The sequence below is a fragment of the Oncorhynchus tshawytscha genome, linkage group LG19 (assembly GCF_018296145.1).
Source record: "Oncorhynchus tshawytscha isolate Ot180627B linkage group LG19, Otsh_v2.0, whole genome shotgun sequence".
In the NCBI taxonomy this organism is placed as follows: Eukaryota; Metazoa; Chordata; class Actinopteri; order Salmoniformes; family Salmonidae; genus Oncorhynchus; species Oncorhynchus tshawytscha.
Window position 1 is genome coordinate 7,438,245 of NC_056447.1, and position 144,179 is coordinate 7,582,423.

The following is a 144,179-nucleotide window of genomic DNA, read 5'->3' on the forward strand; positions in this document are numbered from 1 at the left end:
ATTTGTTTAACACTTTTTTGGTTACTACATGATTCCATATGTGTTATTTCATAGTTTATGTCTTCTCTATTATTCTACAATATAGAAAAAAGTACAAATAAAGAAAAACCCTTGAATGAGTGGGTGTGCCCAAACTTTTGACTGTACTGTACATACATGCCCATACATACATAGGACCCAAAACTGTCCGGAAAAATAAGATACAAACGAACATCCACAAACTAACAGCATAGCAATCCCGCACAAACCTAGACGGGCCTAACAGGCTTAAATAGACAAATCAAGAAACACAAAAAGGAACAGGTGCAACTAATAAGACTAAACGAACAGAAAAGGAAAAAGGGATCGGTGGCGCCTAGTAGACACCGCCCGAACAGGCAGGGAGCCACCTTCGGTGGGAGTCGTGATACATACATACATACATACATACATACATACATACATACATACATACATACATACATACATACATACATACATACATACATACATACATACATACATACATATATATATATATATATATATATATATAATATATATATATATATATATATATATATATATATATATATATATATACACACACATCTTTTTCAATATATTTTCCTTTATTATTGTCCCCTAACCCTACCACCCTCCCCTAATTGGAGTAAACTAATGAACAACAACAATTAGGCTTCCACTTCCAGCTTATACATACTATATACATTTTACAGACACATTCTATTTTACAATAGTTATTTTGTTTGTTTTTAGTCCTGTCCTTCCTCTACCCTCAACCCCTCCCATCTATTTCTGATGTCCATCCAATTGTATTTATATTTGCCATACGTTTCTAACTGTGCTGTTTCACAAAAGTTCTGAACCTACAGTATATACATTTTACAGACACAGTATATACAGTATATCTATCTCTTAAAACCTCTAATGATTCCCCATCCCGCATGAGGGAGCGTAATCATCGCCTGACACTAATTAGCATAACGCAACGGACATAAATATTCCTAGAAAATATTCCTATTCCTGAAAATCATAAATTAAATATATTGAGACACAGCTTAGCCTTTTGTTAATCACCCTGTCATCTCAGATTTTCAAAATATGCTTTACAGCCAAAGCTAGACAAGCATTTGTGTAAGTTTATCGATAGCCTAGCATAGCATTTTGTCCAGCTAGCAGCAGGTAACTTGGTCACGGAAATCAGAAAAGCAATCAAATTAAATCGTTTACCTTTGATGAGCTTCGGATGTTTTCATTCACGAGACTCCCAATTAGATAGCAAATGTTTCTTTTTTCCAAAAAGATTATTTTTGTAGGCGAAATAGCTCCGTTTGTTCTTCACGTTTGGCTGAGAAATCGCCCGGAAATTGCAATCACGAAAACGGCGAAAAATATTCCAAATTAGCTCAATAATATCGACAGAAACATGGCAAACGTTGTTTATAATCAATCCTCAAGGTGTTTTTCAAATATCTATTCGATAATATATCCATCGGGACAATTCGTTTTTCAGTATGACCGATTGGAGTAATGGCTACCTCTGTATTTTATGCGAGAATCTCTCTGGGAGCATCAGGTGACCACTTGCGCAATGTAGCCGCTTACGGGTATTCTTCATCATAAATGCGTAAAACTACGTCACAATTCTGTAGACACCTTCGGGAATACGGAGAAAGAGTGATCTGGTTGATAGCCCATTCACTGCTCAATAGGGACGCATAGGAACGCAGCGCTTTCAAAACATGTGGAACTTCCGGATTGGATTTTTCTCAGGCTTTCACCTGCAACATCAGTTCTGTTATACTCACAGACAATATTTTTACAGTTTTGGAAACTTTAGAGTGTTTTCTATCCTAAGCTGTCAATTATATGCATATTCTAGCATCTTGTCCTGACAAAATATCCCGTTTACTACGGGAACGTTTTTTTTCCAAAAAGGAAAATACTGCCCCCTAGTCACAACAGGTTCACCCTCCATATTGCATTTCTATTTGCCATATATTTTTCAACTCTGCTGTGATGTTTCACAAAAGTTCTAAACCTTTATATTCTCATTGTTTCTAAATTAAGATACATTTTTTTGCTAAAAATATTATTACATTATTGATCGATTGATTATGACTTTATCTCCCTTCTATCCCAATGAAGTCCACAGGACTTTTGTTATGGGGTAAGGAACACCTCTTTTTATTTCATTTATTTATTTCACCTTTATTTAACCAGGTAGACTAGTTGAGAACAAGTTCTCATTTGCAACTGCGACCTGGCCAAGATAAAGCAAAGCAGTTCGACACATACAACAACACAGAGTTACACATGGAATAAACAAACATACAATCAATAATACAGCAGAAAAATCTATATACAGCATGTGCAAATGAAGTGTGATAAGAGAGGTAAGGCAATAAATAAACTATGGTGGCGAAGTAATTACAATATAGCAATTAAACACTGGAATGGTAGGATGTGCAGAATATGAATGTGCAAGTTGAGATACTGGGGTGCAAAAGAGCAAGATAAATAAATAAATAACAATATGGGGATGAGGTAGATTGGATGGGCTATTTACAGATGAGCTATGTACAGGTGCAGTTATCTGTGAGCTGCTCTGACAGCTGGTGCTTAAAGCTAGTGAGGGAGGTAAGAGTCTCCAGTTTCAGAGATTTTTGCAGTTTGTTCCAGTCATTGGCAGCAGAGTACTGGAAGGAAAGGCGGCCAAAGGCAGAATTGGCTTTGGGGGTGACCAGTGAGATATATCTGCTGGAGCGCATGCTTCTGGTGGGTGCTGCTATGGTGACCAGTAAGCTGAGATAAGGTGGGGCTTTACCTAGCAGAGACTTTTAGATGACCTGGAGCCAGTGGGTTTGGCGAGTATGAAGCGAGGGCCAGCCAACGAGATCATACAGGTCGCAGTGGTGGGTAGTATATGGGGCTTTGGTGACAAAACGGATGGCACTGTGATAGACTGCATCCAATTTGTTGAGTAGAGTGTTGGAGGCTATTTTGTAAATGACATCGCCAAAGTCGAGGATCGGTAGGATGGTCAGTTTTACGAGGGTATGTTTGGCAGCATGAGAGAAGGACGCTTTGTTGCAAAATAGGATTCTAGATTTAATTTTGGATTGGAGATGTTTAATGTGAGTCTGGAAGGATAGTTTACAGTCTAACCAGACACCTAGGTATTTGTAGTTGTCCACATATTCCAAGTCAGAACCGTCCAGAGTAGTGATGCTGGATGGGTGGGCAGGTGCGGGCAGCGATCGGTTGAAGAGCATGCATTTAGTTTTACTTGCATTTAAGAGCAGTTGAAGGCCATGGAAGGAGAGGTGTATGGCATTGAAGCTCATCTGGAAGTTAGTTAACACAGTGTCCAACGAAGGGCCAGAGATATACAGAATGGTGTCGTCTGCGTAGAGGTGGATCAAAGAAGCATCAGCAGCGAGAACGACGTCATTGATGTATACAGAGAAGAGAGTCAGCCCGAGAGTTGAACCCTGTGGCACCCCCATAGAGACTGCCAGAGGTCCGGACAACAGGCCCTCCAATTTGACATACTGAACTCTATCGGAGAAGTAGTTGGTGAACCAAGCGAGGCAATCATTTGAGAAATCAAGGCTGTTGAGTCCGCCAATAAGAATGTTGTGAATGACAGAGTCGAAAGCTTTGGCCAGGTCGATGAATACAGCTGCACAGTAATGTCTTATTGATGGCGGTTATGATATCGTTTAGGACCTTGAGTGTGGCTGAGGTGCACCCATGACCAGCTCTGAAACCAGATTGCATAGCAGACAAGGCACGGTGAGATTTGAAATGGTCGGTAATCTGTTTGTTAACTTGGCTTTCAAAGGCTTTAGAAAGGCAGGGTAGAATAGATATAGATCTGTAGCAGTTAGGGTCCAGAGTGTCTCCCCCTTTGAAGAGGGGGATGACCGCAGCAGCTTTCCAATCTATGGGAATCTCAGACGATACGAAAGAGAGGTTGAACAGGCTAGTAATAGGGGTTGCAATAATTTCGGTAGATCATTTTAGAAAGAGAGGGTCCAGATCGTCTAGCCCGGCTGATTTGTAGGGGTTCAGATTTTGCAGCTCTTTCAGAACATCAGCTATCTGGATTTGGGTGAAGGAGAAGTGGGAGAGGTTTGGGCGAGTTGCTGTGGGGAGCGCAGGGCTGTTGACCGGGTAGAGGTCGCCAGCTGGCAAGCACGGCCAGCCGTAGAAAAATGCTTATTGAAATTCTCAATTATTGTGGATTTATCGGGAGTGACAGTGTTTCCTAGCCTCAGTGCAGTGGGCAGCTGGAAGGAGGTGCTCTTATTCTCCATGGACTTTACAGTGTCCCAGAACTTTTTGAGTTTGTACTACAAGATGCAAATTTATGTTTGAAAAAAATAGCAGCTTTCCTAACTGCCTGCGTATATTGGTTCCTAACTTCCCTAAAAAGTTGCATATCACGAGGTCTATTCGATGCTAATGCAGAACACCACAGGATGTTTTTGTGCTGGTCAAGGGCTGACAGGTCTGGAGTGAACCAAGGGCTATATCTATTCCTACTTTTAAAAAAATTGAATGGAGCATGTTTATTTAAGATGGTGAGGAAGGCACTTTTAAAGAATAACCAGGCATCCTCTACTGACGGGATGCGACCAATGTCATTCCAGGATACCCCGGACAGGTCAAGTAGAAAGGCCTGTTCGCATAAGTGTTTAGGGAGCGTTTGACAGTGATGAGGGGTGGTCGTTTGACCGCAGACCCATTAAGGATGCAGGCAGTGAGGCAGTGATCACTGAGATCCTGGTTGAAAACAGCAGAGGTGTATTTGGAGGGCAAGTTAGTTATGATGATATCTACGAGGGTGCCCGTGTTTACGGATTTGGGGTTGTACCTGGTAGGTTCATTGATAATTCGTGTGAGATTAAGGGCATCAAGCTTAGATTGTAGTATGGCCGGGGTGTTAAGCATATCCCAGTTTAGGTCACCTAGCAGCAGGAGCTCAGAAGATAGATGGGGAGCAATCAATTCACATATCAACTCAAATCAAATCAAATGGATTTATATAGCCCTTCGTACATCAGCTGATATATCTCAAAGTGCTGTACAGAAACCCAGCCTAAAACCCCAAACAGCAAGCAATGCAGGTGTAGAAAACTCCCTAGAAAGGCCAAAACCTAGGAAGAAACCTAGAGAGGATAGGCTATGAGGGGTGTGAGGGGTGGCTATGAGGGGTGGCCAGTCGTCTTCTGGCTGTGCCGGGTGTAGATTATGACAGAACATGGCCAAGATGTTCAAATGTTCATAAATGACCAGCATGGTCAAATAATAATAATCACAGTAGTTGTCGAGGGTGCAGCAAGGCACTACCTCAGGAGTTAATGTCAGTTGGCTTTTCATAGCTGGTCATTAATAGTATCTCTACCACTTCTGCTGTCTCTAGAGAGTTGAAAACAGCAGATCTGGGACAGGTAGCACGTCCGGTGACCAGGTCAGGATTCCATAGCCGCAGGCAGAACAGTTGAAACTGGAGCAGCAGCACGGCCAGGTGGACTGGGGACAGCAAGGAGTCATCATGCCAGGTAGTCCTGAGGCATGGTCCTAGGGCTCAGGTCCTCCGAGAGAGAGAAAGAAAGAGAGAAAGAGAGAATTAGAGAGAGCATACTTAAATTCAAACAGGACACCGGATAAGACAGGAGAAGTACTCCAGATATAACAAACTGACCCTAGCCCCCCGACACATAAACTACAGCAGCATAAATACTGGAGGCTGAGACAGGAGGGGTCGGGAGACACTGTGACCCCATCCGATGATACCCCCGGACAGGGCCAAACAGGAAGGATATAACCCCACCCACTTTGCCAAAGCACAGCCCCCACACCACTAGAGGGATATCTTCAACCACCAACTTACCATCCTGAGACAAGGCCGATTATAGCCCACAAAGATCTCTGCCACGGCACAACCCAAGGGGGGGCGCCAACCCAGACAGGAAGATCACATCAGTGACTCAACCCACTCAAGTGACGCACCCCTCCTAGGGACGGCATGAAAGAGCACCAGTAAGCCAGTGACTCAACCCCTGTAATAGAGTTAGAGGCAGAGAATCCCAGTGGAAAGAGGAGAACCGGCCAGGCAGAGACAGCAAGGGTGGTTCGTTGCTCCAGAGCCTTTCCGTTCACCTTCACACTCCTGGGCCAGATTACACTCAATCATATGATCCACTGAAGAGATGAGTCTTCAGTAAAGACTTAAAGATTGAGACCGAGTCTGCGTCTCTGACATGGGTATGCAGACCATTCCATAAAAATTGAGCTCTAGAGGAGAAAGCCCTGCCTCCAGCTGTTTGCTTAGAAATTCTAGGGACAATTAGGAGGCCTGCGTCTTGTGACCGTAGCGTAAGTGTAGGTATTACGGCAGGACCAAATCAGAGAAATAGGTAGGAGCAAGCCCATGTAATGCTTTGTAGGTTAGCAGTAAAACCTTGAAATCAGCCCTTGCCTTAACAGGAAGCCAGTGTAGGGAGGCTAGCTAGAAAGTTTCCGATTTTTGCAATGTTACGTAGATGGAAAAAAGCTGTCCTTGAAACAGTCTTGATATGTTCGTCAAAAGAGAGATCAGGGTTCAGAGTAACGCCGAAGTCCTTCACAGTTTTATTTGAGACGACTGTACAACCATTAAGATTAATTGTCAGATTCAACAGAAGATCTCTTTGTTTCTTGGGACCTAGAACAAGCATCTCTGTTTTGGTGTCCAGGGCACAGCTGGGGGAAGAGGGTGGTCTATAGCAAGCTGCAACGGTGAGAGACTTGTTTCTGGAAAGGTGCATTTTTAGAAGTAGAAGCTTGAATTGTTTTGGTACAGACCTAGATAGTAAGATAGGCTGCAGAGGTCTACCTCTGCAGTAGATTGAACACTGCCCCCTTTGGCAGTTCTATCTTGGCTGAAAATGTTATAGTTAGGGATGGACATTTCTGGGGTTTTGGTGGTTTTCCTAAGCCATGCTTCAGACACGGCTAAGATATCAGGGTTGGCAGAATGTGCTAAAGTAGTGAATAAAGCAAACTAATGGAGTAGGCTTCTAATGTTAACATGCATGAAACCAAGGCTTTTACGGTTACAGAAGTCAACAAATGTGAGCACCTGGGGAGTAGGAGTGGAGCTAGGTCATGGATTAACCTCTACATCACCAGAGGAACAGAGGAGAAGTAGCATAAGGGTACGGCTAAAGACTATAAGAACTGGCCGTCTAGCACGTTCAGAACAGAGAGTAAAAGGAGCAGGTTTCTGGGCACGTTAGCATAGATTCAAGGTATAATGTACAGACAAAGGTATGGTAGGAAGAGAGTACATTGGAGGTAGACCTAGGCATTGAGTAATGAAGAGAGACATATGGTCTCTAGAGACGTTTAAACCAGGTGATGTCATCGCATATCTGGGATGTGGAACAACATGGTTGGTTAAGGCATATTGAGCAGGGCTATAGGCTCTACAGTGAAATAAGACAGTAATCACTAACCAGGACAATAATGGACAAGGCATATTGATATTAGGGAGAGGCATGCGTAGCCAAGTGATTGTATGGGTCCAGTGAGTAGTTGGGCTGGCTGGGGACACGGTGATTCAGACAGTTAGCAGGCCGGTGCTAGCAATTTGATTAATTGAATATTGGATCAATTGAATATTTGATCAGGAAACGAGTCAGTTGCGTAAATAGTACCAGATACTGTAGGTTTCATGTAAGGTGTACGTTTTGGTCACTGGGAAAAAGGTGCCTTCAGAAAGTATTCACACCCCTTGACTTTTTCAACATTGTGTTGTGTTACAGCCTGAATTTAAAATGGGATTAAATTGAGATTTTGTGTCACTGGCCTACACACAATACCATAAAATGTCAAAGTGGAATTATGCTTTAAGAAATTTTTACAAATGAATTAAATATGAAAGGTTGAAATGTCTTGAGTTAATAAGTATTCAACCCCTTTGCTATGGCAAGCCTAAATAAATTGAGGATTAAAAATAAATGTGCTTAACAAGTCAGATAATAATTTGCAAGGACTCCATAAATCAAATCTAAGTTTATTCATTACATACACATATTTAGCTGATGTTATTGCAGGTGTAGCGAATTGCTTGTGTTCCTAGCTCCAACAGTGCAGTAGTATCTAACAATTGACAATTATAAACACAAATCTAAAAGTAAAAGAATAGAATTAATAAATATATACAGTACCAGTCAAAAGTTTGGACACACCTACTCATTCAAGGGTTTTTCTCTATTTTTACAATTTTTTACATTGTAGAATAATAGTGAAGAAATCAAAAATATGAAATAACACATATGGAATCATGTAGTAACCAAAAGTGTTAAACAAGTCAAAATCAACTTTTAGATTCTTCAAAGTAGCCACCCTTTGCCTTGATGACAGCTTTGCACACTATTGGCATTCTCTCAACAAGCTTCTTGAAAAATGCTTTTCCAACAGTCTTGAAGGAGATCCCACATATGCTGAGCACTTGTTGGCTGCTTTTCCTTCACTCTGTGGTCCAACTCATCCAAAACCATCTCAATTGGGTTGTGAGGTTGGGCAATTGTGGAGGCCAGGTGATCTGATGCAGCACTCCATCACTCTCCTTCTTGGTCAAATAGCCCTTATACAGCCTGGAGGTGTGTTTTGGGTCACTGTCCTGTTGAAAAACAAATGACAGTCCCACTAAGAGCAAACCAGATGGGATGGTGTATCACTGCAGAATGCTGTGGTAGCCGTGCTGGTTAAGTGTGCCTTGAATTCTAAATAAATCACAGATAGTGTCACCAGAAAAGCACCCCACACCATCACACCTCCTCCTCCATGCTTCACGGTGGGAACCACACATGTGGAGATCATCCGTTCACTTACTCTGTGTCTCACAAAGACACAGCAGTTGAAACCAGAAATCTCCAATTTGGACTCATCAGACCAAAGGACATATTTCCACCAGTCTAATGTCCATTGCTCGTGTTTCTTGGCTGAAGCAAGTCTCTTCTTATTATTGGTGTCCTTTAGTAGTGATTTCTTTGCAGCAATTCGACCACCAAGGCCTGATTCACACAATCTCCTCTGAACAGTTGATATCAAGATGTGTCTGTTACTTGAACTCTGTGAAGCATTTATTTGGACTGAAATCTGAGGTGCAGTTAACTCTAATGAACTTATCCTCAGCAGCAGAGCTTCCTTTCCTGTGGCAGAGCTTACTTTCCAGCTTCCTTTCCTGTGGCGGGTTCTCATGAGAGCCAGTTTCATCATTGTAGGTTTTTGCAACTGCACTTAAAGAAACTTTCAAAGTTCTGTATACCACCCCTACCTTGTCACAACACAACTGACAGGCTCAAACGCAATAAGAAGGAAATTAATTCCACAAATTAACTTTTAACAGGGCACACCTGTTAATTGAAATGCATTCCAGGTAAATACCTCATGAAGCTGGTTGAGAGAATGGCAAGAGTGTGCAAAGCTGTCATCAAGGCAAAGGGTGGCTACTTCGAAGAATCTCAAATATAAAATATATTTTGATTTGTTTAACTCTTTTTTTGTTACTACATGATATGTGTTATTTCATAGTTTGTCTTCACTATTATTCTACAATGTAGAAAATAGTTTTAAAAAAATTAAAAATTAAAAAACAATAAACAAAAATCCTTCAATGAGTAGGTGTGTCCAAGTGACTGTGAGCTGTGAAAAGCAGAATTATATATTTTTCTCTTGTAGCTTTGTTGGCTGTTGCTTCTCAGGGAAGACATAATGCCACCACCACCCCAGGTTGTGGGTTCCCTTCTCATGCTGAAATGGATGTCATACGTGGGGAGCATTTTTGGACGGTTGCCATTGGAAAAGTCACATGAAGGCCAACTTGTGGAAGGAAGTCTTCCCCTGAGGAGTCCTACAAAGTTATCCTCCATTTTCCAACCTAAGAAAAGACAAGCCATCAAGCAACGAAACAGCCAATAAAACAATCAGCGAACTTTTGCCGATCCCATGGATGTCCCCAATCAATCACAGGGCTTTTATCCACAAATAGTATTAGATAAAGGGATGCTAATCTAAGATGATGTCCCATCCCTGTCCATGTAATACTATTCTTTATGATCGAAAAGGGAAAACTCCTATTCTGAAACACCATGATGCTCTTCATTCTTTTAACCACAGAAAAGAAAAGACAATTGAACACAGACCCTCATGCTTTACATAACTTAAACATATCAAGTAACCCTAAATGTATGTATGTTTTAAAGTGAAGTAGTGACAGGGTCATAAACTGCGATAATCAATGTTTAAAGTTTTATTTTTCTCCAAACAAACAGTAACAAACAGGCTTGATGAGCAAATATACAGTACAACTAATTTTTTTTATTTTTATACATTTCATACAGGTCTGTCCATTACTCTAATCGCTGTTCACAAGTACAAAAATTATCTTTTGAAATCTCTGTAGTTACAATGGACAGTTCAGCAGTAGTCATTCTTAATTGCTTGATGCTAATTCTCTAACCCTGAATTGCACAGCAACTCAAAACAAAGCATTGATAACACACACATATACTTTTTATAACCCCTTAAAAGCAAACCAATAATAGGCAGTTCTTGCAAAGATTTCTAAGTATTGATAAAAGCAATCTATATTTCACAATAATCAAGCCATGTTTCTGATAATACTTGTAAAAGTTGTAAAGAGAAAAAGAAACTGATGTAAGATACTTGACTCAGCAGTCAGGTTGCACATACAATAAATAGTGTTTAATTAAGTTTCATTGAGACAACGGAATGCGAGACAAATGACTGATTAAGGCTAATCAAGTGAACTGAACTTTCTCCTCGCATTCCATAAGTGTTCATAAACCGGCTAATATATGAAATATACAAAGAGTTGACTAAAGTAGTAATGATGTGGCATTAAAGAATGGGATACAGAAGTTTATTTGTGATTTGTGATCATTTTGGGGAATCTGTTAACTGTTTTGTGTTGAATTCTTACTGCACGTGTGTAGCATGTAGTAAATAAGAACGTTTCACCTATACACAGAAAAACTATACATTGCAAAGTACACATTTGGAAAAAATACATCAAATTTACATTGTATGTAACAAACATGGACACAGTGCATAAAAATATCTAAAAGCTGTGGTATATAAATATCTAAGAACTGTTATATGTAACGCACCAAGAGGAATTTCAAGCCACATAGAGAAATACAAAGCATTGTTTTTGTAGTAACAGTGGCAGTGCAAAACCAGCTTTTAATAATGAGTTATTTCGGATGCCTGCTTTTATAATATTTGATCATAAGCAAAAACACAAACAGCTCTCTCTATAAATAGTACAGCATTTCTTAAATATAGCGGTTTATCAGTGATCGACATAAGTTATAAGTTACATATCCAATAGCAGAGCAAACATACTGCCATTCGAGTAAACAAGCACATCCAGAGGTCACGAGAATTCAAAAAGGAAAGTAATGAGCCTTCATACAATATGGCAAAGCATCTATCATATCTCAAGCCCACACTTACATAAACAGTATCCCTGGTTAAAAGCAACCTACATCCATTTCAATGACTCACTCAAACGCTACACATTCCTATAGATACCTAGCCATTGCATATGGAGAAAGATACGAGGTTCATAAAGCCACATTCAGATACAGTTACTCCAGCCCTGAAAATACCCCAAAAAGCTGTTGTTTTTTCATTTGCCCTTTTCATTTACAATCGCTTGCTGTGTCGTAGCGGACTTGGACCCATTCGCAATAGAAGAAAAGCGGTGTTCATTCATGCACTCTTTTCACATAGCACTCTAGTCAAACTGAAGCGTCACTAGCAAGCGGATGAAAGGAAGACCTGCCTCCACTGGCTCTCTAGACTTCGACCCATACTGGGAGTGTAGCCCATAGAAATAGTCATCCTATTTCGATGGTGTAATTAGCCTGGTCTGTTAGAGAGGGAAGACACCTACACCTGAACCCGGTATATGGCAAACGAAGAGGGAGAAAGAGAGAGCGTGGTGCAGGTTGCGGTAAATAGTGGGACCATCAAACGGCAGTCTCCTGGTCCTCTCGCTGGATCATCTGGTAGTGCTGGCGGTTTTCCAAGTACTCCGCCAGCTCCTGGTCATTGGCCTTCTCCGCACGCCGCTTCGGCGTCTCACCCTGTAAAAGGGAGATGGGTATAAGAGGGGTGGAAAGAGAAAGGGGGGTGAAGGGGTGGAGAGAGAGGAAGGAGGAGAGAGGAAGAGGGAAAGGGTGAAAGAGAGAAAAGGGGTTGAGAGAAAGAGAGAGAGAGAGAGAGAGAGAGCGCGAGAGAGAGAGAAAGAGAGAGACAAGGGGGGTATAGTGATGTGTGTGTGAAACTGTGCATGTTGATTCTGATGACAATGAAAAAACACACTGAAACATACAATCTTCTTTTTGTATTGGCAAGTAAAACAGAAAAATATTCTCATAATGATGACAGGCTTTTTCTTGCCACGAGTCAGTTCACCATGGTGACCGTGTAGTGTACTAAGACCATTGTGGATGTATAAGACCTGCCAGGAATCCTGCAGGGGTACAATTCTCACTGACAGAGAAGAACATGAAATCCCCATTACAAAGAATACACAGCAATTTCCCCCTAAAATAGGCCTTTACTGGACTAGAACGTGTCATTTTGATAGCCATCAGCCTGATTCATTGAGCCCTTTACCCGAAGGTCAAGTAAAAAAGGCCTCTATCATCAGCCTTTCCTGAACTAGAGCAAATGTGATAAGCATCATCCTGATTCATTAAGGTAATTTACCTGAAGGTCAGTCTTCATGAGGGAAGCCCCGGCCTCCACCAGGTAGTGGCAGATGGTCCTCTGACGCGTGAACGCAGCTTTATGGAGAGCCGTCTCCCCTCTGTGTCACACACACACACACACACACACACACACACACACACACACACACACACACACACACACACACACACACACACACACACACACACACACACACACACACACACACACACACACACACACACACATATAGACACACACACACACACACGTCAATCAGGTTGTGTTGTAGCTGGGAGCTCTAGGTTTCACCCAGTTGACAGACTTTTTCCAGGAACTGACTAATTCACTAATTCATATAGATGAGGTGATTTGAATTTGAATTATTTGAGGGCAGAGCTTAGCTTTAATAGTAATCAGTAGAGAGTTGACCTCTGTGCCAAGATATTTAATGCAAAAGGAAGTTGACAACATGACTCACGTCTCTTTTTCTGTGACATCCAGGAGAGTGGTAGGTGCTGTGTGTTAAAACATAGACAGGATTCAGATATTGCATCCAGTATCTATACGAACACAAGTTCCCTATCTATTTCACATACAGTACATCTATCATCCATGTTGGATATGTTCAAATGATTATTTATGTTCGGTCCACAACAGTGATGGAAAATGTTAGTTTTTTTCGATTGCTAAACGACAGTGGACACACAACTGGAGTCACATGTGCAAAACTCTAACTACAGTCTGCAAAGCAGCAGTTCATGTGGACCAAACTCTAGTTTGTTTTTCATTGCTTGAACACAGTTTTCAAAACTCTACACACTTATCCCATGACTTTAACCACAACCTGCACAACACTGTGGATTTACAGCACTTTATTCAAATGCTAACACACTGCTGTCAAAACTGTGAACCACACATTCAAAACGGAATAGATTTCAGCCTTGTGCCTTTCAAACACTGCTGATTGCAATTTCAGCTGAAAGGCTAAGCAGGTGTCTTCTTTTAGACTTGTTAGTGAACACACACACATATTACAGTATATATAGGTAGAGCTCAGAAAGACTCATTTTGGAAATGGAACAAGGAAGATGGGTTCGTGGAGGGAGAAGGGTGGCAGGGAGAGGGCGGATGCGTGGAGGAAGACAAAGTAGACAAAGAGCTGTTATTTCAGATGAAATAAGGGCTACACTTATAGACCATGTCGTGAACCATGGTCTCTCATTGAGAGAGGCAGGGTTGGGGGTGCAACCCAATCTGCAAAGATCCACATCTGTAATGCGAATTTTGCATCATGCAAACAGGTGAGAGTTACATCCTTACAGTAAATGAAAACATTACAGGAATCTATTTTGTATTGCAATTATAGAATATTTACACAGATATATATTACAGTAAGTTTGACTGTAAAATATATTTTTACAACAGGACCCAAAGGCTGCCCCCAACAGGGGGAAGAGGAAAAATATTTTCAGATGTGCAGGAAAATGCTATTGTTGACATGGTTGTTGTCAACAATGCAATAAAACTGCGGGAGATTCAAGATAGAGTGCTGGCTGATAATGATATATTTGAAAATGTTAATTCTGTCAGCACAACAACTATTGCTCGAGTCCTAAAGAAACACCAAGTTACAATGAAACAGTTATACACTGTACCGTTCGAGAGAAACAGTGAACGGGTAAAAGAGCAAAGATACCAATATGTCCAGGTAAGACGTCTGAGGTTACGTACACAGCTATACAAAATATTTACAGTAAAAAAAAACACTAGCATTTCTACAGTAAAACTGTGCACTTACTGTTTTTCAGAGAGTAATGGAGGTGGAAGCACTGGAAAGACCACATTCATTTGTATTTATCGATGAAGCTGGATTTAACCTTGCCAAAACACGGCGCAGAGGAAGGAATGTTATAGGTCAAAGGGCCACTGTGGAGGTTCCAGGCCAAAGGGGGAAATATCACCATGTGTGCTGCAATGGCCAATGATGGTTTGCTTCTCCACACACCACTCATTGGCCCATACAACACAGAAAGGCTTATAGCTTTCCTAGAACAGCTCTATGCTCAGCTAGTGCCAGCAGAACAGGGGAGCCAGTAAGAAACCCCCAAGTTTTTGTCATAGTTTGCGATAACGTTGCTTTTCACCACTCTGCAGCTGTCACAGATTGGTTTGCAGCACATCACAGATTTATGGTTTTGTACCTGCCTGCATATTCACCCTTCCTCAACCCAATAGAGGAGTTTTTCTCTGCCTGGAGGTGGAAAGTGTTTGGTCACCACCCACATGACCAAATGTCTCTTTTGGAAGCCATGAGTGCCGGATGTGAGGACACGAGTCCAGAGGACTGCCAGGGATGGATAAGGCACTCCAGAAAGTTCTTCCCCAGGTGCATGGCAAGAGAAAACATTAGATGTGATGTTGAAGAAAACCTGTGGCCTGATGCTAGAGAGAGGCAGGATTAGCCCCTCAATTATTTGTTCGAATTACAGTATGTACTTTTAGTTTCTACCTTTTTTTTCTCATTACTGTAATTCCGTAAATTACTACAGACTATTGAAGCAAATTGCTAATTTTCATTTACCTTAAAGAATTGTTATGTTCTAAAAATTTTAATAAATCATGTGAAAGAATGTCACTCTTTTCTTTGAAGAAAATATTACTTTGTATGAAGTCACTGAAATTGTTCAAACTGTAAAGATGAAAAGTTTGTATTTTCTGTATTGGTGTTTGATGCTAGTGTTTTTACTCTCAGTGTGTTCTGAGTGACAGTGTGTGTTATCTCAGTGAGGGTTGTGCATAGTGTTTGGCTGCACTGAGCGTGTTTTGAGCCATGTGTTAAGAGTTGTGTTGCTTGGAATGAGTTTTGCAGGTGATGTGAACTGTTTAGCTCAGGTGACTGTTGGTAGTGCAGACTGTAGTTAGAGTTTTGCACATGTGACTCCAGTTGTGCCCACTGTCGTTTAGCAATCGAAAAAAACTGTAATATGTTCATTGGGTTTATATGCGATACTGCAGAGTGCTTCCATTTATCGAGAACGTAAGAATGAAACAGTGTCATATCAGTACTTAATACCTAAAGTGATAGGAGTCAACTGCAGTGTTTGACAGGTCAGTCTCTTACCGTTGTCTATGATGTACTTAACAATCTCCTTGCAGCCCACCTCCACCGCGTAATGGAGTAAGGTGCAGCCCAAAGTATCCTGCGTGAAAATATCTGCCCCCTGTTTGTGGAGCTCTGTGAGCTGTGAACAAAAAAATATTAATTTACAGTGCTTCATCTTGACAGTGCTTCAACTTTATAGTCATTACACTTGGCTGTGTTTCAATTTGAAAGTGCTTCAACTACAGTGCCTCAACTATACCTTGCTTCAACTTGCTTTACCGTGCTTTACCAATACAGCGCTTCAAATTGTACACCCACATTTGTCTACTATCTTACATTTTGTGAGGGGTCAAAGAGAGGGGTCAAAAGTAAATGTAAAAACACTGTTAGAGGAGGATGCATGGAAGGAGTGAATGCTGTGTAACTAAACATGTTGTGGACTTACCCTTTCGAGATCTTCTGTCTTCACACACTCAATTAACTCAGTTACTGTAAAAACAGAGTAAGGCATCTATACTCTTCACAATTGACTTACGAGGCTTTTCATTATATTTTTTGAACAGTGAACCTTAGGCGAGTAAATACAATATGGTTCAAATGAGGGCTGGGTGACATGGCCAAAATATCATAAAAATATCATATTTTGTACAATTCTGAATAATGAAAGTTCTAAATATTTTTTGAGTAGTACATGACCCTAGGATGGCCACAAATGAATTCCAAGTGGTTTAAATGGCTTTCTCCATTCTGATTGTTTTACAAACAAACTAGGGCAAAACTGATAGTGAAGCAGTCCAATTTGCTTTTAATTTATTTAGCACTGTATCAAATGACATTTATGGACTGCATTGTAAAAATCCATACTGGTATGCAAGTACGGTTGTACCTATCCGTTCAGAATATCGAGAACAGATCAACAGGGGATGTTTTACCTTTTTCAGCATCACACGACAGAGCACTTCCAGAACTGTGAGAAAGGCAAGAGGCAGATTTTACAACAAAGCTAAATGACATTGCACTGAGATGATGACCATAACAAGTAAGCATGACAGTAAGCGTGACACATACAGAAACAGACAGCATACCTAAGCATGGGTCTGAAATCAGCAATAGTTGTATGGGGCCGATGAACATTCACCATTTTAGTGCCTCTCCTTCAAAGACAGGATGAAACGTGGATGACATATCATACTTATTAAGCGGTGTGTGACAAAGTGTGTTTAGTTTTTAGACATTTTTTATTAAATCACAACGATAATTGGGAAAGTGAGCCAGACCTGGGTTCAAATACTATTTAGAGTAGGCCTATGTATGTTAATTACTTTTAAAGACATTTGTAGAAGGTATTTAGATTTTGAAAAATTTGAAAACACAAGTAGTTGAGCATTGGAAATACTGTACATTTGGAAGGTATTGGCATGTATTTGAAAATACTGAAATGCAGAGTATTTATACAAATATATTAATTCTCCCATGCATTTGAACCTGGTCTGTTTGCTATTTGAAATAATGTATTTGAAAAGTAAGCTATTTATAGAAAAGTATATGAAGATACTTTCAAATACTTCCAAAAGAAGTAGTTGATTTGGGCCACACCATTTGAAAATACTCAAATAAACAGAATTAAGTCTTTAAAATGACAAATAATCAAATCAATCAAATCAAATACACGAGTACTGTATATGATCACAGGTTCGGAGTGAGCTAAAAGTTGTCTCAGGGAACAATGCTGAATCAAGTTCCTTGGAAGCTTTTGAATACTTGAATGGAACATGTGTCCAAATCATTTCTCTTATGACCCAACCCATGCTGAACCTGAGAGAGATGACACGGCTTTGTGACACTAGGCTTTGTCACATCATTGCAGGCGGAATTGTCGTGCTATCTGACGTTAGACAATGTTGTTACATAGCAAGCCATACTGCTATGCTGATGGCTGACCATGAAGATGAAAACACAAATCCACTATAATTAAAACAAACCCTCATGTATGCTGTTAATTAGTTATAGTTATATTAACTACCCAATTGTCAACATTTTGAGATCTGATGTTCTACCAACATTGTTTCAAGGTAGTTTGGTTATCGCTCCTGGCCATTGCTCATGACCAGAATGCCACACCATTAGAATGTAGACACAGATTGAACAGTCATCCAAAAGACACCACAGTTCAACAAAGGTCTGATAATTGGTCTCGTAAATAACATTGGTGCTACAATAAATGGACTGATGAATTGGTAAAACCATACTACAATTGAGAATGTCCACAAAGATGTATAGGATTCAGGCTAAAGTCAGGGTCTGACCTGCACTGGCCGGTCTTGGAGGAGGCCTGGGAGTCGCTGCTGTGAGCCAGGGCCTCTGTCACCGAGCTGTCACTGGACACCCTCTTCCTCTGGGACTCCCTGATACTGCAGGAGGGGAGGGAGAAGAAGTACAGGTTAGTGACTGGGAGAAGGACCACTCAGTACAGTAATAACATAACTTTTATCTTTTACATTCTTGCCAATATCTACGAACAGAATTGTCACTGTTGCGCTCAAAAGTTTGTGTGTGTGTGTGTGTGTGTGTGTATGTAAAATTGGTCGTCAGTCTGTCTGAGACCCAGCCATGTAGTTGTGTCATCATCCCTGAGGGAGCCAACATTATATACAGGACCAGATATGGATAATGAGCTATTGTTCATCACCAGACACCACCCTCACAGTATTGACTTAACAGGGAACGGGAGCTTTGATGGGGTGCAATAGTGAGTGACAGTCGCAGCAAAGAAAGAGGGAGGTTTGTGTGTGCGCGCACGTGTGTGTGTGTGTGTGTGCCTATCTTTCAAATAAATATGGTGCAAAGAAACCAAGCTAGAGTGCATCCAATTAAAAATATTACCTTGTTCAGTCTCTAAACCATAAAGGGAAAGTTTCCCAGACACAGATTAAACTTAGTTCTAGACTAAAATGCATTTTTAATGGAGATTAGGTTTAATCTTAAAAGCGTTTATATTCTCACCTGGGTCCTGGGGAGGAGGTGGGAGAGGAGGAGGAGGATGGAAAGGTAAACTGGCGAGATTCTGGCGTTTTGCACTCTCCGTACGAGTCTACCAGGTCGGGCATGCCCGGCGAGGTGCCCACCGTCTCCTTGATGACCAGCTCCGGGTCCAGGATGTAGAGGTCATCCTGGGAGATCTCCGTCACGTAGTTGAGGTGCTCCTTGAGGTTATAATAGGTTATTATAACAGTTTATAGCTTGTTTATAAAAAGAAGAGTCATGACAGTGTGTCATAACAACATGCCTCATTAAAACCCTGGACAATGGGTGATATAGATGGTGGCCGTGCATACGTATAGGCTTTACCATAATGTCCAGGAGTTTATCCTAGTCAAGTCATGTGGTCAGAAAAAAACTATATGGCATATTCACAAGTCAGTGTTTCCCCTTGGCTTGTTAATGTATTTATTATTAGTATAAACAGGACAATTAAACAAAAAAGAAGTAGGCCTCCACCCCTCCATCTCTGATTGATTGAGAAATTCAAGATGCTGTCATCGTTAAGTGACATAGTATATGCAAAGCATTGAATATTTACATTCATGCAATTCGAAATGAATTTAGTAACTTTGCCCCAGAAGCATTTAACTGCAGGGCGCTCTCACGTCCAATGGAGGATTGTGCCTAACTGCTTTAGGGGGCACAGTGAAGAGTTGGGAATTTCATTGTAAAACGTTTCTATGTTAAGTACAGTCTGTGAACAAACTTAAAATGTGTAAATTGATTGTTCGGATTAAGGGATGCCAAAGTCATATTTTTTTGTATTTCTCTTCCAGTTAAAGGGTAGTTCAGATTCAATTAGATCTGTAGACAACTACTTTTTTTGAATGGTTAGCTCAGAATATGAGCATTCCAAAAGTTGTTAATATATTACAGAGATCAGTCCCATTGGGAGCCCAGATAATTTATTCAGAAATCCCATCATTGGATGGTTCGGTAGATGGGTTTCCCAAAGGACTCCATCGGCCAGCAACCTAAGTTGTAGATATATTTTTTAAAAATGATATTTTGTGTATGTGTCTTTCAAATCTTGGATTGCTCTCAAACAACTGTCCATGATATCGACAAGGGTATGGATTACACATTTGGATTATTGGGGTGATGAAAAAGGCCCGCAAGGCGCTATTGTGAAATATTGGAGTATGGGCATGTTATTTTGATTACCAGTTACATTATTTTTCAATTTTCCACCAAATAGAAATTGTATGAGCAATAATAGGACCAAAGCGTAGTTTACATTGTTTAAGGGACATTGGAGACACCAGGGAAATAGGAGACACCATACTTATCTCTATACTCAGCCAGGGGGGGCGGAAGAATCATGTCTCAACCAATTTAGGATGGGATGAAATGCTAGTGCCTGGAAACACAATTTAAAGTTTGCTACGGCTAGTCCTACGGCTTTCACTCTTTGTAAGTTTGTTAATTTTATCCAGGATCATTTACCTTGCCATATACATTTTGAAACCGCACTATGAATTTTATCCCAATAGAGCCATGGGAACCACTAAACTACAGAAATTCAGCCGTGGCGATATTTTAATTTTAAAAATACATATTCTGCCAGTTAAAACAACTGGGATATTAGTACATCTACTGAGGTCGGATTGAATTGAGCGTTCTGTCAAAGTTTCTGTCAATTGGGATTCCATAAGTAGCGATGGAGTCCTTTTCAGGGTGTTGAAAAAAAGGCAGTAGGGCAGATTTGGTTCGATTTATTTCAGAACTTGAGATGGAGCCGTATTTATCTATGATCTTCAAAGCATTTGGGAGGGATTGAAATACACTTTCTAGATAAAGTAAGATATTGTCGGTGTATAATGAAATTACGTGATCCATAGAATTGAGACATATGGGTGTAATTTCTTTCGATTGTCGAATTGCCTGGGCCAGGGGCCCCTTGGATTGGTTTTCAGCAGTGGTGGCAAAGCTACCGAAGTATATGGGAACAGCATGCTAGACTCCATAGACATCTAGTCATTGATTGCACTAATGCTAGTTAGCAACTTCTTTCTGACTGTGTGCAAGACAAAAAAAGGGTAAGTAGAAAAAGGACCTTATTGCCTAAATCATGCACAACAAAAAAATGCATCATATTTCTTGGAGCTTTAGCATTCAGCATTGGTGAGCCCCAGATGCTAAATTAATATAGGGGAAACACCGCAAGTACATACCTGAGCACGGTCTATCCTATAGAATCGATCAGCAGTTGTGCCTGAAAAGAAAACATACACCTTTCATAATCTATATGTTCCTGCACATATACTGCATTGCATTCCTGGACAGAAATCTAACGCTGCATTTCAATTGTTTTCAAAATGAGGAAGAGAGTTCCCTTATAAAAGAGAACGGTTAAAGGATGGTTAAAGTGGCCAATAAAATACTCTCTTTGTTCGGGTAGCAATACTTACAGTCAAGGAAGCACCATTTGGGGGAAAGCTTTTGTGACGACAGCCTCGCTGATTTCACAGCATCACTTTCCTTTTAGAGAATAATATAACAACATAATTATGTCATCTCATTTCCTACAGCACGTAACATCTTTATAAACCTAGTACTTCAGTTCTTCCAGAGGAGCATTTGGAGGCTTGTCATTTTGTTCCCTGGAGACCATCTGAGCTCCACTAGGGGGCACAGCAGACAACATGAAGTCTATCATATGCTCAAATATTTAATGACACACTCACACTCTCTTTCTCTCACTTTCACCCCAGTTCCTTTTCTCTCACTTTTACTTATTTTGACACTCACTCATTCTTTCACCCACACACATTTCCACCCTCCACTAATATTGTCACCCTTGGTGAAAATGAGCAAAATGGCCTGTAAGAAAAATGTCTTTGCTGTTTATCCTCTTGGGCTTTCAATCAAAATGTTCAAAAAAAATCGAACCTTTAAATGAAGTAAAATTATTTTAAAAATTCAATGTGAAGTAAATTAAAAAATATATAAAAAATATTTTTCTACATAATATGTGTGCCACAATTATTGGCACCCCAAGAAATTCTTATGTGTAAAATCTAACTGAAAAATATTCCCATTCATATTTTACATTTTTATGTTCACCTGAGTGATTAGGAACACTTAAGTGGTAAGCCATGACTTCTTGTTTCACTGGGGTATAAATATGAGGTGACATACAGGCCAAGTTCCATTACAGGAATGATGTGTGACAAAAGGTTTTTGAGCTGCACAAATCAGGAAACGGCTATGAGAAAACAGCTCAAAGGTTGAAAATACCCATTTCCACTATCAGGGCAATAATTAAGAAGTTTAAAGCAACTGGAGATGTTAACAATCGGCCTGGAAGAGGACGTGTGTCTATATTGACTCCACGCACAGTGAGGAGGATGGTTAAAGTGGCCAAAAATGTTCCAAGGATAACAACTGGAGAATTGCAGATGTTAGTTGGGTCTTGTGGTCAGAAAGTCTCCAAAACTATGATCAAATGCCACCTCCGTAACCACAAGTTGTTTGGGAGGGTTTCCATAAAAAAAGCCTGTGCTGTCATCAAACAACAAACTCAAGTGCCTACAGTTTGCCAAACATTACAGGAACTTTCAATGGGACCGGATTCTATGGTCAGATGAGACCAAAATAGAGCTTTTTGGAAACAAACGCCAGAGGTGAGTTTGGCGTAGACAGAAAGAGATCCATGCAGAAAAGTACCTCATCACCACTCTGAAGTATGGTAGTGGATCTTTGATATTGTAGGCCTGTTTTTCTTCCAAAGGCTCTGGACAACTTGTTTTGATACATAAACGCAGAAAAAAGAAATGTCCTCTCACTGTCAACTGCGTTTATTTTCAGCAAACTTAACGTGTAAATATTTGTATGAACATAACAAGATTCAACAAACGAGACATAAACTGAACAAGTTCCACAGACATGTGACTAACAGAAATGGAATAATGTGTCCATGATCAAAAGGGGGCAAAATCAAAAGTAACAGTCAGTATCTGGTGTGGCCCCAGCTGAATTAAGTACTGCAGTACATCTCCTCCTCATGGACTGCACCAGATTTGCCAGTTCTTGCTGTGAGATGTTACCCCACTCTTCCACCAAGGCACCTGCAAGTTCCTGGACATTTCTGGGGGGAATGTCCCTAGCCCTCACCCTCCGATCCAACAGGTCCCAGACGTGCTCAATGGGATTAAGATCTGGGCTCTTCGCTGGCCATGGCAGAACACTGACATTCCTGTCTTGCAGGAAATCCCGCACTGAAAGAGCTGCATGGCTGGTGGCATTGTTCATGCTGGAGGGTCATGTCAGGATGAACCTGCAGGAAGGGTACCACATGAGGGAGGAGGATGTCTTCACCTCCAAACCGATACCGCTCCAGAGTACAGGCCTCAGTGTAACGCTCATTCCTTCGATGATAAACACGAATCTGACCATCACCCCTGGTGAGACAAAACTGCGACTCATCAGTGAAGAGCACTTTTTGCCAGTCCTGTCTGGTCCAGCGACGGTGGGTTTGTGCCCATAGGCGACATTGTGGCCGGTGATGTCTGGTGAGGACCTGCCTTACGACAAGCCTACAAGCCCTCAGTACAGCCTCTCTCAGCCTTTTGCAGACAGTCTGAGCACTGATGGAAGGATTGTGCGTTCCTGGTGTAACTCAGGCAGTTGTTGTTGCCATCCTGTACCTGTCCAGCAGATGTGATGTTTGGATGTACCGATCCTGTGCAGGTGTTGTTATACGTGGTCTGCCACTGCGAGGACAATCAGCTGTCTGCCCTGTCTCCCTGTAGCGATGTCTTAGGCGTCTCACAGTACGGACATTGCAATTTATTGCCCTGGCCACATCTGCAGTCCTCATGCCTCCATGCATGCCTAAGGCATGTTCACGCAGATGAGCAGGGACCCTGGGCACCTTTCTTTTGGTGTTTTTCAGAGTCAGTAGAACTGCCTCTTTAGTGTCTTAAGTTTCCATAACTGTGACCTTAATTGCCTACCGTCTGTAAGCTGTTAGTGTCTTAACGACCGTTCCACAGGTGCATGTTCATGAATTGTTTATGGTTCATTGGACAAGCATGGGAAACCGTGTTAAACCCTTTACAATGAAGATCTGGTTAGTTATTTGGATTTTTACGAATTATCTTTGAAATACAGGGTCCTGGAAAATTTACATTTCTTTTTTTTGCTCAGTTTAGTATCATGGGCTTAAACTGGGCCTTGGTTAGATCTTCCAGCAGGACAATGAACCAAAGCACACCTCAAAATCAACACAAGATTTTTGACATGGCCATCCCAATCTCCTGGCCTAAACCCCATAGAAAACCTGTGGGAAGGGCCTCCCGGGTGGAGCAGTGGTCTAGGGTACTGCATGGCAGCGCTAGCTGTGCCACCAGAGACTCTGGGTTCGCGCCGAGGCTCTGTCGCAGCCGGCCGTGACCGGGAGGTCCGTGGGGCGACGCACAATTCGCCTAGCATTGTCCGGGTTAGGGAGGGTTTGGCCGGTAGGGATATCCTTGCCTCATCGCGCACTAGCGACCCCTGTGGTGGGCCGGGCGCAGTGCACGCTAACCAGGTCGCCAGGTGCACGGTGTTTCCTCCGACACATTGGTGCGGCTGGCTTCCGGGTTGGATGTGCGCTGTGTTAAGAAACAGTGCAGCTTGTTTGAGTTGTGTTTCGGAGGACGCATGGCTTTCGACCTTAGTCTCTCCCGAGCCCGTATGGGAGTTGTAGCGATGAGACAAGATACTAACAATTGGATACTACGAAATTGGGTAACATTTTTTTTAAAATTATAATAAAAATGAAAGCCTGTGGGATGAGCTGAAGAGGAGAGTCCACAAGTGTGGACCTTGGAATCTGAAGGATCTGGAGAGATTCTGTATGGTGGAATGGTCTCAGATCCCCTGCCATGTGTTCTCCAACCTCATTACACATTATAGGAGAATACTCAGAGCTGTTATCTTGGCAAAGGGAAGTTGCACGCAGTGCAAGGGGTGCCAATAATTGTGGCACACATATATACTTGAAAAAAACATTAGTTTTATGAGAAGAATTCATTTTTTCTTCCAATTATTTTACTTTAATTAAAAGTTTGATTTCAGTGAATATTTTGAATGAAAGACCAAGAGGATAAACAATAAATATATTTTTTTACAGCCTGTTTTGCACATATTTACCAAGGGTGCCAATATGAGTGGAGGGCACTGTAAATGGACTTGGCCAATCCGTACTCTCACTCCTCCCTACAGTTGCGGGCACCAAAAAGTTAGGTTGCGTCACCGTACTGGCAGAACAATTGTGGCAATGTGGGTACAACAAGGTTTCTAAAAACGCTTTAGTTCCCACAACTGTACGTCTTCTACATACCTCTTCCAGACTATCCTGTAGACTCTCAATGTGTGAACGGCAGTTCTCCAGATCGCTGTCTCCTGGGACCGTGATGATGCCCAGTGGAATAGCTGGGAAAAGACATTCTGTTACAGTAGTTTCCAAATCAAATCCAATTTGATTGATCACATACACATGTTTAGCAGATGTTATTGTAGCGAATTGCTTGTGTTTCTAGCTCCAACAGTGCAGTAATATCGAACAATTTCACAACAATACACACATATGTAAAGTAAAGGAATGGAATTAAGAATATATTAATCTTTGGACGAGCAATGTTGAGAGCGGCATAAACTAAAACACAGTAGAATACAAAATAATACATTATATAGAGTTAAAGTCGGAAGTTTACAAACACCTTAGCCAAATACATTTAAACTCCGTTTTCACAATTCCTGACATTTAATCCTAGTAAAAATGTCCTGATTTAGGTCAGTTAGGATCACCACTTTATTTTAAGAATATGAAATGCCAGAATAATAGTAGAGAGAATGATTTATTTCAGCTTTAAATTATTTCATCACATTCCCAGTGGGTTAGAAGTTTACATACACTCAAATAGTACTTGGTAGCATTTCCTTTAAATTGTTTAACTTGGGTCAAACGTTTTGGGTAGCCTTCCACAGGCTTCCCACAATAAGTTGGGTGAATTTTGTCCCATTCCTCCTGACAGAGCTGATGTAACTGAGTCAGGTTTGTAGGCCTCCTTGCTCGCTCACGCTTTTTCAGTTCTGCACACAAATTTTCTATAGGATTGAGGTCAGGGCTTTGTGACGGCCACTCCAATACCTTGACTTTGTTGTCCTTAAGCCATTTTACCACAACTTTGGAAGTATGCTTGGGGTCATTGTCCACTTGGAAGACCCATTTGCGACCAAGCTTTAACTTAACTGATGTCTTGAGATGTTGCTTCAATATAGTCACAAAAATGTCCTTCTCATGATGTTATCTATTTTGTGAAGCACTCCAGTCCATCGTGCAGCAAAGCACCCCCACAACATGATGCTGCCTCCCACGTGCTTCACATGTTGGGATGGTGTTCTTCAGCTTGCAAGCCCCCCCTTTTTCCTCCAAACATAACGATGGTCATTATGGCCAAACAGTTCTATTGTTGTTTCATCAGACCAGAGGACATTCCTCTAAAAAGTACGATCTTTGTCCCCATATGCAGTTGCAAACCCCAATCTGGCTTTTTTATGGCGGTTTTGGAGCAGTAGCTTCTTCCTTGCTGAGTGGCCTTTCAGGTTATGTCAATATAGGACTCGTTTTACTGTGGATATAGATACTTTTGTACCTGTTTCCTCCAGCATCTTCACAAGGTTCTTTGCTGTTGTTCTGGGATTGATTTGCACCTTTCGCACCAATGTACGTTCATCTCCAGGAGACAGAACGCATCTCCTTCCTGAGCGGTATGACGGCTGCGTGGTCCCATGGTGTTTATACTTGCGTACTATTGTTTGTACGATGAACGTGGTAACTTCAGACGTTTTGAAATTGCTCCCAAAGATGAATCAGACTTCTGGAGGTCTACAATTTTTTTATGAGGTCTTGGCTCATTTCTTTTGATTTTCCCATGATGTCAAGCAAATAAGAACTGAGTTTGAAGGTAGGCCTTGAAATACATCCACAGGTACACCTCCAATTGACTCAAATAATGTCAATTAGCCTATCAGAAGCTTCTAAAGCCACATAATAATTGTCATACTTTTCTGGAATTTTCTAAGCTTCTTGGTGACTGGGGGGCAGTATTGAGTAGCTTGGATGAATAAGGTGCCCAGAGTAAACTGCCTGCTACTCAGCCATAAAAGCTAAAATATGCATATAATTAATGAATATTTATAATATATTATAATATATTTCTGACTAATGTTGACTCCAACAGCCAGTGAACAGCCAGTGAAAGTGCAGGGTGCCAAATTCAAAACAACAAAAATCTCATAATTAAAATTCCTCAAGCATACAAGTATTTTACTCCATTTTAAAGATACAATTATCGTTAATCCATCCACAGGTCTGATTTTAAAAAGGCTTTACAGTGAAAGCACCACAAATGATTATGTTAGGTCACCACCAAGTCACAGAAAAACACAGCTATTTTTCCAGCCAAAGAGAGGAGTCACAAAAAGCAGAAATATAGATCAAATTAATCACTAACCTTTGATCTTCATCAGATGACACTCATAGGACTTCATGTTACACAATACAGGTATGTTTTGTTTGATAAAGTGTATGTTTATATCCAAAAATCTCATTTTACATTGGCGTGTTATGTTCAGTAGTTCCAAAACATGCAGTGATTTTGCAGAGAGCCACATCAATTTACAGAAATACTCATAATAAACATTGATAAAAGATACAACTATTATACATGAAACTTTAGATAAACTTCTCCTTAATGCAACCGCTGTGTCAGATTTTTTTTAAACTTTACGGAAAAAGCATACCATGCAATAATCTGAGTTCGGTGCTCAGAGGCCAAAACAGCCAAAGAGATATCCGCCATGTTGTGGAGTCAACATTAGTCAGAAATAGGATTATAAATATTCACTTACCTTCGATGATCTTCATCAGAATCCACTCCCAGGAATCCCAGTAACCACAATAAATGTTTGATTTGTTCGATGAAGTTCATCATTTATGTCCAAATACCTCCTATTGTTAGGGCATTTGGTAAACAAATCCAAACGCGTGCAAGTCCAGCCGAAAGGTCGGACGAAAAGTCCAAAAAGTTATATTACAGGTCGTAGAAACATGTCAAACTAAGTATAGAATTAATCTTTAGGATGTTTTTAACATACATCTTCAATAATGTTCCAACCGGAGAATTACTTTGTCTGTAGAAAAGCAATGGAACGCGAGGTAACTTTCACATGACCTCGCATCACAAGTTCGTGGCAATCTTTCAGACACCTGGCTCAATCCCCTCTCATTCGGCCCCCCTTCACAGTAGAAGCATCAAACAAGGTTCTAAAGACTGTTGACATCTAGTGGAAGCCGTAGGAAGTGCAAAATGACCCCACAGACACTGTATATTGGAATGGCAATTAGTTGAAAAACTACAAACCTCAGATTTCCTACTTCCTGGTTGGATTTTTCTCAGGTTTTCGCCTGCCATATGAGTTCTGTTATACTCACAGACATCATTCAAACCGTTTTAGAAACGTCAGAGTGTTTTCTATCCAAATATACTAATTATATGCATATTATATATTTTATGTTGAGTAGCAGGCAGTTTACTCTGGGCACCTTATTAATCCAAGCTACTCAATACTGCCCCCCAGTCATCAAGAAGCTTAGGTGCTAGTGATGGCTATTTAACAGTCTGATGGCCTTGAGATAGAAGCTGTTTTTCAGTCTTTCGGCCCCAGCATTGATGCCCTTTGCTAATGGGCTGGAGCAAAAGCCTGCATGTATAGATCTGCTATATCCCTGCCATAGTGGTCTCCTTAGTAAGGGAATGACAGAGGTGCAGTGTATAGAATATGTAAGTTTACACTCACAGGCCTCTTTGAGCTTGTCCTTGTCGTAGTGCAGGGCCTCATAGGCGTGCATGCTGATCCTGCTCACTCTGATCTGCAGCTTCTCAGGAACCGGCTGCTGACTGAGAAGACACAGACATAAACATTATGCTTGTACATATTGTATAGGTGTTTCTTAATGCTGGTCCTGGGGACCCAAAGGAGTGCACATTTTAGTATTTGCCCTAGCAATAAACACCTGATTCCACTAGTCAACTCATCAAACCTTTGATTAGTGGCATCAGGTGTTAATGCAAGGACAAAAACTAAAAGGTGCACCCTTATGGGTCACTAAGACCAGGATTAAGAAACACTGGTATAGATTATTAGTGGCTGGGAGAGAGCTACTAGACATCCATATGGAATCATATGGAGAGCCTTAACTCTAGCCTCGACTACAGTCATTCTAGGTTTCTGATCTAGAACGGGAACACAGTGTTGAGGTCCGGTATCACAAGGTTTATGGTTACTAACTCATTGAGCTGGGGCATGGAGATCCTCCTCTTGGTCTTCTGCACCATGTTGGCCTGGTTCCTCAGGTTGATGTAGATGACGGAAGGGGCCAGCTTACAGGGCTCGCCATCTACCTGCATGGGGATGGACTTGTAGGTGGTCAGGGTCACTTCCTTACACTGGTTCAACCTCTCGCCGTGACCGCCCACCTGCAGAGTGGCCTGGAGGGACGGAGAGGAAGAGAGAGTGAGAAAACTGAATTGAATCCATTTTATTGATCCCCCCCCCATATGGAAATTGAGAGAAGCTGATGAAAGATAAACAATGATGTTGTAATGAAAACAACATTCCCTCCTTAGTGCCGTGGGGGTCTAAGGCACTGCATCTCAGTGTTTGAGGCGTCACTACAGACACAAAGCCTACAATGTGCATGTTAGGCTGTACAAATGGTAATTCATATATTCCATGAGAAGTCAGAGGACAACAGGTATGGTTGAGAGCTCACCAGAGAGGTCATGGTGAATCCGATGACCTCGATACAGCCGTCGTCGTGTCTTTGCGGCTCAAAATCAAGGTGCTCACTGGGGTGACCCCACGGCTTGGTGCCGGCACAGTAACTATAGCAGACAATCAAAATACAACACTTGATAACAGGTATAATTAATAATTATTTATAACTTGATGCAAACATGTCTGAGCTATTATTATGTATTTTAATAAGACTTCTAATATGGTATGTCTCTATATTAAAGAAACGTTCTACCGACTCAAAATGGCTGGTATTTTGTCAGGCCATAGAAATGCACTAGATAGGTCAACTCCTAGCTTTGCAATGACCTCTTCTGTGACAGCATGGGCAGAGCTATTGATAGACATCTTCAATTTAAAGTAGTCAATTTATTACTTATTATTATACCTCTATGAGTGTATAGGCATAGATGTGTAAATAAACTGAAAAGGTGAATACCACCAACTACTATACTGGAGTGTGTATAGTCTGAACAGGTAAAAGCTAAGGTTGGTTACTGCCACCTGCAGCGGTTATAGAATGTTTGCTCAGGAGCGTAATTCATTGGTTGACCCCTCCCGCTGACCTGGATGGAATTATGGGGATCCTTCTTTAACCCATAGCAAGTCCCATGCAAAACAGACTACGAGTCACTCTCATAATGCGATGAATATATCACATTATAAGGGTGTCATACAGCACATGCTCATGTTATGTCTTACACTGCTGCATCATAATGCCATCTGGTCCATTTGTATCGTTCTGTGTGTCCATTGAATTGGCTCAATTTCTATTAATGGGAGTGTAAACATTGCATTCGGAAAGTATTCAGACCCCTTGACTTTTTCCACATTTTGTTACGTTACAGCCTTACTCTAAAATGGATTCAATTGTTTTTTCCCCCTCATCAATCTATACACAATACCCCATATACACAAAGCAAAGACAGGTTTTTAGACATTTTTGCAAATGTATTAAAAAAAACTGACATTTCACATTTACATAAGTGTTCAGACCCTTTACTCAGTACTTTGAAGCACCTTTGGCAGCGATTACAGCCTTGTCTTCTTGGGTATGACGCTACAAGCTTGACACACCTGTATTTGGGGAGTTTCTTCCCTTCTTCTCTGCAGATCCTCTCAAGCTCTGTCAGGTTGGATGTGGAGAGTCACTGCACAGCTATTTTCAGGGTCTCTCCAGAGATGTTCAATCAGGTTCAAGTCCGGGCTCTGGCTGGGCCACTCAAGGACATTCTGGAGCAGGTTTTCATCACGAATCTCTCTGTACTTTGCTCCGTTCATCTTTCCCTCGATCCTGACCAGTCTCCCAGTCCCTGATGCTGAAAAACATCCCCACTGCATGATGCTGCCACCACCATCCTTCACCGTAGGGATGGTACCAGGTTTCCTCCAGACGTGACGCTTGGCATTCAGGCCAAAGAGTTCCATCTCGGTTTCATCAGAACAGAGGATCTTGTTTCTCATGGCCTGAGAGCCCTTGAGGTGCCTTTTGGCAAACTCCAAGTGGGCTGTCATGTGCCTTTTATTGAGGAGTGGCTTCCATCTGGCCACTCTACCGTAAAGGCCTGATTGTTGGAGTGCTACAGAGATGGTTGTCCTTCTCAAAGGTTCTCCCATCTCCACAGAGGAACTCGGGAGCTCTGTCAGAGTGACCACCAGGTTCTTGGTCACCTCCCTGACCAAGGCCCTTCTCCCCCAATTGCTCAGTTTGACCGGGCGGACAGCTCTAGGAAGGGTCTTGGTTGTTCCAAACTTCTCCCATTTAAGAATGATGGAGGCCATTGTGTTCTTGGGGGACCTTTAACGCCGCAGAAATGTTTTGTTACCCTGTGCCTTGACACAATCCTGTCTCGGAGTTCTAAGGACAATGGCTTGGTTTTTGCTTTGACATGCACTGTCAACTGTGGGACCTTATATAGAGAGTTGTGTGCCTTTCCAAATCATATCCAATCAACTGACTTTACCACAGGTGGACTCCAATCAAGTTGTAGAAACATCTCAAAGATGATCAATGGAAACAGGATGCACCTGAGCTCAATTTCGAGTCTCATAGCAAAGGGTCTGATTACTTATGTAAATAAGTTTTTTTTTAAATTTATTTTAATTTTTATACATTTGCAAAAATGTCTAAAAACCTTTCTTCGCGTCGTCATTATGGAGTATTGTGTGTAGACTGATGATGACATTTTTTTTATTTAATCAATTTTAAAATAAGGATGTAATGTCACAAAATGTGGAAAAAGTCAAGGGGTCTGAAGACGTTGAATGCAGGTGCATCCAGTTTCAAAATATTCTAAACGCTTACCTGGGAATGTTGAGGAACACAAGACATTGCAACTTCAGGTCCTGGACTTTGGAGGTGAGGTCTGTGCCGTCACACTGACAAAGAGGGGTTTCAGAAAAACAGAGTACAGACCATAGAGTTACACATATATCTCTAGAATGGACATTGGTATCCTAGAAACATGCCTACAAATCTACCATCTTCACCATGAAAATGTTCATTCTAGAAACTCATCAAATATGGAAAATAGACACTCAGTCTTGGGACACATCCACATTCTTTCTCGTTGTGCTCTGGGTCTTAGTCCCATTCAGGTCTAGAAGTGCACTCACCACAACTTTAATGTGTTTGGCAAGGTCTTTGGAGCTGCCACTCAGAAAGTCAGAGAAGGCCGTCTGCAATAAAGAATCAGGTTTGAGTTCAGTAGAAAAAACAGTTTGAAACAAAGTGAAATGGGGTACTATCTGGACTTGTCCAATAAGAACACTGGCTTTCCGTTTAAAACCGTTTTGAAACATTTTACCCTAATGAACATGCCCTAGATATATAGTAAAGCAGATCAGACACATAACAAACAACTCCATAGTGGGAGAGGAGCAAAGTTATATATTTTGTCAAAGCACTCACCCCTGCATAGAACATCTTATTCCGCAAACGGCTGTTGAATTTCTCTGGGTTGGCCTCTAAGGAGAGAGAGACTTCTTTAGACTGTTGCTGCAGTAACATTTATTATAGTGACTCATTTCAGCTAGCGAAAGATGCACAAACCTCTGGACTCGTGGAACCCCAGTGTGACGTGAGCGTCAAAGCCGAGGCTGAAGTAGTTGTTGAAGACATCAATTGGGAGCTAACAAACAAAGCAGAGACACCCGATGTCAACAGAAATACAGTGCCTTCCGTAATTATTGGGACAGTGACAAATGTTTGGTTTCTTTGGCTCTTTACTCCAATACTTTTGGTCCCCTGAAATGGGGGGACTATGTCCAAAAAGTCCTCGAATTTCTAAACGGTTCACCCGATATGGATGAAAATATCATCAAATTAAAGCGGACAGTCTGCACTTTAACCTCATAGTCATTGTATCATCACCAAATCCAAAGTGCTGGAGTACAGAGCCAAAACAACAACAAAATTGTCAATGTGAAAATAATTACAGGGCTGATGTACATACAGTAGATCAGCATACTGGTAGCACTGTTTATCCAAGAAAATGTTTCATTCATGTTACACAAATCCCATAATCAAATCAAACTTTATTTAAAGTGCATTTTAAATTACAACACACTTCAAATGAAAACAATAATAGAAGGAGGATGTGTAAAAACGTATAGGTATGGCTAAAGCATGGCTAAAAGGTGGGTTTTTAAAAGTGATTTAAAAACCTCTATGGTGTCTGCCCCTCTTACCCGACAGGCCAGCTGTTCCACAACTGAGGTGCTTTACTAGAGAACACTCCGTCCCCCGCCTTGGTTCTGCATCTAGGAACCTTAAGCAGTCCGGCTCCTTGGGAGCGGAGCGCCCTCACTGGGTTGTATTGAACGAGCATGTCCGTCAGATAAAAGGGGGCAAGGCCATGCAGTGCCTTAAAAGTTAAGAGTAAGATCTTAAAATCAGACCGATAGTTTACAGGCAGCCAGTGTAGTGCAGATAAAACTGGAGTAATGTTCTCCTGCCTTCTGGTGTTAGTTAAAATCTGAGCTGCAGTGTTCTGTACAAGTTGTAGACTTCTAATATTACAGTCTGAGCAGCTGGAGAGGAGGGCATTACAGTAGTCTAGGCTAGATGAAACAAATGCATGGATGAAGTGTCTAATTCTGGAAACGTTCCTGAGATTGAAGTATGCTGTTTTGGACGCGCTTTTTATGTTGTTGTAAAAAGGAAGGCCGGGGTCAAAGGTAACACCAAGGTTTTTAAGAACCATATTTGCTGTAATGAGGCAACCATCAATGTTGACAGTGAGGTCTGACACATTGTTGGTAAATGTATTGTGGCCAAGTAGCATAATTTCTGTCTTATCAGAGTTTAAAAGCAACAAGTTGTCATCCAGTGTTTAACATTTGTGATGCAAGTCTCATGCATCGTCTGGGTTAAAATATTATAATAATTGGGTATCATCAGCGTTGCAACGAAAGTGGATGTTGTGCTTGCAGATGACATTACCAAGGTGTAGCATGTACAAGTAAAATAAAAGGGGTCCAAGCACAGAACCTTGGGGAACGCCACATTCAACCTTGGAACATTCAGATGAATTATCACCCAGCTTAATGAATTGATACCACTCAGAGAGGTATGATTTGAACCAGTTGAGAACCTGTCCTCGTAGACCAACCAAGTATTCTAGCCTCTTAGTGAGAATAGCATGATCAATCGTATCGAAGGCAGCACTTAAATCTAAAAGAACAAGAATAGAGCCGTGACCATGGTAAGAGGAAAACATTTGGTCATTTACTACCTTGACAAGTGCAGTCTCAGTGCTGTGAAATGGTCTAAAACCGTATTGGTAGGTTTCAAAGATACTGTGTGAATTTTAAAAGGGCGTCAGCCGCTGGGCTACGGAGCTATCAAGTATCTTCGAAAGAAGGGGAGGTTTGAGATTGGCCTAATTACAATGAATTTAAGAGACTGATCATAGCATATACCGTCAAAAATATATTAAGCAATTACAAACGACATCCTTCAATCACATTTTATTTTAAAATGTTATGCTTGTGATGTCCTTATCTCTATGCAGAGACATAAAACAATGCAAATACTAATAGTAAAATTAGCCTATAAGCTTTTGACGACTGGTGTGAGACACTCTAAACTGAGTTAACCTTGTCTGTCTGGTGCTCGTCCTTCTCCTCCTGAACGGCCTCTGGGTTGGGCTCCACCAGGAGGTTCCAGCGATCCAACTGCACCACGTTCCCATCCTCCACATGAGACAGAATCTTAGACACTGGCTCATCAGTGTAACCCTGCGGGAAGAGACGAGAGAGGAATTTCACAAAAACAAAAGACAAAAACATACATCCTCAATATCTAACTGAAATCATTTAAACAATATTGAAACAATACAACTTGTATTGTGTTAATCTAATTGCTGATGGTGTCTTTTCTTGGTACTGTGTCTCATTCCTCATTTTGCCTCTCTGATGACACAAGATAGCCTACTTAGCCTACCCAAGACAGCCTATAGCCTAACAGCGATTCAATAGCCCATGGTATTTTTAAGCAATAAGACCCACGGGGGTGTGGTATACGACCAATATACCACGGCTAATGGCTGTTCTTAACCACGACGCAACGCAGAGTGCTTGAATACAGCCCTTAGCTGTGGTATATTGGCCATATACCAAACTACAGTTTATAATCTAGGATAAATCCCTAGTTCATGGAGTGGTTCCACACAGCCAGCCACTCACCCCTCCCCAGTTGAGAGTCCTGGCCAGGTCGTTCCCCGTCCCCAAGGGCAGGACAGCCACGGCAGGCGCAGGGTTCAACTGGAGCTGGTCCAGGACAGACAGGATCCAACCCACCTGGCAAACCAGGTAATTAGAACAAGTATTCACTTTCTGAATGACACACGCCACAGTCAGAGGCAGACAGTGATCTATTCCCTCTACTTACAGTCCTTATATGCATTACATTTCAGGATTTTCAATTATTATATTAATTATAATATTACTAATGTGAAGCGCTGATGTCTAGTACTCACTGTTCCATCCCCTCCACACGCCAAAATCCGCAGGTTGGGCACTTTGGAATACATTTCTAACCTTGAGGGATAAAAACACAACCGGCACACTAACGTTGTTATATCATTCTAAACATGACCAAACTGTTAACGTTTGTGAATGCAGTTGTTGCGTGTTTCTTACCCCTCCTTGGGCCCTCCCTGGGTGAGGTCAAACACCTGTCGGGGGTTGAGGTACCACATGAACGACTGGATGATCTTGGCTCCCTGCAAAACAATAGACATGAGTGTAGCAGGGGTGATTTGGAACTACGGCTGTGGCGGTAATTGAATTTTGTCAGCCGGTAATTGTCATTAAAAATGACTGCCGGTCTCATGGTAGTTGACCATTAATTAACATAAACATGTTTAGCATCTCTGGGCTTCCACGCATACAAGCTGCCATTGGAACATCTACATTTTAAAAAGTCTAATTAATTAATTTAATACAGCCTATACCATCACAATAAAATAGATTAGGCCTATAAATCTAGGAATGTCATAGAAAACAAAACATAAGGGCTGCATGTTGATGTTAAAAAAACAACATTGTCCTCATCATTCAGATTATTCAAAATCAATCATGAAGTGTTCAGAAAGTGATTGGAGGGACAATAGAGAGCTGCGTACCAGGCCATTAGCGAAAGCCGTTAACAAATTTGGTAGACTATCCATCAGCGCCATTCATATGCAAAGTTTTTGATGGGATTACTGTGACCAACGTTCACAGGGATTTAACTACGTTATGAATTGTGACTGCCGGTGTGGCGGTAATACGGTCACCGCGACAGCCATATTTGGAATTCACGTGATGAGGTAGCCCTGTCAGAGTAGTAACACATATGTTGCTCTCTAACATAAAATACTTTACTGTAAAGGTTAAGCTGTTGGGTCGGGGTCCCACAACGCATCAACATCATCAGTAATTCATTTCTACACTAAGGGATGTAGAAAGTGTAACTAACTTCAGCGTAAATCTCTCATTGACATCAATGTACAGTGCATTCGGAAAGTATTCAGACCCCTTAACTTTTTACACGTTTTGTTACGTTACAGCCTTATTCTAAATTTGATTAAATAGGTATTTTTTTTATCATCAATCGACACACAATACCCCAAAACAAAGCAAAAACAGTTAACATTTTTGCTAATTTATCAAAAATAAAAAACTGAAATAGCACATTTACATAAGTATTCAGACCCTTTACTCAGTACTTTGTTGAAGCACCTTTGGCAGTAATTACAGCCTCAAGTCTTCTTGGGTATGGCTCTCGTTTCTCCCATTCATCTCTGCAGATCCTCTCAAGCTCTGTCAGGTTGGATGGAGAGAGTCGCTGCACAGCTATTTTCAGATCTCTCCAGAGATATTAGATCGGGTTCAAGTCTAGGCTCTGGCTGGGCGACTCAAGGACAGTCAAAGACTTGTCCCGAAGCCACTCCTGAGTTGTCTTGGCTGTGTGCTTAGGGTCGTTGTCCTGATGGAAGGTGAACCTTCACCACAGTCTGAGGTCCAGAGAGCTCTGGAGCAGGTTTTCATCAATGATCTCTCTGTACTTTGCGCCGTTCATCTTTCACTCAATCCTGAATAGTCTCCCAGTCCCTGCTGCTGAAAAACTTCCCCACTGTATGATGCTGCCACCACCATGCTTCACCGTAGGGATGGTGTCAGGTTTCCTCCAGATGTGACGCTTGGCATTCAGGCCAAAGAGTTCAATTTTGGTTTCATCAGACCAGAGCATCTTGTTTCTCATGGTCTGAGTCCTTCAGGTGCCTTTTGGCAAACTCCAAGCGGGCTGTCATGTGCCTTTTACTGAGGAGTGTGGCTTCCGTCCGGCCACTCTACCATAAAGGCCTGATTGGTGGAGTGCTGCAGAGACGTTTGTCCTTCTGGAAGGTTCTCCCATCTCCTCAGAGGAACTCTGGAGCCCTGCTGGACTGACCATCGGGTTCTTGGTCACCTCCCTGACCAAGGCCCTTCTCCCCCAATTGCTCAGTTTGCCCAGGCGGCCAGCTCTAGGAAGAGTGTTGGTGGTTCCAAACTTCTTCCATTTAAGAATGATGGAGGCCACTGTGTTCTTTTGGTACCCTTCCCCAGATCTGTGCCGACACAATCCTGTCTCGGAGCTCTACGGACAATTCCTTCGACCTCATGGCTTGGTCTGACATGCACTGTCAACTGTGGGACCTTATATAGACAGGTGTGTACCTTTCCAAATCATGTCCAATCAATTGCATTTATCACAGGTGGACTCCAATCAAGTTGTAGAAACATCTCAAGGATGATCAATATAGACAGGATGCACCTGAGCTCAATTTCGAGTCTCATAGCAAAAGCGTCTGAAAACGTATGTGAATTATATTCATATGTTTTATACATTTGCAAAAATGTATAAAAACCTGTTTTCACATTTTCATTATGGTGATTGTGTGTAGATTGATGAGGAATGTTTTATTTAATCAATTTTAGAATAAGGCTGTAACTTAACAAAATGTGGAAAAAGTCAAGGGGTCTGAATACTTTCCGAATGCACTGTATGTTTGAGTTGTGTGGACATATCCCCATACACAGTGGTTTCAAGGGAGCTGTGGACATTGAGCAAACTCACCTGGTTGCCTCCACTTTTGGGGTTGACGAACACCAGCAGAGGTTTCATGAGTTGCGAGGGAACAGGCTTTACTATGAAGGGCTTCCACCGACCATCCTGGAGCAGAGAAAACAGTCGAGACACGAAGATCGCCGCCTCTGTTATCTCAATGTTCTCATCGTCAAATGAGATAACTTAAGAGATCATTATCATAATCACAATATTTATATGTTAATACGATTTTCCTTACCTCTACTACCTTCTTACTCGGCTTTCCTTTCAGAGATGTGCGTTTCTTCTTTTTACTTGATTTTAATGATGTCTGAGGAGACAAAAACAAATACATCCATTGAATCAACATAACTGTGTGTGTGTGTGTGTGTGTGTGTGTGTGTGTGTGTGTGTGTGTGTGTGTGTGTGTGTGTGTGTGTGTGTGTGTGTGTGTGTGTGTTGATCATGATCATTGCAGTACCTGTGGTTTGCGGACCCGGATGATCCAGGTGGGCGGCACTATGACGGAGGCGTGAGCTCCCAGCGAGCAAGGCTCCTCAATCTGCTGTAGCATGAAGCACGTCACCTTGTTGTGATACTGGACAGAGGAGAGTACAACAATCAATAACCATACCAAAGTTACCCAAGTCAGGATACACAACTCCACTCTCTGCTCCAAACTGAAATATCCATCTCAAACTGACCCAAAGTTAGTATGTCCCAATTTGCTCCCCATCCTTTCCCCTTGGCCTTAACCTTTCTATGTTTGCAGAACTGTAAGGTGGAAGAAACCAAGTGGAAGCTCGACCACTAAACTGTGTATACCTATCCAGACCCTTCAGATGTGCAAACATCGAAGAGTTAGTGCCAAGGGAAAAGGGTTGGGTGTGAATAGGGACCATACTTTTAACAGTTGATACAGCCTATGGACTACGGGTACTTACTGCCTGTTTGCACCAAGAACAGCTGATTGCAACAATCTCTTTACTATGGAATGAGAACTTCTGTTGAAAACCCTGTAGAGGAATAAGTAACATTTTACAAATTTGCGTTGACAGCTCTTAATGGTTTGCAGTACTTGAGTATATGTAGAGCAGGGGTGTCAAACTCCTTCCACGGAGGGCCAAGTGTCTGCAGGTTTTTGTTTTTTCCCATTCAATTAAACCTGAGACAACCGGGTGTGGGGAGTTCCTTACTAATTAGTGACCTTAATTCCTTTAATCAAGTACAAGGGTGGAGCGAAAACCCGCAGCCACTCGGTTGAATTTGACACCTGTGCTGTAGAGTGAGCTCCAAAAGTATTGGGACAGTGACACATGTTTTGTTGTTTTGGCTCCAGAAATGTGGATTTGAAATTATTATGACTATGAGGTTAAAGTGCAGACTGTCAGCTTTAATTTTAGGGTATTTTCCTCAGGTGAACCATTTAGAAGTTACAGTACTTTTTGTACATAGTCCCCAAATTTATAGGGGACCAAAGGTATTGGAACACATGCACTTATATGTGTATTAAAGTACTCAAAGGTTTAGTATTTGGTACCACATTCCTAGCACGCAATGATTACATCAAGCTTGTGACTCTACATAATTACGGATAGTCCTGAATCAGGGGTACTCGCAATGCCGTTGCGGGTACGTCAAATAGAAATGTGATTCACATGTTTTTTTTTTTTTATAAAAAATGTTTTTAAATAAAAAATACAAAAAATCTTTCACATTTTCAAACAGTACATTTCTATTTTCAAACTGGGTTATACATTTGGGTGAGTTTTTTTTCTCACCTGAGTAGCCTCGTTTCACTGCCAAAAATAAAATTTAGCCATCTAGTATTCAGCGAAATAACAACACAATGTCAAATATAGGTAGTCTAGTCAGATAATTAACATCCAATCACATAAACCGTTACTCTCTCACAGGAAACCTTTATTCTTGCGCAGACATTTAGAAACGACACATTATAATTAGAAAAATAAGCCACGGGAATTTTTGGAGCGAGAATAAAGACGACTTTTAAGTAGTAAGACATGTATAAAAGCAACAGATACCAGTAATAAGAAGGGGCTAGAAGCATCTTATATGGTGAGCTACCGAGTGGCTAGGACAGGCAAGCCCCGTACTATTGTGGAGGTCTTAAGTCTCCCTGCTGCTGCGGATATGGCTGGGACAATGCTGGGGGAAAATGCCCAAAAGAGTCAACAGAATGCCTTCATCAAACAACACTGTTTCACGACGCATCAGTGACATGGAAGGGGATGTTTTGAAACAATTACTGCTTTGCATACAAGCCAGTGAATTATATGCGTTACAGCTGGACGAGTCAACAGATGTGGCGGGCCTGGCACAGCTCCTGGTATATGCCTGTTACGTTTATGGGAGGTCAATTAAGGAAGACATCCTCTTCTGTATACCACTGGAAAACAGGACAACATGAGAGGATCTTTTTTAAGTACTGGACAGCTTTGTGACATCAAATGGACTTTGGTGGTCAAGATGTGTTGGTATGTGTACTGATGGGGCAAAAGCCATGACAGTGAGACAGAGTGGAGTGGTATCGTGTGAGCAAGCAGTTGCTCCCGACACCACTTGTGTACACTGCAGCATCCACCGAGAGGCTCTTGCTGCCAAGGGAATGCCTGACAGCTTGAAAGACGTTTTGGACACTACAGTGAAAATGGTTTACTTTGTTAAAGCAAGGCCCCTGAACTCTCGTGTACTTTCTGCATTATGCAATGATATGGGCAGTGACCATGTAACACTTTTACAACATACAGAAGTGCGCTGGTTATCAAGGGGCAAAGTATTGACACGTTTTTTGGAATTGAGAGACGAGCTTAAAGTTTTCTTTGCTGACCATAATTGTCACTTGTCTGACCGCTTGCATGGTGACGAGTTACTCACACAACTGGCCTATCTGGGTGATGTTTTTTCTCACCTGAATGATCTGAATCTAGGATTACAGGGACTCTCCGCAACTATATTCAATGAGCGGGACAAAATTGAGTTATGTGCATCCTTTCAAGCACACCCTTATCATTAACCTGTGGTGAGTTATTAACAATTTTGATGAACAAAAAAAGGTTTTATATGTACAATAGCTAAATAAAGAGCAAAATGATTGATTATTATTACTTGTGCCCTGGTTCTATAAGAGCTCTTTGTCACTTCCCACGAGCCAGGTTGTGACAAAAACTCACACTCATTATTTTGTTTAATAAATATATTGTATAGTGTGTGGCAGGCTTACAATGATGGCAAAAAACAACATTTGAGAGTGCATTGACCCTGGTGCTAGAGGGGATACACAGCTGGAGGTTGAATGTTTGAAGGGGTACGGGACTATAAAAAGTTTGGGAACCAACCTCTGTCCTGAATGAATCGTGAATAATGATGAGTGTTAAAGTTATAGATGCCCCCCAAATGCTAACCTCCACTGTTATTGTAATCGTGGGAGGTTAGCATGTCTTGGGGGTATGATATTTGTGCATCTGTAACTTTCTCACATCATTATTCAAAATTAATTTATGACTACACATAAGTTTAGAAACATATTCTATTCTTATTTACAGTAAAAGTGACTCCAAAATGGTACAATACATTATTTACCATTAATTTCTATTGATAACAAAGAAATCTGAAACACAACCAAAGCAAACAGCAAATGCATCCAACAAGTACACATAAGTACATTTTTCCAAATACTTTTGGTCCCCTAAAATGAAGGGACTATGTACAAAAAGTGCTGTAATTTCAGTTCACCCGAAATGGATGAAAATACCCTCAAATTAAAGCTGACAGTCTGCAGTTTAACCTCATAGTATCATTTCAATCTAAAGTGCTGGAGTACAGAGCCAAAACAACAAAAAATGTGTCACTTTCCCAATACTTTTTGACTTCTCCACATTTTGTGTTACAGCCTGAATTCAAAACAGATTAAATATTTTTTTCTCTCACCCATCTACTCACAACAACAAAGTAAAAACATGTTTTTCGAAATTTGTGCAGATTTATTATAAATTAAATATATAAATACCTAATTTAGATAAGTATTCACACCTGTGAGTCGATATATGTTAGAATCACCTTTGGCAGCGATTACAGATGTGAGTCTTTCTGGGTAAGTATCTAAGAGCTTTGCACATCTGGATTGTATAATATGTGCATGTTTCTTAAAAAAATTCTTCAAGCTCTGTCAAGTTGGTTGTTGATCATTGCAAGACAGCCATTTTTCAGTATTGCCATAGATTTTCAAGCGGATTTAAGTCAAAACTGTAACTAGGCCACTCTGGAACTTTCTATGTTCCATGGTAAGCAATTTCAGTGTATATTTGTCCTTGTGTTTTATGTTATAGTCCTGCTTATAGGTACATTTTTCTCCCAGTGTCTGTTGGAAAGCAGACATATCCAGGTTTTGCTCTGTTTCACAATATTCCATTTATTTTTATCCTAAAAAAACGACCTAGTCCTTGCCATTGACAAGCATACCCATAACATGATGCAGCCACCACCATGCTTGAAAATATGAAGAGTGGTACTCATTGACGTGTTGTGTTGCATTTGCCCTAAACATAACACTTTGTATTCAGGATTATTTTTTGCAGTTTTACTTTAGTGCCTTATTGCAAACAGGAAGCATGTTTTGGAATATTTTTTATTCTGTACAGGCTTCCTTCTTTTCACCCTGTCATTTAGGTTAGTATTGTAGAGTAATACACTGTTGTAGATACATCCTCAGTTTTTGCCTATAACATCCATTACACTCTGTAACTGTTTTAACGTCACCATTGGTGAAATCCCTGAGCGGTTTCCTTCCTCTCCGGCAACTGAGTTAGGAAGGACGCCTGTATCTCTGTAGTGACTGGATGTATTGATACACCATCCAAAGTGTAATTAATAACTTCACCATGCTCAAAGGGATATTCAACGTCTGCTTTTTTTTACCCATCTACCAATAAGTGAGAGGCATTGGAAACCCTCCCTGGTCTTTGTAGTTGAATCTGTGCGTGAAATTAACTGCACGACTGAGGGACCTTACAGATAATTCTATGTGTAGGGTACAGAGATGGGGTAGTCATAAAAAAATCATGTTAAACAGTATTATTGCACCCAGAGAGAGCCCATGCAACTTATTATGTGACTTTGTTAAGCACATTTTTATTTCTGAACTTATTTAGGTTTGCCATAACAAAGGAGATGAATACTTATTAAGACTTTTCAGCTTTTAATTTTTTATTGATTTGTAAAAACAAATTATGTGGTACTGTGTGTAGGCCAGTGACACAAAATCTCATTTTAATACATTTTAAATTCAAACTGTAACATAACAAAATGTGGGAAAAGTCAAGGGGTGTGCATACTTTCTGAAGGCACTGTTTGTGAATATATGGTTGGTGAATGGTTCTCACTGACCTTCCCACACTGTCGACACTTCCCAGTCTGGCGCCTCCTGTGGACCCAATGGTGACGGACAACGTTGGGCTGGAATTTAGGAAACATTGTTGAATCACATAACAAACCGTGATGCACTGACATTGAAATGGACTAAAGTAGACTGAATCAGTTAGTGAGACAGAAATACAGTCAAAGAACAAATAACTTGGAGAGAAACGAAGAATAAGTGGTGCAGGGACCAGAAAGATACTGACCTCTCGAACATTTCGAGATCCGGGTTCCCTAAACGATGGCTTACATCTAAAATTGATCTGTGGAGAGAAAATTCGACATTGTTGGTCAAAAACATCAATATTCCTGGTTATGTTGTATAAGTATAATCTAATAATTGATCAAGTTTATAGTCACCTTTTCTAGCTGCTCGATACACATGGTGTGGACTGCTATTTTGCAGCCAGCACATTTCTTCCTCGCCACTGACTTTTGCTGTGGTAGAATCACAGAGATAATACTTAGCTTTATTTGGCCAATGCTAATAATAAACCAAATGGTAATTCTCATGAAGAAAAATTGTGTGACTTGCTTCAGCTCTTTAAAAGTATGTTTTTCAGCTCATTAAACATTTACATGTTGTGTTTATATTTTTGTCCAGTGTAGTTTAATTGGACAAGGAGCAGGACCATTTTGAATAGCTACCTCTGTATTGCTATGGTTCTCATTCAAACCCATGTTAATTTATGCACATTTTTGTATGGCTATAGTTCAAAAAGTAGATGTAATATCAGACATATTTCACCAGTCTATGGCCCTTATTTGCCATTGAAATGCATTGATATCCATAGCAATGGCTCCATTTGTGCTGCTCAATAACAAGACAATAGAGCTGTTAGCTGACATTAGCTAGCTATTGTCACGCTAAACCACTGGTTCTCAAACCTGGTCCTGGGGACCCAAAGGGGTGCACAATGTTGTTTTTGCCATAGCACTACACAGCTGATTCAAATTATAAACTCATCAAAAGGCTTTGATTTGAATCAGGTGTGTAGTGCTGGGGCAAAAACTAAACTGTGCACCCCTTTGGGTCCCCAGGACCAGGATTGAGAACCACTGCTCTAAACTATTGATTGGTAGAAGAGACTTTTGTTATGACTTCAGATTTGAATAACAGAAGTAGACCAAGATGTCATACCTCTCTAACTTTTTGCCTAACTTGTTGGGAAAATGGTAAAAATATCAGTTGTTTATAAAAAGTTTGAGAAAATGTTGATGTTGATGTGGTTTTTACTGATTTAAGATTTGAATAGCAGAGAAGTAGAGAAAGATTTCATATTCTCTAACCTTTTGTCTAACTTGTTCCGGGAAAGTGGTCAAATGAGTTGTTTTGTGTCAAAAGTTGCATTGTTGCATTCACAGTGAATGGAATGTTGGAAGTTGTGATCTCACAATGGACGCTTTAGAACGTTGAAGAAATCCCATGAAAGCGGATGAAGTTTAATAAAAAATGTAAAACTATAAATAGTATCAAATAGCTGTATACAAGCACACTATTCCAGACCAGTCTGCACATTTTAAATTTTGAACGGTGTTTCTAGTTTAAACTGTATGAGGAGTAGTGTTGCAAAAAAGAATAACTATAAGTCAGAAATATGTGCTACAATATTTAAAAGTGTGGCTGATTTTGCACACTACACTAATAAATCATTAGACAACATATTCTATTGAAAATGTACCCAAAAGAATGCTGCAATAACGTACTACTGTAACAATCTCAATAATCTAAAATACACTTTTATAAACGATACCATGCAGATTAGTCTTTCTGTGAATAACAGAGGGTGCTCAAACACATTATTTCGTCCTAGTGCAGTTGAGTTGCAGTGAAGGCTCACCATTGTCTTTGTGACGCAGTACTGCTCTCCAACGTAACAGACGTCTCCTGAGACGCTGGTCTCAAACCAGATATGGTCCCCAAACTGGGCATTATCCTGGGAGGACAGAGAATATAATATGGAAGTAATTTAGGTTGGACAAATGTCACCAGTTTTCAGTTTTTATCTCAGATGAAAATGCTACTGTATATTTGGTTGGGCAGCGACCCCCATTTCACCTCTTTTGTCTCATTTCACCTCTTTTTGTCTCCGCATTTAGATATGTCTAAAACCTGTGTGAACACACGCAACTAAGCAAATCTTCACCATAGCATTTCTGTTGTTCAAAATCAGTTTTTTGAGGTTCCATGAGGACAACGTAACAAGAAAAGGCCCAATTGTGCTATTTCTGGAATCTCTGCTGTAGCGGCCTTGAATGGGACCTTTCTAAACCGTTATACACCGGAGGCTATACTCACACTCCAGTCGACAGTGTTGCAGTTCTCTCGAAGTGGGTCAGTCTTGCCTGGGGCTGAGGCGCTGGGCTGGGCTGCCAAGTGTTGGAGGCCTGACTTAGCGATAGCTTTCCTGAAACAAAACAATAAATAATCTGGCCTTTTAAAAGGTTCTGCAGTACAGTACAACACCCAAGGCTGTGCTTTTAAACCAAATTTAAAAACAATTGCAGGCAGCCGAGAAATGCATTTAGTTAGCTTGAGGCGAAACTATTTCACCATCCTGTACATTGAATGGACTTCATCAATTGACCCTTCAGATATCCAGTGAAGTATTGATCAACATCACCATATACATTTTATCAAACCACTGAAACACATTTATAGGCATTATACTCTGTGTGTGTGTGTGTGTGTGTGTGTGTGTGTGTGTGTGTGTGCATGTGGGTTTTCAAGAGCAGAAAACACACTAGATCTTCCTCCTCAGCTATCATACAAACATTTTCGACCGACACTAGTGATAGTCAGTCCGTTCGTCACTATCGAGACCTTTGTCTCAGGCCCTTCCGCCTATAAGACTGGTAGAGAGACTAGCAATGCTAACTAGGAGATCAATGCTGTAGCAGTGTTGCTCAGCTCCAACCAGCTAGCGCTACTTTGTTAGCGGTGTCGCTATTGAGGTAGCTCTATGGAGGTTGTCATTATGGACTGGGGAATGAGAATGACAGGACAGCACATACAGTGGGGAGAACAAGTATTTGATACACTGCCAATTTTGCAAGTTTTCCTACTTACAAAGCATGTAGATGTCTGTAATTTTTATCATAGGTACACTTCAACTGTGAGAGACGGAATCTAAAACAAAATCCAGAAAATCACATTGTATGATTTTGCATTTTATTGCATGACATAAGTATTTGATACATCAGAAAAGCAGAACTTAATATTTGGTATAGAAACCTTTGTTTGCAATTACAGAGATCATACGTTTCCTGTAGTTCTTGACCAGGTTTGCACACACTGCAGCAGGGATTTTGGCCCACTCCTCCATACAGACGTTCTCCAGATCCTTCAGGTTTCGGGGCTGTTGCTGGGCAATATGGACTTTCAGTTCCCTCCAAAGATTTTCTATTGGGTTCAGGTCTGGAGACTGGCTAGGCCACTCCAGGACCTTGAGATGCTTTTTACGGAGCCACTCCTTAGTTGCCCTGGCTGTGTGTTTCGGGTCGTTGTCATGCTGGAAGACCCAGCCACGACCCATCTTCAATGCTCTTACTGAGGGAAGGAGGTTGCTGGCCATGATCTTGCGATACATGGCCCCATCCATCCTCCCCTTAATACGGTGCAGTCGTCCTGTCCCCTTTGCAGAAAAGCATCCCCAAAGAATGATGTTTCCACCTCCATGCTTCACGGTTAGGATGGTGTTCTTGGGTTGTACTCATCCTTCTTCTTCCTCCAAACACGGCAAGTGGAGTTTAGACCAAAAAGCTCTATTTTTGTCTCATCAGATCACATTCCTCCTCTGGATCATCCAGATGGTCATTGGCAAACTTCAGACGGGCCTGGACATGCACTGTTTTGAGCAGGGGGACCTTGCGTGCACTGCAGGATTTTAATCCATGACGGCGTAGTGTGTTACTAATGGTTTTCTTTGAGACTGTGGTCCCAGCTCTCTTCAGGTCATTGACCAGGTCCTGCCGTTTAGTTCTGGGCTGATCCCTCACCTTCCTCATGATCATTGATGCCCTACGAAGTGAGATCTTGCATGGAGCCCCAGACCGAGGCTGATTGACCGTCATCTTGACCGTCATCGCCAACAGTTGTTGCCTTCTCACCAAGCTGCTTGCCTATTGTCCTGTAGCCCATCCCAGCCTTGTGCAGGTCTACAATTTTATCCCTGATGTGGAGAGGTTGGAGTCTGTTTGATTGAGTGTGTGGACAGGTGTCTTTGATACAGGTAACAAGGTAACAAGTTCAAACAGGTGCAGTTAATACAGGTAATGAGTGGAGAACAGGAGGGATTCTTAATGAAAAACGAACAGGTCTGTGAGAGCCAGAATTCTTACTGGTTTGTAGGTGATCAAATACTTATGTCATGCAATAAAATGCTAATTAATTACTTAAAAATCATACAATGTGATTTTCTGGATTTTTGTTTTAGATTCCGTCTCTCACAGTTGAAGTGTACCTATGATAAAAAATTACAGACCCCTACATGCTTTATAAGTAGAAAAACCTGCTAAAATCGGCAGTGTATCAAATACTTGTTCTCCCCACTGTTTGAGGAGTACATCTGATATGGGGTAGGTTCATTATACCATAAGAACTAGAGACTATTTGTTAGTATTTAAGCAAAATAGGTGGTCTCTGGGAGCTTTTGGATAGGCCTAACCTATGTCACAAATGTTTGCCTTAGAAAATATCACCACAGGAGTTATGAGCATTGTCACAAAAAAACACAACGTTCCTCCTCAAATTAAAAGGACAGTGAGATAGTACTATCACAAAACAAGACAAAGCAGCTTGCTACCACAGATTCACTCAGGAGTTACGATGGAAGAACTCTAACAAAGATGGGACCCTGTCTGATGGAGGTAATGGACTACATACAGAAGGAACCCACTCCATGTCTCCAGCCGGGGGTCGTAGTAGGCCCCCAGGGCAGAGCTGAGTGAACCTGCTGAGTGGCTCCTGCAGAAGACGGGGTGGCTGAGGTAGACGGTTGAGCTCCGGCGGTTGGGCAGTGGATGCCCCCTCCCTGGCCAGGGGCTGCCTGCTTTGGAGATGGTAGCGATTCGCCGCTGCCTTATCTGTCTGGAGCGCCCGCTGTAGCGGCCGTATGGCGTGGCCTCACCCGGCGAGAGACGGGACGAGTTCCTCCGCAGGCAGCGGGGGGCGCGTATGAGGGGCCGAGATGAGGAGACTCTCTCGGCCACCACCCCCAGCGGCGACGGGGAATGTTGGGTAAGCCACCAGGAAGTGTCCTCTATTTCCCTGTCGGAAACGTCAACCTCCTCCACTACTTCAGCCTGGTGCTGGAGCTCCTCGTCGGGGTCGAAGAGCTGGCTGTCCTCGGAAAGGCTGTGGTCGTCGTCGTTGCTGTCGCCGTCTGAGTGTAGGGTGCTGGAGCGGGACAGGGCCCTGCTGCCACCTCCACTGCCCCTCATCTCCACCTGCTGCTCCCCTGCTGGCAGGAACAGGTTCCCCCTTCCCCCGCCCTCCTCCTCCTCAGTCATCTGGATAAGGCTGGCCAGCAGCATCGAGGGCCCCAGCAGGTGCGTGTCGATGGTGCGCAGCTTGCGGTGGCGCACAGCGAAGCGCGGGTTCATGCTGAGCGTGGTGGTACTTGAGCGTCTCCGGACATGGCTGCTGGAGGATGACTTGGAGTAGGATGATTTGGCATAGCCGGCCACCTTGGCCAGCCGGCCGCCCCCCGTGCAGCAACCCCCCGCCAGCGGGATCTCCTGTAGCTGCGCGCTGGAGCGGCGCCGTTGGGCCAGAACGGCTGAGGGGAGGCCCACTCTAGAGCGCCGGCGAGCCTTACTGGTCGGCACGGCAACACTGGGGCGGCGGTTACTGCAGCAATAGTCCAGCTCCGCCTCTTCCTCGTCCCGCGAGCCCGTCTCCTTCCTCTTAAAGTGGCGGCGGAAAAAGGTATCCATGGTAGCCTGAGGGAGATACTGCCCTTTTTTAAATACTCCTTTGTGGCTGTTGGTGCAGAAATGAGTCCATAAGCTTGGGTTACAGAATTAGACACCACCACCTACTGCTATCTTAAGAAAGCAATACTGTGTGCATGGGTATATAATACCAGTGAGATCTTAAGAAAGCAATCCTGTGTGCAAGGGTATATAATACCAGTGAGAAAAAAGCAATACGAAGGGCATAGTTATATGAACTGGAGGAAGTTAAGTCATACTTGCCAGTTTCTGAAATAGATCATAGATATATGAAGACCTTTCAGTGTCCATTACGCAGTCATACTATATTATTTGATACGTGTTGGGATTATAAGTAATCGTAGAAAGAAATACATATGGACAGGTCGTCTCAACTGAACCGGATATATCTGGGTCTAACTGGGTTCGTTCCATGACTGCACCCCTTTTGATTTGAATGAAACCTTTCACACATGTTAGTCCATGGTGGAAGTTGTCACAAGGTGACTTTTTGTAATGATAAAACATACAAGAGGTAGAGGTGCTTAAAGTTGACACATTTTGCATAGGGCAATTCCACGATAAGGGTTTGAAAAAATCTCTTTTGGTTATTGAACTCCAGTAATTGAAGTGGATTTACACCCGGTAACATAATTGCAGTAACGATTTCATCACGGGTCCATGATCTGTACTACACAGAAATGCATAATTATGGATATGAACGTCATTCTTTTCAAAAATCAAATCAAATTTTATTTGTCACATACACATGGTTAGCAGATGTGAGAGTAGCGAAATGCTTGTGCTTCTAGTTCCGACCACTTGGTAATATCTAACAAGTAATCTAACAATTTCACAACAACTAACTTATACACACAAGTGTAAAGGAATGAATAAGAATATGTACATACAAATATATGAATGAGCGATGGCCGAACAGCATAGGCAAGATGCAGTAGATGGTATAGAGTACAGTATATACATATGAGATGAGTTATGTAGGGTATGTAAACATTATATAAAGTGGCATTGTTTAAAGTTGCTAGTGATACATTTATTACATCAATTTTACGTGGTTAAAGTGGCTAGAGATGAGTCAGTATGTTGGCAGCAGCCACTCAATGTTACTGATGGCTGTTTAACAGTCTGATGGCCTTGAGATGTGGTGTATCCTAAATAGGTACACAAAGGTATTAATATGCAACATTCTCCTTTGTATATTTGGGTATTATTCTACACACTGGATATTATTTTAATGAGCTCCACCACCAAAAAATACCAAATTTGGTTGTTCCGGATCGGACCAAATCTGAACTAATCAGAGACATCTATGTTTCACAAGTTTGAACATCAAAGTCCAGTACAGTAGAAATGAGTACAGTAAAGTACAGCATAGTAGAGCAGAGTTCAGTACAGTAAAGTATAGTTCAGTACAGCACAGCACAGCACAGTATAGTTCAGTACAGTACTTTATAGTGTACGCAACTCGTGTGCTCTACTGTGTACTGTACTGAAGAACACTCCACTCTATTCTACTTTACAGTATAGTACAGGACCGTACTGTACAGAAATATCCTCTACTTTTCTTTACTGTACTCTACTGTAATGTACTGTGCTGTCCAAACTTGTGAAACATAGACATCTATGATTGGTTCATATTTGGTCCCGTCCGGAACAGACCAAATCTATACCAATCATGGATGTCTATGTTCGGGCCAAATGAAGGCCGGTCCAGAAGTCTGTGGAAGTTGAAATCAAGGCTGGTCCAAATTTCAGTTATGGGAAATTTTGGTGCCATTAATTGGAGAGAGAGTGAGAGCAAAAGCGAGAGAGACGGTTTGTCCACACTCTTGCTTTAACCACCAGATGACAGAAAGAAAACAGTTATCAGCTGAACAAAACAGTATGCGAGTGGAAGGGAGGACAGTGGGTGGTGACCCAACTGTGGATTGTGACTACTATGGTTTCCCATCAGAAAATCTGTTCCCAATTTGTTAACAGAATTTTGAGTTTTAATCTCTTAATAATTCATAAACTATATTGATATTAGTTAAAACACTATAAATAAATGATAGGTCTAACTTAACTTGTTACTTCTGTGAACTTTCATTATCCTCCCTCAAAATGAAGGAGAGAAATTAGAAAATATCTTAAAGATATATGGGGTTTTGGGAACAGAATTTCAAAGCACAAAGCAAAAGTTCCCTAAACTTACATAAACCAAAAAAATATCTCAAACTACATATGTGTTGATATTAGTTGGCAGGGGTCTTTACTTCAACATTATTGTGTTTTGATATATTTCTAATACCTTTTCAGACTTTTTCTGGTAGATGTGACCCAACAGCCTCTCTCTCTCTCCATGTTCAGGCCAGTTCTGGCCAAAGACTCTCCCACTGTAGCTACCCGCTGCTCGCTTGTTAGCTGTACACTAACATGCTGACTAGACCGGCCATGTTGGGTACTCACGTTATTCAATAATTTCATCCAAACGGGTGTCGGTGTTGCCAGGCCCTAAAATATTAACTTGGTTCTAATTTAGACGCTTTACGGGCTGCAAGTCCCACCTCTCCCATCTACTCATGGTTTTCATGAGTATACTAACGCATGTGGGTGATTGAAAGATGAACGAGGAGTGATTTATCAAAGAAAACTAACTAAGTTTGCTCTTTTATCTGTGGATTAATTTTCAGAGTAGAGAACACAATACTTTGTATGACGGAAAATGGAACAAAATTCTACAAAAAAAAACATTTAAAAAAACCCATATGCATTTCAGGTAAAATAACAACCCAATGTTTATCTCCAAGGACAAATTAGCTAGCAACAGCAAGCTAACTACATGCCCATGAATGTTTCATGTGTGTTTCAACCTGTCCCCAAATTAATATAGTAAATTAATATAAATTAATATAGTAGGTTCACAGTTGTCTTTGGTATTTTAACATGCGTGTCATGAATGCGTCTGGTGGGGACAGACAAAATCAACATGCGCATGATGGCGCATGCGAATGCACGCGCAGAGACGTTTTGGTCAAGGTGTAAGGATCTTGCTAACGATCATCAGCGTATATCATCACATTGACTTTTGACTGCCTATTCTGATATACTCAAATGCCAGCCACATGCCATTTAAATTAAGAGCTCTATAAATGTGGATTTTTGTATCGTAGTGTACGCGCACACGCACACTGAAATATGGATGTGTGAGGTACATACGTAGAAGGTGGGTTGTAGGCCTATTGATTTGGTGATACTTTGCTCAGTGTTGAATATGGAGTGAGTGTTATGTTTGTCTCCTGTGGCTTTCTCTAGATGTATAATGGGAGGCAGGTGGACTGTTAGACGGGAGTGACATAACAGCTTGTTATGTAGCACTATATTGGATCACTCCTATATGGGATCCTTCCGTGCGGCAGGATACATTCTAAGTAAGAATTTCAGATTAGTCCAGTGTACCCGGGTAGTACTGCAGCTGACCCCCTTAAAGAGCTGCCGCCACACTACTTCCACCTCTTCCTTTTCTCTGCTCATTCCAGAGAGGATTTGCTTGGTAAGAGGTCTATGTTAGAGTGTATAAGTGCAGAAGTATACCCACAACTATTCAATAGCTTGGAGCAGCTAGCTAGCCTCCCCATCAGTGTGTTCTGCTGTCCTCCCACTTGGTTAGGCTTGTGCCATCTCGTTTGGGTTTCGACCATGTTTTTATTACTTGTGACAGTGTACCAACCTGGGCGATACTTGGTTTGGTCTACCAGTATTGCGGCACTGAGGGTTTATATTAGTTGTCTCTGTGACTTGTCTGTCCACTGATCGGGAGATTGCAGTACTCTCCTGAGAGTGTCGCGAGGTGCACCACGTTTCATCTCTCACAGGGCGCAGCCATCTTGCCTTGTGTGTTTCCACAGTGACCGAGCTATGCAAAGTAGCTAGCTTAACGAGAGGTTACAATTAATCTTTACTATTATACAGTATTGAGCAGAATTTTACACTGTTGGCTTAATTATTTCCACAAGGAAAAGGTACAGCAATTCATTTTTAGAAAGAGTCAGAGGGTGGGCCACAATTCCTTTTTAGAAAGAGTCTCTGGGTGGGCCACTCAAGGACATTGAGACTTGTCCAGTTTCATCATAGTGTTTGATGGTTGTTGTGACTGCACTTGAAGAAACTTTCAAAGTTCTTCAAATGTACCGGATTGACTGACCTTCATGTCTTAAAGTAATGATGAACTGTCGTTTCTCTTTGCTTACTGTTCTTGCCATGGACTTGGTCTTTTACCAAAAATAGGGCTATCTTCTGTATACCACCCCTACCTTGTTACAACCCAACTGATTGGCTCAAACACATTAAGAGGGAAAGAAATTCCACAAATGAACTTTTAACAAGACGCACCTGTTAATTGAAATGCATTCCAGGTGACTACTTCATTAAGCTGGTTGAGGAAATGCCAAGAGGGTGGCTACTTTGAAGAATCTCAAATATATTTTGATTTGTTTACCACTTTTTTGGCTACTACGTGATTCCATATGTGTTATTTCATATTTTTGATTTCTTCACTATTATTCTACAATGTAGAAAATAGTCAAGATAAAGAAAAACCCTTTCAATTGTGTTCAAACTTTTGACTGGTACTACATATTTTTGTCAAACAGATGGAAAAGGGCTGTAAACACAACAACATGTGGAATAAGTCAAGAGGTATGAATACCTTCTGAAGGCACGGTAGATAACCAATATGGGTCATCCTACATTCATCCTCATGTCCATATCAGTCCAAATCAAATGCTAAACCTTCACTTTGATCCACCTCATCGCCGCTCCATTTAAAAAGTACACACAGTAAATGAAATATGTTTCCCCTGCACAAAGGACGAGGGCAGAATGGGGTAGAATGAGGATGAGGCATCAACAAGAGCTGTGAATAATGTGAAAAAAAAGGGGGAGAGGACGGGTCAAAGCCATTTCCACTGTGCCCAGTGAGGGTGAATGGACTGGCAATGAGGATAGAGGAGAGGAGAGAAGAGGACATGGTTATGGGGTGGGAGTATGGAGAGAGGGAGAAAAACCATATGAAAAGAATAAATCAGCTGCAAATGGAGAGGAAGTCGAATGCGGTGTTAAGTAACCACATCAGAATAGAGACCCTGATGCATCGTGTGTATTGGTCTACTGTATTACCGAAAAGGTCGGCTACTGGGTTTGCGTTGCCTAACTGACTACTGTGTAACTTCACGGACGTGTTTCTCAAGTGCAGTAGAAGTGGAATTGCGATTTTTGCCCTACTTTCACTAAGCTATGCTTAGCTCTATTACCTCCCAGATGGAAGAATCTGGCTTTAGCGTGTTGATACTGGAGCTAGTGTCAGTTTTTGGCATTAGTGCCCATGAGGACACTCCTCCAGGGAGAAAGAGAAGGAATGGTTTAAAAAACAATAAAAAACTATTAAGCATATTCAGAAATCCCCTGTCATAAAAAAGTCCACCGGCCGTCACTATAAGAACCCCGCCTAAGGAAATGTTATCTAGGGGAAACTCAAGAAGCTCTCATATGAGTGACATAGTGCCTTCAGAAAAGTATTCACCCCCCTTGACTTGTTCCACATTTTGTTGAGTTACAGCTTGAATTTCAAATAGAAAAAATAAAGAATTGTCACTGGTCTACACAATACCCCATAATATTATTATTAATACAAAATTCAAAAGGCACTCGCACATCTGAGCAATCTAATTTGCAGGTGCATGGCAACAATTGAACAAGATGAAGGAAAAAGGAAACCGCACACTGCTCTTGATAGTATCACTGATATTTAATAAGCTTACGTATCGGCCTTGCGGCCTTCGTCAGAGCTTTTGTCTTGAGTCATTAAGTATTCAACCCCTTTGTTGTGGCAAGTCTTAATAAGCTCAAGAGTAAAAACGTGCTTAACAAGTCACATAATAAGTTGCATGGACTCACTCTGTGCAATAATAGTGTTTAATAGGATTTTTCAATGACTACCTCATCTCCGTGTCCCACACATAGGTTGTCAAGATGAAAGAACAACTGAATGCACCGATTACGCATGTGTTTCTCTGGTGCTCATTAAGAAAAACAAGATTTCGGGGCCTCCCGAGTGGCGCAACGGTCTAAGGCACTGCATCACAATGCTATAGACGTCACTACAGACCCGGTTTCAATCCCATAAGGCGGCACACAATTGGCCCAGCGTCGTCTGGGTTGGGGGGGTGCTTTACTTGGCTCATCGCGCTCTAGTGCCTCCTTGTGGCGGGCCGGGTGCCTGCAGGCTGACCTCGGTTGTCAGGTTAACAGTGTTTCCTCCAACACATTGGTGCGGGCGGGTGTTAAGAAGCGCAGTTTGGCGAGTCAGAGGACGAATGACTCATCCTTCTCTTCCCGAGCCTTTTGGGGAGTTGCAGCAATGAGGCAAGATCGAAATTGGGGAGAAAACGGGGGGTAAAATACCAAAAGAAATTGTATTTGGGGTGTGGTTCGATGTGGTAGTTAATGATGTTTGTCCCCCATGAGACACTTCCTCAAAATAGATAACGCAATAAATCTGTAATTCATTTTGATGTCTTTGTCGAGGAGGTTTTAGTCAAGCAATTTTACATCTAGCCAAGGTGTTTGGTGCAGTAGTTCTCAAGTAAAAAAATGTGCAATGTGTTGCCTTATGTAAACAAATTCCAATCCACTGCATTGCAGGGCAGGTCTGTCTCACTGTCTGTGTGTTCTACGATAGAATTGGATAGAGTGCAATCACTGAATCTCTGTATCCCGTGTTAGTGGGAAAGTGAGCATTGTCGAAATCAAAACCCGACCCTCAAGTACAACTCACTTACAAAACTCAGCTTTGGACGAGACGGACTATGACCAAAATTATTCTATTTAAACTTTGTAGTCAATTTTGACACAAGAATTATAATGGAGCCGGAGTGGATGGCTGCCGTTTTACGGTCTCCTAACCTATTGTGCTATTGTGTGTGTCTTTTTGTAACTTATTTTGTCGTTAATGTTTCTGCCATTGTCTATTATGACCGAAAAAAGCTTCTAGATATCAGGACAGTGATTACTCACCTCGTACTGGATGAAGATTTATTCTTGAACGAGTCGGATGCGAAGGATTTACTTAAAACACCCGACAAGGCCAAAATCCACGTGATTCGCATGAGAAAGAGACGGAGATACTGGGGACGTAGGCCGGGGTGCCTTGGGTAATCTGCCTCAGTCCTATTAGCCAACGTACAATCATTGGATAACAAAATAGACGAGCTCCGATCACGAATACCCTACCAACAGGACATTATAAACTGTAATATCTTATGTTTCACCGAGTCGTGGCTGAATGACGACATGAATAACATACAGCTGGCGGAGTTTACGCTGCATAGGCAAGATAGAACAGCCGCCTCCGGTAAGACAAGGGGTGGCGGTCTGTGTATATTTGTAAACAGCCAGCGCACGAAATCGAAGGAAGTCTCGAGGTTTTGCTCGCCAGAGGAAGAGTATCTCATGACAAGCTGTAGACCACACTATTTACCCCCCAAAAAAACCAATATTTTTCGTAGCTGTTAATTTACCACCACAAACTGATGCTGGCACTAAAACCGCACTCAATTACCTGTACAAGGCCATACGCAAACAGGAAAACGCTCATCCAGAGGTGGCGCTCCTAATGGCTGGGGACTTTAACGCAGGGAAAATTAAATCTGTTTTGCCTAATTTCTACCATTTCTACCATGTTAAATGTGCAAATCAGAGGAAATCAAACTCTACATCACCTTTACTCCACACACAGAGACACATACAAAGCTCTCGCTCACCCTCCATTTGGCAAATCTGACCATAATTATATCCTCCTGTAAAAACTAAAGCAGGAAGCACCAGTGACTCGGTCAATAAAAAGTGGTCAGATGAAGCAGATGCTAAGCTACAGGACTGTTTTGCTAGCACAGACTGGAATATGTTCTGGGATTCTTCTGATGGCATTGAGGAGTACACCACATCAGTCACTGGCTTCATCAATAACTGTTTCGATGACGTCGTCCCCACAGTGACTGTACGTACATACCCCAACCAGAAGCCATGGATTATAGGTAACATAGGCACTGAGCTAAAGTGCAGAGCTGACGCTTTCAAGGAGGGGGACTCTAACCTGGATGCTTATTAGAAATCCTGCTATGCCCTCCAACGAACCATCAAACAGGCAGAGCGTCAACACAGGACGAAGATTGAATCAACGAAGATTGAACCGGCTCAGAAGCTCGTCGGATGTGGCAGAGCTTGCAAACTATTACAGACTACAAAGGGTAGCACAGCCGCGAGCTGCCCAGTGACACGAGCGAACAGATGAGCTAAATGACTTCTATGCTCGCTTCGAGGCAAGCAACACTGAAGCATGCATGAGAGCACCAGCTGTTCCAGACGACTGTGTAATCACGCTATCCGTAGCCGATGTAACACCTCTAAACAAGTCAACATTCACAAGGCCGCAGGGCCAGATGGATTACCAAGACGTGTACTCCGAGCATGCGCTGACCACACTGACATTTTCAACCTGTCCCTGACTGAGTCTGTAATACCAACATGTTTCAAGCAGACCACCGTAGTCCCTGAACCCAAGGACACAAAGGTAACCTGCCTAAATGACTACCGACCCGTAGCACTCACGTCTGTAGCCATGAAGTGCTTTGAAAGGCTGGTCATGGCTAGACCAACTCCAATTTGCATACCGCCCCAACAGATACACAGATGATGCAAACTCTATTGCACCCCACACTGACCTTTCCCACCTGGACACAAGGAACACCTATGTGAGAATGCTATTCTTTGACTACAGCTCAGCACCACAGTGCCCTCAAAGCTCATCACTAAGCGAAGGACCCTGGGATTAAACACCTCCCTCTGCAACTGGATCCTGCACTTCAGTACGGTCCGCCCCCAGGTGGTAAGGGTAGGTAACAATACATCTGCCACGCTGATCCTCAACAAGGGGGCCCCTCAGGGGTGCGTGCTCAGTTCCCTCCTGTACTCCCTGTTCACTCATGACTGCATTACCAGGTGCCAGGACAACAACCTATCCCTCATCAGGAGACTGAAAAGATTTGGCATGGGTCCTCAGATCCTGTAAAAGTTCTACAGTTGCACCATCGAGAGCATCCTGACTGGTTGCATCACTGCCTGGTACAGTACCTGCTTGGCCTCTGACCGCAATGCACTACAGAGGGTAGTGCGTACGGCCCAGTATATCACTAGGGCCAAGCTTCTTGCCATCCAGGACCTCTATACCAGGTGGTGTCAGAGGAAGGCCTTAAAAATTGTCAAAGACTCCAGCCACCCTAGTCATAGACTGTTCTCGCTGCTACCACACGGCAAGCGGTGCCAGAGCACCAAGTCTAGGTCCAAAAGACTTCTTAACAGTCTAACACCATAAGACTCATAAACAGCTAATCAAATGGCTAATCAGACTATTTGCATTCCACAATCTAAGTTTTAACATGGCACACCTGTTAATTTAAACGCATTCCAGGTGACTACTTCATGAAGCTGGTTGAGAAAATACTAAGAGTGTGCAGAGCTGTCATCAAGGCAAAGGGAGGCTACTTTGAAGAATCTGAAATATAAAATATTTGGACTTATTTAACACTTTTTTGGTTACTACATGATTCCATGTGTGTTATTTAATAGTTTTGATGTCTTCACTTTTATTCTACAATGTAGAAAATAGTCAAAATAAAGAAAAACCCTGGAATGAGTAGGTGTGTCCAAACTTTTGATAGTACTGTAAGTATTCACACCCCTGAGTAAATACATGCTTGATTCACCTTTGGCAGCAATTACAGCTGTGAGTCTTTCTGGGTAAGTCTCTAAGAGCTTTGCACACCTTGATTGTAAAATATTTGTCCATTATTCTTAATAAAAGTTTTCAAGCTCTGTCAAATTGGTTGTTCATCACTGCTTGAAAACCACTTTAAAGTCTTGCCATATATTTTCAAGTAGATTTAAGTCAAAACTGTAACTTGGCCACTCTGAAACATTCACCGTCTTCTTCACATACAGGTTTGCATAGTTGCCGCACCAGGAAGCCCATGCCTACACCCTAAATTTGAAGGAAAAAGTCTAACTCAAAGACCAAGTAACTAATGGATAATACAATCATTGGATGGAGCAAGGGTAGGGTCTCTCTGCTGAAGGAAGTGTTGCAGCGCCTGCAAGCCTCCAGTGTAGGATGTTAGTGTACAAGATCTCCACATCAAAAGTGGCCAGCAGGGTGCCCTCTATCAATGAGGTCATGTGGCTAGTGTCGTTGACATAAGATGGAAGATTCTCAACCATCGGTTTAATGTGGTGATCCACAAACGTAGAAATGTTGGATGCCACAGAGTCGATTGCTGCTACAATGGGTCTAGCTGGAGGAGGAGACATTTGTTTGTGTAATTTAGTGACTGTGTAGAAAGTTGGTGACTTAGGACATTTCACACATAGAAATTCGCATTCTTTTTTGAAGATTTGTCCTGATTCCAAACAGCTTTCCACTGTGGATGAGATATTATGCTGGAATTCTAGGCTAGGGTCATAATTCAATTTGCGATAGAAGTCACATTTACATAGTTGTCGGCGACATTCATTCACATAGTCACATTTCTTTTTTATACAAATTCCTCCTCCTTTGTCACATTTATTTAATGATAATCAAAGGATCTGACTTTAAGTCCTTTAGAGACATTCTCTCGTCTCTACTCAGGTTATCATAAGATTTGTGTTTCTGTTTGTCTTTCAGTAGGTTACCTACATAATTTTCAACAATCCTGCAGAAGGTTTCTATAAACGCATTGTGCTTTTGGGGGAGGTACGCATTAACCTTTTGCTCTAAACCTGGTTCTCTCAGAGTTACCAGGTACCTCAGCTGGGTTAATGGCTCCATCTCCACCTTGACTCACGGTAGGACAGGTAAGTCTATTGATTGACGCGGTATACCTATGTATACATCTCACTGAGGATAACATTTGGAGTGGAGTGGAGTGGAGTCATGTAAGGTTCACTCTTATCAAAGAACTCACGCAATCTCAGATTACGGAAAAACCTGAATAGATCTATCTGGACGTCAAAGTCATTAATGTATGCAGTGGGTACAAATGACAACCCCTTATTGAGAACAATGAGGTGAGCTGATGTCAGGGTCATAACCCCTTATTGAGAACAATGAGGTGAGCTGATGTCAGGGTCATAACCCCTTATTGAGAACAATGAGGTGAGCTGATGTCAGGGTCATAACCCCTTATTGAGAACAATGAGGTGAGCTGATGGTGAGCTGATGTCAGGGTCATAACCCCTTATTGAGAACAATGAGGTGAGCGGATGTCAGGGTCATAACCCCTTATTGAGAACAATGAGGTGAGCTGATGTCAGGGTCATAACCCCTTATTGAGAACAATGAGGTGAGCTGATGTCAGGGTCATAACCCCTTATTGAGAACAATGAGGTGAGCTGATGTCAGGGTCATAACCCCTTATTGAGAACAATGAGGTGAGCGGATGTCAGGGTCATAACCCCTTATTGAGAACAATGAGGTGAGCTGATGTCAGGGTCATAACCCCTTATTGAGAACAATGAGGTGAGCTGATGTCAGGGTCATAACCCCTTATTGAGAACAATGAGGTGACCTGACGTCAGGGTCATAACCCCTTATTGAGAACAATGAGGTGAGCGGATGTCAGGGTCATAACCCCTTATTGAGAACAATGAGATGAGCTGATGTCAGGGTCATAACCCCTTATTGAGAACAATGAGGTGAGCGGATGTCAGGGTCATAACCCCTTATTGAGAACAATGAGGTGAGCTGATGTCAGGGTCATAACCCCTTATTGAGAACAATGAGGTGAGCTGATGTCAGGGTCATAACCCCTTATTGAGAACAATGAGGTGAGCGGATGTCAGGGTCATAACCCCTTATTGAGAACAATGAGGTGAGCGGATGTCAGGGTCATAACCCCTTATTGAGAACAATGAGGTGAGCGGATGTCAGGGTCATAACCCCTTATTGAGAACAATGAGGTGAGCTGATGTCAGGGTCATAACCCCTTATTGAGAACAATGAGGTGAGCTGATGTCAGGGTCATAACCCCTTATTGAGAACAATGAGGTGAGCTGATGTCAGGGTCATAACCCCTTATTGAGAACAATGAGGTGAGCGGATGTCAGGGTCATAACCCCTTATTGAGAACAATGAGGTGAGCGGATGTCAGGGTCATAACCCCTTATTGAGAACAATGAGGTGAGCGGATGTCAGGGTCATAACCCCTTATTGAGAACAATGAGGTGAGCTGATGTCAGGGTCATAACCCCTTATTGAGAACAATGAGGTGAGCGGATGTCAGGGTCATAACCCCTTATTGAGAACAATGAGGTGAGCTGATGTCAGGGTCATAACCCTTTATTGAGAACAATGAGGTGAGCTGATGTCAGGGTCATAACCCCTTATTGAGAACAATGAGGTGAGCGGATGTCAGGGTCATAACCCCTTATTGAGAACAATGAGGTGAGCTGATGTCAGGGTCATAACCCCTTATTGAGAACAATGAGGTGAGCTGATGTCAGGGTCATAACCCCTTATTGAGAACAATGAGGTGAGCGGATGTCAGGGTCATAACCCCTTATTGAGAACAATGAGGTGAGCGGATGTCAGGGTCATAACCCCTTATTGAGAACAATGAGGTGAGCGGATGTCAGGGTCATAACCCCTTATTGAGAACAATGAGGTGAGCTGATGTCAGGGTCATAACCCCTTATTGAGAACAATGAGGTGAGCGGATGTCAGGGTCATAACCCCTTATTGAGAACAATGAGGTGAGCTGATGTCAGGGTCATAACCCCTTATTGAGAACAATGAGGTGAGCTGATGTCAGGGTCAGAACCCCTTATTGAGAACAATGAGGTGAGCGGATGTCAGGGTCATAACCCCTTATTGAGAACAATGAGGTGAGCGGATGTCAGGGTCATAACCCCTTATTGAGAACAATGAGGTGAGCTGATGTCAGGGTCATAACCCCTTATTGAGAACAATGAGGTGAGCTGATGTCAGGGTCATAACCCCTTATTGAGAACAATGAGGTGAGCTGATGTCAGGGTCATAACCCCTTATTGAGAACAATGAGGTGAGCTGATGTCAGGGTCATAACCCCTTATTGAGAACAATGAGGTGAGCTGATGTCAGGGTCATAACCCCTTATTGAGAACAATGAGGTGAGCTGATGTCAGGGTCATAACCCCTTATTGAGAACAATGAGGTGAGCTGATGTCAGGGTCATAACCCCTTATTGAGAACAATGAGGTGAGCTGATGTCAGGGTCATAACCCCTTATTGAGAACAATGAGGTGAGCGGATGTCAGGGTCATAACCCCTTATTGAGAACAATGAGGTGAGCGGATGTCAGGGTCATAACCCCTTATTGAGAACAATGAGGTGAGCTGATGTCAGGGTCATAACCCCTTATTGAGAACAATGAGGTGAGCGGATGTCAGGGTCATAACCCCTTATTGAGAACAATGAGGTGAGCTGATGTCAGGGTCATAACCCCTTATTGAGAACAAGAACAATGAGGTGAGCTGATGTCAGGGTCATAACCCCTTATTGAGAACAATGAGGTGAGCTGATGTCAGGGTCATAACCCCTTATTGAGAACAATGAGGTGAGCTGATGTCAGGGTCATAACCCCTTATTGAGAACAATGAGGTGAGCGGATGTCAGGGTCATAACCCCTTATTGAGAACAATGAGGTGAGCGGATGTCAGGGTCATAACCCCTTATTGAGAACAATGAGGTGAGCTGATGTCAGGGTCATAACCCCTTATTGAGAACAATGAGGTGAGCGGATGTCAGGGTCATAACCCCTTATTGAGAACAATGAGGTGAGCTGATGTCAGGGTCATAACCCCTTATTGAGAACAATGAGGTGAGCTGATGTCAGGGTCATAACCCCTTATTGAGAACAATGAGGTGAGCTGATGTCAGGGTCATAACCCCTTATTGAGAACAATGAGGTGAGCTGATGTCAGGGTCATAACCCCTTATTGAGAACAATGAGGTGAGCGGATGTCAGGGTCATAACCCCTTATTGAGAACAATGAGGTGAGCGGATGTCAGGGTCATAACCCCTTATTGAGAACAATGAGGTGAGCTGATGTCAGGGTCATAACCCCTTATTGAGAACAATGAGGTGAGCTGATGTCAGGGTCATAACCCCTTATTGAGAACAATGAGGTGAGCGGATGTCAGGGTCATAACCCCTTATTGAGAACAATGAGGTGAGCTGATGTCAGGGTCATAACCCCTTATTGAGAACAATGAGGTGAGCTGATGTCAGGGTCATAACCCCTTATTGAGAACAATGAGGTGAGCTGATGTCAGGGTCATAACCCCTTATTGAGAACAATGAGGTGAGCTGATGTCAGGGTCATAACCCCTTATTGAGAACAATGAGGTGAGCGGATGTCAGGGTCCTACTTGATAAGTTGAAGATATTTAGCTCCTTTTGGACTGGGGCTCCGTTCTGGATCTCAATTGCTAGGTATCGCGGGGTGGTAGTGGATTTCTTCCCGAAGTATGAGCCGAACCCTCTTACAGTATCCTCCATAATTTTTTTAATTATTCAATGGAAGAAGTTTGGAACGACCAAGAGTCCTCCTAGAGATGGCCGCCCAGCCAAACTGAGCAACGGGCAAGAAGGGCCTTGGTCACGCTAACAGAGCTATAGAGTTCCTCTGTGGAGATGGGAGAACCTTCCAGAAGGACAACCATCTCTGCAGCACTCCACCAATCAGTCCTTTATGGTAGAGTGGCCGGACGGAAGCCACTCATTAGTAAAAGGCACATGACAGCCCGCTTGGAGTTTGCCAAAAGGCACCTAAAGGACTCTCAGAACATGAGAAACAAGATTCTCTGGTCTGATGAAACCAAGATTGAACTATTTGGCCTGAATGACAAGCATCACGCCTGGAGGAAACCTGGCACCATCCCTACGGTGAAGCATGGTGGTGGCAGCATCATGCTGTGGGAATGTTTTTCAGTGGCAGGGACTGGGAGATTAGTCAGGATCGAGGGAAAGATGAACGGAGCAAAGAGCAGAGAGATCCTTGATGAAAACCTGCTCCAGAGCACTCAGGACCTCAGACTGGGACGAAGGTTCACCTTCCAACAGGACAACGGCCCTAAGCACACAGCCAACACAATGCAGGAGTGGCTTCGGGACATGTCTCCAAATGTCCTTGGGTGGCCCAACCAGAGCCCGGACTTGAACCTGATCGAACATCTCTGGAGAGACCTGAAAATTGCTGTGCAGCAACGCTCCCCATCCAACTTGACAGCTTGAGAGGATCTTCAGAGAAGACTGGAAGAAACTCTCCAAATACAGGCGTGCCAGGTTTTATAGCCAAGAAGACTCGAGGCTGTAATCACTGCCAAAGGTGCTTCAACAAAGTACTGAGTAAAGGGTCTAAATGCTTATGTAAATGTGATTTTTTTTTAAATTATATATAATTTTACAAACCTGTTTTTGCTTTGTCATTATGGGGTAGTGTACGTAGATTGATGAGGGGGAAAAAGGGTTTGATCCATTTTAGAATAAGACTAACATATCAAAATGTGGAAACATTCATGGGGTCTGAATACTTTCCAAATGCACTGTAGGCCAATTCCCACATGTGTGAAGGGTTAAACAAGACCAAGTTTTTTTTCTCAGCAATTGTATTAGTATAAAATAATATAATTACCTCTTTTTTTGAAGACAATATACTGTAGCTCAGTATTTGTATTATACTGTATTTTTTGCTCATTTTTATCAAGGGACACAATCATTTTGGACCTGACTTGGTCCATAGGGATATCAAAGTCAATTTACCACTGGCAATTTACCACCAGCATTACAATGGGGTCACATGAAGCTGCGCTCTGAATTGATAATTATTTGGATGCTGCCAGCTGTGGACAGGATTGAAATAATCCAAACCCAAGGAAAACTGTGGCATACCCTCAATTCCATGACATACCGTTTTTTCCTAATCATCTCGCATATCTCTGTTTCGAACAAAACTGACTTTATGACCACAGTTATCTTACTTAGACTTCGTAGTCAATTTTGACACTGGAATAAATGTCCCTGACTCATATCGATGCCACATAAGGAGTTGGTTTTTCAATTGAGTTGCTCTTCAAAAAGACATTTTTCTGAGGCATACTAATAAAATGTTTGAAGATAAAGAAGTATAATATTACTTATTAATGCCTCATGAGCTTAATTTATCTGTCTAACCCCATCACAACAGAAATGCACTGCAAAAAGTGAAATCTAAGCATGCCTAAATATCTTGCATCAAGATTTTTTAAAATCTATATTGAGAGATAATTCTCTTAACATTTTTGTGTTCGTTTTACCATGCTAAATGATGTAATGTCATTTGTAGATAATTTAGCTTATTCTAACCTAAAAATGTTTAATAAAAGTAACTGATCTTATTTCATAATATTTTTCAAGATAATTCAGCATAAGATTCAGCATAATATTAAGGTAAATTAGATTGAAAAATATCTTGAAATAAGATAAATTATTTGTATTATGCCTTTTTTTTAGGTTAAAATAAGCTAAATTATCTGCTAATGACGTTAGATCATTTAACTTGGTGAAAAAGAATATATAAAAAGAAGATAATTATCACTCAATATAAAATATTTAGTCTTTCTTTTAGATTTAACTTTTTGCAGTGTGGTGTTGAACTTGTTGAAAATTATTATTATTAAGCTGTGGGCCTTCAATGTCTGGTGAATCTGTACGACAAAAGCAATTTAATGAACTGAGTAACCATTTCCAGGGGGAACATTTTTTATTTACATATTAACCTTTATTTAACTAGGCAAGTCAGTTAAAGAACACATTCTTATTTACAATGACGGCCTAGGAACAGTGGGTTAACTGCCTTGTTCAGGGGCAGAACGACAGACTTTTACCTTGTCAGCTCGGGGATTCGATCTTTCAACTAGTCCAACGCTCTAACCACTAGGCTACCTGCCGCCCCACATTACAACAGTGGCCGCAGCAGTAATTTTGGGCACCGTGCCAGTGAACTAGAATAATACACTATCATGCTGGTGCACCATTTCCACTCATTTGATTCCAATTTGTCTGAGTAAGTGGGCCAGTTCAGAGGTTATCTATCTGTCCCTAAAAATGCTATGAGAACACACATACAAACACATAGATTTTGAGTAAACTATCACTTCTTTGAGATTACTGTTCTTCACAGCAAATGGTATTTAAGACACCATCTCTCATTACTTTACCATGTGATAATAATATCAAAAAATGTATCCTGTGTTCAACTTTATGCATTCATGGCTATTGACATGGATAGACCACTTCTACACTGTCTGGCACATTTACATTCAATCAATGATAACACCTTGACAACGGCTAGCCTTTGCGGTGAGCCGTGAGGTGAGCAGCACTCTAGGAAATTAAACCGGGTAAACCTGCTGCTAGTCCTGATTATCACCACAGAGGCGTCGTGACGATGTTCACAACAGATTATCATGAGGCTTCTCTGACCTGTACTGCTTCTGCCTGATAGGCGCTTCACTATTTTAGCACTTTCTCTTCGCTCTCATTTGGTGCCTAGTGGCAACACCTGCAGCTGCTTTCACTCGACAGCGTGTAAACTCAGGGTTTTTTTCTTATTCGCATATGTTGTAATTAGACCCTATTTTATTTTTGCGTTGTGCACGCCATCGTTTGAGACACATGCTCTTGAATACAGGGTTGGCTGTCATTTCAAAATCACCCCTTTTAATTTCAGTCAGACATCACATTTTGTCGTCAGCGATTTAGCGAGATGTATCCCACACAACCCAAAAAACGTATTGTCACTCTCAAGGCTTCAATTGAGTGCAGTTGAGAGTTCCACTGCTTCTATCTTCGGGGGGAAAACTACATTGAAATGGATACCTGTTTAAAATGAGTCAGGCAGCCAGTCAGTTTCAGATACAGTTAAACCACCACCATGTTACATTAATATCTAGCTAGTCTATAATCGGGGTGTGCATTACGTCTGTAGGGCAGCACCACCAGTAGTCCCATTTTAAGCAGCTATGGCTGATGCTGTGGTCAACTACCAGTGAGGTCAACTGAGGGGGAGAGAACCAGATTCTCAGCCATTTAATCATTTATGATTAACACCCTGTTAATAAATGATACTCATAAAATATTATTCCCATTAGCTTCCTATTTATTATTCCCACTAGATGTTTGAAAATGTCCACTGAAAAGTCTTCACTTACAAAGAAAGCCACTTTGGCCTTCCCTAAATAACAACTAGATTTGCTGCCACTATATCTATTACGATAACGTGTTTTTTTTGGTAATAGATCGTGATCTTGAGAGCTTTGAAGAAGCAAAGAAAATAATGACGAGATAACGAGAGAACACGGTCTGTGCATCACTCACAATACTGACTGTGATTGATCTTTTTTCAAATAAAATATTGTACAGTATTTACACAGACAACTAAAACTCAAGTCAAATGCAAATGCAATATACTGTATGAGCTAAGCTTGAATCAAACCTTTAATCAAACCAATTGATAAGAAACCAAAAATCACAGTCCTACATTTGAAATACAACTACAAAATCACTGACAACTCTACACCGACTTCACTTCCAAGGGTTAGGAATAAGTAGTAGTATACAACCTGAGATGGAGGTGCTCAATCAATCAAGCTTCTCTGTTGTCAGCAATAAAAACACATTAAATCAGGAAGAAAGAAGGAAAATGAGGGATGGGAGGGAAAAAGAGGGGAAGGGGAGGGATAGAGAGAGGAGGAAAACCTAAGCAGGAGGGCTGATCTAAGAGTGAAGGGTGTGATCTATTGGCCCCTGCTAGAGCCTTGTTAGTGTGGGAGAAGCAAGGGAGAGAGGGAATCAGAGAGAGAGAGACACAGTAAGCTGCCGTTTTAAAATAACTCCGAGATAACAGGATGAACTAACTCTGTAAGCTTATGAGCTACACAAACTCTCACTCACACGCGCACACCAGGCTACGAGAATGAAGATACATGCACAAATACACACACACACAAACACGGACGTGCACATGCAAACGTGTGCACACACACACACCTTGCATACTTTGATTTTAGAGTGAACTATCACTTTACTTCTCTGGTAATGGGTAAAGTACTGTTAATGCAAATGGTTTTCTAGCCACCTAGCCATCTAGTCACTTTACCTCTTTCCAGTTCCACATCATACAATCATATTGACTTTAGATCAAGTATGCTTACACTGTTTATACCCATTCATGGCTATCAACATGGATTTACCACCAATACCCTTCTGACTGTAACTGAACTGAAAGCAGCTGTGGGTATAATGCTATAATAACGCTATATAAACGGTGTCTGTTTGTGACAGCACTGAGAACAGCAGCTGGATGTTTATTCTACACTCTTGTTTGTGTTGGCTCACTTCACTCCACCCCTTTCTAGATAACAAGCTCTGGTAGTAACCACTCCAACCCGCTCCCATAATGCATATCATTACCACTTCAAGGCCCTCATGCTGTTGCATTATGGATCAGTTAGCTTAAAACTAGGAAGGAGTTTGAATTTTAATTCGGCAAATATATAACGACAGTGTGTATTCTGACAGAAATCAAACAATTTTCAGACAATTCCAAATACAGTACTTAATTAAGTTCATCCTCTGCCACCATTGTTACACTGTATCCAATTAGCAAGTACAAAGGTATAATTTACAAATGTATCTAATTACTAGGTTTGGAGAATAATGGAGTGCTATGGGTTGTCTTGGTTGTTACCATGGAGTCATAGGTTATGCGTCCAAAATGGTACCCTATTCCCTATAATGCACTACTTTTGACCAGAGTGCAATATGGAACGTAGACATGGTAACCAGCAGACCCACCACCTCAAAGCAAGGTGCTTTAAATAAAGAGTGACTTTTACATTTATGACACTCTTCCTTAAGTCCATTGTATTGTTTACCTGCAGTGTTTCCTGCATGGTTCATACACACACATATGATACAACTCAAATTAATTTCTTATACCGCACAATCCATAGTTGTAGGCTAACAATAGGCTATATGCTTTTGATAGTGGGTGTGAGGTGGAATTCACCTTTTTGTCCAATGAGGTCATTTCTGGGCAATATCTCTGTCCATTTAGGGGACCCCTTTTGGCTAAAGAGCACTCTCCAAAATCCTGTATAACCTCTTTAAATGATTATCATAATTTTTTATAATCTTCCCAAATCAGCAGTTATATAGCGTTCAAGCTACCAAAACAAGTAAGGCAACACTGTTTTGATAGTAAACCAGCTAGTCAGACCCATGACTAATTTCTGTCTGTCCCCTGGCCCTAAGAATGACTTTGATTCTTCATTACAACGTATTCGGTTCTCCTGTAAATAATACTAGCATCCAGTTACATTTTGATAACGTGACAACATTGATCTGGCAATCTCTTGGATGTCGTTTCACTCTTGAAAACAGACACTGCCATGGCACAAGACAGACACGCCTGTATGGAATTTGACCCTTTGTGAAGGAATTGTGCAGGGGATCCTGCAGGAATCCTATAGAACTGACAGAGTATGAATTATCCTCCAGAAATACTTACAAATCCTGCACAAACAGGACAATTCCAGCACAATTTCTAGGGCTACTGAAGGAGCGGGAAAAAAAGAAAAGAAAAAGCCTCAGAAGATAAAGTGTGTTTGGAGGTGAGTGTAAATCATTTTGTATCTAGCTAGCAATTTGTTTTTTGTTTGCAGAATATTTTTCATTAGTAAATTAGCTAGCATGTTCTCTACCACTGGCTGCAAGCTAGCTAGTTTTGACAAAAAAAAAAATACTATTCAGTACTGCCAACTCTCATGCATTGGGCATGGGACACGCATTTGTCCCTGTTCCAATGCTAAAACTCTTATTTCTCACACATTGAAAAAAGTACTGCTTTTATTTCAAATTAATCCCGTGCTTATTTATAAATGTGTTATATTAAAAATAATTAATCCAGATAACTAGCTAGCTAGCTAGCTACCTCATTTTCAACTTAGTTAGGTTGTAGCTCATACAAATGTATTGTGTATTTTCATTTTGAAGTGCATTAGCAAAAAGCTTTGTCCTTTATAACAAAATGCAATTTACCACTTGGCTGTCTATTGTATCACCCTGTCACAGGCCCTCCGAGTCAACACCACCTAATAAGATCAGGAAGTACATTGGTTTATGAGGATTGTCTGCTACAGTTGTTCGAGAGATGTCCAGTTTGCAGCTGAACATGCAACATAGAGAAGAGCATTCCTATAAATATATTCAGTGTATATACAGTGCATTAACTTTTCAACAGTTTATAGTCGAAGCATATGCACCTGCAATTCTAAATCACAAGCAATGTGGCGGCAGGGTAGCCTAGTGGTTAGAGTGTTGGACTAGTAACCGGAAGGTTGCAAGTTCAAATCCCAAAGCTGACAAGGTACTAAATCTGTCGTTCTGCCCCTGAATAGGCAGTTAACCCACTGTTCCTTGGCCATCATTGAAAATAAGAATTTGTTCTTAACTGACTTGCCAAGTTAAATAAAGGTACAATTTAAAAAATAAAAATGTAACTGTGGCTGCTTCACCCGGGAGATCCATAATATTTCTGCCATTGCACTGTGAACCATGGCAGATTGAAGCTTGTGATTGGTTTAGTAAGAGAACGGGACCCAGGTGATTTGATGTGCGTTTGTAAAAGAAACGCTCCTCACGATTACATGTTGACCACAGCGTGCGTGTGCAAGCGTTGCAAAATAAATGTACACCTACATGTTATTCAATCATTGCAACCACATTGCTCACGCACGTCAATGAGCGTCTGTGTAGCCAGGCATTAAAATAGAACTTGGTTCTATTTGTGACACTTGACATGCTGCAAGTCCCACCTCTCCCATCTCCTCATTAGTTTTTAGGAGCATATACCCACGTGGGTGATTGAAAGATGAACTGAGGTCCACACTCCAGTCCAGTTGGTAGTGCACCTTAAAGTTGGTTGCCAACCACCATATAGTCCAAAGAAGGAGAAGCCTGAAGGAGGAGAGATACCTAGAAACAAACTCTGTTTACCCTTTTATCTGTGGATTCATTGTCTGAGTAGAGGACCTTGTGCATTTCAGGTAAAATAAACAACCCAATGTTTATATCCCAGGACAAATTAGCTAGCAACAGCAAGCTAGCTAGCTAAATTGCCATAAATGTTTAATTATTTTCGACCAGAACCAAAATTATTATAGTAGGTTCAGAGTTCGTTTTGATATTTCAATCTGCGTGTCTTGATCGCGTCTGGTGTGGGTGGACAAAATCAACATGCGCGTAATGGTGGACGCGCAAGAGGTCTGGTCAACATGTGGAGTGGAGTGTAGCCACGGCAGACTGGACAGACACTTTAGTTCTATGCGCTGATCAAAGTTTATGAACTCAGTTATCAAAAGGGCAGCACATCAACTTGTAGCGCTGTTTTGATAAACATAATTGTCAAGAAATTAATTTGCTGTCACAGACTGCTTCCTTATGACAGCATGTGATAATAGGCTATAGCCTACTACTAGTGATTTAATCTACCACTTGCATTAGCCCATATATCCATAGGCTACATTATTCACCTCGTTTGGTCATTGGCAACTTAGCACTAGGTTCATTAGGCTGTAACAACAAAAAAGCAGCACAAACATTATTTTGCTCAAACAGATAATGAACTAATTCATGTGTAACTGATTCTAGTGGTGGGACAATACATTGTATGATCATTTGGGCTGGGTGTAGAGCAGGTCAGATTTAGGTCATCTGGTCTTCAGGAGATTTTATTATCCGATTAATTCATTTGGTCTTTCACAATAGCTGATAATCATTAAAATAATTCCCATCCCCTCAATGGGCAAAACTATATACTAATTAGTGTGCTTATCTCAGCAAGAACACACACTTCTTACCAATTTATCTGGTGTAATTAGAGAATTTTAGATCTGACACGCCAACTTGTATCTAATAACAAATGTACAAAGTTCAATAAGAGCAATGCATTTTGTGTTGAATACAGGCTAAATACAGGCTAAAACATAAAATGAGATTAGGCTATATTGAAATGACCCTTGCCCGGGCCTTCCGAGTGGCGCAGCGGTCTAAGGCAGTGCTGGAGGCTTCACGACTGACACGGATTCGAACCTGGGCTGTATCACAACCGCCCGTGATCGGGAGTCCCATTGGGCGGCGCACAATGGCCCAGCGTCGTCCAGGTTAGGGGAGGGTTTGGCCGGGGGGGCTTTACTTGGCTCATCGCGCTCTACCAGGCGCTTGCAGGCTGACCTCGGTTGTCAGTTGAACAGTGTTTCCTCCGACACATTGGTGCGGCTGGCTTCCGGGTTAAGCGGGCGGGTGTTAAGAAGAGCGGTTAGGCGGGTCATGTTTCGGAGGACGCATGACTCGACTTTTGCCTCCCAAGCCCGTTGGGTAGTTGCAGTACTGAGACAAAATCAAAATTGGGGAGAGAAAGGATAGAAATTACCCGTGCCTATATCCTGTTTTGTCATTTTAGTATTGTGCACAAGCGGCTAGGCAGAAACAGTAGGCATACATGCAAAATACCTTGCCTATGTAGAGTAAGACGATGACAAGGTTTTGCAAATCAGCCTCAACCACCTGAAGATTGTTATTCATTAGATGTATCTTGAATGTGCCCTGTGCAACTGGGTACTGGACTTCCTGACGGGCCGCCCCCAGGTGGTGAGGGTAGGCAACAACATCTCCTCCCCGCTGATCCTCAACACTGGGGCCCCACAAGGGTGCGTTCTGAGCCCTCTCCTGTACTCCCTGTTCACCCACGACTGCGTGGCCACGCACGCCTCCAACTCAATCATCAAGTTTGCGGACGACACAACAGTGGTAGGCTTGATTACCAACAACGACGAGACGGCCTACAGGGAGGAGGTGAAGGCCCTCGTGGTGTCAGGAAAATAACCTCACACTCAACGTCAACAAAACTAAGGAGATGATTGTGGACTTCAGGAAACAGCAGAGGGAACACCCCCCTATCCACATCGATGGAACAGTAGTGGAGAGGGTAGCAAGTTTTAAGTTCCTCGGCATACACATCACAGACAAACTGAATTGGTCCACTCACACAGACAGCATCGTGAAGAAGGCGCAGCAGCGCCTCTTCAACCTCAGGAGGCTGAAGAAATTTGGCTTGTCACCAAAAGCACTCACAAACTTCTACAGATGCACAATCGAGAGCATCCTGGCGGGATCTATTACCGCCTGGTACGGCAACTGCTCCGCCCTCAACCGTAAGGCTCTCCAGAGGGTAGGGAGGTCTGCACAACGCATCACCGGGGGCAAACTACCTGCCCTCCAGGACACCTACACCACCCGATGTTACAGGAAGGCCATAAAGATCATCAAGGACATCAACCACCCGAACCACTGCCTGTTCACCCCGCTATCATCCAGAAGGCGAGGTCAGTACAGGTGCATCAAAGCTGGGACCGAGAGACTGAAAAACAGCTTCTATCTCAAGGCCATCAGACTGTTAAACAGCCACCACTAACATTGAGTGGCTGCTGCCAACACACTGACACTGACACTGACTCAACTCCAGCCACTTTAATAATGGGAATTGATGGGAAATTATGTAAATATATCACTAGCCACTTTAAACAATGCTACCTTATATAATGTTTACATACCCTACATTATTCATCTCATATGCATACGTATATACTGTACTCTATATCATCGACTGCATCCTTATGTAATACATGTATCATTAGCCACTTTAACTATGCCACTTTGTTTACATACTCATCTCATATGTATATACTGTACTCGATATCAGCTACTGTATCTTGCCTATGCTGCTCTGTACCATCACTCATTCATATATCCTTATGTACATATTCTTTATCCCCTTACACTGTGTATAAGACAGTAGTTTTGGAATTGTTAGTTAGATTACTTGTTGGTTATTACTGCATTGTCGGAACTAGAAGCGCAAGCATTTCGCTACACTCGCATTAACATCTGCTAACCATGTGTATGTGACAAATAAAATTTGATTTGATTTTGAATGTGGGGTAATTCGTCAGATGAACATATTCAAACCCCCAGTATTTGGGAAACATTGATCAGTGGTGGGCGGCCAAACATCTTGGAGGACTGTCTCTAGGCTGGATTTTATACGGTCTGATTTTAAAGGGATAGTTCACCCAAATGAATGACATGTTTGAATGTTGGTTGCTTATGATTAAGGAGAGATTGGAACCCATCCTATGGCTAGACACTAAACATAATAGAACGTGTTGGCTTAGACTGTTAACACCATGTAAACTATATTTCATTTCCAATTTTATTGAAAACAAATACATTTGCACAATGAACACTTGTCTCTCAAATACATCGTTACAGTTGTTGATTAGCTAGCTAGCAAATGTTTGCCATATTAGCATACACGTGACATTAGACAAAACAAGACAAGGGATCATGAACAAGATAAAACTAGGTGAACCAAACCACCTACGATTCCCCTCATGGCAGCTTCTTGTCATTGTTGCTACTGTAACTGTCTGGCCATCCAAAATTATCTGGCCATCCTTTACTACTACAGTACATAATATGCACTACTTGATTGCTGTTTTTCATGTAACACACACACACGCACACACACACACAGATGTTATACAGTTATATTCTGAACTCTGCCCCTCATCTCTCTCTTCTCCAGTTAAGACGAGCCTATAAACAACAGTGAGACCGACTACCACAGAAGGCAGCACTGGACAGCCATGCAGGTACAGGTAACACCACACAGTTTCAGGCTCTCATTTCTCCCTATAAAACGGAGCCTAACACACATGCAAATCACAGATGTTGTTGGTGTTTCATCCATTTTAAAACCAACTATCCCCAAGTTTACCATTGCAGAAATCTGTTTCCCTCCTTCACACCAATGCACATACTGTAAGCTGTTCATGTGATGTCACCATTACTCTCACTCTTGTTACAAAATATGCTTTTACCATTTTAATTCAAAATCTCATATTTTCTTCCTCCTAGGAATCATCTTTTACGCAATGCTGGTGAAATGGACAATCAAACACGTCCGCTGTTGCTGCATTGAATCAATCAAATTGCCAGTACAATGTTGTGCTTTCTGATCATTCATTTGAAAGAATGTGGATTTTTCTACAGTTAATTCTCTCTGAAGGATAAGAAAGGGATCCTGCAGGTTATTTTAGGGCCATTATGCTGAAGGACAATTCCTACAGGTAGTCCTGGGAGGTAGTTATCTTTTGATAAAGCGAGGCAGGGTAGCTAACGGTAGCTAGTGAGGCAGGCTAGCTTACGTTTTTTGCTAACATTAGCGTAGTTCGCTAGCTAGATAACTAGCTAGCTAGCTACCTCATTACAACTTAGTTAGGTCGTAACTCATACAAGTTTACTGTGTATTGTCATTTTGGTTGTGAAGTGCATTATCAAAAAGCTTTGTCCTTTATAACAAAATGCAATTTACCACTTGGCTGTCTATTGTATCACCCTGTCACAGGCCCTCCGAGTCAACACCACCTAATAAGATCAGGAAGTACATTGGTTTATGAGGATTGCCTGCTGCAGTTGTTCGAGACATGTCCAGTTTGCAGCTGAACATGCAGCATAGAGAAGACAAGCAAGGGGACCCTCAGCATCACGCAGAGATGGCCTCGCTATGAGCATTCAAATAAATGGAACAGGGAAGACAATTGAATCAGGTTGGTGACATCTGACCTGGCCAAAGGTCAAAAACAGTTTCAAGTTCTGTCCCAATTTCCCTTCATAACCTAGCCTGGTGGCAACAGTCTGATCACTGTGTTGACCATTCTATTTCACTTCACACATACCTGAAGTGGAATAGAAAGGTGAACACAGTGATCCGGTTGGTTCCACCATGCTAATCATAACCACCTTTGATAATGTAATCAGTGCTCGGTGTGTGCGTTTCTTTGTGACCAATCAGTATCTTTGATGAAGGGCCAGGAGTTGATCTACGCTGCCATGCCCATCCTACGCAGGGATTTGCTACGCACTTTTCAGTAGTTGGTATTCAGACTTACCTTATGCAGGTGTGTAAAGGGCTATGCAGGCGTGGTTCCCTTGTGCGCACAGAATTCTTATAATTCAATTCAAGAAAACCCTCCCACTTGCTGGCCAACATCATTTCTCGTGGAGTTTTCATTCAATTGCACAACGTTAGCCTAATATGATCCACTAACATTAGTCAGAAACAATTTCACGGACGTGACAGAGGCAAGAAAGGTAAACAGAATGGAATGATGCAAATGGAAGAATACTAAAACTAAAGTGACAGTTATAAATGTATGTGGGTATTACTGACGGTGGCTCCCAATAGTGGCTAATATTTAACATGATCCACATTGTAAAATAACATGGAGAAAAACCTGGGCATATAATTCAAACATTCTAAAACTCATACATCAACTCGGTTGGTTCAGCCCTATAGAAGCCTATAGCTTGGGTCTCCAAATTTCCTTCATGCAAATTATGAGATTCGGAAAAACGGCACAGCTATTTATAGCCTACTTCACTGTGGAAAAGGGGCCGCAATACATGTCATGTTGATATGATTTTCAGTTTGCTTCCATATGACTGGTTTTGTCTCCAGGGATCATAAAGAAAAAATAATCTAAAACAATTGCTGTGTAATTACAATACCCTTCTCTAAACGGGTTACTCATTAACCTAGCTCCTATCAATTAATAAATTACAGTGCATGGAAAACGCTTTAATTTCTATTGGAAATAATGCTTTTTTGACTTGGTACCGACAGGTTCGCTGGACCTTTTTCATGGTTTCCTTGCGTGAATTGATGAGGGAATTCATTTCTTAGATCTCCACCCCGAACAAATAGCAGGTGAATAGCATGCTCTTCTCATGATTAAGTTCAAGGTCAGAATACACATAGAGAAGTGCATGAAAAGGGAATTACGTTCCATTTACGCACGCTTAACTCAGGTCGGAATCAGCCATGCAAGATGATGTGATGGAGACCTGACCAACAGATAGGAGTGATACTGATGTCTCTGAAGAGAGAGTGACCTAGCACATGGCATAACATTTTTACTAGACAACTTTTACTTGTATTGTCTCATTTAATTATTGAATTGACTGGTAATACCCGATATGGGGGAGGGAGAAACCCTGTGTATTCTGCAACAGGATCAGGGAATTCCTGTTGTATACGGGAAACCACACAGGAAGGTATGACCACAGACGTTTCCCAAGATAGCCCATTACCACCAGACACAATTCTGATAAGCACAGTATCTGTATCAGCTAGGAATGACAATGAAAGATAAAAGGTGCACATTGTTATATTAGCAGAACACTGCTTCTATGGAACTGTGTAAAGGGTTGTCTACATGGACCGGTTACTACATTTAAAAAAAACTTAGTTTAGAATTTACACTACCAGTCAAACCATTGGAAACACCTACTCATTCCAGTGTTTTTCTTAATTTTTTACTATTTTCTACATTGTAGAATAATAGTGAAGACATAAAACTATGAAATAACACATACGGAATCATGCAGTAACCAAAAAAGTGTTAAACAAATCAAAATATATTTTATATTTAAGATTCTTCAAAAGTTGCCACCCTTTACCTTGATGACAGCTTTGCACACTTTTGGCATTCTCTCAACCAGCTTCATAAGGTAGTCCCCTGGAAAGCGTTTCAATTAACAGGTATGCCTTGTTAAAAGTGAATTTGTGGAATTCCTTTCCTTCTTAATGTGTTTGAGTCAATCAGTTGTGTTGTGACAAGGCAGGGGTGGTATACAGAAGATAGCCCTATTTGGTAAAAGACCAAGTCCCAATTATGGCAAGAACAGCTCAAATAAGCAAAGAGAAACGACAGTCCATCATTACTTTAAGACAGGGGTGGGCAACTCCCCGAGGGCCTGATTGGTGTCACACTTTTTCTCCATCCCTAGCAAACACAGCTGATTAATCAAATTGCGTTCTAAACTGATGATCAGGATTAGGTGATTATTGGAGTCAGGTGTGTTAGCTGGGGCGAAACTGTGTCACCAATCAGGCCCTCGAGGACTGGAATTGCCCACCCCTGCTTTAAGACATGAAGGTCCGTCAATCTGGAACATTTCAATAACTTTTTCAAAGTTTCTTCAAGTGCAGTTGCAAAAACCATCAAGCGCTATGATGAAACTGGCTCTCATGAGGACCGCCACAGGAATGGAAGACCCAGAGTTACCTCTGCTGCTGAGGATAAGTTCATTAGAGTTAACTGCACCTCAGATTGCAGCCCAAATAAACGCTTCACAGAGTTCAAGTAACAGATACATATCAACATCAACTGTTCAGAGGAGACTGAGTGAATCAGGCCTTCATAGTCGAATTGCTGCAAAGAAACCACTACTAAAGGACACCAATAAGAAGAAGAGACTTGCTTGGGCCAAGAAACACCAGCAATGGACATTAGACTGGTGGAAATCTGTCCTTTGGTCTGATGAGTCCAAATTTGAGATTTTTGGTTCCAACCGCCGTGTCTTTGTGAGACGCAAAGGACGATTGGATGATCTCTGCATGTGTGGTTCCCACTGTGAAGCACGAAGGAGGAGGTGTGATGGTGCTTTGCTGGTGACACTGTCAGTGATTTATTTAGAATTCAAACCAGCATGGCTACCACAGCATTCTACAGCGATATGCCATCCCATCTGGTGTGCGCTTAGTGGGACTATCATTTTTCAACAAGACAATGACCCAACACACCTCCAGGCTGTGTAAAGGCTATTTGACCAAGGAGAGTGATGGAGTGCTACATCAGATGACCTGGCTTCCACAATCAACCGACCTCAACCCAATTGAGATGGTTTGGAAGAGTTGGACTGCGGAGTGAAGGAAATGCAGCCAACTAGTGCTCAGCATATGTGGGAACTCCTTCAAGACTGTTGGAAAAGCATTCCTCATAAAGCTGGTTGAGAAAATTTCAAGAGTGTGCAAAGCTGTCATCAAGGCAAAGGGTGGCTACTTTGAAGAATATAAAATATATTTTGATTTGTTTAACACTTTTTTGGTTACTACATGATTCCATGTGTTATTTCATAGTTTTGATGTCTTCACTATTATTCTACAATGTAGATATTTTGTACATAAATTCAGCAGGAGATTTGTTTTGTGTGATTGAGTAGCAGGAAAGAGCTGTGGGAAAGCTTCTGACAGATAGGTGTGTCTTGGACACACCCAAGAAACACCCACATCAAACCACAACCCCAAGCCAACTCACGTTTTGCTTCTGTTATGCCCGCCAGCATTTCTTGTCAGGCAAAGGCAAAAAACGAGGCCAAATCAGCAGGTGTAGTTTCCCCTTTACAACAAATGTGCCCAAATATCAAATATTGGCCAAATGCATAGATTTTATCTATGATATCCGGTAGATACCTTTCTTTGTACCACAGTCAAGTTTTTATAGTAAAACTGAAAATCATACTCCGTCTATCCAAGACAGTAGCTAAATTGTTCGGATGCAGCAATGCTACCACCTAGTGGGTCATAGAAGTACCAGTAGATCCCGTACCTCCCTGTTCAAATACACTTACAAAATTAGACTTCAGTATGTTTCTTTATTTTAAAAACATTTCCCTTTAGGGGACCTTAAGAATGATACATTAATGTTTCAAACATCTGAACATGTTTCTGGGAAGATGTCTTAAAAGCTGTGAGCTATACTCTACCTCCTCTTTTCGATTTTTAGACCCAAATGGATTCGTGACTCCTTTACACCTCCCTCCCTGTCCCTCCTCCTTTCAGTCTTCTTCTCATTCCACTCTTCGGCTATGCTCTCGACTGCTCCTTTGCTCTCTCTCTCTCTCTCCATATTTGCTCTTTTGCTGCCCCTTTCCCATCCAACTGTGTGTGTCCTAACCCAGGTGCCCCTAATGTCCTATCTCCTCCTCATTCAGGTCACAGCAAAGCTGCCCTCCTAAGTCTTCTTCTCCCGCTCTCTCTAGCTCCTCACCCTCTCTAGCTCCTTGGTCTCTCTTTCCATCTCTTCTCCATGCTGACCCTTTCCCCTCTAAATTGTGTGTGTCCTAACCCTACTGTAGCTCCTCTCCTCTCCCATCTCCTCTCCAGGACACAGGAGAGCTGCCCTCCTGCGCTGGTGCTGGCCTGGTCCCCAAACACACGAGTACACTCCTGGGCCTTCCTCTGTGACAATGACCCCATAGTATAAATAGAAACAGGACAAAGTGGCGACAAAGATAGCCCAGGAAATGGGTCTGTGTAATCCCTGGGTCCTGACTGCGTCACTGTGATGCGCGCAGTGTATGCACGTGTCTGTGTGTCTCTGTGTGTGTGTGCACGCTAGCAGCGAGTCTCATCACACTCCAATCAGGTTTCATTTGACCTCATCCATAACAGTTTGTCTGGCCGTAGGAGTAATTGGGATCACTCTTCACATTTCCCCAAAAGATAAAATGACAACATTTTCCCCCATGTCGACACTAATGCCCTACGCAACATGTGCAGCATTAGATTCGCATTAAATCAAATTATCCAAACAGGCTGTCACATGGAAGCCTTTAGCCTAGCGTATTTACTTCACAAAAGTTCATAAATTCAAAGTGTGCGGAGTCCGGCAGTGTGAATTATGCGCACGCTTTGAATTCATGAACTTTTGTGAAGTAAATACGCTACGTGACTTGAATGCAATTAATAAACCCTACAAGAAACCCCTACATTAGGTCTCTAGCCTATCAAAGAATGTCTCCCTCTTTGAGCTGTAATTGTGAATCTTCAGACAGTCACAATTGTGATAGGCATCTCTGTCACAGACTTGAAGTATCTTAACAAGAGGCATGAGAGGCATGAGGGAAAATTAAATATTCTACTCTCCTAGAGCATATTCTATTTTCCTATCCAGTCCCAATCCCACTGAAATTAAAAATCCTGACTCCTGTCTCACATGAAAATTCCAAACTTTTGATTCTGTAATCCATAGGTTGCATTACCAAAGAACGCCTCTTTCGCCTGCATGTCAAAATACCATTCTAACATGTCCCCCTCGTACCCTCTCGTACTTACTGCCAATATGAGAGCTTCGGTAGAGAATGTGTGTTCAACAAATGGTATGAGAGTAGATATGGATATTTTCTTAAGTTGAGTTGGTCCCCGTTAAAATACCTTGATATTCAAACTATTTCTACTCTTCATCTCCCCGTTGTCCATGAGCTGATCTGCTATCTGTATAATCATCAACTCCAGTTTGCCAAATATAGGAGATATTATGTCATTCGTTGAAGGAGGTTATCTAGCAAGTTTAGCAACTTTGGTCATTTCACTTTTGTTTGACTGCCGTTACAAAGTAAGAACGTTTCAACAACTATACTCGGGAGTGCGCTCTGTGAGTCCTCACCTCTTTGCCGAGATGCACTGGTCATCAAAGATAGTTACTCTATCATTAGTACATATCAGTTTAATTTGCTCTGAAACCTTTACAAGGCGGTGCAGCCAAGCCGACAAGGTGGAGCAGCACTGCTGTTATTTGGGGAGAACCCTGGCATCTTGACCATATCTTGGTTTTAAACGCTTTAAATGGGCACTTCTGATTTTTGCGGTATTTCCCGTGACTCTCACGATAAATATGAAGTATTCCCCCGTCTTGAAACTTGGTCGATTTTCAAGAAAATATTCATCCCTAGTCTGGCCCAAGAGATCCCAGTTAAGCTGGGATAGGGACGGCCTTTTTAGTCAAGCCCCATTAGACAGATGCATCAAAATGGATTGGAGAGTCAAAATGTAAATGTATTTTAATTGCAACAACCAATTTAAAAAGAGAACATTTTGCTTCAGCCTCAGCTCATTATCGAAAACCAGTAAGAGTTCACATCTCTCCGTGTCACCACAGTTACTCTATCCTGTGCCTCATCATCAGAGGTGCTGGCAGCGCATGTGCTGAAGCAGCATGGGAGAGAAAATGACCAGCTGGCCGTACACACACATCACACACATACACACACCTAGTGGCCGTGCTCTGTCACTTTCTCTCACACACACACACAAACACACACCTAGTGGCCGTGCTGTTACACAGGAGCCCAGGTGGCAGAAATGGAGAGAAAAAGAGAGCGCTGGTCTGGATGGCATTATCAGATTACGCCCAACTCAGTGGCTAACTGCGCGCAGACATTAAACCCACCCTACAAGTGCCACCTCACCTTCAACAGGGAACCAGCGACCCACAGGTAGAGAAGGTTATTTGTGTATTTTGGTTTCAATGGGGCGGAGCTGTGGTACAATGGATGTCAGGTGTTCTGGGTGGTGTTCATTAGGCACCAAACAGAAGAAAATGGACTGAAACAGGGAGGGACAACCTGGACTTAACAGGGGGGGCCCCTGTTTTCAAGAACTAAGAGCCGCTGGGGCGGCAGCGTAGCCTAGTAGTTTGAGGGTTGGACTAGTAATCGAAAGGTTGCAAGTTCAAATCCCTGAGCTGACAAGGTACAAATATGTTGTTCTGCCCCTGAACAAGGCAGTTAACACACTGTTCCTAGACCGCCATTGAAAATAAGAATTTGTTCTTAACTGACTTGACTAGTTAATAAAGGTAAAATAGTTGTGATGGAAGTTGGCCAAGAGTGTTCAACTATACATGGCCTGACAGGTGTTGTCTGTGGGTCACCAGCACCCGAGGACAATTCAGTTTAATTCCAAATTCAAAGAGAGGGAAAATATAACTTTCTCATAACAACATTGAACAAACAGACACAACTGACTGGCTCATAACACACACACACGCAATGGTGATTCATCAGTCAGGGGGGACTGGTAAAATGTGTGTGGTTGTTTGGTGTGACTGACTGGACATGACAGTTGTTGATGAGCAGAGAACTGCTACAGAGGCAGCCATCCATCTGTGTTTCTCTGCATTTGTATCACACTAAAATAAAAGCAAATGATCTGTGCACAGATTGTAATTCCTGAACAAGACATCAACATACCAGTAAAACGCATACACACACAAGTAAAATGCACCCACGCATTTTACTTGACATTTGACATTTTAGTAATTTAGCAGACAATCTTATCCAGAGCGACTTACAGTTAGTGCATTAGTCTTAAGATGGGTAGGTAGGACAATCACATACAGTATTCTTAGTCATGGTAAGTACATTTTTCCACAATAAAGAGGCTATCAGCAAAGTCAGTGCTAGTAGGGGAGAAAAAAAGTGAAGTGTGAGTTCACAAAAGGCTACTTACATTTAAAAAAATAATAACTACACACATGCATATACATGATCCCACACGCGCATGCATGCCTGCGCGCAAACACACGAGTAAACGCACACACACACAAAGTGTTACACACACACACTGTGTCAAACACACACACCATTTACGGGTCTGTATTCAGCTTTATGATGTCAGTCCACTGAGAAACCAGATATTCAAGAGTAGCTTGCACAAGTACAGTGCCTTCGGAAACTATTGAAACCCCATTACTTTTTCCACATTTTGTTACGTTACAGCTTTCTTCTAAAATGGATCAAATCAAAAAATCCTCAGCAATCTACACACAAAACCCTATAATGAAAAAGCGAAAACAGGTTTTTCGAAAAGTTTGCAAATTTAAAGATAAAAAATTAATACGTATTTGCATAAGTATTCAGACCCTTTGCTATGAGACTCGAAATTGAGCTCAGGTGCATCCAGTTTACATTGATCATCCTTGAGATGTTTCTACAACTTGATTGGAGTCCACCTGGGGTAAATTCACGTGTCTATATAAGGTCCCACGGTTGACAGTGCATGTCAGAGCAAAAACCAAGCCATGAGGTTGAAGGAATTGTCCTTAGAGCACCGAGGCAGGATTGTGTCGAGACATAGATCTGGGGAAGGGTACCAAAAAATGTCTGCAGCATTGAAGGTCCCCAAGAACACAGTGGCCTCCATCATTCTTATATGGAAAAAGTTTAGAACCACCAAGACTCATCCTAGAGCTGGCCGCCCAGCCAAACTGAGCAATCGGCGGAGAAGGTCCTTGGTCAGGGAGGTGACCAAGAACACGATGGTCAATCTGACAGAGCTCCCGGGTTCCTGTGTGGAGATGGGAGAACATTCCAAAAGGACAACCATCTCTGCAGCCAGACAGGAGCCACTCCTAAGTAAAAGGCACATGACAGCACGCTTGGAGTTTGCCAAAAGGCACCTAAACACTCTCAGACCATGAGAAACAAGATTCTCTGATCTGATGAAACCAAGATTGAACTCTTTGGCCTGAATACCAAGCATCATGTCTAGAGGAAACCTGTCACCATCCCTACGGGGAAGCATGTTGGGGGAACAATCATCCTGTGGGATGTTTCGCAGCGGCAGGGATTGGGAGACTAGTCAGGATCGAGGCAGAAGATGAACGGAACAAAGTACAGAGAGATCATTGATGAAAACCTGCTCCAGAGCACTCAGGACCTGAGACTGGGGTGAAGGTTCACCTTCCAACAGGACAACGACCCTAAGCATACAGCCAAGACAATGCAGGAGTGGCTTCGGGACAAGTCTCTGAATGTCCTTGAGCGGCCCAGCCAGAGCATGGACTTAAACCTGATCGAACATCTCTGGAGAGACCTGAAAATAGCTCTGCAGCAACGCTCCTGATCCAACCTGACAGAGGTTGAGAGGATCTGCAGAGAAGAATGGGAGAAATTCACCAAATACAGGTGTGCCAAGCTTGAAGCATCATACACAAGAAGACTTGAGGTTGTAATTGCTGCCAACGGTGCTTCAACAAAGTACTGAGTAAAGGGTTTGAATACTTACAGTACCAGTCAAAAGTTTGGACACACCTAATTTTTCTTTATTTTTACTATTTTCTAGACCAAGTCCATATTAAGGCAAGAACAGCTCAAATAAGCAAAGAGAAACGACAGTCCATCATTCCTTTAAAACATGAAGGTCAGTCAATCTGGAACATTTCAAGAACTTTGAAAGTTTCTTCAAGTGCAGTTGCAAAACCCATCAAGCGCTATGATGAAACTGGCTCTCATGAGGACCGCCACAAGGAAAGGAACACCCGGAGTTACCTCATCAAGGACAATGACCCTAAGCACACAGCCAAGACAATGCAAGAGTGGCTTTGGGACAAGTCTCTGAATGTCCTTGAGTAAAGGGTGACGGAAAAGCAGCCAACAAGTGCTCAGCATATGTGGGAACTCCTTCAACACTGTTGGGAAAGCATTCAAGGTGAAGTTGGTTGAGAGATTGCCAAGAGTGTGCAGAGCTGTCATCAAGGGTGGCTACTTTGAAGAATTTCAAATATAAAATACATATTGAATACTTTTTTGGTTACTACATGATTCCATATGTGTTATTTCATACTTTTGACTGGTACTGTATGTAGTAAGTAAATGTACCTCACAAAATGTGGAAAAAGTCAAGGGGTCTGAATACTTTCCGATGGCACTGTATATAAAGAAACCCTTTCCAGGTGAAGGACCTGACCAAGGCATAACACTATGGATGAACTACATTTACCAGGAAGTTTTCAGCGATCATTTTATTTCCTCAAAACATATGAGATGATAATTAATGTCCTATGTTCATGGCTTGATCTCATTGACGAAGTGTGATAAACAAACTATGCCATTCACATAAAGCATAGGTAAAGGAAGGACAACATTGACAACTAAATCACAAGGGTTCCTGTACAGTTTCCTGAATTTATAATATTGTTTTTAACACCTCGAGGTTGTGGCCAAATATATTGGCAGCCTTCCACTTCTCTTAAATCATTTCTTATTTCTTCTAAATTAAGTCACCAAACATTGTTATTGAATTTTCAACATTGCAGAACAAAAGTTTCGGTTTTATTTAGAAAATATAGACAAATGGCATGGAAGGATTAGAGACGTTTGCTGCTGAAGAGTGGGCCAAATTTCTAGTCGAAAGGTTCAGCAAGCTCATTGATGGCAGTTACACTACATTATCAAAAGTATGTGAATACCTGCTCGTCGAACATCTCGTTCCAAAATCATGGGTATTAATATGGAGTTGGTCCCCCTTTGCTGCTATAACAGCCTCCACTCTTCTGGGAAGACTTTCCACTAGATGTTGGAACATTGCTGTGGGGACTTGCTTCCATTCAGCCACAAGAGCATTAGTGAGGTCCGGCACCGATTTTGAGCAATTAGGCCTGGCTCGCAGTCGGCGTTCCAATTCATCCCAAAGGCGTTTGATGGGGTTGAGGTCAGGGCTCTGCGTAGGCCAGTCCACACCGATTACGACTAACCATTTCTTTAATATATATATTTTTTTGTGATAGCCAATTGGAAGTTACAGTCTTGTTCCATCGTTGCAACTCCCCTACGGACTTGGGAGAGGCGAATATCGAGAGCCAAGCGTCCTCCAAAACACGACCCTGCCAAGCCGCACTGCTTCTTGACACACTGCTCGCTTAACCCGGAAGCCAGCCGCACCAATGTGTCGGAGGAAACACCATCCAGCTGGCGACTGAGGTCAGCTTGCAGGCGCCCAGCCCGCCACAAGGAGTCGCTAGAGCGTGATGGGACAAGGAAATCCCGGCCAAACCCTCCCGTAACCCAGACCGCCCTGGGCCAATTGTTTGCCGCGACATGGGTTTCCCGGTCACGGCCGGCTTTGACACAGCCTGGGATCGAATCCAGGGCTGTAGTAATGCCTATGACAGTGCTACGTTGAAAGTCACTGAGCTCTTCAGTAAGGTCATTCTACTGCCAACGTTTCTCTATGGAGATTGCATGGCTGTGTGCTCAATTTTATACACCTGTCAGCAACTGGTGTGGCTGAAATAGCTGAATCCACAAATTTAAAGGGGTATCCGCATACTTTTGTTTATATAGTGTATCTTGGTCAAAGGCTGTGCAACCAAGGGCTTGCTCCGGGGTGGCAATCATTTTGTCCATGCTACTTGTCTTTATTTTCTAAATGAAAATTGTAAACTTCTGCAATGTCGAAAACCCAACTGTACATACCGATATGTATCCTTTATTTATTCAGATATGCATTCATCATATACCTTACACAAGTCTGACATTCATACACCCCAAACAGTGAGGCAAACTATGTTCAAGTCTGAATGAATACACGTGCCCTTTCCTCCACATCATAAGAGTGTTTGTTAAGTGGGATTTGGTTATGGACAATTGTAATACAAATCTCTGGTCACCAATAACACGTCCACATGGGAAAAACCCTTCCACAGAGCGCAGAAATATGAGTGGTAACATTGACCACAACAACACAGTAGAATGTTGTTTGGCTCTTATGGTCAGTTGCTGACTTCTCAAAAGAACATCAAATCCTCTATGCAGTAGCAAAGCTTTCACTAAAATAGAAATGACTGTTTATACACTTGACTTGTCTGTCTTGTTTGCATTGCCCTGAACATGACTGAGCATGTTGTGATCCCTCTTTGCTTGTAGCCTAGGTGCATTTCAGTTGAGGAGTTAGTGGTGAGGAAGCTACTGTAGTAGAAATAGTTCCTGACCCATTTCAGTGTACGATAGCACAATTCCTCTTCAAATGCGGCACTCAGGTGTTTGAGTGACATAACCCATGAATACTAAAAAAGAAGGATGGCCGCAATTTTATTTTTAACAACAAGTCCCATATTCACAATCCATCTCCAGAGTAGGAGTGATGAACTATGATTTTTGATTTTATTTAATTTAACTAGGCAAGTCAGTTAAGAACAAGTTCCTTTTTTTCAATGACGGCAGTGAGTTAACTGCCTTGTTCAGGGGCAGAACGACAGATATCAGATGTACTTTGTCAGCTCGGGATTGCGATCTTTCAACCTTTCGGTTACTAGTCCAACGCTCTAACCACTAGGCTACCTGCCGCCCCACATTACAACAGTGGCCGCAGCAGTAATTTTGGGCACCGTGCCAGTGAACTAGAATAATACACTATCATGCTGGTGCACCATTTCCACTTATTTGATTCAAATTTGTCTGAGTAAGTGGGCCAGTTCAGAGGTCATCTATCTGTCCCCGAAAATACTATGAGAACACACATACAAACACATCGATGTTTGAGTAAACTATCACTTCTTTGAGATTACTGTTCTTCACAGCTCAGGGATTCAATCTTGCAACCTTTCGGTTACTAGTCCAACACTCTAACCACTGGGCTACCTGCCTCCCCCAAGGATCAGGCCCAGCCTTTATTCGTTATGCTCTAAAAGGCTAAACTGATTCTAAATCAGCACTCCTGCTCTAAAAAAGCATCCCAGCCATCTAATCTAATCTAGCTGGACAGACAAAAAGGGAAACACAAGCATTGAAACAAACATACAAACATAAGTTAAAACATCACGTTGAAAATGATCCTCCTCCTTCACACACTCATTCTATCCCCTTTAGTCACTGGATTATGTACATTATAAAATAATTGTTGGTCTTCCCCTCTTAAAACTACACTTACAGCTCAAAGAAGGGGATGTAATGCCAGTTTGAGTGCTCAGTTTAGTTTAGGCCCTGGGGCTTTTGATGTTTTTTTGTCCCCTTTAGGGTTTATTTCTGAACTAGTTTAAAGTGGGTAAGAGAGCTTCTGTGTGGCCCTACTCCTGATTGGGACTAACCAAATCCTCAGCACACGAGTTGGCACGTTGAATTCCCCTTAAGGCCTTCCCACACTGTATGTCGGATTCAGTCTTTTACATGTCACACTGTGAGATGTTCCCATTGTTACATGTCACACTGTGAGATGATACCAAATACAAATATTGATGTCAACCTGGTGAAATTGTACGATTTGTTTCAGTTCTGTCGTCACATTCTGCGATTGGCTTGCGAAGCTACGTCAGCCGACGTAGGCTACGTCAACTGCACCGGTGTATTTCATCTGCACAAGGGCCAGCACCAGCAGCGCTTTCTCGAGTTTTTAGAAATTGTTTTACATACAAACTTTATATTTCCAAACTCTGAATCAAATAGGCTTCCCAAAAAGAACATGGTCCCTGTGGTAGAACGTTTATATTGATTGACGATTTTGTGCATTTATCAAAAACCCATCAGGTAGCCTGATTTCAGATGTGTCATGTAAACAAGATGATTAGAGAAAGCGTTCTTCTTGCTAAGCATGTACCTCTTGAAATAAAACTATTAAAATCAGTTCAGGCCGTTGTGTCTATTGGTCAGTCACCGGGAACAGCAAAAATTGTCTGACATTGACAGAACTTTGTCGGAGCCTACGACCGCACGCAGTGGTACTTAAATCGGTAGACCTAGACCCTGTCACGTTGAACGAGCCAAGACGTCCGACAATCGTTTATGACCTAAGAATTTGCCCACGATGTGGACATTTTGTCTGGGACAGCAATATCAGGGTATAAGACGGCAAAAATCCTACAGTCTGTCCGGGGCTTTAGTTCCCCTTGGTAGTGATGAAGCTCCCAGCTGGGCCTAAAAATGACAGTTTTTCATTAATTGCTCTGCCAATCCATTAAAACCCGCTATATTTAGAGGGCCATGGGAGATCGCGCCGTGAGATTAATGTAACGGCGTGATTCAATTTGAAAGTGCACTTGCTACCTTTTAATTCACGACTGTTTAAGCATATCTCGGCTCTGTCGTTGAAAGCATAATGAATGCTTAATGTACACAAGGTCAAGTCATGTTGCAATTACTGCTGCATGTTCATGAAGAGGAAATACATTAATAGTTGTTGAACCAAGCAGATGGCACTCAGGGTCACTAGCCTTTCCCACGACAGAGGAAAATGAACTGTTGTACTGAACACTAAACCACAAGTTTGGTATCCCTCTTGTTAACAATAAAGACAGAGCATACCTCTTGTTAACTTGATTTTGACCATTAATATACTTAACTTTAGTCAATTTGCCCCTACTACAGCAAGGCTCATGAGATGGTTTCGTCGCATACAATTAATGACCAATGATAGACAGAACTCACAAAATGTTCCTATAATGCCAAGACATAAGACAGACAACGGCAATTTGGGCATATAAAGTTTGTACGTGAAACTATTTCTAAAATGCATACTTTCAGTTTTTCCAAACTCAGTTGGGAGGTTTGCACTGCTGGTGCTGGCACATGCACAGATCAATTACACCGCTGCAGTTGAAGTAGCCTATGTCAAAACAGTACTATAATGCCAATATTTTTAAAAATTTTAAAAAGTTTTTATTTAACTAGGCAAATCAGTTAAGAACAAATCCTTTTTTACAATGACGGCCTACGCCCGCGGCCAAACCCTCCCCTAACCCGGACGACTCTGGGCCAATTGTGCGCTGCCATACCCCAATCACGGCCGGTTGTGACACAGCCTGGGAACGAACCAGGGTCTGTAGTGATGCCTCTAGCACTGCAATACAGTGCCTTAGATCGCTGCATCACTCGAAAGGCCGAGTGATATAAAACACGACGTTGCACCTGTTAAGACTCCAGTGACGCACCTGACTGGATAGTTCAAGGGGATGAAACAGTCACCAGTAAAACAAAAACAGGAAGCTCTCCAAACAGTAATCTGAAGCTGAAAAAGAAACAAGTGGGAAAACACTTGGAAAGCACCTGTGACTGCAGAACAGCACTGATCGTCTAACGCTAAAACACTTTGTTTTTGTTCAACTGAAGACCTGAAGTGATTATCTGGCCCAGTGATGGGCTTCGGTAGCGCTGATCAAGTTCAAAGAGAACTGTAAGCTCCCAAATTTCCATCATGACTCTCATTCTGTGGTTCAACTCTCACAGTCATACCAATACCGTGGCATCGTTGTGTTAGCTTTTTGTGGAGTCTTGGAAATGGCCATGGGGGTTGGAAAGACAGCACAAACAGATCTGGGACCAGGCTGTCATTGTGTCATATGCCTGAGAATAAATAAGGCACACTGGCGTACCACACATCCCCACAGCCCATGCAAGGCAGGGTGGCCCATGGGCTCTGGGGCCCTGACTGTAGCCTTCAGCGCAGAACGTTTTTGCGACATTTCCATAACGTCTCCATCTGCCACAGTTTGGCAATGTTATGTTTTCACTCATCTGTCTCCGCTAAGTGGTTGTGGGAACATTCCTACAACATTTCCACAATCACTCTGCTGCAGCTAGCGTAACGTTTTATAGCTAATATCATGCTATTCTACACATATTGTCATGGGGCAGAGAGAAAATGTTGCAGTTTTTTTTTTGCTAATCTTGTGCTATTCTACACATTTTGCAATGAGGTTGAGAGAATTTTAGCATTTTAAAGCAAAGTTCCTGCTATTCTACACATTTATTCTTGTATTTTGGGGGGGGCCCTAGAGCCCGCGGGACCTCCCCCAACTTGCGGGGGCTGCGGGGGTGTGTGGTATGCCAGTGGCTACAGTGTGCATACTCACTTCCTGCCAAACATGCGCAGTGTGAAGTTCTTGGTGGTGTGGGGGCAGCGGATGGCGGCGGCGGCGGAGGGCAGGACCGGGCTGGAGGAAGAGGAGGAGGACGAAGAGGCCGGCGAGGCAGAGGTGTAGGGTTCGTCTCCATCCTGCAGAGTCTCGTCAGGGTCGGGGGAAGCCCCTGCTCCTTCCTGCTCCTCTTCGGGCTGCTCCATGGCCGATGTTCTTAAACGGTTGTTTCTCAGTTCTCTCTCACACACAGAGCTTCTCCTCTCCTTTCAGAGGAGTCACAGAGTCCACACAGCCCCAGGCCAGGCAGCAAGAGGCCATAAGAACAACAAAAAAGTCCCCAGCAGCAATAAGCAGCAACTACACTCTGGCCGTTCCTTCCTCCATTAAAAAAAAAGGGAGGAAATTAGAGAAAAAACAAAACAGGAAATCGACAATTAGTCTTCCGTATGCCTGTTTCCTTTCTCACGTGTCAAGTTTGACACAAGAGCGCAGAGGAGGGAAACTCTATAGAGACAAACTTGGTGTGTGCACTCCTCGTGTGGTAGTCGCTCAGCACACACAGCTCTGTTGAGCTGCAGGCAGCAAAATCATTCGAACTGAAATGTCTCTCCTGTTCCTCCACAGGCGGGTCTGGTCTTCTCTCCCAACTGGCTTCCTCACTCTCTTCCTCCAATGCCACAGTCAGAGGAAGCCTCTCTCCCCGCTCTGCTGTTTGTGTTTCCTGGTCAGGCTGCGCTCTCTCCCTCTCTCTCTCCTGGAACTACTACTACTCTCACCACCACACAACACACACTGGCTGGCTCACCTTCTATGGGACTATTTCAAACAATCCAGGAAGTGTCATACCCAGATGAAGCAACAAGCAAGAACAAGGCCTACCTGTGGCTTCTTGTTCGCATACGTTCCCTCTCTTGCTTCAGTGTCATCTCGCTTTCTTTCACTCTCTTGCACATACTTTTATCTCCCACTCATCTCTGTAGCTCTCCCTTGCTTTCTCTCTCTGTCCCTCCCCTCCCTCTTACTTTCTCTCCCATTGGCCGAGAGTATTATGTGAGTGCGTTGCCACCTATTGGTCGTTAATGAAAAATGCCAAAATTGAGTGTGTGGAAGGGAACGAAAATGTGCTAAATGTGTCCAAATATCCAAATATAGACTAAAACATGTCGAAAGCTGAAAGCATACATGAGCTCAACCTAATTTATAACACATCCTGTTTAACCACAGAACCACACGTCTGCTTATTATGATAATAAGGACGTTGCAGGTCCCATTGCTTCACTATACAAGGGCATGAAATTAAACAAAAGCACCTCATTTTTTATTTGAACACATCCCTCTATTTAAAACCAGGCGGTATGTATAACTGCCTGACCAAAGTCCTGCCTCTCACTTCGATCACATTTCCAGTTCCCCACTCTCTCTCTCTCTTTGCAATGTACTCCGCTCCGGTTTCCCTCCCACATACGCTTTACATAAAGATGGGTGAAAAAATGCCCACGCCATCCATCCATCTATCCAGCGCTTTTTTTTCTCCACACACACCACCCCACTTTTAGCGTTAGAGAGTGCCGCAGCAGAAGCTGAGAGTTCACACGGCCGCAGCAGTGAGTCCCACGCAGAGATCTTCACCACATGCGCGTGGCTGCCACCTCCCCTGGGCTCCCGTTATGAGCTGGAGTTCAGCTCGGTGCACCGCTCTGAAGGATAGCCAAAGTTATTTTTTGACAGCCAATTTTTAAAAAAGAGGTGCAGTGGGCGCCTGGCGGATCAGCGCGATACTGTAATAATCCGGGGCTGTTTCCAGGATGGGTCGACCATCTCACTCCACAAAATGTACAACTCGGGTCATGATTGCGTAACAGAATTGGGTTATGATGATACCTCCAGGAATGATGGTGATGTGGTGCCCCAGTTTCAGTTTGTGTTGCGTATCAAGGATTATAGGTTGTGCCATGACAGTTACACAGGCCCAGACTGGAGGGATGCCCCAAGCAGATGTTTTCAAATGGAGATAAGAGTTGCAGAGCTCCGGGGGCACAGGGGGACACAGTAGAAAAAAAATAGGAAAAAAAACGACACTGTGGGTCTGAAATGGCACCCGATTCCCTACATATTGGACTACTTTGACCAGAGCCTTATGTAGAGAATAGGGTGCCATTTCGGACACACCTGGGCTGTACCTGAAGTAACCGAGGCAAGATATTTTTATCAATGACGTCGGGAAAGGTCCAAATTAATCAAAACAAACTTAGTGTGTATTCTGTATCTCGGTTTTATTGCTAATTATACCTCACTGCTCACTCAAATGTATGTCACATGAGCACACCACGCCACGGTAGTGGACCTGTTAGATAACACATTGCGGTGATTTGCACTGCTCAGGTTATGGAGGGACTCAGTCCTTCTCCTAGCTATTAAAGCTCTATGAAAATACAAGATCATTGATGCCAGTCCTCTCTCAGTGACCTGTAACCTTAGATAACACATCACAGAGTATCAAATCAAAATCATCTACGCATTCGGTGCATTGCGTTTTCAGAATGCAGTGAACATGGTAGATGCTTTTGATTTGGTACTCTGTGACGTGTTATCTACGTTCCTAATATCCAGAAGTCAAATATCAAAACCTCAACGAAACAATAACAAATGGGCCTACTACTAAGTAACAGCAGTCAAACATGCCTATGGCATTTTCTGTTGGAAATCACAATGGAACAGACACCAGTTTTGGGAATAGCTACATCACCCTACTGTACAAAATGCAGTCTACACAAATGAGCACCCCCATGGACAAATCATTAAATCTACATTTAGAAGGACACATTTCCCAAAATCAGTAATCCCTCTCATCCCTCCTCATTTGGATAAGTGAAACACCCAAACATAAGCCATGGGGAAATGAAGAACACGTTGCATGGGTGTACAGTCTAGTCAGTTTTTAGGCCATGCTGGTTTTCATTAGGGCACACCATAACAAAATGTTTAAAAACATTTTGCAACAGAAAAAATAAAACTAAAGCGTATTTAATTGAAAACATATGGAGGTTTAATTTCTGTTTTATTCCGTTTAATGCCTTAATAAACATGACCCGGGTTATAGTTCATATCAAGCCTAATCAATAGATAATACAACAACAACAACAAACTGTTAAACTTACTGTATTTCACAAGGTGAAAATTAATGCAGAGGTATGTGTAAAGAGGTTGTATGCATGTTACAACATACGTTCAGAGGGATGTAGAGGCCAAAAAAATGTACAAGTGGGTGATGACGATAGCACATATTTGGGGCAAACCATATTTGGAGTGGTTTGGGCTCCATCTAGTGAAGATACAGTGTAATTCAATCATTGGGGAAGATGCTGAGTGTGCGATGACAATTACTCACGCATCATGCCTCAATATTTAGACTTGAAAGCAGACTAAGGACTGAATTGACACGTCAACACAGCTAAAAGCGATAAAGCCAGTCAGACATAGAAATTAAATGTTCAGAGGATAAATGCCAAGCATAGGACCTTATACAAACACATACATTTGCAATACAGGAAAACAAAGGCCATAAGTGAGCAACCATACAGTAGAGAAGTGATTTACATTACCGGCAAACAAAAATCCATATCATCTGCTTTTTTTTCTTTTTTCTTTTGTTACTAACACCCACACATGAGCCCACGCAGACAGAGGACATATGCTTTCTCTGCTGCACCAGCGCCAACAGGAAACAACAAGGCAGCAGCCAATGTTCTAACGATAGGATACAGCACAGAACTACATTATTCCATTATTCAACGGGTACAATTTTACTTTGGTGTGTTTGGTCAAATAAATTGTGCAATTAATCAGAGTAGGTCGGTGCCTCCCACATTACCTGTGACAAGGCAAGATCATTTTGCACTGATGTTTCTTCATTTGTGTTTATATCCTTTCAGTCCCCTGTCTCTCGACGCAGACCACAAAAACCTAAACTCAAGAGTCCACAGTCTGTTACGAGAGACTACACAAAGTCACCAAGAGCGAGCCGCCCTTAAAGCCTTTTATTTGTTCTCCGTATCCTGATTCAACTTCCCCATTGTTACGGACAATATTACTAATCATCTTCTACTTGTTAAGAAACTGGAAACCGGTACTAAGTCATTACAAAACAGGTCAAGTGTCTTGTGAAAGTGATTGCAGTGCCACTTACTGCAATCACTAAACAAGAAACAGCTTAAAAAAGGAAGAGAAATAATTGATTGTTAGTGACCATTACCAAAGGCCTCTTTATTTCACATCACATGGTCAAACCATGTCATATAGTAAGCAGAGAAAAAGGAGAAAAAAGAGAAAGAGAAAAAAAAGTTATACTATAGTATAGTCTCAGTGGTTTTCTATATATAGTACGTGTGACTGGGTTAATAGCTATTCGCTTTGGTCATGGGGTGCACTTGTTACAAGGGACCTGCGATTAATGAACATGCCATGTTACAGCAGGCCCTCATTAGCCATGCAGGCATGGGTTCATAACAAGCAATCACATGGGCATGTACTGTATGTGCTGCTGTGGTTGCCTGACAGGTCATTTTGCCAGCCTGTGCAGTCAGTCTGCTATTTTCACAAGAACAGCAGCACTATTTCAGTCCTACCAGCTCCAGCCCTGGGGCTATAGAGATAGAGCGATACTCGTGGCTCCCACAATCGAGAACACCACAGTATTGCATGGCAGCGGATAGATGTGTGTTCTCACATTGATGACGGTTTCTTTTGATGATGAGGGAGTCGAAAGAAAAACAGGTCTTACCCAACAGGGTTGCGGTTTCCCCCGTTCTGTGCGTGGGCGGGATGGGGATTGTTTTTATGGTTTGACATTTAAGGTCACTTATCAATTTGAACCCTTCCAGCAAACCTCCTCTGCCTGGCTGACTGTCATGACACATCACTGACAGAGGTCAGCTCATGGGGCCGAGCAGAGTTAGTTATCACACAACAAAACACACAGACAGAATCGGATATTACGAGTAGGACACCATCTCAACACTACATGGAATTGAAGCGGTATTATACAATGCTGGTCAGATGCTGTTCACATCTGAATGCTGTTAACAATGTTGTTCTATTGCAACTGGTGTATTCAGTTACAATAAAACTACAAGGGGAAGTACACTGTGAACACTTTAAATGACAAAATAAGAATTGGACATATTCTGGCAAACTAGAGAAGCTACACTAGTCTATGGCTTGCTTGGTGTGTTATGAAGTGCCATGTGTTTCCAGTGCAGGCATGATGAATATACAAAAGACACCAAACACAGCTTCGATTTTCATCATTTTCAATCCGATACAGATTTTCATAAAACACACACACATAAGCAAGCAGAACCTCCACTCCACATATGCACACTTCATCAGCTATCCCAAATGAAGTAGAGAAAAAGGCCCTCCTCTTCCCTCACTCAGCACTGTACCAAACAGGAACGGGCAGATGGAACGTTCTGTGGTACAGCTGTGTCCACCAACCGGTGTGTGTGGGGGTTGTAGCATGCAGACAGTGTGCATTAGAGGTTGACACAGAAACAGGACTCCTGCAGGACACGCAGGGAATGTCAAGTTCTTGAGTCAAGTTCAGGACAGTTGAAAAATTAAAGACTTTGTCCAAAACTTGAGACACAGCTAGTCAGCTAATGTAACGGAAAGACTTTGTACATTTCTTTAGAGACCAGGGGCCTCATTTATAACCGTTGGATAAATTGAACAGTAAATATCTGTGTGCCCCATTTATGAAAAGACAGTGCACACACAAAAATAGAGATTTAAAAACTCGCCATACTTACCATGTTTCCCGTTATAAATCCAACCTGTCATAAAACTGTGTGCAAGTGAAGGAGCATTATAACTCTGCCTGATTAACACCCATCATTCACCTTTTCTGGAGACAATAACACCCTTATTTGCTGTATACTTTGGAAGTATTGGAATTAGGCCAAGATTGTATATCTAAAGGACATATCAACGGCGAACTTGATCAAATGTCTTTGGATGCGTTAGCAGAATGTTGTTTTTTTTCAGTGACATTTGCTGTATCTGACCGTTTCTGAAACACAAAGACATTTGCAAATTGTTGTGGACCTGTAAACAGATGATTTGAATTCAATAATGTTTTGCAGTTACTTTCTCCCAAACCTAAATATGCTGCACTGCCTGTAAATTCTGAAACATTGTCTACTCTAAAAAAAAAAAAAAAATGAAGTACAGAAGGCCAACTTAACAGTGGTAGCGACACACTTCAATGTAAAATATCAACTGTCTGTTCACCTGTTCAATTCTACTGTATGTTATAAAACAGAGCTCCCTTTCAGATGTGTAGAGCAAAAACTAGAAATTACAATAGCCTATCTATCTAATAGGCCCAACTAAATGAGATGTCCGTGGTATTTTGTTGTATTGCTACTTCGGGAATATGAACTCATCATGGCCAGAAAGGTGCAATAGTTATGATAGGTATTGCGCTTATAAATTAAATATTGTCTATGCTGCTCGAGAAATTTGACATTGCAGTATCTAGATGTAGCCTACAAACGTCAATGAAAATGGTGAACCATCTATTCTACCATTAAGATGCGCTTCGAATCGTATCAAATAGAGTAGGGGTCTCCAACAGGTAGATTGCGAGCTACCATTAGCTCGCTGCCCACCTACGATTAGCTCGCCAAGCAATTCTGAAAGTACATTTTCTCATTTGTTCCATCGCAAACTGTCATAAACAAAAAGCTCCTGGCTACTATTCAATCAAAGCCACATTGACATTATCCTACCCCTGGTTAGCCACTATTGGCTTAAAAAGCCAAACGCAACACAATATCTGCCAATTAATTTCCATGAATATTGCCCACGTCTATCTGTTTATCACGCCGTATGTAGCCAGTTAGCGATGCTAATGATAAAAGTCGTGTGGGTAAACAGAAAGACTTTCCCAAAAAACTTTCTCAATTGAATGTTAACTGCAAAGTAGGCTTACCTGAACTAACTATATCATGATTATTTCTATCAATTCGGTGGCCATTGTTTTACAAACTCTGCCATGACATGTGGTGGGTGCAGCAGTAGACCTAACAGACACATCGCCAGACAGACACATTACTCTCATGCTAGATGCGCAATTACATTTGTTAGTATTTTTTCCAGACCTCAAATGGTCTGCTGATGTGATTTAAGCATAGACATGGACTCAGAACATGCATTTTTGTTGTTTCTCTAAGAATAATTGTAATATTGAGAGTTAAAACACTGAAAGAAATCCAAAACCAGGAAAATGAAGAAAAAAAATAGAAAACAGAACTCGGCATAGGGAAAAATACTTTAAATTACCGGCAGTTTGTTTGTTTACTACCGTGAAGAGGGTCCAATTAAACGAGAGATGGGGCAAATGGTAGCCTAACTTGTAGGCCTATAGGCTATTTCGCGAGAATGAAACCGTCAGTCAGAAAAGTTGAGGAATTTATTCTGCAATGATTATGGAAATGAAATAAATGATCGGAAATAGATTTCTAATTATTTTAGAATGCAAAGATTAAAATAAATAGATTTCCAATCTTCTTACTACCCGCAAATTATTGCATCTTGTCATTATATTTAGCTACCTGTTTTTTTGTTCTGAATAAGTCATCATATATTCTCCATTTGCACAAGGCTACTTTTGCAATGCAATACTTCAACCACTAGAAAATGTGCATATGCATGTTCCAAAGTTCGCGGGAGGATAAGCAACATTCTCAATATATTGTGCCTCTATGTTTAGCGGAGATCTTCTGTCTATAAAGTGATGTGGGAGGGTAAAAAACGCATCTAACGAAGCACACCACAGCTGAGGCAGGCGTTAGATTACGAGCGTTTTCAAGTGGAACGTTAATAACGATGGTTTTGAGAAACAGCTTGGAGATTTAACGATGCAACCACGAAGGTTATAACGATGTAGTTCGTCTTAAAATGATTTTGGGAAACCGATCCCAGGTCTGTTTGGTTCTAGGGTAGTGATGTGCAGTTAGCGAACGACTCGTTCTTTTTTAATTACTATTTTTACTGACTCGAGAGTCATGATTAATTGACTCGTTCATTTTAGTCATTCGTTTCGCCTGCTGGCTGCAATGAATAAAACAGGATTAATAAACAGTCTTTCAAGTACTTCATATAGAAGAAGCAGGAAAATAGATCGTGCTGCAGAAAGTATCGGAAAAAAATCTATACATGTTTTAAACTGTTAATTGATCGCATGGTGCAAGAATGAGTGAAATTAATTGACTATTGAATGTTACTGACTACCAAAACATACAGCCTGTTTTGCTCAATCAGCTCGAACTCGAGAACGAATCGTTTGGGGGGCTGTTGCAGTTCATGAACGATATTGTGCTAATCTCCTTCGCGGCAGTCAACTAAACCTCATTTCAAAGGCAGTATCAAGAAATAATCGTAGTTGTATGCCTAGCAATTATCTGAAGCACACTTTTAAAAGTCTCAATCACAAATGACAGCTGCAATAAGGCACCTATGGTGAACGAGGCTCGTAGAATCATAATTCTTTCGATTTTTTTTGTTCCTCGTTCACCGGTAGGGGGTCCTCCTTACTCGCAGGATTAGCCTACTGAATCAAATGAGCGAAATGACGAAAGAGTTGTTATTTTGACTGAACGACTTGAAAAGATCTGAGTCACTAAAAAGAGCCGAACTTCCCATCACTATTCTAGGGGTACTTAAAATGTATTTGGAAACAAGTCGTTTTAAATATTTATAGAAATTATTAGAAAATACTTTCAAGTACTTCATATAGAAAAAGTTGATTCTGACACAATATTTGAAAACTCACATACACAGAAAATAAGTATTTAAAATTCAAATATGCATGTATTTGAACGCAGGTATTTTAGTGACACAGCTAGTCAGCTAGTATCTACCAGAATATGATATAGGCTAATCTAAACTCAATGCAACCATCAGGTAAAATCATGACAGCCAATACGTCATTGTAATGACCATGTTATTTATCAGGTTACGTACGGTAAGTAAGTAATCAAAATGTGATACTTGAATGCAACAACTCTGCATGGCATCTGCCACCCAGGGAGCATCATGGATGAGCTCATTTCCTTTTATGCATCATTCCCTTTTATGTCTGAATCAGAACCCCCCCTTTGAGGATTATCTCTGCTGGACACCGGGCTACTCTCTGTCTGTCCCTCTGATGAATTAAAGTAATTTAAAGGCAATGGTTTGATGTGCCAGCCCAGGTGTCCTGCCCAGTGCCCACCCTCTCTCCACAAACGAACACACCACCTCTGACTGATTCACTCAAACCACTGCTCAGGTGACGTGCAACATGGCTGCCTGATTCAATTAAGATGCCCCTGGTCAAAGTAGTGCACTCAATAGGGAATAGGGTGCTATTTGGGATGCAGGTAAGGTGTTACTGAGCTAGCTGCCTGAAGTAGGAATTACTTTTGGGGCTTGGTGTTCAAAGTTCAGTCAAGCAACCACTGTACTGCCGTTCTCCATTCTGTCAGTCAGTGAGTATGTTTACATGCACATGAATAATTATATATTAAACTGATCATGGCAGTAAATTGAGTATGACATTAGTCATGTAAACACCTTACTCTGCTTATCTTACATTGGCCTAAAGTCATAGTAAGTATACACCAATTGTAATATATATAAACTGTATATATTAGTCCTGAGCGACATGGCCAAAATATCTTATCACGGTGTTTTTCAAATGTTTGACGGTACGATGGTATTTTATGTATTTGAATAATACAAATTCTAAATTTGCTTTATGAGTAGTGCGTGACCATAGAATGGATGTGTTGCCACTGTAAGTGATTTCAATGGGTCTTTCTCCATTCTGATTGTTTTATACTGTTCAATTCAACTTCAACCTAAAATAATTTCCTGCATTTCCATCAATTTCTGCACTCATTTGAGATCAATCCACACTGCCATGAGATCAATCCACACTGCCATGAGATCAATCCACACTGCCATGAGATCAATCCACACTGCATGATATGGGCAAAAAAAAGCCTTATTTTTAACCAAATTTTGCAATTGCGATTTGACTTGCAATTTAGATTAAAACACTTGGGTGAATTGTTGGAATCATGGAAATATAATGTTTATTCTAATTCTATAGTTAGAATATAATCGTGGGCACTTTGAATACAGTGTTGTTTGACATGATAACAAAAAAATGTTAACAGGGAGGAGCTATTGTAAAAGGCTAGGATGATGTTCAGTGTTTCCTAGGGAACCCTATAATCTTTGCTACATTAAATGTTTCTTCATGTAGCCAACATATTCATGCTTCGCCTATTCCTCTTTGATTTAGAAAATACTGTTGCACAAACATGCTGATTTAGTCCAATACCAGAACTGGTATCAGGCTGTATTAGCTAGCTACGTTTGCTCCGACCCAGAACATTTATTAGCTAGCTAGAATGCCAGCTAACACGATTTAGTTTAAGTTGGATAATACAGACAAATTAGCTGGTTTACAGTTTACAGTTGTAAGAAACACAAACTAATCGTGTAATTATAGAAAGCTTGTGGATTTATATTAAGAAGTAAAGTGGAAACAACATCGTTGTCATCAACATTATTGCATGTGCTACATTGACCATACAGACTGAACGTAAGTCTCTCGTGGTCAGGCAACAAAAGTGCTTGTTTAGTGACATGGGGACAGGGCTAGGTCTGTGTGGAAAGTGGCATGGAGAGAGAGAGAGAGGGAGAGCGAAGAGGGATGTCTCAAGTAGCGGTGTAAACTATAAAAATGGACATCACACACTGCATATCACATTTAACAAACCAAACATTAAAAAACTTATCAAATGTAAAGTAAAAACCCAAACCGGTCAACGCATCAATACCGGTATATAGTAAAATATGGTATACCACCTAGCCCTAATATACAGCACCAGTCTGTCACGTTCTGACTTTAGTTCCTTTGTTTTGTCTTTGTTTTAGTATGGTCAGGGCGTGAGTTGGGCAGTCTGTTTGTTTTTTCTATGTTGTATTTTGTGTTTGGCCTGGTATGGTTCTCAATCAGAGGCAGGTGTCGTTAGTTGTCTCTGATTGAGAATCATACTTAGGTAGCCTTTTCCCACCAGTGTTTCGTGGGTGATTGTTTTCTGTGTCTGTGTGTTCCACACGGAACTTTTTCGGTTTTCGTTTCTGTCTTTCTATTTGTTATTTTGTATTTTCGTGTTCAGTGATTTTGTTCATTAAAACATGACGAACACGTACCATGCTGCATATTGGTCCGATCTCTCGTAATCCTCGTCAGAGGAGTACGAATCCCGTTACACAGTCAAAAGTTTGGACACACCTACTCATTCAAGGGTTTTTCTTTATTTCTACTATTTTCTACAATGTAGAAGAATAGTGAAGACATCAAAACTATGAAAGAACACATATGGAATCATGAAGCAACCAAAAAAGTGTTAAACAAATCAAAATATATTTTATATTCTTCAAAGTAGCCACCCTTTGCCTTGATGACAGCTTTGCACACTCTTGAAATTCTCTCAACCAGCTTTATGAGGAATGCTTTTCGAACAGTCTTGAAGGAGTTCCCACATATGCTGAGCACTAGTTGGCTGCATTTCCTTCCCTCCGCAGTCCAACTCATCCACAACCATCTCAATTGGGTTGAGGTCGTTTGATTGTGGAAGCCAGGTCATCTGATGTAACACTCCATCACTCTCCTTGGTCAAATAGCCCTTACAAAGCCTGGAGGTGTGTTTTGGGTCATTGTCCTGTTGAAAAACAAATGATAGTCCCACTAAGAGCAAACCAGATTGGATGGTGTATCACTGCAGAATGCTGTGTGCCTTGAATTCTAAATAAATCACAGACAGTGTCATCAGCAAAGCACCCCCACACCATCACACCTCCTCCAGTTTCATCATAGCGCTTGATGGTTTTTGCGACTGCACTTGAAGAAGCTTTCAAAGTTCTTGACATTTTCCGAATTGACTAACCTTCATGTCTTCAAGTAATGATGGACGGTCGTTCCTCTTTGCTTATTTGAGCTGTTCTAATCATAATATGGACTTGGTCTTTTACAAAATACGTCTATCTTCTGTACACCCACCCCTACCTTGTCACACAATTGATTGGCTCAAACGCATTAAGAAGAAATTAAATTCCACAATTAACTTTTAAATTAACAAGGCACACCTATTAATTGAAATGCATTCCAGGTGACTACCTCATGAAGCTGGTTGAGAGAATGCCAAGAGTGTGCAAAGCTGTCATCAAGGAGGCAACTTTGAAGAATCTCAAATATAAAATATATTTTGATTTGTTTAACACTTTTTTGGTTACCACGATTCCATGTGTGTTATTTCATAGTGTTGATGTTATTTCATAGTGTTGATGTCTTCACTATTATTCTACAATGTAGAAAACAGTAAAATGAAGAAAAACACTGGAATGAGTAGGTGAGTCCAAACTTTTGACTGCTGAGTTTATATACAGTACCAAAAAAATAAACGTCCTCTCACTGTCAACTGCGTTTATTTTCAGCAAACTTAACGTGTAAATATTTGTATGAACATAACAAGATTCAACAACAGACATAAACTGAACAAGTTCCACAGACATGTGACTAACAGAAATGGAATAATGTGTCCCTGAACAAAGGGAGGGGGTCAAAGGTAACAGTCAGTATCTGGTGTGGCCACCAGCTGTAAAGTACTGCACTGCATCTCCTCCTCATGGACTCCACCAGATTTCCCAGTTCTTGCTGTGAGATGCTATCCCACTCTTCCACCAAGGCACCTGCAAGTTCCCGGACATTTCTGGGGGGAATGGCCCTAGCCCTCACCCTCCCATCCAACAGGTCCCAGATGTGCTCAATGGGATTAAGATCTGGGCTCTTCGCTGGCCATGGCAGAACACTGACATTCCTGTCTTGCAGGAAATCATGCACAGAACGAGCAGTATGGCTGGTGGCATTGTCATGCTGGAGGGTCATGTCAGGATGAGCCTGCAGGAAGGGTACCACATGAGGGAGGAGGATGTCTTCCCTGTAACACACAGCGTTGAGATTGCCTGAAATTACAACAAGATCAGTCCGTTAATGCTGTGCCACACCGCCCCAGACCATGACGGCCCCTGCACCTCCAAATCGATCCCGCTCCAGAGTACAGGCCTCGGTGTAACGCTCATTCCTTCAACGATAAACGCGAATACGACCATCACTCCTGGCGAGACAAAATCGCGACTCGTCAATGAAGAGCACTTTTTGCCAGTCCTGTCTGGTACAACGACGGTGGGTTTGTGCCCATATGTGACATTGTTGCCGGTGATGTCTGGTGAGGACCTGCCTTACAACAGGCCTACAAGCCCTCAGTCCAGCCTCTCTCAGACTATTGCAGACAGTCTGAGCACTGATGGAGGGATTGTGCATTCCTGGTGTAACTTGGGCAGTTGTTGTTGCCACCCTGTACCTGTCCCGCAGGTGTGATGTTCGGATGTACCGATCCTGTGCAGGTGTTGTTACACGTGGTATGCCACTGCGAGGATGATCAGCTGTCTGTCCAGTCTCCCTGTAGCGCCATCTTAGGCGTCTCACAGTACGGGCATTGCAATTTATTGCCCTGGCTACATCTGCAGTCCTCATGCCTCCTTGCAGCATGCCTATGGCACGTTCACGCAGGTGAGCAGGGACCCTGGGCATCTTTATTTTGGTGTTTTTCAGAGTCAGTAGAAAGACCGCTTTAGTGTCTTAAGTTTTCATAACTGTGATCTTAATTGCCTACCGTCTGTAAACTGTTAGTGTCTTAACGACCGTTCCACTGGTACATGTTCATTGATTGTTTATGGTTCATTGAACAAGCATTATAAACAGTGTTTAAACCGTTTACAATGAAGATCTGTAAAGTTATTTGGATTTTTACGAATTATCTTTGAAAGACAGGGTCCTGAAAAAGGGACGTTTCTTTTTTTGCTGAGTTTACAAATACATGCCATTTAGCAGACGCTTTTATCCAAAGCGACTTAGTCATGCGCGCATACGTTTTACAAATGGGTGTATTCCCAGGAATCAAACCCACTACCTTAGTGTTACAAGCGCCATACTCTACCAACTGAGCTACAAAAGACGCACACCATTACAACACCTGGTTTTCTGCTATGGCGTTCATTCATGGATGCCAAGGGAAGCCAGGCTTACCCCATTTTTTCCCCACTGTGTTTTCGTAATTTTCCTTCAGTTCGCAAGAGGCGAATCAGCGCCCCTCTGTCTCTGTATGTGCAGGCCATCTATCTGACGCGGTCTTGTCATAAAGAGTATGACATTGTTGCCGCTCGTTGCATTAAAGCCAGCGAGCATTTGGCCTCCCTTGATAAAAAAAAGTATAAAAGAATAGCCAATCGGCATTGAGCTAAACTGAGTGAGCTCAACTGTGAATGGTCCCAACACACCCAACAACAAAAAAGGTGTTAACGGAAGCCAGTTTGGATTTGGCTTCACTCCTATCACAGAGAAAAATTCATCGATAGAAACAACTTGAATTTTTGCATCTTGTTTTGTTGTTGTCTTCCGGTGGCTAGCTAGCTAGATAGCAAAAAATTGTCACTTTCCTAAATTAGCCATGGATGGAGATAGGGATTTTACTTAATTCTCCGTACTGGCAAATGATTATAATGGCGATTCTGATCCAACCATAAAATACATTGTGCCCCTGGACTGAGAGGACGAAGTTCAATATGTAGCTAGATGTAGAAGGCTAATGTTAACTAGCTAACGTTGCCCATGAAAGGAAGTTAGGCAAGCGAGAAAGCATTTTAGCCAGGTAGCCTAGTACAACAACAAAAATAAAAGTGTGTACTGTATGACAGAGTCAGAATGGCATTGGCGTTTCTCTACAAGTAGGGTGAGGCAACATGTTTTTCTACTTGCGCAAACACACACAAATCAGAACCATGGACAGCCCCATCTTATTTAGCTTACGTTGATTGGACTAAATTGTTTTTGGTATCTTTTAGTTGTCACTGTATTAGACTAAGCATTGGTGATTTGATGACATGAGCTGTTGTAGTTGAAATGGTGCTGGAATATTGGAGGCAGCTCCTGTTTTCTTTGCGACTTGCAGTAACTCTCCGTGGTAACTAAATCAATAGTTGTTTGGTAGTCCGAAAAATGCTGTAGGTCATTAACTATTTGTTACATGCAATATGCTTTGTGGACTTCACCATAAAGAGGTTGCTCTCCAGTTTTGTGATGAAACAAAGGTGTGGTTGAATTTATTCTTGCCTAGTTAAATAAAGGTTCATTTTAAAAAAAATATCACGTTCACATGGCATATGAACTAACAGGTTATAGAGCAAACAAAGCAATTATCACAACGCATAAGTTGCAATATGGCTTTTATGGCTTGGCTTAACCAGTGACTTTACCCACTCACCGATACTGGTTTTATGCAGTCTTTTCAAATCATTAGGACATGTAAACTAGATGTCGACCGATTATGATTTTTCAACGCCGATACCGATTATTGGAGGTCCTGAAAAAACATACCGATTAATCGGCCGATTTTTAAAAATGTATTTGTAATAATGACAATTAGAACAATACTGAATGAACACTTATTTTAACTTAATATAATACATCAATAAAATCAATTTGGCCTCAAGTAAATAATTAATCATGTTCAATTTGGTTTAAATAATACAAAAACAAAGTGTTGGAGAAGAAAGTAAAAGTGCATTATGTGCTATGTAAGAAAGCTAACGTTTCAGTTCCTTGTTCAGAACATGAGAACATTTGAAAGATGGTGGTTCCTTTTAACATGAGTCTTCAATATTCCCAGGTAAGAAGTTTTAGGTTGTAGTTATAGGAATTATAGGACTATTTCCCTCTATACAATTTGTATTTCATTAAACCTTTGACTATTGGAAGTTCTTATAGGCACTTTAGTATTGCCAGTGTAACAGTATAGCTTCCGTCCCTCTCCTCGCTCCTCCCTGGGCTCGAACCAGCAACGCAACGACAATTAGCGCACGCTAACTAGCTAGCCATTTCACTTCAGTTACACAAGCCTCATCTCGGGAGTTGATAAGCTTGAAGTCATAAACAGCGCAATGCTTGACGCACAACGAAGAGCTGCTGTCAAAAGGCAGGAAAGTGCTGTTTGAATGAATGTTTACGCGCCTGCTTCTGCCTACCACCGCTCAGTCAGATACTTAGATACTTGTATGCTTGTATGCTCAATCATATTATATGCAACGCAGGCTACGCTAGATAATATCTAGTAATATCATCAACCGTGTGTAGTTAACTAGTGATTATGATTGATTGTTTTTTATAAGATAAGTTTAATGCTAGATAGCAACTTACCTTGGCTTACTGCATTCGCGTAACAGGCAGTCTCCTTGTGGAGTGCAACAAGAGAGAGGCAGGTCGTTAATTGCGTTGGACTCGTTAACTGTAAGGTTGCAAGATTGGATCCCCCAAGCTGACAAGGTGAAAATCTGTTGTTCTGCCCCTGAACAAGGCAGTTAACCCACCGTTCCTAGGCCGTCATTGAAAGTAAGAATGTGTTCTTAACTGACTTGCCTAGTTAAATAAAGGTATAAAAATATATATATATTTAAAAAAAGGAAATCGGCAAATCGGCGCCCAGAAATACTGATTTCCGATTGTTATGAAAACTTGAAATCGGCCCTAATTAATCGGCCATTCCGATTAATCGGTCGACCTCTAATGTAAACCCCTTAATTCAGAGTCACAGCTGTGTATTTGCTAGCAGGAGCAGCACAAGGTTCCTTCTTTTGCGGGAGTGCAGTGAAATAGTTTTTACATACAAACTTTATATGTCTGAAATTCCCAATAATATAATGGTCGCTCGCTGTGGTAGATCTTGAATTTTGATTGGTGATTTTCTGCCCCATCAGGTAGCCTGATTTCAGATGTATCCATGTAAACAAGATTATTAGGGAAATCGTTCTTCCTACAAAGCATGCAAACTTTCAAATCGAACTATTATCTTAATCGGACTATTCAAAATAATAGAATTATTGTGTGCATGTAACTGTACTCAGTGTGCCTGTCTTTTGAGTTTTGAATATCTATATGGGATAGGCCTCCATAGAAGAACAGTGAATACCTAATATGGTTAGTGTGCGTCTACAGAAAGTTCTCTGGCTCACAGTGTACTAGTTACATAACAATTCATGGGATATGCATGTAGATCAACATAATTCCACCTTTTGTCCAAACGACCTGAAATGACTCTCAAATGAATTGTGTGTCATTTCAAAGGCCTTGAAGACACAGGAGCAAAACAACATTTCATTATTTGTTATGGTTCATCAGGTGCTTCTCGGGGCAAACATCAGGTTGACATCAGGTTTCTTACCAGTGAAATAACCCTGACACTCAGTTAGAACCTCAGATAACGAGATTACATTTGAAGGGTCCTCAGGAGACAGATATCTGTGAACCCGGTTCTCTCCTGGTCACTGTTCGCTCACTCACACAGAGTGAGAGAGCCTCTCGGAGATCTGGCATGACAACCTGAGCCTCCCCATACACTTCTCAACATGCAGGTTCATGTCTTTCATAAACATCCCCTTTGAGCTGCATTTCAGTGGTCATGTAAAATGGAAACCTGTTTCTGGCCAGTTAGCCTATCTATAATTTACATTTAAAAAAAGCATGACCACAGACCATTCAACCCACGTAGTATTATGTGTAGTTGGCACCAGATTGGTATACTATGAAGCAAGCTAGATCTGCTCAGGGTTTTCTAAAGCTAGCCAGCTCAGGCTTTATCCATATTACAACGGTGGATATTGCTTGTCAGCCTGCCGCTGACTCTAGCAGGCTTGTAACTGCTTGTGCATGATGCACGTGGCTAGTTCGAACTCTTCATCGAGACAATGCTGAAATTGAAAGAAAAGGATTCTTTCAAATTCAGCAGGCTATGGCGTGAAATAGTGTAGATAAAATAATTGTATTGTCATAAAAAGTTTTACTGTGCGTGAAGTTTCAAATGCATTCTGTCATTTCTAAATGTTCAATGTGGTAGGTATTTTAACGTTACAATATTTTTTACACACAAAAAAAATATTTGATGAATCAAATGTTTATCATATATTTGTCTTCTTACTTAAATTAAGTGGATGATGACGCAATCTTTGCGAGACGGAGGGAATTTGATTTCATTGGTCCTCAACTCGCGGCTCAGACACTTCATTCAAAATAAATGGAGTTAGCCTGCCCCAGAGTTGAACTCGGGATAACCAAAGTTACCTCAAACTTATTCGTAGTATAGGGCTTAGGTGTGATCGGAACCATGTATGCCAGACATCCTGCTTCCACAAACACACAGGCCCACCAACACAGGAAGTTGCACACAGATGGCATCATGAATGCAGCGCGGAGCACTTGAAATGACACACACACGTCTTTTAAGGTCTGATAATCAGATTTAAGAAGCCACAGCAGCACTGAAAATGCAGTCACTCTTTTTCAAAAGACACAAGACACTGTTGGTAACACACACAAAAAAACAAGTAGATGAGTCACAGTCCTATTAAAAGGGGCATTGGGCTTTAATATCATTAGGATCTTTTAATGAGCCCTGTGTAGGTCTTTCAAATGGTATTGTTGTCTAAGTGGGATATGATGGATATAGGCTTGTATCTCAGATGACAGCTTTGAAGAAAAAAAACAGACAGATGCCTCCTAATTGGGTTAATGTGTGAACAAGAACAGGATATCACTGGGGAGATGATACGGGTCGCTTTGTGTCTGTTTATGGATGATCAAAGTGATGATGATACCAGAACTCTCTCTCTCTCTCTCTAATTACATTTAGCCTTAGTCAGTGCAAAATCCAGCTGTTGAGAAAAATGAATGGAAACTGAAAATATTCATAACCCCTCCTCTTCAGGAAGTGAATTGGAAAGAGTGAAGGACCATGACTCTTTCATGCTTTGTCCTCCAAAAAAATGTATTTGACATAGATGGAAAAAAATAACCAATTTCATTCTGTTATAATCAACTGGTCTACTAGCTACCCAAGTTGGGCTACTTCTGTTTATGGGTCATGTTGGTTGGACAAAGGAGCAGCCATTATTGACAAGCATGGTTCATGGAATTATCAACAAGCACTGTTATATTGTAGCCTAGCCTAAAACTAGTCTATAAAACTAGTCTACAATCTCATTCAAAACGTATTTAATAGTTATAAAGGATATAACATGCACATTGCTAAATACAGTATTTCCCACTGTATGGTAATTAATTCAGACTTGAATTCATGATTCCGGCAGTCTGACTCCGAGGAAAAGCAATAGCCTAGGACAGCACTCTCATCCAAAGTTGACTGAAAGACACGGGTAACGGTAGTAGGCTATTTAAATTGTTATTATCGATATCAATTTACCTGTAGGATAGCCGTTTTCTTAGCGCGAGGTGCATGAACTCGTCCAGCTGGTTTTCCGTTGTCATTTTTGACAGCTCCCTTCCGTACTTTCCCGGACGCCTTCCCACAAAACTATATGTAGTTCCTATATAAAATACTAATTTGGCTTTTGTTGTTCAGGGAAAATATCCTCCTCTTCGATCATCTCTTCTAACCTCGTGGTCGCCATCTGGTCAATGTGTGGAGGCTGACTGGAGTGACACATCTTTGAAAAAAAAGCAAATACGATTTCCAAAGCGGCACACGCACTCTCGTAGACACGTCCACCGCAGAGAGAGCTCGTCCAAATGTGAGGACCCGTTCATCGTGATAAAATGATTAGTTGAAAAAGAGTGTAAATGTACCCCAATAGTAACATTAGTTGTTACATTCATTTGGGAATCTGTACAAATACAAAAACGAACATAGTAGGCCAAGTCGATGGAATGGACTGTTGCACAGTCACTATGGGGAGCTTTTTCATGATATGAACAGTATTAGGCCTACTACATTACACAAACTGACGTTTGACCAAATCGAATTGGGGGGAAATTACACATCCATTGGCCTCATATTGGTGATGTTGGTATGAAAGCAATAATCAACACGATGACACAAAATAAATAGCTTAAAACAGATCATTAGCTTTGGTTTTGTAATGTTGATTTTGTTATAGGTGCTGGGGTTCGCAGGATTTAGCTATAATTTTCTCTCTCAAATGGCAAAGATAATTCGGTATGGTCTCTATAAAGGTTGCAGCCCACACACCAATAGACTGATTTTACAGTCAAACTATCGCTTAAATGTGCTACACAGGATTTGTATTTATTTCTGCATTGTAATTTCAGAAAATGTCCATAATATTACCCACTAATGTTGTGATTAGCTGTGATATTCGCCTGTTGATTTCTCCCATCAGAGCTGCATTTGTTGTCAAAATGGGAAAGCTGTTTTGACTTTGTGACCGTGTTATCTAGTGGAAATCGGGTCGAGTCACCAATGTAGAAATCACTCTGTAATTTCCAGGTTGCTAGTCATTGTACCATCTAAATCGCTGTGGAGTATATTTTCATTAACAAAAAATCAATATTAAAAGTCTCAAGCGCGACTCTCAGCCTTGTTATGGGAAAATGTGATGCGGGGGAGGATTTGTTTTGAATGTGCCTAGTGCTGTTGCAATTCACCTAGCTTTCATAAATCGGAGAAATTTGGAGACATTCTAGGTGTAGCACCTTTAAATAGCAACCAACCTTTGTCACTGTTGATACCCTATGGCAAGTCATGATTCGCTGAAGTTAACAGAAAAAGTTTATTCCGACTTCCATGATGGCAGCCTCCCGAAATCAATATCCGCCATTCCAAAATATAGGTATAAGCCTTCTACAAGTGCTCATCTAACCAATCATGTGTAGGTTATTCAAGTTTCCATGTGCCCTTTGAATAGTGTTTGCTAAAAAAGCGCTTACACCCCAAAAGTTTGCCTCCTGTTCTGTTGATTTCAGCGTGATATCGATGATAACAAAAAGTGTTGCATTAGGGACAGATAAAAATTTACTGTTAAAAATATTTTCACTTGACTCTCCCCTTGTACTGTAAAATAAATTGAACACCCTCCCCCTCATAGAATTAACTCAAAATAATGTTTAGGCCCACAAATAACAATAACTGTAGCTACCCTGTGTTTATAAATGTGGATATTGACTTTGCCACTTCAACATGCTTTTGTGTCACAGGGATATGGGCCAGAAGGTTCACTGACCACCACAGATGAGCTCACTCTCCCTGCCTGTTTCATTGCTTCACTATCAGAGATGGTTGCAGACAAGGATCAGCTGGGGGAATCAGATTTTCAAAATGTTGATGTCATATTTATAATTATATAAAATATATGCAACAAATGTTCCAATTTCTACCTTTACCCATAGACTTGGCGGTGACGTAGTGTCCCCATGAGTGACAGATCACTGAGTCAATCACGGCCCAACGCTCCGTATTTTCTGCTGGCTTGCCCCACCACCTCAGAAAGCACTGAGCTAGGCTGAAACACCTGGATTTTGGAGCTGCCTTACTCAAGAAAACAAAAAGGAGACCATGATTGTACGCAGCTTTATTAACTCAATTATATATTTTTTTATTACATTGTTTGCAAACTGATATGTGACACGTATTAATTCCAAAATAGCATGCAAAACATGCAAGTGTAACGGATGTGAAACGGCTAGCTAGTCAACGGTGGTGCGCGCTAAATAGAGTTTCAATCGGTGACGTCACTTGCTTGGAGACCTTGAAGTAGTGGTTCCCCTTGCTCTGCAAGAGCCGCGGCTTTCGTAACGATGCTTCGTGGGTGACTGTTGTTGATGTGTGCAGAGGGTCCCTGGTTCGTGCCCGGGTATGGGCAAGGGCACGGTCTATAGTTATACTGTTACACAAGCACAAAGGCCTACTCTACTGACACTGACAACAGATCAATAAAAAATGACCTTGTTTTGAATGCAACCATGTAATCTAGGCTTAAAGGATCCAGCTTTTGTCAAATTAACGTCAAGTTTTTAATTTTGTATTTTAGCTAACCCTAACCCTTTTCCTAACCATAACCTAATTCTCCTAATCTGCTACAAAATGTCAAATATCACGTTAATTTTACAAAAGCTGGATCCCTTCTAGCCATGACCATGAAAAGGAAGACGCAAATAGTACAATATCACATCCATATACCCTGGAGACATTATTGTCCCAAAACAATCCAGTGGTTATCATATATTCATATAATAACCCATCATAATTTGTTGCTCTGGACTACTGACCTCTGTCGGCCCTTCACCTGTCCTTTGCCTGCCCCCCTGTTTCTGTAATAAACTGTATGCATCTGGGTCTTCTCCTGAGCCTTGATAGTTTATGATATTTTAAACATACTCTACTTAAATAATAGGCTATTGTTGTATAGGTGAAATTAAAATCATTGTCATCTCTGCTTTGCCTAGCCCCATTGAATAAAAAGTATTTCTTATAGCCAAACTATTTTCTTTCATTTACAATTCAAACAAATTTAGCATAGACAATGTAATTGTTGTGGTCGTCTTAGACAAACCATCTTCATTATCACAGTGGCACCCAAGTGCTACTCAGACCTTCTGGGAGAAAACATTGAACTTGGATCCCATCTCCTGCTTCCACACATTTCACCACCTAGATTACAAGGGTTGGTTTGCTTTATTAATTTAATGTCAGCACAATATATGTACAAAATCCAGTATAATGATTAGTCTCATGTACATTGTCTACTGCTATTGTTTTTAAATTGAGAACATAAAGCTGAACAATGTAAGAGTTAAGCTATTATCAGCTTCAGGTGAAAAAGAGCACCTCCTCCCAGCTGCCCACTGCACTGAGGCTAGGTAACACGGTCACCACTGATAAATCCATGATAATCGAAAATTTCAACAAGCATTTCTCAACGGCTGGCCATGCCTTCCTCCTGGCTACTCCAACCCCAGCCAACAGCCCCCCAAATCCAGACAGCAGATGTTCTGAAAGAGCTGCAAAACCTGGACCCGTACCAATCACCTGGGCTAGACAATCTGGACACTCTCTTTCGAAAACTATCCGCCGCCATTGTTGCAACCCCTATTACCAGCCTGTTCAACCTCTCTTTCTTATTGTCCGAGATCCCTAAAGATTGGAAAGCTGCCGCGGTCATCCCCCTCTTCAAAGGGGGTGACACCCTAGACCCAAACTGTTACAGACCTATATCCATCCTGCCCTGCCTATCTAAAGTATTCGAAAGCCAAGTTAATAAACAGATCACCGACCATTTCGAATCCCACCGTACCTTCTCCGCTGTGCAATCCGGCTTCCGAGCCGTTCATGGGTGCACCTCAGCCACGCTCAGGGTACTAAATGATATCATAACCGCCATCGATAAAAGACATTACTGTGCAGCCGTCTTCATCGACCTGGCCAAGTCGAAAGCCTATCTAAAGTGCCTATAAAAGTGCCTATAAGAACATCCAATAGTCAAAGGTTAATGAAATACAAATGGTATAGAGGGAAATAGTCCTATAATTCCTCTTATCGGCAGACTCAATAGCCTTGGTTTTTCTAATGACTGCCTCGCCTGGTTCACCAACTACTTTGCAGACAGAGTTCAGTGTGTCAAATTGGAGGGCATGTTGTCCGGACCTCTGGCAGTCTCTATGGGGGTACCTCAGGGTTCAATTCTCGGGCCATCTCCTTTCTCTGTATATATCAATGATGTCGCTCTTGCTGCGGGCGATTCCTTGATCCACCTCTACGCAGACGACACCATTCTGTATACTTCTGGTCCTTCCTTGGACACTGTGATAACTAACCTCCAAAAGAGCTACAATAACCATACAACACTCCTTCCGTGGCCTCCAACTGCTCTTAAACACTAGTAAAAACCAAATGCATGCTTTTCAACCGTTCGCTGCCCGCACCCGCCCGCCCGACTAGCATCACCACCCTGGATGGTTCCAACCTAGAGTATGTGGACAACTATAAATACCTAGGTGTCTGGCTAGACTGTAAACTCTCCTTCCAGACTCATATTAAACATCTCCAATCAAAAATCAAATCTAGAATCGGCTTACTATTTCGCAACAAAGCCTCCTTCACTCACGCCGCCAAACTTATCCTCGTAAAACTGACTAACCTACCGATCCTCGACTTTGGTGATGTCATCTACAAAATAGCTTGCAACACTCTACTCAGCAAACTGGATGCAGTCTATCACAGTGCCATCCGTTTTGTTACCAAATCACCTTATACCACCTACCACTCCAACCTGAATGCTCTAGTCGGCTGGCCCTCGCTACATATTTGTCGCCAGACCCACTGGCTCCAGGTCATCTATAAGTCTATGCTAGGTAACGCTCTGCCTTATCTCAGTTCACTGGTCACGATAACAACACCCACCCGTAGCACACGTTCCAGCAGTTATATCTCACTGATCATCCCCAAAGCCAACACCTAATTTGGCCGCCTTTCCTTCCAGTTCTCTGCTGCCAGTGACTGGAATGAATTGCAAAAATCGCTGAAGTTGGACACTTTTATTTTCCTCACCAACTTTAAACATTAACTATCTGAGCAGCTAACCGAACGCTGCAGCTTTACACAGTCCATCTGTAAATATCTATCTACCTCATCCCCATATGGTTTTTATTTTATTTACTTTTCTGCTTTTTTGCACACCAGTATTTCTACTTGCACATCATCATCTGCTCATTTATCACTCCAGTGTTAATCTCCTAAATTGTAACTATTCGCTCCTATGGCCTATTTATTATTGCCTACCTCCTCATGCCTTTTGCACACACTGTATATAGACTTTCTTTTCTACTGTGTCATTGATTTGTTTATTATGTTATTGGCTTGTTTATTGTTTACTCCATGTGTAACTCTGTGTTGTTGTCTGTGTCACACTGCTTTGCTTTATCTTGGCCAGGTCGCAGTTGCAAATGAGAACTTGTTCTCAACTAGCCTACCTGGTTAAATAAAGGTGAAATAAAATAAAAGGTGCACAATGTCAAGGGCTGCATTTCAAATGCCCATAAGGCTAATGCCATCATACTGGAGTTGGGAACCACTGCTGTAGACCTTTGGAGAGCTTATTGGAGAGCTTATGACTGAACAAAAAGGTAATGTTAATTTGAGAATACAACAAGGAAACAGACAAATTAGAAAGAGTCCCTTCTTTATTGCAGTGCTATGATCTGCTATTAATCAACATAGACACTGGTTCATCTTAAATAATAGTTCAGTTAACAATTAAAACAAGTTTAAACACTTAACTTCAAATAGTCAACACTATTTCATATAATTTCAAAGTGTACAAGTAAGCTAACTCATAAGTATTAGTAACAAGCAGGTTATTATACCCCAAGGCTCGATCCTAGGCCTCATGCTCTTCTCAATTTACAACATAGCTCAGGCAGTAGGAAGCTCTCATCCATTTACAGTGGGGCAAAAAAGTATTTAGTCAGCCACCAATTGTGTAAGTTCTCCCACTTGATGAGAGAGGCCTGTAATTTTCATCATAGGTACACTTCAACTATGACAGACAAAATGAGACAAAAAAATCCAGAAAATCACATTGTAGGATTTTTTATGAATTTATTTGCAAATTATGGTGGAAAATAAGTATTTGGTCAATAACAAAAGTTTATCTCAATACTTTGTTATATACCCTTTGTTGGCAATGACAGAGGTCAAACGTTTTCTGTAAGTCTTCACAAGGTTTTCACACACTGTTGCTGGTATTTTGGCCCATTCCTCCATGCAGATCTCCTCTAGAGCAGTGATGTTTTGGGGCTGTTGCTGGGCAACACGGACTTTCAACTCCCTCCAAAGATTTTCTATGGGGTTGAGATCTGGAGACTGGCTAAGCAACTCCAGGACCTTGAAATGCTTCTTACGAAGCCACTCCTTCGTTGCCCGGGCGGTGTGTTTGGGATCATTGTCATGCTGAAAGACCCAGCCACGTTTCATCTTCAATGCCCTTGCTGATGGAAGGAGGTTTTCACTGAAAATCTCACGATACATGGCCCCATTCATTCTTTCCTTTACACGGATCAGTCGTCCTGGTCCCTTTGCAGAAAAACAGCCCCAAAGTATGATGTTTCCACCTCCATGCTTCACAGTAGGTATGGTGTTCTTTGGATGCAACTCAGCATTCTTTGTCCTCCAAACACGACGAGTTGAGTTTTTACCAAAAAGTTTTATTTTGGTTTCATCTGACCATATGACATTCTCCCAATCTTCTTCTGGATCCTTCAAATGCTCTCTAGTGAACTTCAGATGGGGCTGGACATGTACTGGCTTAAGCAGGGGGACACGTCTGGCACTGCAGGATTTGAGTCCCTGGCGGCATAGTGTGTTACTGATGGTAGGCTTGGTTACTTTGGTCCCAGCTCTCTGCAGGTCATTCACTAGGTCCCCCCATGTGGTTCTGGGATTTTTGCTCACCGTTCTTGTGATCATTTTGACCCCACGGGGTGAGATCTTGCGTGGAGCCCCAGATCGAGGGAGATTATCAGTGGTCTTGTATGTCTTCCATTTCCTAATAATTGCACCCACAGTTGATTTCTTCAAACCAAGCTGCTTACCTATTGCAGATTCAGTCTTCCCAGCCTGGTGCAGGTCTACAATTTTGTTTCTGGTGTTCTTTGACAGCTCTTTGGTCTTGGCCATAGTGGAGTTTGGAGTGTGACTGTTTGAGGTTGTGGACAGGTGTCTTTTATACTGATAACAAGTTCAAACAGGTGCCATTAATACAGGTAGCGAGTGGAGGACAGAGGAGCCTCTTAAAGAAGAAGTTACAGGTCTGTGAGAGCCAGAAATCTTGCTTGTTTGTAGGTGACCAAATACTTATTTTCCACCATAATTTGCAAATAAATTCATTAAAAATCCTATAACGTGATTTTCTGGATTTTTTTTTCATTTTGTCTGTCATAGTTGAAGTGTACCTATGATGAAAATTACAGACCTCTCTCGTCTTCCTAAGTGGGAGAACTTGCACAATTGGTGGCTGACTAAATACTTTTTTGCCCCACTGTACCTACTGCAGCCCTCATCCTCCAAATACAACACCGTTCTGCCATTCACATTCTGTTAAAGTTATCCAAAGCACACACATCCCTGGGTCGCTCCTCTTTTCAGTTCGCTGCAGCTAGCGACTGGAACTAGTTTTTTTGCAGCTCGTTCCTGTCGCTAGCTGCAAAAAACAATTTCATGATATCCAAACGCGATCTTGTCTCATCGCTGCAACTCCCCAACGGGCTCAGGAGAGGTGAAGGTCAAATCATGCGTCCTCCAAAACATGACTGCCAAGCAGTCACTTAGGAAACACTGTTTAACTGACTACCGAAGTCAGCATAGAGGCACCTGGCACCCCACAAGGAGTCACTAGAGTGCAATGAGCCAAGTAAAGCCACCCAGGACAAATTCTCCCCTAACCCGGACGATGCTGGGCCAATTGTGCACCCCCCCATGGGATTCACGACTGGGTTGTGACACAGCCTGTAGTAATGCCGCAACACTGCGATGCAGTGCCTTAGACCATAAGCCACTCCGGAGGCCTTAGGGTTTCCTTTAAGGAAAATTTGGCAGACAACATGCCCGGGAAGATGTTAATTTACTGGACATGTAAAGACATTTGAGAAATTTGGAGCAGCCAGCACCTCATTAAATGAGGGATATTGGCTAAATGTGTGTGACGACCCTCCCACTCTGTCTGCCATATTCTCTCTTTGTTCTTGTTTCCTTATTAGGATGCCGGTGGGCGGAGTTGGGAGGATCGTCAGCCACATGGGAAACACCTGGGCCCGCTGTGTCATAGGATAAATACACCACTTCCCCATTCATGGAAGAGACTCCCTCAGGAGACCAGCCGCCACCTCATCAGGAGCATGCCCAGGCGTTGTGGGGAGGTCATACAGGCACGTGGAGCACACACACACACACACACACACACACACACACACACACACACACACACACACACACACACACTACTGAGCCTCATTTTGGCTTGTTTTAAGGACATTACATCAAAGTTGGATCAGCCTGTAGTGTGGTTTTTGACTTTAGTTTTGAGTGTGACTCCAAATCCAGACCTCCATGGGTTGATACATTTGAATTCCATCGATAATTTTTGTGTGATTTTGTTGTCAGCACATTCAACTATGTAAAGAAAAAAGTATTTAATAATATTTCATTAATTCAGATCTAGGATGTGTTATTTTAGTGTTCCCTTTATTTTTTTGAGTAGTGTATATTGCCTATATAAAGGAAGAGAAGTTTAGGCCTATCCGCAGAGAGATTGCGATAGTGATATGCCGGTGGCATGCTACACCGACATGCAATTGTTTATGCCAGATGGCTACTGCATCTGCTGTACAAATTTAGGGCTCTATTTTCGGATGGCGTTAGCGGCGCTAGTGTCAAACCCATGTTAGTTTGAAATTTCGTCATGTAAAAACTGGCGCAATGGCATTTTCCAGGCCAAACGCCGGGTTAGCCATGTGCCTGTTTTATAGGCAATCAGCTCACTTGCGCCCAGATGGGAGGGGTGGAAATATTTGAGGTGTGTCTTTAAAAACACGATCCAAAGTGTTAATTTCAGGCAGCGTTTATAGCGATATTTAAGACCAACCAAAAGCAGGTTTTAGCGGTAACGCAGTTGGTTAGGGCATGAATTTTGACAGCGGAAACGCACACTGTCCATATGCGCATGGAACAACAAAAACCAAGGCTAGTCTCCCTTCCTCTAGCTGAAGGTTGTTTTGTCCTGCCCAGTGCAATTAGTCAAGACTGTCGATAAAGGGTTTATCGACAGTAAGACGATAAGACCGCTTGGAAATACATATTAATCCCCAAAGCATTATTAAAATATAAAGTTAGAGTGGAATAAAACAGTGAGCTGATATTCCCTTTTTATTTATGTATTGTGGGCAGGCCCACATCATTTTAGCCACGCAGATCCCGTTTTGAAGATGCGTAAAAATTAAAAAAAATTAAATTATGATGTAGGCTACGTGTCCACGCTTCATGAGATGAGAGATTAGAACCTTGTTGAATACCGGTGAACCTCATTTAGAATGTATGTGTAACAGTTGCTTGTTTTGTGCTTCGTATGTTCAAAACCCATGCCCTCCTTGAGGCCTACTATAAGGAAGGCTGGTTCAACAGCAATGCCTGTCTTTCTTATCCTGGTGGTTTTATGATATCATTACATTTTACATGTATTTATTACTGTCGTTTTCCCAAAAATGATATATTGTTTGAAATAAAATTTAACAAAAAAACAAGCAATCTTATTTGAATGATTCACCTCCCTGGTTTTATGGTTACAACATCCATGTTCGCTCATGTAATTCAACTTCTGGAGATGTGTGAATGCGATCTGATCTGTAACCTGGTTCTGATTATGTCCATAAAACATAGGCCTGTTCTGATTGACCAGTGAGGGGCCAAGCCTTGACCCACCCACAACGTGTTTATTCAGCAAAACCCAGGCCCATAGACTTACAGGAGGTTAATTCATACATTTTCAATCACAATATATTGTATAAATATAAGCAATATATTGTTAGATTACAGGAGTAACTCTGCTAGGCTTGAAACACTATTAACACTAAGTTCAACTGTAGGAGTCAGTTGGAGCACCGGTGAGCACTGCCTTCCTATCATAGGCTTGCAGTAGCTAAAGCTTAATAGCCACATTCACACCAAACCTTCACAAAAGTTTCTGAACTTGATTAGGTTAATATCAAAAGTATTGCTTATAGAGAATACATGAGCAGACCATTATGTTGTGCCAAACACAGCGTTACAGTTGGAATTTAATTTGGCCAAAGACCAAAATGATCAGAACTTAGGATAAGACTCAGATGCAGACAGGTCGACTCACAGAAGTTTATTTACAAAACGGGGGGGGGGCAAACGACAGGTCAAGGGCAGGCAGAGGTCGGTAATCCAGGGCAGAGTCTGTAAAGTACAGAACGGCAGGCAGGCTCAAGCCAGGCAGAATGGTCAAAACCAGAAGACCTAGAAATCAGGGACTAAAGCCAACAGGAGTATGGCAAACCGGGAACTGGCTTGACAAGACAAACTGGCAACAGACAACAAAAAAAACACAGGTATAAATGTACAGGGGATAATGTGGAAAATGGGCGACACCTGGAGGGGGGTGGAGACAAGCACAAGACAGGTGAAACAGATCAGGGTGCGACAGAAATAAAACAATTGCAAACTGGTTGAAAACTTCACAAAAGTGTTGAACAGGCAATATTGTAGCAATTACCAACAAAGGCTGGTGCCTACCCTACCCAAAAATGACAGAAATAGGCTAAGGTTATTTATTTTATAACAGACCTAGTAATCTTAAACTAAATATGGAGCACACAATTAAAAAGACAGATCTAATTTAATTTAGCCAATGAAAATGTCTCAACAGAATTAAACAAAACAGGTTTTGCATATAAAAAAAAATGGTTTTGATATACAATAATAATAATGAGAAAAACAAATATTATGAATAAATTTATGGTCCAAAATTGCATCCTATCTGAATAGGCAGTTGCATATTTTCAACTCTAGGCCTACTGATTTTTTTTGTCACCAAAAATGTTGCATGGGTATAGCGAATGTGCCCACTCTGGTATTGGCGCGTGCGCTCTAGCCAACAGTTTGCAGATACAGTGCATGGTATAGCCTATTACATTATGAGATTATTATGTGCGAGATTATAAATGTGCAAGATTATTTTTTATTTGTCAAATGGTAGCCAAGCATCGATCATCATGTCACCAGAATATGACCCTCCATATTTATTGGAAGGAGCATCAACCTCATCACTGTGGACTTTCACCACCCTGTGAAGTTCATCATAACTTATTCCATCTGTAGCCTAATAAAGTTTGTGCTTACCCAAGATGTCAATCCCTTTTTTATCTGACATAAAAAGGTTAATACATCCTAAAGCCTAAAGTTATATTTTACAAACAAATGTAACATTCAACCTTAAAATTAGTAACACATCCATGGCCACATTTTGAGCTTACTCTTAACTATAAATGTATTTTTCTGTAATCATAGAAAGCATGTATGTTCAAGATAGCATGCATAGGTCGTCGCAGGTCTGTGGAGATCTTCACAATTGCTTTAATAATCTGAGCAGAATCTCGAACGGCATTGATCACTTGCACTATGTACTTCTAATGTAATCTCATCTGCAATCCAGGTCATGTGGTTCTGCTACTAGATGAAGCACAATGGTAATGCATACAGTTTTTGTATACTGTAAATAAACACAATTTTACATTGTATTCCTCAACTTTGCTGTGAATTTAAATGGTTGAAAGCGCAGTGATAGACATTTGGCTGACTAAACCAAAAATTGTTTTTCCATTGGAATTTGGTTGTGCTTTTAGATTGTTGAAAGTATAGAGTTAACACATTGGAAATATAACTAACTTTTGGCTGTCTTTTTAAACAGGTCAATATACACTGAGTGCACAAAACATTAAGGATGCCTGCTCTTTCCATGACATAGAATGACCAGGTGAATCCAGGTGAACGCTATAATAACTTATTGATGTCACTTGTTAAATCCACTTCAATCAGTGTAAATGAAGGGGATGAGACAGGTTAAAGAAGGATTTTTAAGCCTCGAGACAACTGAGACATGGATTGTGTGTGTGCCATTCAGAGGGTGAATGGGCAATACATAAGATTGAAGTGCCTTTGAATGGGGTATGGTAGTAGGTGCCAGGCGCAATGGTTTGTGTCAAGAACTACAACGCTGCCAGGTTATTCACGCTCAAGAAGCATCCCGTGTGTATCAAGAATGGTCCACCACCCAAAGGACATCCAGACAACTTGACACAACTGTGGGAAGCACTGGATTCAACTTCCCTGTGGAACGCTTTCAACACATTGTAGAGTCCATGCCCTGACAAATTGAGGCTGTTATGAGGGCGAAAGGGGGGTGCAACTCAATATTAGGAAGGTGTCCTTAACGTTTTGTACACTCAGTGTATGTTGTCAGCATATTGTAGTGAACGGCGGGGCTAGGAAGCAAACCCGGTTCGCTGGCTTGAAAGGCAAACACCCTACGCATGGCGCCAATAGGGTTTGTTTCCATGCCCTGACATTCCTTCCAATATTTTACATAAAGCATAAACAACTCCTAGGAGGAGACCAATCACCTATTCAATAGAGAAACCATGGCCTGGCATACCAGCCACAGCACTGGCATACCAGACACCCCCTCAGCCCCTGCAAGGCTACAGGGCCCACAAGCTCTGGGGGCCCAATGCGCCTGTCATTGATGTACATTTTTTATTTCATAAATAATTTTGACAATAAACTTCCAAAAAGTCCTTCCTAAACCTGTACTAGGAAGCTAAGTATTTGTTTCTTGGGCTTCAACAATGTGACTGATCAAAGTGCCTCAGGCCTTGAAAAATAAAAAACTGAACTGATTGAAAGTGAGGGGATATATCGGTGAACAAATGCCGTGGTCAAGGCTATGATGGAGCCAGGGCAATGAGTGGATCTTACTCAGGTGTTCAAAAGCACATATCAGACGAGAGCTTCTCAGGTAGTTATTTCTTAGTTTTAGTTTAGAAAATTATCTCTTCGCATGAAGCGACAGTTACAGGGATGGTTAAAAACAACTTGATTGCTGAAGCAACATCAGGGAAACTGGGCTAAAGGGAGTGGTGCTTCAAATACTGCAGTTCTGCAACATCTTCAATTGAGCCTCACGCATTCTCCTTAATTGTCGGCCTCAAAAAGTTACGGAAAGAGATGAACTGTATAGGAAGCTCTGTGACAGTGCGTCAGGATACTGGACAGCCAATAAATTGGCAGATGCAAACAGATGATCATGTTTAGCAGACAACAGTTTTTTGGTGACAGTTCCACCTGTCAGTAGAATGTGGCAGGGACCATCCTAGAGACAATTATGATACTCAGGTGTGTCCTATTACTCATGATCATTTCCCTTTTAAAAGAGGTGTGTTTTCTGGTATCCCTTGCAGAAGCTTGAAATGTTTGTGTGCGTGCTGTTTTTTGAGACTTAGTGTTGAGTTGTCCTCTCAGACTTCAGTTCAAGACAACTCGGAAAAAAACTAACTTCGACTGGGAAAATATGTTTGAACGGTCATCCAACTCAGCATTTTAAACCAGGGACTATTTCTAGAGCTCCATATTGAAGATCACTGATGTCATGATTCAACCTTGTTTTTTTTTAGGGTTCCCAGTTGTCTTGAAAGCACCTTTGACACAATTTTCCCACAAGAAGGATCCCTGTGCCACCTTCCTGTTCAAGTGAGCAGAGCACAACAGTGAGTCCAAAAATGTATTGTATGCTGCTGCATAAATTAGCTTATATACTTTTCAAGAGGGGATACTATATAATGTTATTGGGTAACCATGTTTACCATTGACAGACTTTTCCTGATCAAATATTTATAAAAAAAAAAAAAAATCAGTAATAGACCCTGATGTACACTGAACAAATATATACATGCAACAATTTCAAAGATTTTACTGAGTTATAGTTCATAAAAGGAAATAAATTAATCAGGCCTTAATCTATGGATTTCACATGACTGGGTATGCATCCATTTGTTTCATGCAGCACCACATCTCCCTCTCATAGAGTCGATCATGCTGTTGAATGTTGTCCCACTCCTCTTCAATGGCTGTGCAAAGTTGATGGATATTGGCGAGAACTGGAACACTGTTGTACACATTGATCCAGAGCATCCCAAACATGCTCAATGGGTGACTTTGAGCAATTTTTAAAATAAAAATTTGTTGTCCGTAGCTTATGCCTGCCCATAGCATAACCCCTATGCCACCATGACACACTGTTCACAACGTTGACATCAGCAAACCACTCGCCAACACCGTTGAGCATTTGCACACTGAAGTCGATTATGACGTCACACTGTAGTCAGGTCAAAACCCTGGTGAGGACGACGAGCATACAGATGAAGTTCCCTGAGCCAGTTTCTGACAGTTTGTGCAGAAATTATTCAGTTGTGCATAGGCCTGTTGCGGTGACCATATTACCGCCACACCGACAGTCACGAGTCATGACGGCAGTCAAATTCCATGTGAACGTTTCGTCACGGTAATTAGGCTTCTCCAAGCTCTGATGCCGCTGAGACATGGTAACTTGGTACCTGCCTGGTACTCAGCACTCTATTGTCCTTCTAATCACTCTGACATCAATGCAAGTGCACAGATGACATGTATTTTTTTTCTGCTGCCTGTTTCAAGACAGATGCATGATAATGGTCCATTCTAAATGAAAACACATGTATATTTAGTATATGTAAAGACTAGATTAAATCAAGAATAGTCTGATGGGTAACAATATTAGCCTATCACTTGTGAATTATATTTGTTATTTGCCACATGCGTCGAATACAACAGCTATAGGCCTACCTGTGAAATGCTTACTTACAAGCTCTTAACCAACAGTGCAATTCAAGAAAGATTTAAGAAAATATTTACTAAATAAAGTAAATAACAAGTAACACAAATAAATTACAATAACGAGGCTATATACAGAAGTACCGAGTCAAGGTCATTTGTACATGTAGGTATGGGTGAAGTGACTATAAATAGATAATAGACAGCGCATAGCAGCAGTGTAAAAACAAATGGGGGGTCAATATAAATAGTTTGGATGGCCATTTGATTAAATGTTCAGCAGTCTTATGACTAACCTGGGGGTAGAAGCTGTTAAGGAGCCTTTTGGTCCTAGACTTGGCTCTCCGGGTAGTTGAGCAGTTGTCATACCAGGCGGTGATGCAACCGGTCAGGATGTTCTCGATGGTGCAGCTGTAGAACTTCTTGAGGATCTGGGGACCCATGCCAAATCTTTTCATTCTCCTGATGGGGAAAAGGTGGTGTTGTGCCCTCTTCACGACTGTCTTGGTGTGTTTGGACCATGAGAGTTCGTTGGTGATGTGGACACCAAGGAACTTGAAACTCTCAAGCCGCTCCACTACAGCCCTGTCGATGTTAATGGTGGCCTGTTCGGCTCGTCTCTTCCTGTAGTCCACGATCAGCTCCTTTGTCTTGCTCACATTGAGGGAGATAGGTTGTTGTCCTGGCACCACACTCCCAGGTCTCTGACCTCTTCCTTATAGGCTGTCTCATCGTTGTCGGTGATCAGGCCTACCACTTGAGTTGTCTGTAAACTTAATGGTTGTGTTTGGCCATGCAGTTGTGGGTGAACAGGGAGTACAGGAGGGGCCCCCGTGTTGAGTATCAGTGTGGCATATTTGTTACCTACCCTTACCGCCTGGGGGCGGCCCATCAGGAAGTCCAGGATCCAGTTGCAGAGCGAGGTGTTTAGTCCCAGGGTCCTTAGCTTAGTGATGAGTTTTGTGGGCACTATGGTGTTGAATGTTGAGCTATAGTCAATGAACAGCATTTTCACATAGGTGTTCCTTTTGCCCAGGTGAGAAACGGCAGTGTATAGTGCTATTGAGATTTGAGTCTGTGGATCTGTTGGGGTGGTATGCGAATTGGAGTGGGTCCAGGGTTTTCGGGATGATGGTGTTGATGTGCGCCATGACCAGCCTTTCAAAGCACTTCATGGCCACCGATATGAGTGCTATGTGGCTGTAATCTTTTAGGAAGGCTACCTTTGCTTCCTTGGGTAGAGGGACTATGGTGGTCTGCTTGCTGCTTGAAACATGTAGGTATTACAGACTCGATCAGGGAGAGATTGAAAATGTTAGTGAAGACACCTGCCAGTTTGTCCGTGCATGCTTTGAGTACACATCCTGGTAATCTGTCTGGCCCTGCCGCTTTGTGAATGTTGACCCGTTCAAAGGTCTTGCTCACATCGGCTACTGAGAGCGTGATCACATAGTCGTCCGGAACAGCTGGTGCTCTCATTCAGTGTTGCTTGCCTCGAAGTGAACATAAAAGGCATTTGGCTCATCTGGTTGGCTCGCGTCACTGGGCAGCTAGCGTCTGGGTTTCTCTTTGTAGTCCGTAATAGTTTAAGCCCTGCCACATCTGAGCGTCAGAGCCGGTGTAGTTTGATTCAATCTTAATCCTGTATTGATTCTTTGCCTGTTTGATGGTTCGTCTGAGGGCGTAGCGGGACTTCTTATTAGCGTCCCGCTCCAAATGGAGGGCGAGGGAGAGCTTTGTATACATCTGTGTATGGTGTAAAGGTGGTATAGAGTTGATTTTTTTATTTATTTTTTTGTTTCTCCCCCTCTGCTTGCACATGTGACATGCTGGTAGAAATGAGTTTGCCTGCATTAAAGTCCCTGTCCACTAGGAGCGCCGCTTCTGGATGAGCATTTTCTTGTTTGCTTATGGCCTTACAGCCTTTTGAGTGCAGACTTACTGCCAGCATCGGTTTGTGGTGCTAAATAGAGGACTACGAATAATATAGATAGTGTGGTCTACAGCTTATGAGGTACTCTACCTCAGGCGAGCAATACCTCGAGACTTCTTTAATATTTGCCAACTAGACACACACCCCCGCCTTTGGTCTTAACAGACGTAGCTTCTCTGTTCTGCCGATGCACAGAAAATATAGAGCTGGCTGGGTTATCTGTATCGTCTTTCAGCCTCAACTCGTTGAAACACAATATATCACAGTTCATGTCCCATTGGTAGGATAGTCTTAAATCGTAGATCATCCATTGTATGTTCCAATGATTGCACATTGGCCAATAGAATGGATGGTAGTGAAGGTTGACTCACTCGCCCACGAATTCTCAGAAGGCAGCCTGACCTCCGCCCCCTTTTTCTGACTTTTCACGCAAATGACAGGGATTTGGGCCTGTTCTCCAGAAAGCAGTGTATCCTTTGCTTCGGACTCGTTAAAGAAAAAATCTTTGTCCATTTCGAGGTGGGTAATCGCTGTTCTGATGTCCAGAAGCTCTTTTTGGTCATAAGAGACAGTAACCGCAACATTATGTATAAAATAAGTTACAAACAAAGCAAAAAAACTAACAAAATGGCAATAGCACAGTTGGTTAGGAGCCCATAAAATGGCAGCCATTCCCTCCGGTGCCATTGTACATTATGTGATGATGCCCATCATAAGAAACAGTGCCTTTTTTGGCTAAATGTTCTATTCATAGTTGCCCACCTCATGTAGACTAGCTATGGAGGTACATTTGTACTTGTGGTTGTTTTAATTTGGGACCTATTGCATCCCACAACTGTCCTATGTTTGGAATAGTTTTTTTCTCGCACAGAATAGAATAGGTGGATTTTTGTACTATGGGGGATAGTAGATTGACATAGGCTAGTGCTTTTGCTGTTCGTTAGGCCTACTCATCTTGTTGACTGACAAAGTAAATGTGGATAGTTCTTCCAATATCTTCAATATGCACCTCGGAATTGGATAAGGACACTCAATTGCGTCAACCTCCACCACCATCCGTTCACTCAGGGAGAAGGGCACAACGCAGCATTCAGGGCACAATGGCCACTGTCCGCAAAAGTCATGGATTTTTTTTTAGGCCTCCCTGGGTTCGCCCACAGGCTATGTCGCAACCGGCCGCGACCGGGAGGTCCGTGGGGTGACGCACAATTGGCCTAGCGTCGTCCGGGTTAGGGAGGGCTTGGCCGGTAGGGATATCCTTGTCTCATCGTGCACCACCGACTCCTGTGGCGGGCCAGGCGCAGTGCACGCTAACCTCCGACACGTTGGTGCAGCTGGCTTCCGGGTTGGATGCTCGCTGTGTTAAGAAGCAGTGCGGCTTGATTGGGTTGTGTTCGAAGGACGCATGACTTTCAACCTTCGTCTCTCCCGAGCCCGTACGGGAGTTGTAGCGATGAGACAAGATAGTAGCTACTAAAAACAATTGGATACCATGAAATTGGGGCGAAAAAGGGGTAAAAAAAATAATTTTAAAATAAATAATAATATTAATAAAATTATGAAAGTCATGGATTTTTTTAGGGTGCATTACGGCCCCTCAAAGGGGATGTCGCAGCGAAATTGGAGGCATTATCAAGTGCTTGTCAAATTGTGAATGAGAAACTGTACAGCCTGTGCAAAAAAACTTAGCAGAGCTCATGCCTTTCAAGCTACTTTTTTCAAATCATTAGTCTCATCATGCAGCCTTACAATGTACTAAAAATCAAAACATATAGCCCAACGTATGTAGAACAACTAAATAACTCCAAATTAAAATTGTCTGCCAAAACTGCAAATTTTTTGTGGCCTTTTATTGGCCCCAGCACAAGGTGCATCTGTGTAATGATCATGCTCTTTAATCAGCTTCTTGTTATGCCACACGTGTCAGGTGGATGGATTTATCTTGGCAAAGGAGAAATGCTCACTAACAGGGATGTAAACAAATTTGTGCACCAAATTTGAGACGCTTTTTGTGCATATGGAACATTTCTGGGATTTTTTTATTTATTTCTGTTCATGAAACATGAGACCAACACTTTACATGTTGTGTTTTATATTTTTGTTCAGTATAATTCCTGTTGATATTGCGAGTTTGCCCCACCAAGATTTACATGCTAAAATCGCCACTGACAATGTCTCAGGAAAGATTGTCTGGGTTGTGTTAATTTACCTTGATTGCAGCCCACTTGTGTAGGCTATTAGCCAGTCAAACAATAAATATTGGCTAAATGTATTCTCAAGCCAACTACTTTTTTCTTAATCGTTAGGCTATTTAATGTTTATAAATAGCAGATAAATACTGTATATACAGTAGCCATAGATAGTAGGCTACACTGCATAATAAAACACTCCATAGTAAGCTAGTGTTTTGAGGGTGGACTGACTGTACTATTTGGCATTAAGACTGGTTTTATGCACAACAACTTTCTATCCACGTTGGGAGACAGCATGAGGACGGCTCATGTCATGCAGGTTCAGGTATGCTATGCGTGGCAGTTTGTAATTTTTAAAATAAATGTATTGCTAGTTAGTATGCTGTTGTATCTAAAAATGTATTTTACAATCTGCAATGCTTGAATTTTAATGACTGAACAGGTATTTACATTATTGCCTCCAGCCAGCAGTCTAAATGGCAGCCTTTCATAGCGTTGTTTCATGTTAACGCATTTAGCAGACATGCTTATCCAGAGCAACATACAGTAGCGAGCATACATTTTTTAAATATATAGTGATCCCCTGTGGGAATCGAACCTGTAACCATAGCATTGCAAGTGCCATGCTCTACCAACTGAGCCACACGAGACCCTTCATGAAATGTTAGGTTTAACATGAAAAGATAGCAACTAAATAGGCCTACAAATAAACATTTATCCATTAGCTAAAGCAAATCTCTAGGCTACATGCCCTTGCACCACAGAAAGCCGATCATTGATTTGATAACCAGCTGCATAGACATGTCCCAATTTCGCACCATGGACAGCTTTCAGTAGTCTATACTTTGTGAATGGCTGTCTGGCTGACAAACTGTAATACCAGTGTACAGCAGTGAGCAGTCCACAGCGTTTTCAATCAAACAGGGACCTCTTGTGGTTTGTCTGAGTGTCACAGTTGCAAACTATGAAACAGGATATTTTCGAAAGACTTGTCAAGGACTTGACATACAAACTAAACTATCCATTGACTAAATTACTATTGTTTAATTGTATGAAAATTATATAATAAAAACATGTAACAATGCAGAATTCCATATCTGCCTCTCCTGAACTGTCAGAATGGAAGGCTCCGTGTGACTGGGACACTTCAAGTTTATCATGCATTTTTTGGGGTCTTGTTCTCTTCAAAGCAATTGTCAGATCCATAATACAATTTTATATAATCAACAGCAGCATTAAAGTGCAATGATTTACAAACACATACAGTATAGAAATATGTAAAGAATATGGGTTAAAACAGCCTGCAGATACAATGCCTGCTATACAAGCATCTATGTCTTGTAATAAGGCATCTATCTCTCCAGATCATTAGATGAGTATACAGACACTATAATGGGGTAAATTGCTCTTAACAAGACTCGTAATCCATTATAACTGCATCATATTGCTTTATGTAAAGTGGTGGCAGGTAGCCTAGCGGTTAGAGTTTGGGCCAGTAACTGAAAGGTTACTAGGTCAACTCCCTGAGTTGACAAGGTAAATCTGTTCTGCCCCTGAACAAGGCAGTTAACCCACTGTTCCTAGGCTGTCATTAACAATAATGTGTTCTTAACTGACTTGCCTTGTAACCTTTGAGTTCAATATTTGGTATTCTTTTCACTTTTATTGTATAGTTTAGCTCAGAACAATAAAAACAATTGAACCAAACTGTATACTGGACCAAATTTATTGGGACATTAATGATATTAAGCCTGATATTTTCAGTTTTTAATTTAGCCTTGGGCTCCCAAGTGGAGCAGCGGTCTAAGACAATTCATCACAGTGCTAGAGGCATCACTACAGACCCTGGTTCAATCCTGGGCTGTATCACTACTGGGTGTGATTACGAGTCCTGTAGAGTGGTGCACAATTGGCCCAATGTTGTCTGGGTTTGGCTGGGGTAAGCCATCATTGTAAAATAATAATTTGGTCTTAACTGACTTGCCTAGTTAAATAACTTTTTTTTTTAAATAGCCTAGTTGTGGTTCTCTGCAGCTCAGTTAGGAAAGCATGTTGCTTACAATAGCAGGATTATAGTTTTCATTTCTGCTGGTGCCACTCATACCAAAATGTATGCACGCACTACTGTAAATTGCTTTGGATAAAAACAAAAGCGTCTGCTAATATGGCATATTATAATTTATTATTTAAAGACATGCTCTGGAACTGGTAACTACTACATGAAAGTTTTTTTTTTTTTTTAAACCTCCCGCTTTGGGCTGGATGTGTCAATGTGTAGTTCATACGTGAATAATCTATAAGCAGAATTACTGTCTTACCTCAATTAAGTGGTAAGACATTTTCCCCCACGTGGGCCAGCCCCCTAGCAATTCGATTTAAACCAATGAGCTTCAGCCCCTTGCCATATGAGTGACACATAGCAAGTGGCACATGCACACACAGCCGCGTGAGAGAGGGCAATGATGTGGTGCATATATCTGCACAGTATGTGATGTAGTAACAATTTTTGGGGGCCACTTTTGGCTTGTGAGCTCGACTTTCAGAACTACTGGCTAAAAATTATACAAACATACTGGAGAATCTCTTTGCGATTTAATTGTTTATAACACAAAATGCACATAAGCAAATTGACTTTATATACAGTTTCAAATGAGTTTTTAATTAATAGTGCACCATTAAATTACAACTGTATTATTTTGGAGAGCCTTGATGCATTGTAACAAATGGAAATGTGTTTCCTGAATTAGGTACAGTTTGCTTTTACTCAAAGGTCATGACCTACTCTTTGAATCTTCTGGGAGTGTTTAAAATGGCAGTTAACAAAGGTGAGTCATTATTTGCCCTATCCAAACCAATCAATATGACACAGTATAGGCCTCCATCTTGACACTATTCTTCCCAGTTCCCATCAATACAGCAACAGCACCTCTTTGGCACAGAACCTAATGAACCTTACTCTGTGTTGCTGTTCAACATATCCCTACAACCACATTTCCCATTATAGTGGAAAATAATTAGTTGACTAGCAACTTGTAGCCTCATTAATTCATTGAATGTTTTTTATTTACAAAACAGATGGTGACCCCCTATCACACAGTTCAGTGGAGAATATCCTATTGACCCCTTAAGTCTATTGATAGAGAATGTCCTGTGTTTTACCCTCCATAATAATCTAGTTTTCCATTAATGTGGTCAGTAAATGCAGCAGTCCAATTTTGTTGGATTGTGGCCCCCTGAGATTTTAATTTTAGGTTAATCAAATTAGATTTCAGGGCACACAATTAACTGATGGTATAGAGACAATAATGACCAAAGGGACAAGGGACTTGCTACAGCATGTTATACATTTTGATTTAAGGTATTGTAAACTAGAGCATTCAGGTCAGTGGGTAGCCCGAACAGGCCTCGAACCTGGGTCCTCATGGCTGTCAGTCCAACACATTAGCCATTACACCAAGAGGTTCAAACCCTCTTGATGAGATATCTAAACGACCCCTTCCTTCAGAAAGTGCATCCCTGCACCTCACACTTACATGTCCCTCATGCCCTTACCAATTGGCGATGGGACACACTTTCAATGGTCTCACCAAGAAGCACTTCTAAAACCAGTGTAGAAAATTCAGGGAGTAGCCCGACCAGGACTTGAACCTGTTCTGCAACTGTCAGTCCAACACCTCATTCATAGGGAAGGGATCACTGCCACTACCTCAATTTCCAACCAAGGTGCAAACTGAAAGGAGATTCAGCAACACTTGAAGGACAAAGGAGGACTTGGAGGACCAATCGCAAAGAATATGCAAATACAAACACGATGTGATTGGTTAAAACAGTTGTAGAAAGAGCAACCAATGGATTGTGAGTGCATGTTGCTACGCCCTCAACCGCATGTCTCTCCAAAGTGTGGTGCAGAGAGCCCAACGCATATACAGCACGTGGTGCTCAAAGGAAGGCCAAGAAGATCTTTAAGGACCTCAACCACCCGAGCCACGGACTGTTCACTCGGCTGTCGTCCGACAGACCGAGACAAAAGAGGTGCATCAGAGCTAAGGCCAATGATATACTGTGCATTCGGGAAAGTATTCAGAACCCTTCACATTTTCCAAATTTTGTTACGTTACAGCCTTATTCTAACATTTAAAAAAAAGTATCCTCAATCTACACACAGTACCCCATAATGAGAAAACAAACCAGTTTTTAGAATTTTTGCAAATTTATTTTTAAAAATGCATCCATTTTAGAATAGGGCAGTAACCCAACAAAATGTGGATAAAGTCAAGGGGTCTGAATACTTTCTGAAGGTACTGTATGTAATGGGGAATTGATACACAGCAAACAATACACTCAATGAAGTTATGAAACAATAAATACCCATGAAATGGCAGGAGAGCACATTCTGGAGAGAGACATGCCTTGTGTATTATGAGCTACAATCCCCATATTCTTGGACTGTAGCATCCCTGAGGCCTCAATGGATTAGTCCACTGAAACAGGCGCAAATCATTCAGGAGTCTCGTGTGCCATGAAAAAATATATATATTTGCGACTGCTCGACAAAAAAAACGTGTTCAATACCAACCCCTTTTGTCATACAATATTTCATAAGGCACCCAGACCTTATGAAACTTGTACAGTATACTCTTAATTGTAATACATCAAATCTAGTGATGCGTAAGTTGACATTTCTGCCATCCAGTGTGACATTGTGTGAGGATAACCAACCTTCCAATTAATGGCCATGCATTTCTTAGCTGCTGTAATTGCTAAGTTAGTTTCATCTGTTAACAGTTTCCAGTATCAGCATTTACAAGCAAACAAAAACCGAGAAATACCTCCTGAGATAAAATAACATTCTTTGCTATAATTCAGCCAGCCTTCACAAGATCATAACATATGCAAATATGTCCCCTTTTTTGTTTTACACCTCTAGCAGAGGAATTACATTTCTGAGTGCATGATATTCATTTTCATTGGCATATAGTATGTTCTATGGATGATCTTAAAGTGCAGTAATTTATGTCTGTGATTTATATGAACATGACTGGGCATTCAAATATCTGTACCCATTCATCATCAATAATGTCTCACAGGTCTTCCTCCCATTTTTGTTTGGCATGTTTTTGTCACACCCTGATCTGTTTCACCTGTCTTTGTGCTTGTCTCCACACCCCCTCCAGGTGTCTCCCATCTGCCCCATTATCCCCTGTGTATTTATACCTGTGTTCTGTCTTTTGCCAGTTCATCTCGTCTTACCAGTTCTTACCACTTACCAGTTTGCCAGTTCGTCTTCTCTTATCAAACCTACTGGAGGTTTTCAGCAAAGCCAGTGCCACCTCGCTTCCTCCGCCATCGACCTTCTCCCGGGCACTACACCGCCTTGGGGGGGGTGGCTTTATTCCCTGTCAGGGCCAGAGACCAAGGCGATGGAGACCTATATTGAAGACTCCCTTGCTGCAGGGGGTATCCATCCTTCTGCCTCCCCTGTCGGTGCAGGGTTCTTTGTGGAGAAGTAGGAAAAAACCCTGCATCCGTGTATCGACTACAGGGGGCCTGAATGACATCACAGTTAAAAAACATTACCCGCTTCCACTAATTGCCTCGGATTTCGAGCCTCTCCAGGGGGCTAAGTTTACCCTCCGGAACGCCCACCATCTGGTACGGATCCAGGAAGGGGATGAGTTGGAAGACCGCCCTTAACATGGCTAGCAAGTACTACTACCTGGTGATGCCATTCGGACTGAACAATGCTCCTGCTGTGTTCCAGGCCCTGTTCCGGGACATGTTGAACCGGTTCGTATTCGTCTACCTTGATGACATCCTTGTCTTTTCCCACTCAGCTTAACATGTTCTCCAGCGTCTTCTGGATGACCAGCTTTTCATCAAAGCGGAAAAATGTGAATTCCATTGCTGCATCATCTCCTTGGGTACATCATAGCTGCAGGCAACATACAGATGGATCTTGAAAAGGTGAGCGGTGGTGGATTGGCTGCAACCCACCTCCAGAGGACCGCTGCAACACTTCCTGGGGTTCGTCAATTTCTACCCGGGGCTACAGCACCCGGGCTTCCCCCCCATCAGCGTTCACCTCTCCTAAGGTCCCGTTTACGTGGTCTACAGCTGCAGACCAGGTTTTCTTGGACCTCAAGCACCAATTCACTGGGGACCATCCTAATCCATCCGGATTCGTCCCGGAAGTTCGTGGTGGAGATTGACGCCTCAGTTGTGGGGGCTGTCCTATCCCAGCATTCGGCCCAAGACCAAAAGCTGCATCCCTGCTCAATCTTCTCCCATCATCTAAACCCCACAAATGAATTATGACGTAGGTAACTGGGAACTACTTGCGGTGAATATGGCGTTGGAGGAGTGGAGGCACTGGTTAGAGGGTGGAACACCCAACACCACATATGGACAGATCACATGAACCTGTAATATCTCTGCACTGCCAAGCGCCTCAACTCCAGGCAAGTTCGATGGGCCCTGCTGTTCACCCGATTCAACTTCACCATTTCCTACCGCCCGGGGTCCAAGAATGTGAAGCCTGATGCGCTGTCAGATATTCGTCCGTCACAGTACCTGGAAGAGAGCCCGGTCAGCTCTTAAGACCACCACCAAGTATCGACAACCACCGGACCCCAGCTCATCCATTATCGTTTCGGGAAGAGAGTATGGCTGGCCAAACGGGATCTGCTCCTCCAGGTAGAGTCCCGCAAACTGTCCCCAAATTATATAGGTCCTTTCCCAATCTCCAAGATTCTTAGCCCCTCTGCTGTTTGTCTTCTGTTGCCCCGTACCCTCCGTATACATCACACTTCATGTGTCTAGGATTAAACATATGTCTCACAGCCCTTTGTCTCCTGTTTTTCTGACCCTGCAGGGACCCCTGTCACCATCTGATCCTGCTCAGATGACGCATGACAAGTAATTACCTTGGTGTACACTTCTGCATGATATTATTCAAGAATAGAATCAATGGTTCAATAATTCAAGTGACCATTGTTCCCAGATTCCAGACCATAGCTTACCCATGAACTCAAGATAGAACGTTGTATCCATTCACTGATTGTTATAATATACTGCGAAATTCACCTGAGCTCTGTAGACTGGTCTTCCCTGGCTGGTTTCCTCCAGGCGTGAAGCTTGGTATTCAGGCCAAAGAGTTCAATCTTGGTTCTCATGGTCTGAGTTTCCTTTAGGTGCATTTTGTCAAACTCCAAGCGGGCTGTCATGCGCCTTTTACTGAGGAGTGACTTCCGTCTGGCCACTCTACCATGAAGGCCTGATTGTTGGAGTGCTGCAGAGATAGTTGTCCAACTCCACAGAGGAACTCTGGAGCTCTTTCAGTGACCATCGGGTTCTTCTACTAGGAAGAGTCTTGGTGGTTCCAACCCTCTTCCATTTAAGAATGATGGAGGCCCCTGTGTTCTTGGGGACCTTCAATACTGCAGACATTTTTTGCTATCCTTCCCCAGATCTATGCCTTGACACAATCCTGTCTAGAAGCTCTACCGACAATTCCTTCGACCTCATGGCTTGGTTTTTGCTCTGACATACACTGTCAACTGTGGGACCTTTAAAATAGACAGGTGTGTGTGCCTTTCCAAATCATGTCCAATCAACTGAATATACCACAGGTGGACTCCAATCAAGTTGTAGAAACATCTCAATGATGATCAATGGAAACAGGATGCACCTCAGCTCAATTTCGAGTCTCATGGCAAAGGATCTGAATACTTCTCTAAATAAGGTGTTTTTTATTAGAAATTTGCACACAATTCTAAACCTGTTTTGGCTTTGTCATTATGGGGTATTGTGTGTAGATTGAGGAAAACAATTTAATAAATTTTATAAGGCTGTGACTTAATGTTCTCAGTGACATCAAGTCTGCACCCTCTCGATTTGGCTAAACCAGATTTTGAGACTGGGTTACGCTATCCAATTTCTCTGGTATCCCCCTCTTTACAAAGTGGTGTACATTTTGATACCATCACCAGAGAAAGTAGCAGCTCTGAAGTCAGATTGCGGAATTACTGGCAAAGGAGGTGGTCATAGTGGTTCACCCAGAACAGAGAAACAAGGGGTTTAACTCACCCATTCAGGCTTGAGGCAGCCTGAATGAGAGCATAACCAAACCACCCTTCCACATGCTCATGAAGAAAAATGTCTGCTAGAATGTATCCACCTAAACAACTTTTGCACGAGTGTAGACCTGAAGGATGCGTACTTTAATGTGCCGGTGACACCACGCCACAGGAAGTCTCTCCTCTATGCCTTCCAGGCAATCGCACAAACAAGAGTGCCATTTGGTTACTATCAGGCCCCTCTAACGATTGCCAAATGTGTGGAGGCAGCTATAGAGCTATTGGGTTGCTAAGGAGTCAGAGTCCTGGCATATTTGGACGAACTGTTGGTTCACGCCCAGTCAGTAGACCTGGCAATCACACACAATATGAGACTGGTGATGCATCTCACTAGGTTTCACAGTGATTTGGGAAAAGAGCATGCCATTTCCCAACCAGCGGATTGTCTACTTGGGGCTTCAGCTAGACACTTCGGCAATGTTGGCACGACTTTTGGACTCCAGAAGAGAGGCCCCTTCGCTCTGCTCTCATGCGGTTCCATACATTGTGCATGGTAACTAGGCAGAGTCTAGGCGCAGCCGGGCAAACCATCGTTGTAGCCTGCGCATGTGTAGCAGCCACAACGGGACTACAGTGTGGGCTGAAGACATAATTCACAACAGGGACATCATCGAGAGTGCTTAGAGCGGACATGAACCATTTGAAGAGACCAGTGTATACTCTCACACCCGGTGTCCCGATGGGAAGAGTCTCTTCTCACATTCCAGTCTCCTACAGATGCTTCTCTGACTGACTGGGGGGTGGTGGTGGTATGCCAGACTCACGCAGTGGAGAATGTGGTCTCCGTTGGCACGCCGCCACATCAATCTCCTACAGCTAGAGACTGTGCTGTTAGTTCTGATACATTTTTCTCATAGGCTTCAGGGCCGTGATGTGTTAGTCTGGTCAGACAACCGTACAACAGTGTCATACATCAATCGACAAGGAGGGGTCAGGTCTTCTGAGCTCCACCTGCTGGCAGAGAGACTATGGTTACGGGCGCCTCCGCTCATTGACAGCCTGTCATATCCAAGGCTGCCTCAATGAGGTAGCAGACCTCATGTCTTGAGGGGTCCACCGGCTTGTTGCCAGGTGGAAACGATTCTCTCATTCTTACAGTTCCTGTTTGACAAGCAACGTTCGCTGTATGAACGTGTACGCCTCAGCGATTTTCAGCTTGTCATGAGGGTTTCGGTAGGGTGTCTGCTTTCAGCAATCTTCTCGTCAAACGTTTCCTTTTGGGAATGCAGCAACTGAGACCGGCAACTCGAACCACAGTTCCACAGTGGCATTTTACATTGGTACTCGATGCGCTCTGAGCCGCCATTCGAGCCCTTGGATCAGATTCCTTTTAAGATGTCTATTAAAATGGCGTTGTTACTTGCCCTGACATTCGCTAAGCGTGACAATGATTTGCGCTCTCTGTCAACGCAACCCAACTGTCTCACCATCAATGGCGAACTGAGCAGAGCAGTGTTACGTCCTAATCTGGCTTTTTAGCCTAAGATTATCAAGAGCCCCTACAGATCAGACTTTGGAGTTGTGGGCTTTCTCTTCACCTCCTCACATTGAGGAGAGCGAGGAACAGATGCTATGTGGACAGTATGGCACCAATTTGATCACCTCAGCTGTTTGTATGCCACAGTGCTGCAGCACTTGGAAAGCAACTTTCTAAGCAGTGTTTACCTCACTCGCTTTGATGGTATTGCACGGAACTGCAGGGCACCCCTTGCCTTCTGGCGTTAGGGCTCATTCCACACGCAGAGTTGCAGCCTCTGTGGCTGTCTTTAGAGGTGTGGGAGTGGAGGATATTTGTGCGGCAGAGTCGTGGTCGACGCCTTCCCATTTTATCCGTCATCTCTTGAATGTGTCCTCGAGCTCTCTTGTGCATTCTGTACTCAGCCCCGCTGAGAGGACAGAGGTAGGGAGTATGGGTTATGTGCTGTCAGGACAGTGTTTTTGTACAGCCCTTGAGAGATTTACAGAGAAGCCGTTATGGGATTCTAACTTGCTGATGCAGTGTTTTTTGACCCATGGATATTTTTTCACCCACCAGTCTTCGACTGGGTGTGGCGATTTGATTGGGGTTGCCATACCTCCAAAATTATGTCTTTGTCATGCCTCCGTCGGTCATCTGGATAATTTTGTATTGCAAAAATGACTTGAATGGTCCACGGCAATATTTTGTTTGTTATATTTCAAGAACCCCCCCCCACACACACACACACCCGTAGAAGTGGTGCTGTATGTTATGTGCGTCACTGTTTCCCGTCCGGGTAGTTGTTGCCAATGCAAGTTTCAAGTGCTAGTTTTCAAGTGTGGCCGACAGTCTGCGATTTTACATTTATTGAAATTGAAACCCGATAGGGCCTCCTGAGTAGCGCAGTGGTCTAAGGCACTGCATCGCAATGCTAGCTGTGCCACTAGAGTCTCTGGGTTCTAGTCCAGGCTCTGTCACAGCCGACCGTGACCGGGAGACTCATGGGGCGGCGCACAATCGGCCCAGCATCATCTGGGCTAGGGGAGGGCTTGGCCTGCAGGGATGTTCTTGTCCAATCACGCACAAGCGACTCCTGTGGCGGGCCGGGTGCAGTGCATGCTGACACGGTTGCCAGGTGCACAGTGGTTCCTCCGACACATTTATGTGGCTGGTTAAGTGGGCATTGTCAAGAAGCAGTGCAGATTTGTTGTGTTTTGGAGGACACGGCTTTCGACCTTCGCATCTTCCGAGTCCACACGGGAGTTGCAGCGATGAGAGAAGACTAACTACCAATTGGATACCATGAAATTGGGGAGAAAAACGGGTTAAAAAAATAAAATAAAATTGAAACAGGATTACGCAGGTCAATTCATATGTCACAACATGTTCTAAACCGCTCTAGTGACAAACACATTTTTAAAATTGTTTCCATTTGTCCACATGGCTGCTGGCTGCGCTTTGCCACCACCGAAAATAGTGAAGATTGCCCATTTATTTTGGTTTTGTAAGGCCTCCCCCAAAAAGAGGCAGTGTGAGAACCTATTCAAGTAAATAAATGATGAATGATTTATTAGCTAGCTGGTTACAGTAGGCCACGTTGTAGACAAACTCAACTGAGCTACTAGCTATCTAGCTAAGTTTACACACTGTTTTAGCTAAGTGAATGAAACATAATCAGCTAGCTTCCTATTAGCTATCTTGATGTAATTATTGTAAATTAAAATGCATTTGTAGAGAACCACCAGGGGGTGAAATTGCAGCTCCAGCTGTCAGTAAAGGGAGAGTGTAGGCTACTGTACTGGATAGGGCAGGTAATTTTGTGGGAGGACATTTATGAAAAGATTCTCCACTTCCAGTCCCTAAAGGGGGAAAACTTTGAGGACAGAGAGAAAAAGTAAGGGATAAACAACGATGTTCTTTATTTTACTTTGGAAATAAGAAAGACGCAGAGGAGTTAATTTTTCCAAGGTAATTTACAGAGCGGAGGCAATTATTCTGCTTATAGTTGCCAAAGAAAACAATATTAAAGCACACATTTACAAGTGAAAATTAAAAATAATCTGATTTTTTTATAAGATAATTCATACTTTCTCATCTTTTGGTTGCTAGAGAATTAGTTAGATATTAATGGACCTGACCCAGTTGTTCGTTCTTTGTTCCGTTGCCATGCTCGTTGGCAACGTTCTTATCCATTGCTTGCTAGCTAGCCAGCTAGGTACCACTAACACAGTCACGACCTAGTAGTTCATTCTATATTTTCCGTTGCCATGCTCGCTGGAAAGGTTCTTGTCCCTTGCATGCTGCTAGCTAGCCAACTAGCTATGGCTACAAAGTCACTACCTCACATCCAGAATAACAGCAAAGTTTATTCAGTTTAAGCTGTTTATCCCGCTTTTACCACGGTTGCCAAAGTAAACAATACTAAGCACACATTTACTGGTAGAAATATATACATATTTTGTTGTTTCCATTTATATAAGCAAATTCATGCTTTCTCATATTTAGGTTGCTAGAGATGCGACCCAGTCCATTTTTGTTCCGTTGCCATGCTCGTTGGCAACGTTCTTATCCCTTGCTTGCTAGCTAGAAAGTTAGGTAGCGCTAACACAGTCACAATTTCTGCAGCCACAATAACATCTTATCTATTGACATTTATTTTGTATTTTATTTAACTAGGCAAATCAGTTAAGAACAAATTCTTATTTACAATGATGGCCTACCCCGGCCAAACCCTAACCCAGATGACGCTGGGCCAATTGTGTGCCGCCCTATGGGACTCAATCACAGCCAGTTGGATACAGCCTGGAATCGAACTAGGGTCTGTTGTGATACCTCTAGCACTGCCTTAGACTGCTGCACCACTCAAGAGCCCTAGAATATTTGGATACATCCATAATACTGAGATGATAATGCCCGATTTTTGCCTGGCAAAAGTTTGCCTTCTCGTCAAGTCAACACTGACTGTTAATCACGAAGAGATTAAATTGCATATCAACCACTAGGCTAGAAGCTAGCTAAATAGTTTGTCACTAGCAAACCTGCCAATATGACAACCAAATTAAAAAATATCAGTGGCAGAGGGGATAGGAGAAATTCATGTTCATCACTCACCACGTTAGGCCATCAGATGCTCCAAAAAAATATCTCTGCAAAAACAAATCAATGCAGACGCTTCACAAGTCCTCAACTGGCAGCTTCATTAAATATTACCCGCAAAACACCAGTCTCGACGTCAACAGTGAAGAGGCGACTCCGGGATGCTGGCCTTCTAGGCAGAGTTGCAAAGAAACAGACATACAGTGCCTTGCGAAAGTATTCGGCCCCCTTGAACTTTGCGACCTTTTGCCACATTTCAAGCTTCAAACATAAAGATATAAAACTATTTTTTTGTGAAGAATCAACAACAAGTGGGACACAATCATGAAGTGGAACGACATTTATTGGATATTTCAAACTTTTTTAACAAATCAAAAACTGAAAAATTGGGCGTGCAAAATTATTCAGCCCCCTTGAGTTAATACTTTGTAGCGCCACCTTTTGCTGCGATTACAGCTGTAAGTCGCTTGGGGTATGTCTATCAGTTTTGCACATCGAGAGACTGACATTTTTTCCCATTCCTCCTTGTAAAACAGCTCGAGCTCAGTGAGGTTGGATGGAGAGCATTTGTGAACAGCAGTTTTCAGTTCTTTCCACAGATTCTCGATTGGATTCAGGTCTGGACTTTGACTTGGCCATTCTAACACCTGGATATGTTTATTTTTGAACTAGATGTTTTCTTCCATGGGCTGCGTCTCAATCCACCGTAACCACATGGCGGCCTTCCGCATCTCT

General features: G+C 42.0%; 1 protein-coding gene across 3 annotated transcripts; it reads right to left on the bottom strand.

Moving 5' to 3' along the window:
- Positions 1 to 10,297: 10,297 nt before the first annotated feature.
- dgkzb (diacylglycerol kinase, zeta b) lies at positions 10,298 to 96,199 on the bottom strand. Of its 3 annotated transcripts, none has more exons than XM_042301324.1 (33): positions 96,086 to 96,199; positions 46,093 to 46,201; positions 45,635 to 45,730; positions 44,154 to 44,231; positions 44,000 to 44,056; positions 43,764 to 43,832; positions 39,302 to 39,373; positions 38,839 to 38,955; positions 38,617 to 38,688; positions 38,388 to 38,483; positions 35,927 to 36,009; positions 35,764 to 35,824; positions 35,471 to 35,584; positions 34,883 to 35,023; positions 32,835 to 32,913; positions 32,694 to 32,749; positions 32,399 to 32,461; positions 32,088 to 32,161; positions 29,760 to 29,871; positions 29,276 to 29,475; positions 28,784 to 28,884; positions 25,263 to 25,354; positions 21,346 to 21,415; positions 21,109 to 21,149; positions 18,896 to 19,095; positions 18,199 to 18,303; positions 16,978 to 17,046; positions 16,825 to 16,859; positions 16,338 to 16,381; positions 15,911 to 16,031; positions 13,268 to 13,304; positions 12,805 to 12,904; positions 10,298 to 12,176 (listed from the first exon to the last, which is right to left on the bottom strand). In XM_042301324.1, the coding sequence occupies exons 1-33, from the start codon at positions 96,124 to 96,126 to the stop codon at positions 12,060 to 12,062; spliced, it is 2,922 nt and encodes a 973-aa protein (XP_042157258.1). In that variant the 5' UTR covers positions 96,127 to 96,199; the 3' UTR covers positions 10,298 to 12,059. The 3 variants fall into 3 exon arrangements, with proteins under 3 accessions (XP_042157258.1, XP_042157255.1, XP_042157257.1); XM_042301321.1 differs by lacking the exon at positions 96,086 to 96,199 and adding an exon at positions 92,209 to 93,198; XM_042301323.1 differs by lacking the exons at positions 16,978 to 17,046; positions 96,086 to 96,199 and adding an exon at positions 92,209 to 93,197.
- Positions 96,200 to 144,179: the final 47,980 nt, after the last annotated feature.

Coding starts and splice junctions, on each gene's coding strand:
- dgkzb (XM_042301321.1), bottom strand. CDS start 92,417: ATGGAGCAGCCCGAAGAGGAGCAGGAAGGAGCAGGGGCTTCCCCCGAC. Junction 29,476..29,759: donor GATTCACCATGACCTCTCTG/GTGAGCTCTCAA, acceptor CCGTCCCTCCAG/GCCACTCTGCAGGTGGGCGG. Junction 16,382..16,824: donor GTCGTGTGATGCTGAAAAAG/GTAAAACATCCC, acceptor CTGTTTTTACAG/TAACTGAGTTAATTGAGTGT.